The sequence below is a fragment of the Mustela putorius genome, unplaced genomic scaffold, assembly GCF_011764305.1.
Source record: "Mustela putorius furo isolate JIRA1106 unplaced genomic scaffold, ASM1176430v1.1 tig00003863_pilon_pilon_pilon, whole genome shotgun sequence".
NCBI lineage: Eukaryota > Metazoa > Chordata > Mammalia > Carnivora > Mustelidae > Mustela > Mustela putorius.
The window spans coordinates 2,140,962-2,285,140 of NW_025422015.1; the positions used below are offsets into that span (position 1 = coordinate 2,140,962).

At 36.6% G+C, this 144,179-nt stretch overlaps 1 protein-coding gene and 1 non-coding gene across 3 annotated transcripts; one reads left to right on the forward strand and one right to left on the reverse strand.

Annotated features, from left to right (window-relative positions):
* The first annotated feature begins 27,481 nt into the window (after positions 1-27,481).
* Positions 27,482-88,155, forward strand: LCA5 (lebercilin LCA5). 2 transcript variants are annotated; one of them, XM_004752802.3, is made up of 8 exons: positions 27,482-27,578; positions 44,903-45,236; positions 49,940-50,469; positions 79,360-79,497; positions 80,434-80,530; positions 81,220-81,362; positions 83,867-83,999; positions 85,649-88,155. In XM_004752802.3, the coding sequence occupies exons 2-8, from the start codon at positions 45,044-45,046 to the stop codon at positions 86,509-86,511; spliced, it is 2,097 nt and encodes a 698-aa protein (XP_004752859.1). In that variant the 5' UTR covers positions 27,482-27,578; positions 44,903-45,043; the 3' UTR covers positions 86,512-88,155. The 2 variants fall into 2 exon arrangements, with proteins under 2 accessions (XP_004752859.1, XP_044922165.1); XM_045066230.1 differs by lacking the exon at positions 27,482-27,578 and adding an exon at positions 27,604-28,060.
* Positions 88,156-123,722: 35,567 nt separating this feature from the next.
* LOC123387868 lies at positions 123,723-123,833 on the reverse strand. The gene has a single exon (XR_006602367.1). It is a non-coding gene; the product is annotated as a U6 spliceosomal RNA (small nuclear RNA).
* Positions 123,834-144,179: the final 20,346 nt, after the last annotated feature.

The window sequence follows — 144,179 nt, forward strand, 5'->3', positions numbered from 1 at the left end:
AGAGCCTACAAGCAAGAAAGAATTCTTGAGACGTCTTTGGTGCAAAAAAAAGGTGATTTTACTAAAGCATAGGGACAGGACCCTTGGGCAGGAAGAGCTGCTGCACCAAGCTTGTGAGGGGTGGCTGATTATATACTCTGGGGTTGGGGGAGGTAAGGAAAAAGGGAGGTTTTGAAAGAACTTTCAGGTATTAAAGAAGGCCTACAAGATACAAAGGATGGTGGAGCTTGCCCCTGTCAAGTTAAGGTTGTTTACCCCTCTAGTAAAACATTAACATTAAGATAGTCGGGAGTTTCCTGGAGGAATGTTACATTCCTCCTATCTTGAGTCCTTATCAATAGGCTGCAGGTTTCAAAGAAATTCAATTTTGTTTACATTTCCTTCTGCCTCAGCCTCCCTCAATGTAATGGAGGGGAGGGTGATGGTAGGGCTTCAGGAAACTGAGTTAGAGGTCTCTGGAAGTTAGGCTATTGACCAGAAAGTTTCTTCCTTATAAATCACTAGGAAATTTGTAAACTGAGGGAGACTCAGGTCTTGCAAGATTGTGATTCCCATTAATTAACTACTTGTTTTTCCTTTAGGGCATCCAGGAGTCCCTGAGGAATGTCACTTATATCCCACGGTGGGAGTGGTATCAGCTTCTGCTTTGTCCTCAGGTAGCCTCAGTTCCCTCATCTGTTTCTATCCATCACGGCTGCAAACATCACCCTTGTTTTGATACATCATGTTTGCATGCCCATCCAAATGGTAAAACAAAACAAAACAAAACAAAACAAAACCACACACACACACACACACACACACACACACACACACACATCAAAACCAAAAACACATATGAATTTTTAGGTTCCTTCTATACACTGGAGTCACAGCATGGATTATTTTCATTTAGATGATGAAATTCTTCATGAAATTCATTTGAACATGTGAGTATCTTATCCAAAACTGAGTTTTTGTTGTGATTTTGAAGGCGTTCATCAGAATTCAGACTTGCAAAGTATTTCCATGTGTAAGAAAATAAACAAACACCATTTTCTTTCTTTTATATTTTTGATCAGAGTAGTATTAGGACTGGCTGGTATAAACTCAAGAGACAATGCAGATAAGAGGCTGAGATGAGAAATTTGTTCCTTAACTTGCTGCAGCTGTGAACTCTGTCCTTTCTTTCTTCATTTGGTTGTGTAGAACATGTAAATGCTCCTCAAAGGAAAATTCCAACCAATTACTGGAAAGCAGCTTCCATATGAAAAACTCTTTGGGAGTTGGAATCCTCTCTGAGTTAGGCAATCCCAATTAAAAGGGTGTGAATCACCAAGACAATGAAGGGGTCGATCCCATACCCCAGGGCATAGCATCCTATGCTTAGAGTAACTGCTATTTGAAATAAATACTGCTGTCATTATGAGAAGCATCCAATCTATCTTAAATATCAAATAATCAGTATAGCATGTTCAGAAGTTAATTGTGAAATTTGTAAGATATAAAGTCTCTGTGTTGACAGCTGTGAATATTCCTAAAACAACCATGAATTTTCCTAAACCAGTACCTTTCGAACTTTATTGTGCAGACAAATCACCTGTGATAAAGATTCTTACTCTGTAGGTCTGGTTTGGGACCTGAGATCCTGACTGATTCTCAGCAATGCTGACATTGTTTGTTCAGGGACCCCACTTTGAGATGCAAGATAGAGGCCAAAAAAAGATCCCAGCTGACTTTTGGACATCCTACTGGGAAGACAGCCATGGCTTCCTTAATAGTTCAATAGCCTCTAACTGCTCCATTATATAGTAAAGAATTAGGGATGAGGCTTTGTAATTCCAAAGAACTTGTACATAGTTTAATCATTACAGCCTGCAATGAAAAAAGCCCACCAGAAGAATCAGTAGAAAAGGTGCTTCAAAAAGTAAAAATCTGGGGCGCCTGGGTGGCTCAGTCTGTTAAATGGCTGCCTTTGCCTCAAGTCATGATCCCAGGGTCCTGTGATGGAGTCCGGCATCAGGCTCCCTGCTCAGTGGAGAGCCTGCTTCTCCCTCTCCCTCTGCCTGCTGCTCTGCCTACTTGTGCTCTCTCTCTGTTTCTCTGTCAGTTAATTAACTAATTAATTAATTCTTTTTAAAAAAGTGAAAATCCTTCAAATTTTGGAAACATTGCACAAAACTCTCAAATGGCCTTTATCAGTGGTCCTTGAAATATGGCTCGCTCGCTTGCTTGCTTGCTTTTAAGATTGTATTTATTTGACAGAGAACAACCGAGCACAACCAGGGGGAGCAGCAGGCAGAGGAAGAAGCAGGCCTCTCACTGAGGAGGGAGCCCCATGTGGGGTTCGATCCCAGGACCATGGGATCATGATCTGAACCGAAGGCAGACGCTTAACCAACTAAACCATCCAGGTGTCCTGGAATGTGGATATTTCTGAAGGAACTCTTTTCATGTAGTAGGCTGGCATGCTACCCTTTTGATGTTCCATTAACACTGCATCCTTGACCACTGACTTCTGTAGCAAATCATTGCTGGATGTTGCATAAAAGAATATGCTCTTTTGAGACATTGGCAGAAAAAGTATAAGAAGAAAGGCACAGAGAGGCATGCCATGGTCATGACACTGAAGTACAAGTACCAGAGGTTTGCTGAAGGCACAAGTGTTATGGCTGCATGAAGACTGCTATGCAGATGTACCTTCCACAGTAACCAGTTTCTCTCTGGTCATACTCTATATTAACCACACCGTATGTGACAAGCTCTTCTTGTGGAAAAACTCAACAGCGTGCATGGCCCTGACTCCTTGACCAAGTAAGAACAGTGTAAGGTCATGTCTGATTTGTAGGGACATGATCAGCAAGTATATGATCAGGAAGCAACAGCTTCAGGTGGAGTATGTCCTGATGGGAAAGGTCTCATCTGTGATCTCTGCAATAGTCGGATTTGTATCTGGTTGTAATAAATAGGAGAGGGAAAATGGATACGCATGCTCCTCATCATACAGAAAAATCTAGATAAACAAGATCACAGTGGACCAAAATCCAGGAGTGGCTCCATAAGCTCCATGGCTGGTCAAACTTTCCATTCTAGTGTACATTCAGAATTTATTCCTCTCTGAAAGTGGTGCCAGCTTCCTCTCTTCAATCCCAACTTTCGCTTCTTCCAATTACCAGTGAATAGAAAGTCAAGCCTTTCTTCTTGGCCTCCTTGATTATCTTTTATTCATTAATATTGTTTTAAATTCTTTATTTGTATGTATAATACTTTATAGCAAACCCATGGCCATGACATTTAATGATTTTTTTCTACTGTAGAAATAATGAAGTTAGGAAACTTGGAAAATGTACAAATGTAGAATCCACCTGCCACCATTGTCCATAATTCTTATCATTCAAAAATAACCACTATTAACATTTTAAAGTAACATTTTACATTTTCTAATTACTACCATTTAAAAATTAGCTTGTTTTTAATTAAAGGAATATCAAAACTTAGAAGCCTTTTAAAATTATACAAATGTGTCTGATACTCATAGCCCCTCTTCCTACTTCTTATGCAAGTCTCATACCCCAGACAAAATTATTTTCATCAAATAATCATGCCCATTGAATATTTTTAAGGGGTTTTTGTTTGTTCCTTTGTTTGAGGCAGCTATTCTTTAAAAGAATATATTTTACTTCCATTTCTTGACTTACTGATTTTAGAAGTATTCATCAACTTGTTATGAAAGATGAGGAAATTAGGATACTTCCACCTCTGTTCTTCCCAACTTTTGTTATACTTCTTAAATTGTTGATGTTTACATTTATATTGTCTTATTGTTTTCATTTTTAAAAATAGCTCTTCTCTGCTATGCTTATAGATTGAGTTCGAAAATGTAAACCTGGGGGAAAGATAGAGAAAGAGAGGGAAAGGGGATCAGGGAGGACCCAATAGTCTCAGCACTTCTTTACTGATTGTTCTGATGAGACCCCCTAACTGAACTGACTTTTGCAAATGACGCCTCTGGACTTGGAATTCCTCTGGACCTCCTTCAGAAAGGAGTTTTGGGGCTATAGTGTTTCACTCCTCGATGTGTTCCTTTAGTCAGAACCTGTTTATGTTTTTGTTTGCTTATTTGTTTTTTCCCCATTAAAACATTTTGAATTCAATTAATTAACATATAATACATTATTCATGTCAGTGACACGTCAATATTATATAATACCCAGTGCTCATTACATCACGAGCCCTCCTTAATATCCATCACCCAGTTACTCCATCACCTCACCTCTCTCCCCTCCAGCAACCCTCAGTTTGTTTCCTATGATTAGGAGTCTCTTGTGATTTGTCTCCCTCTCTGGTTTCATCTTGTTTTATTGTTTCCTCTTTTCCCCTATGATCCTCTGTTTTGTTTCTTAAATTCCACAAATCAGTGAGAGCATATGATATTGTCTTTCTCTGACTGACTTATTTTGCTTAACATAATGCCCTCTAGTTCCACCCACAACATTTGTTGTTGCAAATGGCAAGATTTCATTTTTTTATGGCTGAGTAACATACACACACACACACACACACAGAGAAGAATAGGTAAAGATTCCATATATATATATATATATATATATATATATATATATATATATATATGTATCTGGGCTCTTTCCATAATTTGGCTTTTGTGGACATTGCTACTATAAACATTGGGGTGCAGGTGCCCTTTCTGATCAGTATATTTATATCTTTGGGGTAAATACCCTGTAGTGAAGTTACTGAGCTGAAGGGTAGCTCAATTTTCAACTATTTGAGGAACCTCCATATTGTTTTCCAGAGTGGCTGCACCACACTGGAAAACAGTGTAAGGAAGTTCCCCTTTCTCTGCACCCTCACCAACATGTGTTGTTTCCTGACTTACTAATTTTAGGCTTTCGGACAGATGTGAGGTGTAATCTCATTGTGGTTTTGATTTGTATTTCCCTGAAGAGAAGTGATATGGAGCATTTTTTCATGTGTCGTTGATCATTTGTATGTCTTCTTTATAGAAATATCTGTTCATGTCTTCTGCCCATTTCTTGACTGAATTATTTGTTCTTTGGGTGTTGAGATTGGTAAGTTCTTTATAGATTTTTGGATACTACCCTTTATCTCATAAGACATTTGCAACTATCTTCTCCCATTCTATCAGTTGTCTTTTGGTTTTGTCAACTGTTTCTTTTGCTGTGCAAAAGCTTTTTATCTTGATGAAGTTCCAATAGTTAATTTTTGCCTTTGTTTCCCTTGCCTTTGGAGACATGTCTAGCCAGAAGTTGTTGTGACTGAGGTCTAAGAGGTTGCTGCCTGTGTTCTCTTCAAGGATTTTGATGCATGCATTCTTTTTTCACATTTAGGTCTTTCATCTATTTGAGTCTATTTTTGTGTATGCTGTAAGGAAATGGTCCAGTTTCATTCTTCTGGATGTAGCTGTCCAATTTTCCCAACACCATTTTTGAAGAGAACGTCTTTTTCCATTAGATATTCTTTCCTGCTTTGTTAAACATTAGTTGGCCATAGCATTGAGGGTCCATTTCTAGGTTCTCTATTCTGTTCCACTGCTCTATGTGTCTGTTTTTGTGCCATTACTATACTGTCTTGATGGTTATAGCCCTGTAATAGAGCTTGAAGTCTGGAATTGTGATGCCACAAGCTTTGGTTTTCTTTTTCAACATTCCTTTGGATACTCAGGATCTTTTCTGATTCCATACAAATTTTAGGATTATTTGGTCAGCTCTGTGAAAAAAGTCGATGGTATTTTGATCGGGATTGGACTGAATGTACAGATTGCTCTAGGTAGCATAGACATTTTCACAATATTTGTTCTTTCAATCCATGAGCAGGAACATTTTTCCATTTCTTTGTGTCTTCCTCAATTCCTTTCCTGGGTGTTCTATGGTTTTCAGAGTACAGACCCTTGGCCTCTTTGGTTAGGTTTATTTAGGTATGTTATGGTTTTTGGTGAAACTAAATGGGATTGACTCCATAATTTCTCTTTTTTCTGTATCGTTGTCTGTGTATAGAAATGCAACTGATTTCTGTGTATTCGTTTTACATCCTGTCACTTTACTGAATTCCTGTATGAGTTCTAGCTATTTTAGGGTGGAATCTTTTGGGTTTTCCACATTGAGTATCCTGTAATCTGCAAATAGTGAGAGTTCAACTTCTTTGCTGATTCAGATGTCTTTTATTTCTTTTTGTTGTCTGATTGCTGAAGCTAGAACTTCTAGTACTATGTTGAATAGCAGTGCTGATAGTGGACATCCCTGCCATGCTCCTGACCTTAGGGGAGAAGCTCTCAGTTTTTCCTCACTGAGAATGAGATTCACTGTGGGCTTTTTCATATATGGCTGTTATGATATTGAAGTATATTCCCTCTATTCCTACACTGGGAAGAAAGGATGCTATACTTTGTCAAATGCTTTTTCTGCATCTATTCAGAGGATCAGATGGTTCTTGTATTTTCTTTTATTAATTTAGTATATCACACTGATTGATTCAAGTATGTTAAATCACGCTTGCAACCCTGGGATAAATCCCACTTGGTTGTGGTGAATAATTCTTTTAATGTACTGTCAGATCCTATTGGCTAGTGTTTTAATGAGAAATTTTGCATCCATATTCATCAGGGATATTGGTTTGTAATTCTCATTTTTGGTGGGGGTTTTTGGTTTTAGGATCAAGGTAATGTTGGCCTCATAGAAAGAGTTTGGAAAATATCCTTCCATTTTTATTTTTTGAAACAGCTTCAGAAGAATAGGTATTAACTCATCTTTAAATGTCTGGTAGAATCCACTGGTGAATCCATTTGGCCCTGGCCTTTTGTTTGTTGTGAGTTTTTTGATTACTGCTTCAATTTCTTGGCTGGTTATGGATCTGTTCATGTTTTCTCTTTCTTCTTATTTCAGTTTTGATAGATTGTATGTCTCCAGGAATGCATCCATTTCTTCCAGATTGCCCAATTTGTTGGCATATAGTTGCTCATAATATGTTTTTATAATTGTATTTCTTCAGTGTTGGTTGTGATCTCTCCTCTTTCATTCATAATTTTATCTATTTGGGACCTTTCTCTTTTCTTTTTGGTAAATCTGGCCAGGGGCTTATCAATCTTATTAATTCTTTCAAAGAACCAGCTCTTAGTTTCATTGATCTGTTCTACTGCTCTTTTGGTTTCCAGTTCATTGGTTTCTGCTCTAATCTTTATTACTTCTTTTCTCCTGCTGGGTTTAGGCTTTATTTGTTGTTCTTTCTCTAGGTCTTTTAGGTGTAGAGTTAGGTTGTGTATTTGAGAACTTTCTTCCTTTCTTGATTCTTGAGAAAGGTTTGTATTGCTATATACTTCCCTCTTAAATACCACCTTTGCTGCATCCCAAAGGTTTTGAAATTTGTTTTTTCATTCCATTTATTTCCATGAATTTTTAAAATTCTTCTTTAATTTCCTGGTTGACCCATTCATTCCTTAATAGAATGCTCTTTCGCCTCCTATGTATTTCAGTTCTTTCCAAATTTCCTCTTGTGATTGAGTTCTAGGTTCAAAGCATTGTGGTCTAAAAATATGCAGGGAATGATCCCAATCTTTTGGTACCAGTTGGAACCCGATTTGTAATCCAAAATATGATCTATTCTAGAGAAGGTTCCATGTGCACTTGAGAAGAATGTGTATTCTGTTGCTATATGATGGAATGTTCTGAATATTTCTGTGAAGTCCATCTGGTCCAATGTGTCATTCAAAGTCCTTGTTTCCTTGTTGATGTTCTGCTTAGATGAACTGTCCATTGCAGAAAGTGGGGTGTTAAAGTCCCCTACTATTATTGTATTATTATCAATGTGTTTTTAATTTTAGTATTAATTGGCTTATATAACTGGCTATTCCCAGGTTAGGATCATCAATATTTACAATTGTTAGATCTTCTTGTTGGATAGATCCTTTAATCATGAAATAGTGTCCTTCCTCATCTCTTAATACAGACTTTGGTTTAGAATCTAATTTGCCTGATAAGAGGATTGCCACCCCAGCTTTCTTTTGATGTCCATTACCTTGATAAATGGTTTTCCACCTCCTTGCCTTAAATCTTGAAGTGTCTTTGGGTATGAAGAGTCTCTTGCAGAGAGCATATTGATGTGTCCTATTGTTCTATTCAATCTGATAACTTACATCTTTTGATTGGGGCATTTAGCCCTTTTACATTCAGAATATCTACTGAAAGATATGAATTTAGTGCTGCTGTATTACCTGTAAAGTGACTGTTTCAGTATATATTGTCTCTGTTCCTTTCTGGTCTATGTTACTTTTGGGCTCTCTCTTCGCTAAGAGGATCCCTTTTTTTATTTCTTATAGGGCTGGTTTGGTGATCACAACTTTAAGTTCTGTTTCTCCTAGAAGCTTTTTATCACTCCTTCTATTTTGAATGACATCCTAGCTGAATAAAGTATTCTTGGCTGTGTATTTTTCTCATTTAGCACCTTGAGTATATCATGCCAGTCTTTTCTGGCCTGCTAGATCTCTTTGGATAGGTCTGCTGCCAATCTAATGTTTCTACTTTTGTTGGTTACAGACCTCTTGTCCCCAGCTGCTTTCAGGATTTCCTCTTTGTCTCTGAGATTTGTAAGTTTCACTATTATATGTAGAGATGTTGACCTATTTTTATTGATTTTTGAGAGGGGTTCTCTGTACCTCCTGGACTTGGATGCCTGTTTCTCTCCCCAGATTAGGGAAGCTCTCTGCTATAATTTGCTGCAATATACCTTCTGCCCCTCTTTCTCTTTCCTCTTTTTCTGGGATCCCAATTATTCTAATTTGTTTCACTTTATGGTGTCACTTATCTTTTAAATTCTCCCCTCATGATCCAGTAGTTGTTTCTCTCTTTTTCTCAGCTTCTTTATTCTCCATTATTTAGTCTTCTATGTCACTAATTCTCTCTTCACTCATTTATTCTAGCAGTTAGAGCTTCCATTTTTTACTGCATCTCATTAATAACCTTTTTGATTTTGACCTTAGTCAAATTCATTTTAGATGAATTTTAGTTCTTTCATTTCTTTAGAAAGGTTAGATTTTAGTTCTTTCATTTCTTTGGAAAGGGATTTTTTAGTGTCTTCTATGCTTTTTTCATGCCTGGCTAGTATCTTTATAATTGTTATTCTGCACTCTAATGCTGACATCTTATTATGTCCATAATTGTTAGGTCCCTGGAAGTCAGTCTGTCCTCTTGTTCTCCTTTTTGAGGTGAGTTTTTCTGTCTTGTCATTCTGTCCAGAAAAGAAAAGATACAGAAGAGAACAAAATACTAAAATGGCAACAATGATTCCAGAGAAATGTGCACTAGCCAATCAGAAGAGACCAGAAAGCAAAAATAAATAAATAAATAAATAAATAATAAAAATTGTTAAAAAAAGAAAGAAAAGGGGAGTATTCAGACAGGTGAACTGAATAGAGCAATACACTAGATCCTGTGTGTATTTTGGTCCCTTTGTTAGAAAACTAGATCCCCAAATTGTAAAGTAAGAAAAACATATATGTACAAAAATAAAATTAAATATGATGAAGGAATGGAATGTAACTGTAAAAGTGAAAATTAAAAGACAAGAAAAAACAGGAGAGAAAAACAACAATAAGAGATAAAAACAGACAGGTGAACAGAACAAAATAATACATTGTATCCTGTGTGTATTTTGGTTGGCTTGTTAGAAGAAAATACACCGCAAAATTATAAATAAAGAAAAACTTATATATACAAAAATAAAATTAAATACATTGCAATGATAGAATGTAATTGTAGAGGTGAAAATTAAAAAAGACTTTACAAAACAAAACCCGAAGAAAAAAGGAAGAAAGAAGAAAAAGCAAATATGATGAAACAGATGAATTGAACAGAACCATATACTAGATTTTGGGTATATTTTCATCTGTTAGAAGAAACTGCATCCCAAAATTATAGAGAAAGAAAATTTATATGAGTGTATATATACACTCATATATATATTTATATAAATATATATAAAATATATATAATATATATATAAATATATATATTTATATATAGATATATAATAATATATTTATAAATATAAATAATATAAATATATATTTATATAAATAAATATATATTTATATTATTTATATTTATAAATATATTATTATATATATTTATAAATATAAATATATATATATTTTAGTTTAGTTTAGTTTTTATTTAGTTTTTATTTAGTTTAGTTTATTTAGTCTATTTAATTTATATACATATAAATTAAATACAATTTATATACATATAAATTAAATACAATGAAGAGATCGAAAGTTACTGCAAAAATAAAAATTAAAAAAGATTTAAAAAATAGTTATAAAATAGGAAATTGGTTGAAAGTAAAGAAAAACAAATTAAAAAATTAAAGTTGAAAGACTAAAGAATCTTGGTCAAAAAGTCATGGATTCTGTATGTGCTGTGTTACCCACCACTGGACTTTTGCAGCTCTCATTGATCAGTAAACTTGGTCTTGGCTGGATGTCCTTGCTGATCTTCTGGGGGAGGGGCTTGTTGCTTTGATTCTCAAGTGTATTCCCCAATGGAATTATCAGGGAGCCAGGCTATGTAATCTGCTTAGGTTTGCCCTCTGTGATCTTTTTTCCGTGAAGGCTTACCACACAGCTTTAGAGGATGAGAATAAATATGGTGGCCTCTCAATCTCTAGCCCCAGAGTCAAAACCTCAGGGCCCCACTCCTCAGTGTGCCCTCAGAGAAAAGCAGTCTGTCGCTTCTGTCTCCTTGGTCTCTGTCCACACTCCATGCTCACCTGACCTGTGACTTAGAGTTTCTATCACCTGTTTAGATCCCGTTTAGAGTGCGCTCATACACTGCTCCTCCAGGGAGAGATAGGAGAGTCTTGTGGTTCTGCTGCTTGTTGGGTCCTTGCTCAGAAAGCAGTTACCTGACTGTGCCATGGTTTGCAGTTTATGGCAACCTCAAGCTAAGGGTTCTCTCCTGAGCTTGCTGATTGGAGGTGGATTCCCCACTCTGATATCTGGGAGCTCTGCCACACTCAGGCACCCCTGTCTTCCTGTGATCCCAAGGATCTTGAGCCCACATTGTTCAAGCAAGTGTTCTGATCCCACTTAGTCACCTGAGCAATTTCCTCACCAGAGCAGACTTCTAAAAGTTCAGATTGTACTCCCTGCTGCTATATAACTTTCTGGTAGCTGGCTTACAGAGGGTCCCTCCCCCCTGTAGTTTATCTTCCCGTATATCACCTAGGATTCACTTCTTAGATCTCTGGTTGAGTTCAGAGTTGTTCAAGGTATGTGCAAACCACCACTTAGCAATAGTAGAAATAATTTCTCCCATATATCCATTGTTTGATTTCAACCATCTTATTATGAGCCTGATGTCTTACAGATTGTATTAATCAATTTAAATCTTAATGAAAACAAAGACATAGGATTGCATCAATGTTTATTTAGATGCCAGGGACCCAGAGCTCCCTTTTTCTCTTTGTCCCTATCTTCTGCTATATGCCTTGCATCCTCCATTTTTTGTTTTGTATCCATACTTGCCCTAATCACCTACTTATGTGATTTCCATAAACCCACTCCGCAGAAATCAAAGGGAAATGAGGAGTAATTATGTCCCACTCCTACTCAAAATTGCTTTCATTTTTTTCTTAAGTATTTTTTTAGTGCCTACTCTGTTCTGGGCCCTATTCTAGGTGTTAGGCATACAGCAGAGAATGAAACAGAGATGAACTCCCCCCCCTTGTGGTGATTACATTCTAGAAGGCAGGGATATGTTACATCCTGTAGAATTATAGTCATGGGCTCCACACAAACTGGCAAACACCAGCAGGATAAAATGTGTAATGCTGCCAAGTTAAACATATCATCAAAACTCCTGGCTGTCTTCTAACAAATTACTCAGTAATTAGAATTACTTTGGTCTACAGATCAGTGGATATTTAGTAATGATAATAATAATCACATAAAGGAACAAATAAATATTAAAATTCAATTCTTAGCATTTGAAAACAACATCACTATCTTAGAGTAATGGTTAAATAAATTATGACATATCTGTAAAGTGGAAATATGAGACTATCATAAGTGATACTAATGAAGACTTTTTAAGATAGATGAAAAAATTGTTACTATTAAGCAAAAAATCATGTTACAAAATTATGTATATATTTTGACTCTATGTTAATGGGGCAGCCTCAACTCAGTGGGTTATTAATAAAAAATAGTATCACTCTTCCCCATCACTGTTTCCAACTATGTTCTACTGAAGTCCAGATTAACATCTTTGATGAGTTGGACTCCAAACACATGAAGTGTGCCTCCCTTGGGATAATGCTCAGTTTATCTAGCTCCTTTTAGTTGTGAGGAAGAGAGGGCAAAGTAGACTTCCCTCAGTTTGACTAGGAGTTCATCCTCTCAGCTTCCTCTCTGGGTTGTACATCTACCGCCCAGCCACCTCCTAGGCAGCCCTGTGCTCTTCTGCCTCTCCTCTCACTTGTCACTCCTTTATATGGAATCATGAAACTCGGACATCTTTGCCATGGCCTTCAAGGTCATGAAGAACCAGACTGGGGCCAGGAGCCCTCATTTTCTCAGCTATACTGCATCTTTAAACGTTATTTGCAGTAGTTTTTTTTGACTCCTATCTTTGGACATTTCTAAAACCTTTTTTTTTTTTTTAAGATTTTTATTTATTTATTTGATAGACAGAGAGAGATCACAAGTAGGCAGAGAGGCAGGCAGAGAGAGAGGAGGAAGCAGGCTCCCCGCCGAGCAGAGAGCCTGATGTGGGGCTCGATCCCAGGACCCTGAGATCATGACCTGAGCTGAAGGCAGAGGCTTAAACCACTGAGCCACCCAGGTGCCCCTGGACATTTCTAGAGTAAGAATGGAGATGCCACCATGAACAATGGAAAACTCTCTTAAGAACTATTTCAAATGCTTTACTCCAATGGCAGCACAAAGTTCCAAAGAAGATGCAACAAAGAAGCAGATACAAGTCAGGAATCTAGATGCTAGTCTCTTCTTCTTCATGGCACCTTATGATTCTCTATGAATTCTTCCTTTGGACTTCCTCCCCCCACCCCCACCCACTAGGCCATTCTGTTGGTGAGGTGAAGGTGAAAAGAAGAGTTTTCTAGGGGTGTGTTAGACAATAGGAAGGTTAGTTCTACACTTTTTAGTAAGATTTGGTCGATTTTGAGTCCTAATTATTTATGGCTTTTAAGAGCATCACCTAAGCTTCAAACAGTTTTAGGGCAACAAGAAAAACTCCAAGTAAGATTCCATTTGGCAGGAAGGGGGTGGGAGAGACTAAAGACACTTTCAAATTTAGCAATTTTTTACTTCATTATTTTTATAATTTAATTTGTATTATCTGAATATCTTAATTCACTCAACTGTTATGATTTCCCTAAATATCTTGGATTGTATCATGTTGTTAGAGTCTACTTGGCTTCTGTTCCCATTTAATTTTATTGTCATAAACCAGATCAAAACACACAAAATTGCTACCCTGTTCTCCCTACCTTGCACTGATTCCAGAAACCATGACCTTGACCTCACCTCTTTTCCATCATTAAAAGCAGGGAATTGATCACTATGCCCTTGAAGAGAAGAAACAGAGTTTGGTGATATCAAACAGGCCAAGTGGGATCATGCTTCCTGTGGTCTGATTTCTTACCCTAGTCTACATAGCCAGGTCCCTTGCTCTTGTGTCAGGATCCAATATAGTGAATCACTAGGTTATTGATACTCAACCACAGCCTAGACTTGTCAAAGATCCCTTGTTGCATCTGAGTTTTCAAAGAGGACATCCTGTGCATCAGCTTCATTAAACTCTAATGGCAGAGTGTGACCTGTGACCCACCACTAGTTTCTGCCTAGGTCAATTCACTAAGATTTCTTTCAGTAAGAATAACGACAGCTATAAATTGCAATAGTTTAAGCTTGTGGTAAAACACACATAAAAATGCAGAAAAGCTACTGTTTTAACGATACATTTCAGTGGTATTAAGTATATTCCAAGTATGTATAACCAGCACTACTCTCCATTTCTAGAATTTTTTTAACATCTCAAACAAAATTTCTGTAACCATTAGATGGTAACTTCCATTCCCTCCTCTCCCCAGCTCCTGGTTGCCTCAACTTTCTGTCTCTAGGAGACTGGATATCCTAGATGTTTTATATAATATTAATGTTTTTCTCAAGGCTAATCACCTCTGGTTACACTGAACGTTGTGTGTCCAGACTTCTGAAGCAGGAAGATGAGAGGTTATAGCTAACTTAAGAAAAGTGTCTGAATGAATGCATGTTTGCCTTCGTCCCCCAGAAAGAGAGGCAGGATCTTGGCTGTTAATACAGCATAACTGTAGACAACTGAATTTCCTTGCTATTTGTTTGTATTGATTGATCATTTTTTAGTAGAAAGGAACTTTATATCACTAGAAAGTCAATGTTATTTATAAATGGAAGACACTATAAAAATTGTTAGAGTTTAAACATAGTTCTTACATTTCAGCTAGAAACTACTGCATGCAGTTTGCATGCAAAAAGCAGTTCTCGTTTTTTCATAAAAAAAGGATTAACAAGTATTAGCAAGGTGCTAAAGACTACCAACAGATTGAGATGTTTTCTGAATTTAAAAAAATTCAAAGCCAGTTACTTAATACTGTATCAATAGATCACTAAAGTGATTTCAAGTACCGCTAGTGTTAAGTGATCAACATTTTGGACAACACCACTTAGTAAATGTTTATAGCTTTTGTTATGTTTCCCTTGTGTTATGTAAGCCCTCTACACTTTACTCAGCCTAATAAAAATTCCTTATAAGTGTGTAGGGAGAAGGAACTTCAAATTATATCTTTTATAATTTCTTTTCCTTTGGAATCATATTTCTAAAATTGTTTTCCTATTGGCTTAATTATCAAGAAAAAATTTTCAGGTGCTGAGATCACAGAAGATTATTTAAATTTACCAAGGCATAAAAGGTTAAAAAAAAAAAAAAAGCAAAGAAAGAGAAGGCATGTTAATTCCTCTTTAATAATTCAAGATTTCAGTGATCTGAAAGTATTGGGGGGAAAAAAAATCACCTGAGTAATAAAGCATGCATCATTTGAATGGATTAAAGTTCAAATCACTGCAAAGCAGCTTATTTTTCATCCATCACCATGGATACGAAAGGACAGCTGAAGTGCAGGCATCTGACATCACAAGCATGCCCAAACAGGCCCAGGAGGAGAGCTGCTGCTTGCAATGCCAGCGCCACAAAGGACAGAAGAAAAGCAGTGAAGGGCGGGGAGAGAGAGGCAGAGGGAGAGGGTCATTGTTAAGGCGATGAATCAGAAGTTCAGTTGGGAGGATTAAATGCGGGGAGGTTCAAGGCCATCCAAGAAGCTTGGAGACTGGCAGTTGTTTACACCGACCTTTTAATACCTTCTTAGCCAGAAATAGAACCAGAGGGGACTGAGAGAGAAGGTATATCAGATAATTCGCTACTCAAACGGCAGTTTCGATAATTTCTTTTAGGTTTTTTTTCTGTTATGGATTAATTTAACTAATGTTCTTTGAGCTGCCTGGCTCACTAAATACTAAAAACCAATCCCCAAAGTGACGGAAGACTCCAAATAACAGCTTGAAAGACAATGGAACCCGTACCCACAGGACAATAGAAAGTGGTAAATACGGAGAAAAATGGCTATTTTTGGTACTAAGTCCTTTTTTCATAAACAGACACTTTTTTAAAAAATTTTAAATTTTTTATTAACTTAAAATTGTGTTTCCTATCAAAAGACGTGCGTCTATTCCCAGGTTGCTGTTTAGGGTATAAAGACTTGGGCCCAGGAACCCTGGATACCAGTGTACTGGGAAAAGGCTTTAACAGCAAGTTCTCTGGGGAAAACCCTGATTTGTAGCATTTACTGATGTCTGGGTGTCAGTATTCTCCCCATGGCTGATTTCCAGCCACCAATATGATGTCAGCTGGCTTACAAAATTTCTGAAGATCTAATAATGGGCCCTTGTGAGCCAGTTGCCAGCTAGCTCTAGCATATCAATGACTTGGGTTCTGGGTCAGTTCTGCCAGGAGGTTGGGGTGAGATTTTGAACACCTCTCTGGGCCTCTGTTTCCCCATCAGATGAAAGGGTTGGAGCTAGGGTTAAACTCTAGCTGTTCAAAGTCTCCACGAGTTTGCCCTGGCGGTTGGAAGGAGGATTCTTGGGGCTTCTTTTGGGAAACGGTATTTGAGCGATGCTCCTCCATTAGGGTGGTACCTCCTCACATCCTCTTCAAATTTGCGGACCCATGCTGACTCTCTTGGAGAGGATTTTAGATTTCTATGTCAGGTACTATTCGAAGAGAAGCTTCAAAAGCCATTTGAATAATTGATCTCAAAGTGTAGCTTCCATTTATGAAAATCAATCCTATGAAACTTAAAATCGTGAGTCAAACACCAACATAAGGATGTCTGTGGATAGTACTGGACTGACTTTCTTGGTTAAGTGTTAAACAAAAGGCTGGTTGAAAGAGTCAACCATGCCTGAGTGGAATTATATGCATGGGATCATAGACTTTTTACAGTAAGTATCTTAGAGAAGACTTCTTCCAAGCGTTTTCAAATGTACGCAAAGTGTTCATCAGAACCCCCTCAGAAAAATGCCTCTGTGTGTACGCATGTGTGTGTACAAACAGGGATGTGCACTAACATGGTAATCCACTTCCCTCCCCACTACCATGTCCCTTTAGATGGAGAAGCAGCCCTTCCTATACATCCTATGAAATCGTGCTTTTTGTTTTTTAAAATACTGGGTTTCCATACAAAGTTTCTTTAGAAGAATCAGTTCTGCTAGAGGGTGAAAGGGGAAATAAAGGCATCGGATTAATACTGTTTGCTTTGTTTAACAAACCAGAAACCAAGCTTTAAAGAAAACAAATATCTTGTCACTATCCCATAACCAGTAACAGGCAGAGGCATGTCTGGAATTCAGGTCTGTGAATTCAGGTTTCTAGACCAGTCATTCCCTTTTCAGAAGCTGGCTACCTAGGAACACTACTTCCCATTATATGTCTCTGGGTAAATAATCTAATCGTGTGTTGTCCCAGTAGGGTAGTCACAACCCAAATGTGACTGCTGAGGTACATGAAATGTGGCTTGTCTGAATTGAGATGTGTTGTAACTGCAAAATACATACCCAGTGTCAAATTCTTGGCACAAAACAACAGTGTGAAATAGCTCATTGATAATTTTAAAGTATTGATTACATGTTGAAATAATACTTTGGATATATTGTGTTATATAACATATATGGTAAATTTAATTTCATTTTTTAAAACTTATATTAATGTGACTGGCTACTAGACAACTTAAAATGAAATATGTGGCTCATATATTGTGTTTCTATTAGACAAATCTGATCTAACCAAAAGGTCAGTTTGCACACTATGTACAGTGGGAAATATCTGCCCTTCCTATTTTTCAGGGTTTAAAAAAAAATTTTATTAAAAACTTTTATTTTAGTCATCTCTATACCCGGCATAGGGCTCAAACTCACTACCGTGAGATCAAGAGTCACACACACTTCTGACTGAGCCAGCTAGGCATCCCTCTCAGGGTTGTTTTAAAATCAAATGAAGTAATCATTGTGAGTGCTATGCAAAACGCTACTCAAATATGATCACATTCTGAAGCATTTTGAGCATTTAAATTTGCTTGGTTACCTACTGTGTTAATTGCTCCCTGGCAAGCAAGAAAAGTTTTGTGGAGTTTTTCCTTTGTTGTTGTTTATATGTTTTGGGGGGAAGGAGGTAGATCATAGTGTAGGCTGCAAACATTATAAAGAACACATTCATGCAGACTTATTTATATGCTGTGTATGTGCTGAGCCCATCTACTCATTAGCCTCAGTGCAGAACCATATAGATTGTAGATGCTACTTACATGCAGTGAGAATCTCAGTTTGAGTGATAGACCTTAGAATCCTCCCCAAAAAAGAACTTTTCTAAGGGGAAGAGTCAAGCGTGGTTATCTTGATCAAGAGTTATCAAAGAAGGTAGTGTCCGACTATATAGCACAGTGACTTATTCAAAGATATACCAGATCACCTCCCTACTGGTTTGTGTCATAATGCATGAGAAATGAAAGCACTGCTTCACTAACTTACATGAAATTTCTGGGAATAACAAATGTCTTAGTTCAGGCTGCTCTAACAAAGTAGGATACTGAAGCCTCGGTGGATTGAACAACAGAAATTTATTCCTCGCAGTTTTAGAGGCTGGGAAGTCCAAGATCATGATGCTAGCAGATCTTTTGTGTGGTGAGAACCCAGCTCCTGGGTTGCAGATGGCTGTTGTGTTGTACCCTTACATGACAGAGAGCAGAGAGCAGAGAGCTAGCTTTCTGGTGTCTTCTTTAAGGGTACTAATCCCATTCGTGAGGGCTTCATCCTCATGGTGACATTACCTCTCAAAGGCCCCATCTCTTAATACTATTTCACTGGGGATCTGATTTCAACATATAAATTTTTTTGAGGGGGAAAGCACAAACATTTAGTCTGTAATAGCAAGTAACACTTTATTGGGATCCATTTAATAGAGAATAATACATAGGAAAGGGGCATTTCACATTCACCTCCAAAACTTGGTTCTAGAACACTAGATCAGTCAGGGTACGGTCAGGAAAAGAGAAACCACACTAGGCTTGAACAGAGGGTATTTAATATAGGGAATTAGAACATAGGTGGTGAAAGGCTAAAAGATCACAAAGGGAACACTGAGATAACCTGGATATCTGTACTGCAGAAAGCAGTTAACTTGTTAAGGGAACAAAATAATTGGGGTTGGGGGTCACTAGAGCCTAGGTACTCAGAGGAGGCCCTACAGAGCTGATGTCTACACCTCTAGGGGACTGTTCCAGGTATGTAGACCTAGGAACAGCAAAAGACATGTTAGAATAGAGCCAGCTGCTGGTGTCGTAGTCACATCAATAGAAGCAGGGACATGAAAAAGGAACTTTGCTCTCACCAACTCCCACCTTGCCACCTTTTCCTAATGTGTTCTATCAGCAGAACCTAATATTGAACAAACTAGCAAAGAGTCTATGGGAAATGTAGTTTGTTGAGTCCTCAGCACTACATAACAGAATATAGAAAGGCAGGTTTGGATCTGAGAAAAATAGGTATACTTCTGGTGTAATTCCAATTCAACTGTGGCCCTGACATGGTGGTGCCACTCAGAGAGCTAGTGACAGCCACCAGTGGAAACTGCTGGCTTCTGGAAAGAAATGGGATAGACTTTTGCATGATATAGCAGTGGTCCTGATGCCCTTCCTAGGAAGGACTACCAATGAAGGTTGGTGTGTTTGTAAGTGTGAGACACTCTCTGGGAGGTCCTAGAAATTACTGTGGGAAAGTCTTTTGACAATATAAGTATTATAAATCAGAAGGGGTCAAAAGACAACCATATATGGTTGCTATTATCTATATTTACAGCCTATATAATTACATACTTTTTTTTTTTAAGATTTATTTATTTGACAGAGAGATCACAAGTAGGCAGAGAGGCAGGAAGAGAGAAGGGGGGAAGCAGGCTCCCCACCAAGCAGAGAGCCCGACCCAAGCTGAAGGCAGAGGCTCCAACCCACTGAGTCACCCAGGCGCCCCTACATACGTTTTTCTTAAATGAACTTTAAATTAAGTATGCCAGACTGGTTTACAAACCTATTTGAGTAAAATTGTCATTGTCACTTTTGGGGACTTTTTAAAGTTTTGTCTGGTATTCTTTTTTCTAATAATAACATTCCAGTTTTTCTTTGGGGAAACATTTCTCTCAGCTCTTCTGGAAGAACATGAAAATTCAGGAGACTTGATCATACCCTTTCTACTTCCCCTACTGCAAGCAACCCCTTGGCAGCAGTAATTAGTTCATGTCCTGGTATGAGAAGTCAGAATGAATACCAGGATTTCTGTTGGACCAATCAGAAAAGAGGTGTTCTTTTCTCCATGGGGTTGTTAGGTGAATAGAGTGTAAGTCTGGAGCTTAGGTGTTAATACCTAGTATTTCCTACAGCCCACCTGGTATAAAACAAACACATAGGGAAGTATGTGCAAGATAAAGAGATCATTTTTTAAAAGAGAAAACAATTTTAATGACATTGAATATATGGATTTACCATATTTGGAAATAGGTCACCTTCTAGATTTTTCTATTTATATAAGTCAATGCAATTTTTTAATGAAGTCATTCAAAAAGTTGAAATAACACATACAGTGAAAAACACCTATTGTAAGTTTACATTTTGATGAGTTTTGATAGAGGAAACACTCTTTTAACTCCACCTCAGTCAAGATACAACCTGTTTACAGCACTCTAAAAAATCTCTTTCATTTTTTTCTAGTCAATTGCTACCCTGTTCCTGTAGTCAAATGTTCTGATTTTCAACGGTATAAATGAACTCTGCCTGCTTTTGAACTGATTATTGGTGGTAATATACAGAATATATTCTTTTGCGGTTGACTTCTGCTTAACATACCTTGGAAATTTATCATGTTGATCAGTTAATTTTCTTGATATCCAGCATTATTGTAAGGATATACATTTTTGTTTTTTAAAGTTTTTATTTAAATTCCAGTTAGTTAACATACAGTGTAATATTGGTTTCAGGAGTAAAATTTAGTGATTCAACAGTTCCATATAACACCTAAGTGCTCATCACCTATTTCACCCATCCCCCACTCACCTCTCCTCTGGTAATCATCATTTTGTTCTCTATAGCTGAGTCTGTTTCTTGGTTTGCCTCTCTTTTCCCCTATGATCATTTGTTTTGTTTCTTAAATTCCACATGAGTGAAAAAAATAAACACATTCCTTAACATGACCTAAAGATATAATCACTTATTGTGTATAAAAAAAAAAAAGAAAAACCCCAAAGTGAAAATCATGTGTAGTAATCACTGTTCAATATTCAGCCTTACAAATGTTTTAGGTATCAAAAGATTATTCATTAATTAACTTGATGTACTATCAATCCAAGTTCTTAAGTTTCCCAAGGATTTTAGAAATTATGTTTAAACTGAACTACTAGGGGCACCTGGGTGGCTCAATGGGTTAAGCCACTGCCTTCGGCTCAGGTCATGATTTCAGGGTCCTGGGATGGAGTCCCATATCGGGCTCTCTGCTCAGCAGGGAGCCTGCTTCCCTCTCTCTCTCTCTGCCTGCCTCTCTGTCTACTGTGATCTCTCTCTGTCAAATAAATAAATAAAATCTTTAAACTGAACTACTATAAAACATAATTACTGTTATAAAACATTAGTTGAAATTATGATTCAATTTAGTTGAACACAAAGGGATATACATTTTAAACATTTATGCTCATGTTGAAGAATAATTAGGTTGTTTCCTATTTCATAATATTAATAAATCAACACTGTTGATTAAGTATTTTTGGATATCTGATTTTGTTTCTCCTGTTTTACCTTGGAGTAAAATTACTAGGATATGCTAGAGAAGTGTGCTTGTCTACATAAGAAACACCATCGGCATTCTTACCTGGATGTCCTGTAGATATCGCAAACAAATTACTCCTTACTGTCCTTTACCTCGCATTTGCATTCTGTGCTCACTGTCTTGGTGAAGGGTGCCACGTGTCTTACTCAGGAATCTGGGCTCAACCTAGCTTCCTTCTTCCCTCTACACCCTCCTACATGCAATCAGTCTGGTAACAGGTAGTACATATCCATTTTCTTTCTCTCTTCATTATGATTGCAATATGGTGATTTTTTTCAAACTTTTTTTTACCTTTGAGATATAGTAAAAATATACTTATTACATGTATATAAAAGTAACTGAAACAAAAACTTCACGGTATTTATCCTTTCTGTTCCACTCTCTATCCATTTAAAAAATGTGATCATAAAGCATAAATTGATTTGATGATTCATTAATAAGTTGCAAACACAGTTTGGAAAAAAGATGGATGAAAGCTCAGGTCTCAGAGTCAGACAAGGGTTTAAATCCCTACTCCTCTATTTAACTGTAACCTTGGGCCAAGTTCTTAACTGCCACCCCCGCCCCCCAACCATGGCTTCACTTGGCAACAACAACAACAAAATAATAAAAATAATATGGTATCATAGAATTGTAACAAGGGTTAAAATGGGTTGTAGCAAGGATAAAGGGAGGTTATAAAACTTGAACCTCAGGTCCAGGAATAGAAGGTGCTCAACTGGGGCGCCTGGGTGGCTCAGGGGGTTAAAGCCTCTGTCTTCGGCTCAGGTCCTGATCTCAGGGTCCTGGGATCGAGCCCCACATCGGGCTCTCTGCTCGGCGGGGAGCCTGCTTCTTCCTCTCTCTCTGTCTGCCTCTCTGCCTACTTGTGATCTCTGTCAAATAAATAAATAAAATCTTAAAAAAAAAAAAAAAAAGAAGGTGCTCAACTGATACTAGCTGAAGCAGGCCTCCTCATTTCTTGCCTTTATTACTCACCCCTTTCTGAAGTTTTAAAGCCCTTAGCTGACCTTCTGCTTCTGGTCTCACCCCGCATGAGGCCACTGAGATGCAGATCAAATCGTATCAATCCTCTGTTCAAAAGCTCATTAGTCACTACTTGGCTTTTGGTATTAAACATATGCTTCTTAAAAAGGCATTTAAACATTTAGTCTTTGCTCCCTCTCAGGTCATATCTTGGGCCGTTCCCTTTCTAAGTGCTCCTCATCATGTCTTCCTCAGTGATTTGTCCTGCCCCTCTAATGCTGTTTACTGATTTGTTTCTATCTTATCAATCTTCCCACCTCCAGTTAGCTTTTATGTAACATAAGCTACAATTTGAGAGTTAGTTTTTCTGGGAAGCATATCTGGGCCACCAGGTTGAGCTAAGAGTCACTCTTCCAACTCCCCTTAACACCCTAAACATACCTTTATAAAAGTCCTTATTACACAGTAACTGCAATTCGAGAAACTTATTTTTCTTTTTCATTAGACAGTAAGCAGCTAGAAGACAAGGACTTTATTTTTCTTACCTGTATTCTTTAACAGTGTGTAGTAAGTACCCAATATGTATTTAGTGAATGAATGAAAGTGTTTAACTTAGTTTTCCACTGTGATTCTGCCATTTTCCTGTCTTTACTGGAGAAATAACTGGTTGTTTTACACTAGAATCCTGAAGTAGTAAAAACACTTTTTCAATAAAAATATTGATTCACCTAACATATCTGTCAATTAAAATTAAAAATCACCTAGCACATTATTACTTAGCAATAATTTAATATTAATTAAAATTACCTAGCATACTTATTGTAAATTAAAAATATAGTCACTGATATTAACAGAATTTCCTATGGATTATTTTCAGTTAAGAACAGGCAATTGCCTACTAAGAAAATTGTACTGACATTCTCCCTTTCAAATCTAACAATGTGAATACAAATAGAATTATGTTTTCCTTTAGTGCTATTTCTACTGCTTTGGAGATAGCACTTAGTTGTTAGGTCAATTTACTTATAGATGTAGTTGTGGAGTAATGAAACCCAAAAACATGTATTAAAAACTAACTTAAACCAATTTTGGCTTAACTCTTTTTATGCTAAACAAAAGTAAAACATCCTCAGGTTCAAATAAATTCCATGAAATTGAGAAGCTATCAATTATTTATTTACCAGTTATGAAAGAAGAAAAATACTAGTAAACATCTCAATGGTTTTATTTCTTTCTCCACTAATAAAATAATAAACTTGTAAGTTTAATATAGCAATCAAAAAAGATTTATCCTTTGTTTAAAGTAATTTATCCTATTGTTTAAAGCAACAATCAAAGGGTATCAGCCTTCTGTACTGTAAGGGCAAATAATAATAATCAATTAGACTAAATCTATTTCTGGAAGATCAAATCACCATATGTGTCTCCAATTTCACTATTATTTACACCTGGCTCAAGTTTTCCTAAGCCATTCAATTTCTTTTGAACACCTAGCATATTAGGTGCTATTTAAAAGTATTATATGCTGACAATCTATTTACCTATAATGTCTTTTTTTAAGAAGATTTTACTTATTAGAGAGAGAGAGCACATGCATATGCACCCATGATCATAACTGGGGTGGGGGGAGGGAGGGCAGAGAGAGAGGGAAAAGCAGACTCCCTGCTAAGCAGGGAGTCCACTAGGCCGTGTATCCCAGGACCCTGAAATGGTGACCTGAGCTGAAGATAGACGCTTAAACCAACTGAACCACACCCAGGAGCCCCAACCTGTAATTTCTTAGTAAAGTTTAAAATTTTCTAGCAATATGGACACTGGAAGTTTGATTTAAAAGTTTTAAATTTTTTATTTTTATTTTTTAAGAACATCTTTTATTATTTTTTAAAGATTTCATTTATTTATTCGAGATCGAGAGATAGTGGGAGAGTACAAGATAGAGCGCAAGTGGGAGGAAGGAGCCCCATGTGGGGCTCAGTGCCAGGACCTTGGGATCCTGACCTGAGCCAAAGGCAGACACTTAATCGACAGAGCCCCCCGGCCCCCAATTTTTTTTATTATCACCTATCTAGGTAAGATATGTAAAATTGTGACAATGCTCCCCCCCCCCAAGAATGGTGCTAAATGGACAACTAAACTTTATTTTTTAATTTAATTTTTTAAAACGATTTTACTTATTTATTTGAGAGAGAGAGAGTATGAGAGTGGGGAGGGTCAGAAGGAGAAGCAGATTCCCCACTGAACGGGGAACCCTATGTAGGACTTGATCCTGGAACTCCAGGATCATGACATAAGCTAAAGGCAGTTGCCCATCCAACTGAGCCACCCAGGCACAACCAACCTTTAGCTAAGGATGATTATACTGGTGTGCTTTCTAAGATATGATTTTTTATAGTATGCTCCTTTTAAAATGCAGTCATTGTAATTTCTGGATTGTCTACAGAAGGAAGTCTACCTATTAATTTTATGAAACTTCTGATTTATTGCTCAAACTTCTTAGTTTCTTCACATAGAAAATGGGAATAATTTCATTAGTAAGCACTTCTAGGAAGAGTTTAATTAATAATATCTATCATCACATGGTATTAATCAAGGCAATCAAAATCTTGCAGAAAGAGAACATTCAGTTAGCAAAATGAATAATCTGGAGATATTGCAATACTGTGTAAGGCCAAAATACTAAAAATAAAATTACAATGTTATATGAAAATATATTAAAAATATTTAAAAATATATTTTATATTAAAAATAAAACTCCAATTATACTGATTATTATAATATATATAGTATAATTCCTTTCATAAATATAATCTTTAAAAATAATAAGAAGGCTTATTCCTATTAAATACAATTTCAAGTGTCATAATATAAAAATATACTTTTGTTGGCTTTCTATTTTTCTGAAAAGCACAATAGAAATTATCTCATGTTTTGGGATACATTTTAAAGAATTAGTTCAATAAGCTGGTTTTTAGTCCTGGAGATTTAGAAATCCTTTGGGTCTTTATTCAAGGTCAAATAAATTGATAGTCACTATTACTTCAAATATGATAGAATGAATAAAAGTGCACATTGTAAACATCTTGAAAAAGTGTTATATACAATTAGATAATTTTTTGGAGACGACTAACCTTTTAAGTACTTTCTGGCTTTCTAACAACTCTATTAACCTGTAGGTGAAACACATTAAAGGCATTCAATTTGAAGCCTGGAATTTAGCTGACCTAGGCTTGATTCTTGCCCCTACCACTTACTACTTTAGTATTTCCTAGTGGATTCTTTCATTTCTCTGAATCTGTTTCTTCAGGTATAACAGTGAATAACACCCGTCTAGAATCAGCAATGAAGATGGAATGAGATTACATTGCCTAGCACATTGCTAGTGCAGAATGAATGTTAGTTTCATTCTCAGCTGTCCTTGAGTGCTAGCAACCTTCATTTGACTCCTTGGAGAGAGACGTTTGTTCTTTCACCTAAACACAGCATGTTTCTTCACCCTTTATAGCTATTTCCTTTAAAAGTACTCCACCAATGCGCTTATTAAACTACGTAATATTAACTCTAATGGAGTCAGTAATAACCAGTGAGCTATTTTAACGAAGAGTATTAGCAGATTTAAACTGATGAGATGTTATTTAAGTGCACTTAGGTATTACTCATCTATTTTTCACTGACAGACGATTCCTATCTTCTACTTTCTATACAGAAAATTGCATTTAATTACAGTATTGTTTAGGTGGGTTAGTCTGTAACTTGAAGTGAAAGATATTGACAGGATAAAATGAAAGCTTTGAAATAGGGCAAAATTGGGAAAACGAGGTCAGGCCAGAAACAGAATTACCGTAATTCATGGTGAGAGGATTGATTACAATGCATTTGCCTTCAAGATTTAGATACTCTGCAGAATGGAGGTAAAGCCCAGTTTTCAAGAAATTACCAATGGCGAAAAAAGCGGGGTGCGGTGTTAAGCCATCTGAGTAATCAGAACCTTTAGAATTGCTTAAAATAACCTTCACCGAAGAGAGCATTTTCTTTTTACTTTCCCTGCCTCCCGCAATTAATGCCATTTAACGCAGTTTTTTAAAAGGGAAAATGCCATACTGCAATTCTCAATAGGTTACTGACATGCACCATGACATTTAAACTTTTTTTTTTTTTTAATGTGCAAATCTCTCAAATGTCATTCCACCTCGAACCCTTTCCAAAACCTTAAAAAACCCACTTTCAAGCCAAACTTGCTGCGCGTTCGTGAATTACAAAGGTCAGGACCTCAAGGAAGGACCTACTTAGTACACTAACTCCACCAACTCCTGAAAACAAGCAATCTCGGTGCTAAGACCGAGAAGTAACTAGCTATTTGTTTATAATTAATTTCTTCCTAATTTAAAATCAATTGATTTCCAAGAAGGATTCAAAACAGTTTTCAACGTTTTCCATCACGCATTTGCCAATTTCTACAACTCATTACACCAACCCTCTTTCCCCTCCGCCCACATGCTCCCCGAACCATCCAAGGCCCCTGAAGCGGTGCGGTCGCGTGTCGCCCTGCACAGCCCACGGAAGCCCGGCGTGCCCCGCAGAGCTTGGGCGGGAACCACTTCCCCACTCCGGGCTGCCGCTACAACTGAAGCGGTCAACCAATGGCTGCCTTCTCCCGTACTCATCGTCCCGCCTTCCAGTTCCACTGACCCCAATAGGAATGGTCGTCTCGTGCCGGAGGCCAATGGGAGATTGGGGGCGGGAATCATTGGCCGCAGTCTTGCCGCAGTGCAGTATGGTCCTCCGTCTCCGTTACCCTGGTGCCGAAGTAGGCGCGTCGCCGCCGCCAGGGAACTACGGTCCCCGCCCCTAACCTGGCCCTGTGTTCAAACTTCCCGCACCCCGGCAACCTTGGCTCCCGCCCCTCAATCTTCGCAGCAACCCGGCACCCACTCTTGGGCGGCTAGACGGGGAGTTTGTTCCGCGGAGAGAAGCAAGGCAAGGAGGCGGGACGCCGCGTCGAATCTGAGGAGGCGCCGGGGCGGGTTGGGGGTGGGCTTTTGGCGTGGGCGTGGAGACTGGGGAGTTCGGGGTGCGAAGTGAGATTGGGACTGCAGCGTGGGGGGCCGGCTATTCGTGGATGGAGGTACGAGAGTGGAGCTGTTAAAGCGGGGAGGATGAGCGGATTAAGGATAGGGAGGGTTTGGGGACGCGGGGAGAGCAGAGTCCTAAGCAAATAAGTGAGGAACACGGCAGCCGGGAAAGGACGAGGAGGAGGCGAGGTTGGCTACAGGTGGGGGATTGGGAAGTTAGGAGGAGACGAAGTTATAGAAGGTTTGATTGTTTGTTGGAATCGAGAAAAGGAGGAAGGGAGCTCGTTGCAGGAGGATCTAGAGATAGGGTTAGGAATTATTAGGAAACCCTAGAGGCCTGTGGAGACTGAAGATGGCAAAGGAGGGACAGCCGAGAAGGGGAAGGAGACTGTGAAACTTTCGGCATCTCTGGGATAACTGGAGATTAAAGACAGTTGGGTTAAAGCGGAAAGGCCCATTTATCCTGGCTGTGAAATTTTTACATGTCCACCCAGGCTGGGATGAGGGGAAAGATGTTTGGCAAAAAATGCGCCAGGTGAGTCCGAGTGCTCTGGTTGGTGTTCTGCGTGGGCAGGACCAAAAGGATACAGTGTTTCGAGGTGGTGAAGACCCTGGGCCAGGTTCACCTGAGTTTAAACCCCCTCTCATTCACTTTGTGACCTTGGACAAATTACTAATATCAATTAGTAACAAATTGTTGGCTAGTAACAAGGGGCATATATATTTTTTTCCATTTGGGAATGGGAATAGTATAGACACTCTTGTGAGGATTAATTTCTTGTGGTGTTCCTACCTATAATGAGATAACTGAAGAAAAAATTGGATGGTTCTCTTCAAGTGGATTTGTTCTTGAAATTTTGTTTGTGTGAGCAGTTCGATGGGCTGCAATTACTGGAGATTTTCTTAATCCTTTTGCTTGTTGGATCCTCCTCTGAAAGTCTGAAGAACGTTTTGGCTCCTCTCCATAGGAAAGTACACTTGGGCACAAACATTTTTTTTTTTTTTTTTGGATTTTTAGGGCACAAACATTTTTATGCTGGTTCTTTACCATCAACTTGGATTAAAAATATCTTTGAGATTAAAAGTCACCATTTAAATGATTTTTATGTATTTATCTTTTTTGGCAGGAGGGGTCTACATGCAGTTTTGAAAAAAGGGTACAGTTCTGGACATTATTTATTATGTTATTTTAATTCATATGTTTTCAAGTTATAGTTCCACATTTGAATTTTATATTACAAATATATACAAATAGAGAATCATTTTAAATATCAAAAAGTAGTTGGTGATTTTTGGAAAAGATTTTTCTTTTTTTTGTCAGCATCACATCTTTCCTATTAAGCATTCATGGAATAGCAGACACAGAAGTCCATTAGAAGATGCTACTTTTGGGATGCCTGGGTGGCTCAGTTGGTTAAGCTTCTGATTTCAGCTCAGGTCATGATCTCCAGGTGGGGAGATCAAGCCCTGTATCACGCTCTGGCCTGGGCATGGAGCCTGCTTGATTCTGTCTCTCCCTCTGTCCATCTTCCCCCCACCCCCAAAGAAGATTCTGCTCTTTCACCTGGTTTTTCTTCTGCCTGTTATTACTGATCTTCTTTGCTTCTTTGTGGATGCTCCTCCTTCTCTGCTCACCAGTATTGTGTTTCCTCATAATTTAGTCTTCTGCCTTCTCTTCACTCTGTTCTTTTTTATGGCTGAGTTCATCTTCAGGCTTCTGGTCATCTTGGCTTCCACCATCTATATTTTATTAATGCACAATCAGTTTTTGTCTCTGTCTTGGAACTCTTGAATTAGTTCTAAATTTATATAGCTAATTTTTCATGTTTCCACATAGATTTCTTACAGGCATCCTAAACTCGATGTATCTAATATGAAACCATCACCTTTCTCCACCAGACCTGTCCTATTAAATGGTACCATATTTACCCAATTTTTTAAGACCAAAACTTTGAAATTCATTTTCTGAATTTGGAAGAATTTTGAATTCTCTGTTCTCATAGTCCACATATAACCTGTCATCAAGTTCAGTTTGTTTTATTTGATAAACATTTCTTAATTCTGTACTCTACATCTCTAGTTACCCTCTGTTAGTTCAAAGCTCTGTCACTTGTCACCTGATTTCAAGACCAGCTGTTTTTCTGCCTTCAGCCTTATTGGGCCTCCAGTTCTTGGGCTGGAGAAGGATCTTTGTAAATGTGGATCTGATCATTTTAATCCTACTGAAGATCCTTTTTTTCTAACCAACTTCTTTGTATGATATAAAGATCCTTCTTGTAACAGTCTCTTCCACTTGATCCAGTCTCCTTTATTACTTTAATCACGGCCCTCCAGCCAGTGCAGTCATTCTAAACCAGCATTGTCTAAAAGAAATATAATGCGAATCATGTACATAATTTAAAACATTTTTTCAGTAGTCACAGGAAAATACAAATAGGTGAAATTAATTTTAATAGTATATCTTATTTAAACCAGTACATCCAAAATAATCTTTTAACGTGATGAATATTTATTTTTTTTATTATTTTTTAAAGATTGTATTTATTCACTTGACAGAGATCACAAGTAGGCAGAGAGGCAGGCAGAGAGAGAGGGGGAAGCAGGCTCCCCACCGAGCAGAGAGCCCAATGCGGGGCTCAATCCCACGACCCCGAGATCATGACCCAAGCTGAAGGCAGAGGCCCAGCCTACTGAGCCACCCAGGCACCCCTAACGTGATGAATATTTAAAAATATATTCAAGTAGATAGTTTATGTTTTTTTTTATGTATTGAGTTTTCAAAATCCCATGTGTATTTTACACTTAACAGCATATCTCATTTCTCACTAGGTACATTTCATGTTTTCAGTAGCCACTGTTTGAATAGCACAATTGCATACTTTTTGCAGTTTGATTATATGCCTCACCTATCTCATGCCTTTTACTTTTGCACATGCTGCTTTCTTTTCCTGAAATAGACTCTTCTGTCATGAACCGTGTTCTTTTAGTAACCTCATCTTCCATTATCCACCCCCTGCAACAAAAAAAAAAAACAGCCCCCAAACACCCATACTTGTGTTTAGCCTCAGGTAATACCTAAAGACTTAATTTAGGCATTATTTCCTCTGGAATTCTTTCTGATTTCCCTCTGTCCTCTCAATCTTAGTTTTGAGTGTACTTAGCCTACTTTACTTCTTTTGTCATTAGTACTCATACTCTTGCATTATCTTTTTCTTCCTGCGTTGGAGTTTGTGAATGGTAAGGTGTCAGTTGTATCTTATTTTTTGTATCTCCATTTATAGTTTAGTGCCTGACATAGTAGGTGTTCAGTAAAGGCCTTATACATGTATGAATGAATATTCTGTGATGTGTTCATTTGACTGACTACACTTTGGGAATGCATATTCTAGTTAAGATGCTTTAATTTGAACCACTGTTTCAAAATGCCGTTTAAATGAAGCTGATTATGCCTTAAATTTTAAGTCTAGCATATGCTGTGCTCTGCCCTAGAGTCCAGAAAACTATATTTAAAATCTAAACATAGTTTGATTTTTAAAGCAGGAGTAGGTGTTGTGTAAATAAAGGTAGAGTAAAAAAATGCTTAGGCATATAGTGGAACATGTCAGTAGAAGGGTAGAAAAATGACTTGGCTTTATCTGTTTCTAATAATTTTTTCTCCTTTGTAAGAGAGAATTAGTTGCAGTTTTATGCAACAAGATTGTTTTTAATTTTGTCTCATCTTCAGTTATTTATATTCCTTTTTGAGGAGAGAAATCTTCTTATTTATACCTTTCTCTCTTAGTTTATTTTTATTTTACTTATCTAGTTGCTTGTTTTGAGTTCTTTTGCTGGAAGCAGAGGTGGCCAGGCACCTCTGTTTTATACAAAGAAGCTGAACACAAGATATGAACAGTTCTTTGATTTTATATAGTTTTTTTCCTTAAAACTAAGAACCTTTATTCAAGTTTTATAAATCAGATAATTATTATGCTATTCCATATATAGTAAGCTTTTTAGCTTAGATCTAGTTTTGATTCATTTGAAACAATATAAAAGGGACATTCTGGTACTGAAGTGGCTTATGGTCATCTTTTTTCTGACCTGTTACATGCGAACTATTCTGTTTAGGACTTTTTAGAAGTTTATTTTTGGATGAAAAATGACATGTTAGATTTGCTAGTTTTCTAGCATTGCCATGGTAGCACTCCTGGCTATTTTTAGAAAATAAACAATTCTTAGGAATTGAAATTGGGCAAGACTTGTAGTTTTTCTTTTTTGCTTTTATGTAGTTACCCTCTTACAGATAGGGGTGATAGATGAACCAACTGTTAGTTGATTTACTCCCCATCACAAAGAATTAGCTTAAATTAGCTGGAAAACTGTACATGGAATATAAATCTTCAGTGTTCTGTTAATCTAGGTAACTTTTTTCATTTAAGAGAAAATAATATTTATTCATTTAGTAATATTGTGACCATATTAGTCAAATGGAAAATATTATTCTAAGTACAGGTGAAATTTATTTTGTCTAAAGCCATATTAGTTCATCTCAGTTATTTAAAATTAACTGAGTTAGAATATTCCAACTTTACTGTGGTAATGGGTCTGAGCAGACCTTTTTGATTTGCTAACTTTTCTCCCTTCTAAGGAATTTTAGAGATTTAAGTAAGACTTACTTAAAAGTTATTTAAAAGAGGGAAAATTTAACACTTCGTTTGAAACAGGAAGACAAACTTTATAGAATGAAATTAATGTTCTATTTGGAATAGCTTTATAGAATAATCATTCAGTCCATAAAAAATTAGTGAGTGGTGTTGTTACCATGGTGAACTAGGCAGACAAGATTTCTGGTCTTACAGGTTTTCTATTTAGTAGGAAGAGAAAGATGAATGTAAGATTATTTCTAATAGTAACAAGGTCTATGAAGAAAATAAAACAGTAATTAAGATAGAGTGACTGGGCTTACTTTGATAGAAATGTTAGGAGAGCCATCTTTGAGAAGTTGACATTTCTGCTGAGAGCAGGAGGAAGAGAAGGAGCAAAGTTCTAAGAAGGACCTCTTAGGGTTAAAGGGTGAAGCAAGTCCAAAGTCTGTGGTTGGCAAAAGGTTGGCATGTTGGAGGCAACAAAGAAGGCCACTTTAGCTGAAAAAGTGGCATGAGATAAGGATGGAGAAGTAGGCTGAGGGGTTAGATCTTGTATGAGTTTGCAGGTCTGGTTGTGGAATCTGATGGCTGTAAAAAGCCATTGAAGAGTATTAAGCAGGAGGGCAATGCTATCTGCTTCTGTGTCATAGCTTACTCTGTGGAAGCAAGGATAAAAGCAGGTATCACTAGGAGACAATTGCAGAAGTTCAAGTGAAAAAAGATGGTGGCTTGGTCTAGGGCAGTAGCAGTGGGAATGATAAAAAATAATGTGGAATGTATTTTGGGAGATAAAACCATTTGGTTTCACAGATGGCTTGGATGTGGGATGTGAGGTTAAGAAGGAATCCAGGATGATCCTTAGATTTGCGACAGGAGTTAATGGAAGTGCCATTTAATGAAATTAGAAAAATAGGGAAGAGTGGGGATAGAAAGAGGACAAATTATGATTTTGGCTTTGGACATACAAGTTTGAAATGATTTTTGGATACCCAGATAGAGTTGTCACATATGAAGGTGGATATGTGAATCTGGAAGTCAGAGTAAATGAAGCCTAGATGAGACCATCTAAGGAGAGAGTGTAGATGAAGAAAAGAGAGCCAATATGTGGTGCCTTGGGAAGAGGAGGCAGATTCAACAAAGTAGAGATAACATTCTAGATTCTAGATTACTCTTCAAAAGAGATTTATTGGAAAATTAGAATAGAGCAACTGGGTCATAGATGTATTAGGACATGGAGTCAAGCAACAGCTTTATTAGAGCCTCTTTGTTGGTAGGAATGATCCTGTGCAGAGTACAGTAGCAGGGGCACAGTCCTGAGATGGAGAGAAGATATGGGAAGGGAGACAGGTGAAAGGTGAAAGGTTTAGCTCTGAAAAGGAACAGAAATGCTTCTTCAGTTTTAGTGGCAGGAAGGCAACAATATTGATAGATGCAAATGGAGATGATTTCAAAGATGAGGTAGTTTTCATCTGATTGTTGATACTGAAATACCTAATGGGATACTCAACCAAGAGAAAACTTGTACAGGGATACCTTGTATAATTGGACTTTGATTTATTGTGCTTTGCAGAAATTGCATTTTTTTTTTTTTTTAACAATTTGAGTGGTGGCAATCCTGCATTGAGCAAGTCTGTTGGCGCCATTTTCGTCCAATAGCATTTGTTCACTTTCTGTGTCACATTTTCTAAATTCTCATAATATTTCAGACTTTTTTGATATAGTATTTCTTATGGTAATCTCTGATTAGTTGGTTATCTTTGATGTTACTGTTGTAATTGTTTTGGGGTGCCATGAACTGCATCCATATAAGACAGTGGACTTAATTGATAAATGTGTGCATTCTGACTCCTCCACCAACCAGCCGTTCTCCCTCTCTCTCCTTGTCCTTGGGCCTTTCTATTCCCTAAGAAACAGGATGGATATTAGGCCAATTAATAACCCTGTGATGGCCTGTAAGTGTTCAAGTGAAAGTCAGACATTTCTCACTTTAAATCAAAAGCTAGAAATGATGTAAGCTTAATAAGGAAGGCATGAAAAGCCAAAAAAAGCCAAGAAAAGCCAAAAGTAGACCTGTGCATCAAACAGCCAAGTTGCAAGTTCAAAGAAAAGTTCTTTAAGGAAATTAAAAGTGCTACTGAAGTGAACACATACAGTAAGATAAGAAAATGAAAATAGCCTTATTGCTGATGTGGATAAAGTTTTGGTGGTCTGGGTAGAAGATCAAACCAGCCCCAACAGTCTCGTAAGCCAAAGCCTATTCTGGAGTACAGCCCAAGCTCCCTTCAGTTGTATGAAGGCTGAGAGAAGTGAGGAAGCTGCAAAAGAAAACTTTTGCAGCCTTGGAAGCTGCAAGAACTTGGTTTATGAGGTTTAAGGACAGAAACCATCCCAGTAACGTCAAAGTACAAAGTGAAGCAGTAAGTGCTGTTGTAGAAGCTACATCAAGTTATCCAGAAGATCTATCTCAGATAATAAAGATGGTTCCTTCTCCAAACAACAGATTTTCAATGTAGACACAGCAGCCTTCTAGGAAGGCTTCTATGGAAGCCTTCTATGGAAGAAGATGTCATCTAGGACTTTGATAGCTACAAAGGAGAAGTCAGTGCTTGTCATCAAAGCTTCAAAGGACAGACTGACTCTCGTGTGGGCTAATGTAGCTGGTGACTTTAAGTTGAACTGGTGTTCATTTACCATTTCAAAAATTCTAGAGCTATTTGAAGCATTATGTTGAATCTATTTTGCCTGTACTCTACAAATACAACAACAAAGCCTGGATGACAGCACATGTGTTTACAACATGGTTTACTGAATTTAAATTTTAAGCCCACTGTTGAGGCCTAATGCTCAGGAAGGAGAAAAAAAATTCCTTTCAAAATATTACTGCTCATTGACAATGCAACAGATCACCCAAAAGCTGATGGAGATATACAGTGAGATTTATGTTGTTGTCATGCCTGCTTACACAGCATCTATTCTGCAGCTTGTAGATCAAGGAATGATTTTGACTTTCAAGTTCTCTTATTTAAGAAATATGTAGCTGCCATAGGTAATGATTCCTCTGATGGATCTGGGCAAAGTAAATTGAAAACCTTCTGGAAAAGATTCACCATTCTAGATGCCATTAAGAACATTTGTGATTTGTGGGAAGAGGTGAATATATTCATATTAATGGCAGTTTAGAAAAAGTTGATTCCAACACTCATGGGATGACTTTGAGGGTTTCAAGACTTCAGTGGGAGAGGTAACCATAAATGTGGTGGCAATAGCAAGAGAACTAGAAGTAGAGCCTGAAGATATGACTGCATTACCGTAATCTCATGATCAAACTTGAACAGAAGAGTTGTTGTTTCTTATGGATGCACAAGGAAAGTGGTTTCTTGGGATGGATTCTCCTGGTAAAGATGCTGTGAAGATTGTTGAAGTGACAAGAAAGGATTTAGAATATTATAGAAACTTAGTTGACAAAGCAGTGGCAGGATTTTAGAGGACTGACCCCAATTCTGAAAGTTCTTCTGTGAGTAAGTGCTTTCAAACAGCTTTGCATGCTACAGAAAAATTGTTCGTGGAAGGAAGAGTCAATCAATGAGACAAACTTTATTGTCTTATTTTAAGAAATAACCACAGCCACCCAGCTTTCAGCAATCATCACCCTGATCAGTCAGCAGCCATCAACACTGTGGCAAGGCTCCACCAGCAAAAAGATTACAACTCACTGAGAGCTCAGATGATGATTAACATTTCTTAATTCTTAGCAATGAAGCATTTTTAAATTAAGGTATGTACATTTTTTTAAAACAATGCTCTTGCACAGTTAGTAGACTATCATATGGTATGGTTCAAATATTCATATGCATTGGGAAACCAAAAAATTCATTTGACTATTTTTATTGTAGTCTGCTTTATTGCAATATTAGCTTTATTTTGGTGGTCTGGAACTAAACCTGCAATATCTCTGAGGTGTGCCTGGATCCATTTCAAGGCTTATTAACTTAATTCTGTCACCTTAGGTAAATTGTACTCTTGGGTAAGTCAGCTTGTTTTTCTGGGTATTAGTTTCCTTATTCTATTCAGAGAAAAAAGTGATTCCTCAGGGTTCCTTCCATTGCAAAGTTGGTATGTTAAGCTACAGTACTTATTTTTATTTGCGCATACACACACACACACACACACACACACACACACATTTTTTTTTTTTTTTTTTTTTAAAGATTTTATTTATTTATTTATTTGACAGAGAGAGATCACAAGTAGGCAGAGAGGCAGGCAGAGAGAGAGGAAGGGAAGCAGGCTCCCTGCTGAGCAGAGAGCCCGATGCGGGACTCGATCCCAGTACCCCGAGATCATGACCTGAGCCGAAGGCAGCGGCTTAACCCACTGAGCCACCCAGGCGCCCCCACACACACATTTTTTAATTGAGGTTCAAATGACACACGTTACATTAGTTTTAAGCATATAGCATAGGGATTTAACTCTATAGGTTATGCTATGCTTATTGTAAGTGAGGCTACTGTTACTACCAATGCACCAGTTTACATTCCTGCCACCAGTGTGTGGTGGTGTGTGCCTCACCAGTGTGAGGCATTCCTCCACATCCTCTTCAGCATTTGTAATTTATTCTTTTTTTTTTTTTAAGATTTTATTTATTTATTTGATAGAGATCACAAGTAGTCAGAGAGGCAGGCAGAGAGGGGAAGGGAAGCAGGCTCCCCGCCGAGCAGAGAGCCAGATGCAGGACTCAATCCTAGGACCCCGGAATCACGACCTGAGCTGAATGCGGAGGCTTTAACCCACTGAGCCACCCAGGTGCCCCAATTTATTCTTTTTTTTTGATACTAACTGTTCTGAATGGTGTGAGTTGATACCTTATCGTGGTTTTGATTTGCATTTCCCTGATGATTAGTGATGTTGAGCATCTTTTCTTTTGTCAGTTGGCTATCTGTATGTCGTCTTTGGAAAAACATCTATTAAGGTTTTCTGCTTACTTTTTAATTGGATTGGTTGTTTGTTTGTTTGTTTGTTTGTTTTTTTGGTGTTGAGTTGGATAAGTTCTTTATATATTTTGGATAGTAACCCTTTAACAAATGTACTAGGTTGCCTTTTTGTTTATGGTTTCTTTTGCTGGGCAAAAATTTTAATTTTGGTGTAATCCCAATAGTTTAGTTTTGCTTTTTTGTTTTCCTAGCCGAGGAGAAATAATCTTAAAAACGTTCCTAAGGTCTATATCAAAGAGATTACTGCCTATATTCTTTTAGGAGTTTTATGGTTTCAGGTCTCACATTTAGGTCTTTAATTATTGTGAGTTTATTTTTTTGTTTAGTTTAAGAAAGTGGTATAGTTTCATTCTTTTGCATGTTGCTGTTCAGTTTTCCCAGCACCATTTAATGAGAAGGATATCTTTCCCATTATATATTCTTATCTTCTTTGTCATAGATTAGTTGACCACGCAAGGGTGGGTTTATTTCTGGGCTCTCTGTACTGTTCCATTGATTTATGTATCTATTTTTGTACCAGTACTCTCTAGGATTGTGATACGCCCATCTTTTTTCTTCTTGAAATTGCTTTGGCTGTTCTTTTTACTTGTATCTTCTGTCTTTGTACTTCTATACAAATTTTAGGATTACTTGTACTAGTTATGTAAGAAATATTACTGGTATTTTGATAGGGTTTGCATTGAATCTGTAGATTGCTCTGAGTAGTATGGACATTTAAACAATATTGGGGCACTACCCCAACTGGGTAGCTCAGTGGATTAAGCCTCTGCTTTCGGCTCAGGTCATGATCCCTGGGTCCTGGGATTGAGCCCCACATTGGGCTCTCTGCTCACCAGGGAGCTTGCTTCCCCCTCTCTGTCTGCCTGCCTCTCTGCCTACTTGTGATCTCTCTCTTTCTCTATCAAATAAATAAATAAAATCTTAAAAAAAAAAACCCAATGTTATTCTAACCCATGAGCATGGTATAGCTTTCCATTTGTTTGTGTCATCTTCAGTTTTTTTCCTCAGAGTTTTAATAGTTTTGAGAGTAGAGTTCTTTCACGTTCTTGGTTAAATTTATTCCTAAGCATTTTGTTATTTGTGGAACAATTGTAAATGGAATTTAAAAAAATTTCTCTTTCTGCTGTGCTGTTATTAATGTATAGAAATGCAACAGATTTCTGTGTATTAATTTTGTATCCTGCACCTTTATTGAATTAATGTATTCTAATAGTGTTTTGGTGGAGTCTCTAGGGTTTTCTATATATAGTATCATTATCTACAGTTATTGACTGTTTTCCTTTTTCCTTTACCAGTTTGGATGCCTTTTCTTTAATGTTTTTGTCTGATTGAGGTGGCTAGGACGTCCAGTGTCATTTTGAGTAAGAATGGCAAGAGTGGACATCCTTGTCATGTTCCTGATCTTGGAGGAAAAGTTTTCAATTTTTCATCATTGAATATACTGTTAGCTGTGGGTTTGACATATATTGCCTTAATTATGTTGTAGTATGTTTTCTGTCAGCCCACTTTGTTGACAGTTTCGCTCAGTAGATGGATTGAATGGATTTTGAATTTTGTCACATGTTTTTTCTGCATCTAATGAGATGATCATATGATTTTTATCCCTCTGTTATGTGGTGTGTCATGTTGATGGTTTTTAGTTGATGAACTGTTCTGGTGTTCCTGCAGTAAATCCCACTTAATGGTACTGAATTATTCTTTTAGTGTATTATTGAATGTAGTTTGCTAATATTTTGTTGACATTTTGCATCTATGTTCATTAGGTATATCGGCTTATAGTTTTCTTTTTTGGTATTATCTTTGCTTTTAGTATCAACATAATGCTGACCTTGTAGAATGTATCTGGAAGCTTTCCCTGCTCTTCTATTTTTGAAATAGTTTGAAGAAAACAACTATTCTTTACTTTTGTTTTGTTTTTATTTAAATTCCAGTTAGTTAACATACAGTGTAATATTAGTTTAGTTGTACAGTATAGTGATTCAGCACTTCCATACAACACCTAGTGCTTAATCACAACAGGTACACTTCTTAGTCCCCATCACCTGTTTAACCCATTCCCCCACCCACCTCTCCTCTGGTAACCATTAGTTTGTTCTCTATAGTTAAGAGTTTATTTCTTGGTTTGCCTCTCTTTTTTCCCCCTAAGCTCTTTTGTTTTGTTTCTGAAATTCCACATTTGAGTGAAATCATATGATATTTGTCTTTATCTGACTTATTTTGTTTAGTATAATACTCTCTTGTTCCAGTCACACCATGGCAAACGCCAAGACTTCTCTTTTATAGCTGAGTAATATTACATTATACACCCCCCCCAACACATCTTTTCCCGTTCATCAGTCAGTGAATATTTGGGCTGTTTCCATAGTTTGGCTATAGTAGATAATGCAGCTATAAATAATCAGGGTAAAAAATAATTAGTTTTTTTTTTTTTTTGTATTCTTTGGTAAATACCTAGTAGTACAATGGCTGGATCATAAGGTAGATTTTTTTGTTTTTCATTTTTTGTTTTGAGAGAGAGTGGGGAGAGGGAAGAGCGAAGGGAGAGGGGGAGAGAGAATTTTAAGCAGGCTCCAGTGTCTTAACACAGAGCCCAACGTAGGGCTCAGCCTCATGACCCTGAGATCATGACCTGTGCCAAAATCAAGAGTTAGACACTTAACTGACTAAGTCATCCAGGTGCCCCAGGTAGTTCTATTTTTAACTTTTTGAGGAATGTCCATAGTGTTTTCCACAGTGGCCGTACCAGTTTGCAGTCCCACTAGTAGAGCAAGAGTGTTCCCTTTTTTCTACAACCTCACCAACACCTGTTGTTTCTTGTGCTTTTGATTTTAGCCATTCTGACAGGTGTGAGGTGACATCTCATTGTAGTTTTGATTTATATTTTTCCTAATGATCAGTGATACAGCATTTTTTCATGTTTCTGTTGGCCATCTATATGTCTTTGGAAAAATGTCGAGAATAGGTTTTCTTTAAATGTTTGGTAGAATTCACCTGTGAATTTATCTGATCCCAGATTTTTGTTCTTGGGAGTTTTGTGAGTACCAATTCAATTTCTTACTAATAATCAGGTGTTTAGGGTACTGTCTGTAGATGAGACATCACAGCACATTTCTGAAAGAGGAAAAGAGTAATGATAGGTGAAACACATTGAAACAGAGAAAGCTGTGTCTGAAAACATTCAGGAGGAAACTACAGCAAAGAAAGATTCAGTTATATCTAAAAGAATCTCAGAACATCTTAGAATTTGAAAAGTCAGGGAGAAAGGATAATTGAAAATGGGAAGGAAGAATAGTTGAAAAACTGTGTAATAGTTATGCTTCCTTTCCTACCCAGTCCCATATACAGTGACTCAATGTAATAGTCCCTGCCTTTCACCATTCCCTTTCTTTGCCGTCAAAAAATACAGAAGCAATTTCTTAAGAAAACCAAAATAAAGACAACCCTAAAAGAGAAATAGAGTTGCCATGGTGGATATTTGTATCTGAAGATTATCCCTTGTAATTCTAGCTTTTTAGGATCCCCCTCGAAAATGGCTGATTCTCTGCTATTCATCCTAAAGCAAAGTGTGCATGTCAGGAAGCCTTATTTATAAATACCTGTTTTCCATTTATTCTTTTTCTTTCTTTTTCCTTTTTAAAATATCAATGGACAACCAAAAATTACCTTCAAAGAAATAAAACCATATATAAATAAGAAAAACTATCACCGTGTGAGACGGAGGTCCTAGATCAGGAGATAGTGTTCTCAGAGGAATGAAAATATATTCCATCAGTAAATCAGGAACAGGATAGTTATTTAAAAAACCAGAACGAGAAAGAATTCTTGGGAATTAAGGTGTTTGCAAAAAGTAAATAAAAACACAACAATCCTGGATAGTTAAAAGATAAGTTGAGTGAAAATAGAAATACTGAGAGAACAGTTTGTTATTTAGCCAGTAGAAATCTCAAAAAGAATAAATAGGAAAGCCAGTTATCAGAAAAATAACAAACATTTCTAGTGCTTAAAGGTACTTGTTTCAATATTAAAAGGAAGAGGGAGGTAAAGGGGCAACACAATCAGTGAAAAAAGACTCAGACCTATGCATGTTGTGGGATTGCAGTGTAAGAGGAGGGAAAAGCCTAAAAACTCCTAGGAAGGAAAAGAAAAGATAATCTATAAGGGAATGAGAATCAGATGAGCATAACTAGAGTGTAAACTCCTTAATGGCAGGGATTTTTGAGGTTGTTGTTTTCATTACGGCTGCATTGTGAGAGCTTAGAAGAAGTACATGTTGGATAAAAGAGAGAGTATAACATCTTCCAAGAACCTCTGAGGGTTTAGAAGGCAGTGGAGTAGTGTCTTTAAAGTTCTGAGAGAAAATAACTTAGATGGCAGAACTTACAAAAACTACCAGATTGGAGGGCAAAATAAAGACCTTCTCAGGCATATAAAGACTCAGAACATTTTTCTCAACCTATTTACCCCTTTTTTTTGGTAATTTAATTTTATTTTTTTAGTGTTCCAAGATTCTTTGTTTATACACCACACCCAGTGCTCCATGCAATACTTGTCCTCCTTAATATCCACCACCAGGCTCACCATCCCGCCATCCCCTCCTCTCCAAAACCCTCAGTTTGTTTCTGAGTCCACAGTCTCACATGTCAGCCTACTTACCCTTTCTGTAGAAGTTACTTGAGAATATAGACTAGAAAAGTGATGATCAAAACTAATAAAGATGATGTCATGAGCTGTTAGAAATGGTGGATTATCCCAGAAGTACTACAAAAATGATTCCAGAATGACAGTGGTACCACAGGGCTACAGAATAATTGATTTAAATTAGAATTGGAAATAATTGATCTCCAAGAAAAATGTTTTTAAGAGGAGGAAAGAAGTGGAATTCAGGCTACAGATAGAATGACTATCAAGCTAGGTAAATATTAGTGATATAGGAAGGTTGTTTTTTCTTTTCAATAAGAAAAAAGGACTATTAGGAATCTGAAGGGAAAAAACTTCCAAACAAGTCATTACATGTTGCAGCCGTTTAAAAATGAGTCACAAGTTAAATCCTCATCTTACGTACTCTTAAGTTGCTAATTTAAGAAATAGCATAAGCATAAAAGTATAAGCCACTAAAATAGCTATCCCAGGGAAAGGGACCTGAATAATGGGGCAGTGGATGGTTCCTTTTTTTTTTTTTTTTAAATAAACTGTATGCATATATTTGAGGCATGGATGGGGAATGGTGAATGCTGGTGCATAGAAGATGAATGGCAGGTAATGTTTTGTGAGGTATATCTTTTGCAGTGAAAGGTTAGGTGGCACCACTGATTAAGATGGGACAGGTCATAGGGAGCTCCTTCTGCTATAGGCATATAAACAAATAATCCTCATTTATACCATATGATCAGCTTTTAATTATATTGTAATTAAAACTGAGTCTTTGACAAGGAATATCAATTTACTGAGCATCTTGTATGTTTGAATTGTAAATGTAATTGATTTTTACTGAGTGCTTATGGTGTCATAGTTCTTGAATTAACCTAGTTAACTGTCCCAGCAGTTCTCCAAGGGAATTACTATTACTATTCCCTTTAAAAATGAGATCATTGAGATTCAGAGAGCCAAACACCATTATGTATAGCTTTTAAAACTTAAGTTAATAAAATTCAACAAAATTAAAAATTAGTCACATTTGCCACATTTCAGGTGCTCAGGTGCTCATATGTGGCCAATTTCCATACCAGATAGCATAGATTATAAAACATTTCCTTTTTTTTTTTTTTGCCATGATGCAGTCGAAGTTTATGTAAATAAGGACACTATGTGAAGGAAAATACAGAAACCTTGAAATCAGTGCTTATTCTTTACTTGGGGACAGAGTTTCAGAACACTGGGCTGTAGATCTCGTCATAAGCTGCTTTCATAAAAGTTCTCCTTTGAGTGCAGCAGGCGCTGACGCCCCATGACAAAACATTTCCATTCTTGCTGAAAGTTTTATTGGGCAGCCTTGCCCTACAGAACCCCTCTCCCCTTTTTTTACATTAAGTGTTTAGTTTATCCTTTTACTTTTTAAAAACATGAAACATTGTGTATACAAGTTTGTAATTTTTTTTTTGATAAATGGTAATATACTATACATGCTTTGTCCATATTTTTCCCGTAATATTTTGTGGAGATCGCTCCAGACTGCAGAAAGTAAACAGAGGTAGTGCTCATTCCTTTAGTAGCTTCATAGTACAGTACTTCATTATGTGGTTATATTATGTCGCCAGTACCTTATTTATGGTCCTAATTGTTTTAGTTCTCTACCACTATAATACTGCAGTGAACATTAGTACCACTGCCTTGTCTGCATATCTTTTTACATATAGTACTAGAACCACTATACTTGAAATATTAATTTTGTCAATGGGACTTTTTCCCCTGAATATTAAATACAATTATTCCAATTAAAAAGGTAATCCAGTTTTATTTTATTATAAAATAAAAATTTATAAAGAGAGGAAAAAAATCATCTAAAATTCTTGTGGGCCAGACACTTCTCAAATTTTTTTCAGTTTCTGAGGAACGAATGAATACTCAGTATTTTCAGTATTTTCTTTCAATGAATATGTATAGTGGAGACCATATTGTATTCACCAGTTTGAATTTTGTCTCTACTATAAACATTTCCTCTAGTAACAAACTTTTTGTGTTTCTAATAATAGCATGATATTATGCTGTATTGATTTTTACAATATTCTTAATTATTCTGCAGTTGTTAGACATTTACGTTGCTTCCCTTTTTTAAAAAAATTGTACTGTAGGGGCACCTGGGTGGCACAGTTGGTTGCAAGCTCTCTCTTTCTCAAATAAATAAATAAATCTTTAAAAAAGTTGTACTCTATAACCACTTGTACGTAATTTTTCCTCTACTTTTAGGATACTTTTCTTGTTATTTTAGGCATAGAATTACGGGATCAAAGATTAAAAGTGCAATTAAAGTTTTAATATATCTTGCCAACTTTTTTTCCAAAAATCTTGTGGATCTTTTCTTGATAGGCATTCTAGCAGCATTGAGTGTTATATTGAAAAAACTTAGGTAATTGGTAAGTTTAAAAATGGTATCTGAAGTTGAATTTTTATATGCCTATCATTTGTATTGCCCACTGTGGGTCTTAATATGTAATTACCCATTTAACTTTTGGCCTCATATTTTTTCGTATGGGATGGTATGAGTTATTTACATATGTAAAGGATGGTAACCATTTTTTTGACATGTTGCAAATGTTTTTCATTAGGTGTTTTAATTTGATTAATTTTTTTTCCTATACTTTAGTTTTACACTTTTATGTAGGTTGGTTTTTGTTGTTGCTATTCCTGTTAGGCTTGCCTTAACCACCACTGCCCTCCCAGAAAAAAAAAAAATGGTGATTTGGTCATTATACATCTGTAAAAAATAAGCATTTGTTTTTATTATAAATCTTAAGAGTCAGGGGAGTCAAATTCAGTTAACTTATTCGAAGAGTTATATGTTAGGTATTTTACATGTTCTCTGTCTAAGCTCCAACATTCTGTCTGTTCCCCAAATACTATAAATAACAATGTGAAAAATATAGGTGAATCGAATTATAGCTTCTTTTAGAAATTATAAATAGTATATTATTTGTTTTTAGTATCTTTCATTGTAATTAACTATAAAACCTATTTCACGAAATATAATGAGTTTCCTTTCCTCTTCCTTAATTGTAGGGGCAAAAGTGTATCTTCTCTTTGCTAATGTTTTAATCTTTACTACAGATACCTGGAGAAAACAAAGTGCAGACATGAATAGTATCACCAGGATCTGAAGACTCTAAAACTGCTATTCAGTCTGGTCATGGAGTTTTTTGGAGAAAGGAATCTGTGAAATTATGTGAATAGAGACTATTTTACAAAGCCATGGGGGAAAGAGAAAGAAGTCCAGATAATGATCAAGAAAGTAAGGCAGGAAAACACCGTTACTCTTCATCTGATTTTGAAACTACCCCACAGTCTTCTGGCCGGTCTTCGCTGATCAATTCTTCTTCACCCACAAGTATTAAGGGAAAAAATCCTAAAAGACAAATTTCAGATAGCCAAGTGCATCATCAAGGTAAGCATTCTTTAAGAGTCTGGTGGACCTTGAAGACTCATTTTAAGTGTTTAGGAAAGTTGTATGAATGAAATTTCCATTGCTATATATATATTGATATACACATGGAAATGGGCTGATTGTCATTTTGAATAAGATGTATTTTTGTATATAGTTGTTATATATTTAGTTGTTGTATATATAGTGATATATATTGTTGTTGCCTGTGGTGCTGTGTATTATCCTTTGTTATAATTAAAATCATACTATATACAGAAGAAGGAACTATTAATAAACCTTCTTATTTTGTTTTCTTCTTTCTAAATGAATGTCTTTGAGGTACTGTAAAGGCAAAAAAAAAAAAGTCAGCAAATGTTTATTCCTTTTTAAATCTTCACCTCTAAAAAGCAGCAAAAGACATTGCTAAAAGGTAGTTAAGGGACATTTTTATAAAACTACTTCCTCTAGGATACACAGTGCTTACTGCAAAAGCTCAAATTAAATCTAGAAATGGAATTTGGGACTTGGGACTACCACTTGGTTTTCTGTAAAATTATGTTATAATGGAAACAAGATTAATTATTAGAAATGATTTGTTTTATTAAAATTTTCCTAGTTTGGATCTACATATTAATACATATTTGACAAGGCAGTGTTCTAGAAATCTCCTCTTCATCTTAATGAATTTTTGGTCAAAAAGCCCCAGATGTACTTAGTAACAAAATATCTAAGGACCACTGTAGAAAAATACACCATAGAAAATTAAGCTAAGGTAAATGAGGTAATTACAGTATACATTGATGAATGCAGCACGAGGTTAGAATGCTTATATAGAGGTTTTTTAAAAAAGATTTTATTTATTTATTTGACACAGAGGGAGAGAGAGAGAGAGAAAGAGAGAACACAAGCAGGGGGAGTGAGAGGGAGAAGCAGGCTTCCTGCTGAGCAGGGAGCCTGATGTGGGGCTTGATTCCAAGAGCCTGGGATCAGGGCCTGAGCCGAAGGCAGACTCTTAATAACTGAGCCACCCAGGCATCCTGCTTATATAGAGTTTAGATTGCAAGGCAGGGAGGGGTAAAATTGGAAGCCGAAAAGGAAAACGGGACCTTGAAACCTATAATAATATATTGGCTCTCTTTTTCAGGAAATAATTGGCTATTGAACAGATTTAAGCAGAGGTATAGTTAAATTTGCCTTTATAAATTTTTACTTTGCAAAGTAATATTTGCTTTAAAAAAATCTGCAAAGAATGTGTTACTTTTGAAAGCAGCGCTTTCGTGGACCCCTGATCTAACTTCCCAGAGATGTCCTCTGTTCTTATAACAATTAGGTGCTTTTTCTTTTTCTTTCTTTTGCCTATACAGTGCTCAGGGTTTTTGGTCTTTTGCTCCAAATCTGGCTCAGTGAGAGCCTCTTGTTTTGATTTTGTGGTTGAATGCATGATCTGATACTTAACTTTTGCTATCTAATTAAGAAAAAACAGACCGTAGGGTTGAACCTTAGAAAATGCTTTCTTGTTCCTAAGAAATAATGTACATATTTGAGGAATTATTGGTATTATTGGTAGGAGTACTTTAATTTTTCACCACTTCCCCAGAAGCAGTTTAGGAGGCCACCTAATTAAGGAGTCAGAAATTCTTAAACCTTACATTATTAAGGAAAATAATTGAGAAAAAGCTTTGAAAAACATTTCCAACATCACCCAGAAAATTTCAGTTATTAATCTTCAATCTGACTTGTTTGTTTTGTATTCTGAATTAAAATCTGTGGTAATTTGTCTACCTTTAGATCAATCAACAGGACCATACCAGCTATAGTTAAATACTTTAGTGTTTTCTTAAACACTGAATTAGTTTCTTGTTAGCCTGGCAACCACCAGTGTACAGTAAACTAAGGACAGAACAAATGTTATTAAAGTAGCATCTTAAACACTTAAATTCATGTATTTGCATGTTTGATACCATATTCTTCCTTTTTAATTTTCAGCATATTAAATATTGTAAAAATAAAATTGTTGCTTTATCAAAAATTATATGCACAATAAAATTTAATAGTTTCATTTATACATGTTTATGTATTACATGTTATGTATTTATTATATTTCATGTTTTGTCAGTAGTATAAGCATCTTAAGTCTTTTATAGATGCATAATTCATCTTTACTATTTGTTTTTTAAAGGAGTCATATTTTATTTTTATCACCCGAAGGTAGAAACAAAGCAGTATTTTTTCACCCTCTTTTTCATAGTGACTTAACAAGAATTAGATGAAGAGTGATACACATGATAGTCAGTCATCTTTTCTCACTCTTACTAGTACTGTATTTCATCTTGATAGTTTTAAAAATGAAAATAAAAAAGTAAATGGCAGCTAGGAAATCTTTTTGAGTTCAGGTTAAGTGTACTTTTTATGATCAGTTTGTAGTCATGCTAATAGAATATGCTAAAAATAAATGTTCAGATTTTTAGGATGTGAAAAATTTGGTTTTGGAAGCCCTTCCTGTCTGACTGAACAATCGAAGTAAGGTATTAGTGGGAAATTCTATCCTGATTCTTATATAGCCTTTAACTTTTCAAATAAAATAAGTTTCTATTTGTATTTTGTAATTTGTAATTTTGTTTGCTGAGAAATATAATTTTATACATAAAAATCAGAGATTTGGAATAATTAACATTTGTCTTTATGTATAATCATTTGTATGTGTAAAGTTTCTGTCATTCCAAGAATTGAATACATATTCTCTAAAAGTATATGGATACCAAAACTGTTAACTCAGTATGTTGGGAAGGAAAGAAAATTGAAATGATGGATGCCCCAATTTAAAATTGGAGCAGTGCCATCCAGGGGAAATATAATGCAAGTCACAAACACAAGCCACACATGTAATTTTATATTGTCTGATAACCACGTTAAAAAAAGAAAAATAGGGGCGCCTGGGTGGCTCAGTGGGTTAAGGCCTCTGCCTTTGGCTCAGGTCATGGTCCCAGGGTCTTGGGATCGGGGCCCACATCAGGCTCTCTGCTCTACAGGGAGCCTGCTTCCCTCTCTCTCTCTGCCTGCCTCTATGCCTACTTGTGATCTCTCTCTCTGTCGAATAAATAAATAAAATCTTAAAAAAAAAAAAGAAAAATAGGTATAATTAATTTTAATAGTATATTTTATTTGATCCAAAATATTCAAAATATTATCTTCTTAAAATGTAGTTAATATAAAACACTGTGTTTAAAACATTATGCATTTTTTTGAACAAGTGTTTGAAATTCAGTATGTATTTCAGTTATGGCATATCTCAGTTTGGATTGTCCACATTTCGAATCTCTCAAGCCACATGTGGCTAGTGACTACTACTATTATTGGAAAGTGTAGTTCAAAGTTGTAGGCTTTTCCCCATTGCTTAGTATTACCGCTTCCTTTTGTGTATTCAAACAATTATAGAACTGAAATCCCAAATCAGTACACAGTCAAAACACATTCTTTAGAGTTGTCCATTTTTTAAATGAACTTTTGTAATGTAAACTGTAAATATTACCTGTTACTCTTTACTTGTTTACATAATGGAATCAAGGTGTCCACAGCTGGAGGGAGGATAAGGAAGGGTTGGATTTTCTAGTTTTTCTTTTTTTCCCCCTCTGGAATGCATTTCCTTCTTGGAAAAAAAAGCAGTCACCTTGGAGATTAAAGTTCATTATTCTCAACTGTGGCAGACTTCCAGATGTCTCTTTTTAAAGGGCAGGTGCTTTGTGTATTGGGGCCTAAGTTTAATGAACTTTTAGTAAAAATAATGGCATTCCACAGTCTTGTGAAATGTTGTTATTTAATATGTACAATTTAAAGATTTCATATGCCTATATTTTTTAGGGTGTAGGTTTTTGTTTTTATCTTGTTCTCAAATTTCTTCAAATGTTTTTGATTTGAACCTCCCACAAAAAGCCCCTGAGCAAGCATTTGAAATAATGCAGCAACATCTGTACTGCTAAAAGCGTTTTTCATTTTCAGTCACTGATAAATGGGATTAAGTTCTTATTACTGACGGAGAATATGTGTGTAGAACTTCCTGTTTTACATGCATTCTTTGTTTAATCCTCACACAACCTAGTTATATAGGTGGTGGTATGCTCATTATATGGGTGGGGAAAATAGACCTGGAAAGGTTTAGCTGAATTGCCCAAGGAGCTATTAAGTGGTAAATCAAAGTCCCAAACCCAGATCTTATCGCTGTACAATGTGGTATTGTCTTGTTTCCCTAAATAAAGAAAAAGAGTTCTAATTAATTTAGAGAAAACATACGTTTCACATTCCAAATTATAATCCCAAATATCTTGGCATAAATTACTTTAATATCACAGTATTTTTCCAGTGTTTATTATTACATCCCATGCTAATGCTTGTGCTTGAATTCTGGCTTGCTATCTTATCTATAAGGTTAAAAATGGTAAAGCCTGGTGCTGTTATTTTTTAAAGCAATGTAAAAATAATTTCCTATAAACCATTAGGGTATCATTTTGATAAGTCAGAATGTTCCTAACCTTTCTTAAGAAAAAATTCTGGACCTGTCTTAATAAAAACATACTGAGACCTCTAAATAAAACCTGATACTTAAATATTGTAGGATCATTTTTTAAGGAAGAAACTAAAGAATGTTATAGATTCATTTATATTAGAATGAATAAGTAATATTACATTAGTACAGCTTTCACTTTACATCATTACTGTTTCTTTTTTAGCCCCTAGGAAGCCAAGCCCTAAGGGTCCACCAAACAGAAAGGGAGTCCGAGTGGGATTTCGCTCCCAGAGCCTCAATAGGGAGCCACTCCGGAAAGATACTGATCTTGTTACAAAACGGGTTCTTTCTGCAAGACTGCTAAAAATCAATGAATTGCAGAATGAAGTAACTGAACTCCAGGTCAAGTTAGCTGAGCTGCTAAAAGAAAATAAGGCTTTGAAAAGGCTTCAGTACAGACAGGAGAAAGCCCTGAATAAGTTTGAAGATACAGAAAATGAAATCTCACAACTTATTGCTCGTCATAACAATGAGATTACAGCACTCAAAGAACGCTTAAGAAAATCTCAAGAGAAAGAACGGGCAACTGAAAAAAGGGTGAAAGATACAGAAGGTGAACTATTTAGGACAAAATTTTCCTTACAGAAACTGAAAAAGATCTCTGAAGCTAGACACCTACCTGAGCGAGATGATTTGGCAAAGAAACTAGTTTCAGCAGAGTTAAAATTAGATGACACCGAGAGAAGAATTAAGGTAAAACTAATACAGCCTCTAATTGTACTGTTTTGTGTTGGTTTTTCATTGGGTATTTAATGTGCTCTGTTAAGTTTGCTTATTGTAGTACAGTGTATGTTTGGAAATGAAAACTATTTCTTTTAATATTTGTAAAATTATCTTTGAGTAAGAAATTAGGAAAAAATTAAAATTGTGTACTTAAGAGCAGGATACAAAAAATTTACCCGTTAATGGGCCACCTGTTAATGAATGAATGTTTAATTCCATGAATCTTAGTCATTTGGGAGAAATACATTATTTGATTATCTGATTGTTTCTCTAAAATTGAAAATGATACACTAATAGCTGTAGTTTATAAAACTGACATTTGGGGGCATTGTATAAGAAATGTCGCATAAAAAATTCTTTGTTTTTATTTCTTTGAACATTTGTAAGACTTTTGGGGGGCAGGGCTTACCCTTATTCCCCCAGATAGAAACTAAGATGAGAGGTAGGTATAAGAAGAGTCAGTAGTCTGAGAATATAGCAGAGTTTTTAAAAAGGTATTTTTCTTGGAACAGGTTGAAAAAAAGAGTACTACCCCATGATATTTGCACAAAGAATTTGTATTAGATGCTACCTTATACTTGTGTGTGTGTGTGTGTGTGTGTGAGTATGTATGTATATATACATATCCCATACAGGTGGTAAAATTGCATAAAACTAAATACATATACAGTGTATCTATATAGATATATGTGTGTACATATGTATATTAAACCGAAGCCCTGAGTCAGTGCTTATGAAAATCAATGAGTAGTTTGGAAAGCAAAGCTGAGGAAAAGTATAGGAATAATGCCTGCTATGAGAGCTCTCTGAACAAGTGCAAGTCAGAACTACAAATAAATTAACTTTCTGCAATGTATTAATTAGGTGTTTTTAATTGGTATGTTATAGTGCTTCTTTGTATAGGATACCATGTTTAGTACACCAGTGCTAAGCCCAGGGGCAGTGGCTTGCTAATACTGTGTACATCAATGGTTAGAGAAAGTAGCTAACTTACTCTATATAATTAACAATCATTTTTCTGTTTCAGTGCACAGAAGGTACCCTATCGTGTAGGCTTTACCAGTAATCAACCCAAACTGCAGAGCAGGCATATGGAAACTTTTTTTTTTAAAGGGCTACTTACCTTGAGGTGGAGTGGGGGTAGGATCTGAAAGTAATTATTGTCACAAAAAACAAAACATTTTAATTAATTTTTATTTTTTATTTTTATTTTATTTCTATTTTTTGTTGTTTTTTAAGGATTTTATTTATTTATGACAGAGATAGCGAGAGAGGGAAGACAAGCAGAGGGAACAGCAGGCAAAGGGAGAAGCAGGCTTCCTACTGAGCAGGGAGCCTGAGGGATGCTGGGATCATGACCTGAGCTGAAGGCAGATGCTTAATGACTGAGCCACCCAAGCACCCCATTTCAATTATTTTTAAAGGGGAAATAGAAAATGTTCCATACCATGGATATTTAAAATTGGGAACCACGAGCACAGAATGCTAATAATGATTTTAAAGAAGAAAATACCTCTGTGTATGTATAAAACTAGAGAGAACATGGTGTCGCAATCTACACACACACACACATATACTGTGGTTCTCTCTTACAGCCAATTATGAAGGAGGTTTATGAGTGTTGAGGGGAAGAGGAGAAAAAAGAAAGAGGAAATACAGAAGTCTTTGGATTCTTAGTAATAGATGAAGTTGATTATTTAGCTGCTCACTTAGCAAGAAAATCATCTGTAGTAAAGTCTTTGAAATAGTTGGTAACTGAATAGTGTCCTCAATTCTTTTTTTTTTTCTTATTGGGTGTAAAAAAAAGTGTTTTTAACTTTTTATTTTGAGTTAATTATAGATTCAAATGCTGTTGTATGAAAATTATATGTAGTGATCCCCTATATGCTTCATTCAGTTTCTGCAGTGGTAACATCCTGCATAACTGCAATATAATACTGCAACCAGGAAATTGTTTTTGATATAATGATTCAATCCATGAACTTTACTCAGGTTTCACTGGTTTTACGAGCCTTCATTTGTGTTTGCATGTGTGTATGTGTTTAGTTCTATGCAGTTTTATCACACGTGTAGAAAAATTTATGTGGACAACATCCAGAATCAAGATGCAGAACAGTTCTATCACAAGGATCCCGAGTTACCAGCTTTTATAGGCAATACTGCCTTATTGCCTTCTCTCTCACCTGTGGCATCCACTAATCTGTTCACTATTTGTATAATTTTTTCATTTTAAGAATGTTATATAAGTGGAATCATGTAGTATTTAACCTTTTGAGATGAATAGATTTCATTTTTTTTTCCCTTGAGCTCCATCCAAGTTGTATATATCAATAGTGTGTTCCTTTTTAATTCCTGAATAGTATGCTATGGTATGGATATATCATGGAGTGTTATGGTACATCCCATTGAAGGACATCAGGGTTGTTTTCCAGTTTTTAGCTATTAACTAATAATGCTGCTATGATCATTCATACACAGTTTTTGGTCTGAACATATATATTCATTTTTCTGGGATATATGTCTAAAAGTGCTTGATGGGTTGGATGATAAATGCATTTTTGTTTTTTTAAGAAACACCGTTCTCTTTCTTTCTTTCTTTTTTTTCTTTAAAGATCTTATTTATTTATTTGACACAGAGAGAGAGATCACAAGTAGGCAGAGAGAGGGGGAAGCAGGCTCCCTGCTGAGCAGAGAGCCCCATGGGGCTTGATCCCAGGACCCTGAGACTGACCTGAGCTGGAGGCAGAGGCTTAACCCGCTGAACCACCCAGGCGCCCCAACCATTCTCTTTCTAGAGTGGCAGTGCTATTTTACATTTCTACTAGCAATGTATAATTGATCCAGTATCTCCACATCCTTGCCAGCTTTTGATGTTACTACTTTTATATTGTAGCCATTCTGATAGGTGTTTAGTGCTATCTCATGGTTTTAATTTGTATCATTCCTAATGGCTAATGATGTATATCTTTTTGTGTGCTTATTTGCCGTCTGTAGATTCTGTTCATGTTCCTTTAAAAAAAATTTTTTTTGGCCCATTTCCTAATTGGCTTGTTGGTGTATTTACTAATTTTTTAAGTTCTTTATATATTCTAATTACAAGTCCTTTGTCAGATATGTGGTTTGCAGATATTTTCTCCCAGTCTGTAGTTGTCTTTTCATTTTTATCACAGGGGCTTTCAGAGGGAAAGTTTTAAATTTTGATGTAATCTAGTTTATCAGATTTTTCTTTTATGGATTGTGCTTTGGATAAAGTCTCAGAATTCTTGTCTATTTCTATCACCCTTTGCCTGTAGCCCCTGAGATTTTCTACTGTACTTTTATCCAAAGGTCTTATGGTTTTGTGTTTTACTTTCATGTCCATTTTGAGTTAATTTTGTATCATATGTGAGATTCAGGTTGAGGTGTTTTTATTTGGCTGGGTTTTTGTTTGTTTGTTTGTTTGTTCTTGTTTTGTTTTCACCTGTGGTGCCCAGTTACTCCAGTAACCATTTGTTGAAAAGGTATCCTTCTTTTGAATTTGGCATCTTTTTCAAAAATCAGTTGGGCATATTTTTATTGGTCTATTTCTGGATTCTTTAGTCTGTTCTGTTATCTGTGTGTCTGTCCCTCTGACAATACCACACCTTCTTCATTATAGGCAAAATAATGAGGTTTACATTAGGTAGATTGATTTGTCTCATTATGCTTTATTTTTAAAAGTTTGGCTATTTTAACTAATCTGGGTCCTCTGCCTTTCCATATAAACTTTAGGATAAGCTTGTCTTTGTCTACAAACACTTTCCTGGGATTTTAATGGGTCATGCATTAAAAATGGATCATTTGTGGGGGCGCCTGGGTGGCTCAGTGGGTTAAGCCGCTGTTTTTGGCTTGGGTTGTGATCTCAGGGTCCTGGGATCGAGCCCGGCATCGGACTCTCTGCTCAGTAGGGAATCTGCTTTCCCTTCTCTCTCTGCCTACTTGTGATCTCTATCTCTCTGTAAAATAAATAAATAAAATCTTTAAAAAAAAAGAAAGGATCATTTGTGGAGAATTGATGTGTTGAACCTTCCTATTCTCGAACACAGTATATTCTTCCATTTATTTAGGTCGTCTTTCATTTCTTCCATCATCAATTTGTCATTCTTAGGATATAGACCCATACAGGTTTTGTTAGATTATACATAAATATTTTATTTTCTTTAGAATAGTTGTAAATAATCTCAGGTCTTTCTCGATGAGAAAATTATGTTTGAACTTGTATTTTCAAATTTCAATTATTTTTTTGGTAATAATTATTTTCACAAGGGGTTATAAATGTTTTATGTACATGAAGGAGTAACTTTTTTTAGAAGTTTACTCTCAGATTTTAGGAGTGTTGAGTTAATTAGCTATAAGCCTCAGAGTTTGGTTGGGAGATCTAAACTACTTCATTTCTGTTGTGTTTGAGGTTTTATTAGAATTGACATTTAATATGTTATTACGAACCTCCTTTTCTCAGATCAATCTCATTTCAGCTGTCACATTATATACTACCTCTCTTCTGAATGGAGGAGCCTCGGCAACCCACCTGAGCGTAACTTTCTAGCTTACCTTTTCATACTTCCTAAAGCCTTTGGTCCATTATGTCTAATTTTATCTTTCATAATCTCAGTAATCAACCCAGAATTTGAAATATTTACCATTGAGTTTCTTAATTCAGTGTGAAATTCAGCTTTTGTTTTTGTGTCTCATTCATTTACTCAATTTTCTTACTTTATCCAACACTAAGTTGATCTTTTTTCTTCAAACTCAGTAGGTTATAGTCACTACCATTTATTAGGCAAAGGAGAAATAAAAAAGAAATCTAGAAGCGTAATTGCAGTGTTTCATTTTGCACATTAACTGAAAACCAGGACAGTCCTGAGTATCCCTTAAAATTGCAGTGAAATATTAGTAGTGCTTTCTTTTAGTTCTGTGCCACTCTTTCTTAAGAATCGTGTTTTTTCTATGTTTCATTTGGTGTAGCTTTTTCTTTTGAGTATGTCCTTAAGCTGAAACTTGGAGCAGCTTTGTTAGTTTACAGATTGCCTCATTCCAGGAAGGATTTCAGGCTACTCTCTTACTCCCTTTTTGAGTTACCTTTTCTTCTTAGGGGAGGGACAGAAAGCAGTTTTCAAGGTTACCTGTAAATAATTTAGCTGTGAAAAAACTTCCCTCTGAATATTAACCTCTAAGTTGGGTGCAGGCTTAGTTGGTAGGTTGATGGAACTGAGTGAATGCAGTGTCTCTGTGATTTAAGAGCAGGTAGTTCAGAAATGGATACATGATTACTGAAACAAGCAGCCCAAGTTATGAATGGAGAAAAGCACCCATGACTGCTGTTTTTCTCTTGTGTGATGTGGTCTGCCCATCCTGGACTGGACACCAGGGATGAAGAACTGCTTGATGAGGTTATATTTGTTGAATTCTATACTAGGGGTAGGCAGCTAAATCAGAATACATATTTCTTTACTTATAGTTGTTTTTGTACTGTTATTTTGATTACGTCAATAAAATTTATTGAATAGAGTTTTGTCGTAGTAGCAGCCTCATTTTAATATGTTTATTTAATATTAATAGTTACATGCATTTTAATATTTAAATAAAATTATGACAAAGTATAAAGCTGCAAAAAAATGTAAGGTGTGCTAACTTTTACAGCAAAAAACATTTTTAGTTCTATAATTCAGTGATTCCCAAAGTTTGTGGTCTTAAGACCTGTTAAATGTTTAAAAATTATTGCAGACCCCTCCACCCTGCCTAGGAGCTTTTGTTTATGTGGGTAGGTCTGTTGATATTTACCATTTCAGGAAGAAAAACAGAACTTTGAAAAATATTTCTTAATTTACCTAAAAATAATAACTCCTATATGTTATCATGAAATTTTTTCAAGAAAAATATTTTCTAAACCAGAAATAAATTGGGAGAAGAGTGGCATCGTTCTATATATTTGCAAATTTCTTTAATATCAGTCTTAATAGAGGACAGCTGGGTACTTAGAGGTATTTCTGCATTCAATCTGTTGCAATATGTTACTATGGTTAATAAATATTTTAAAAATGCAGCCTTACACAGATGTCTATAGGAGTCAGAAATGGAAGAATATTTTAATAGACTTTCCAGATAACTAGATATGCCTCTTTAATACTACATCAAAACTTAGTAAGTGGTATTTCTTTCTTTCTTTTTTTTTTTTTTTTTAAAGATTTTATTTATTATTTATTTGACAGACAGAGATCACAAGTAGGCAGAGAGGCAGGCAGTGAGGCAGGCAGGGAGAGAGGGGGAAGCAGGCTCCCCGCCGAGCAGAGAGCCCAATGCAGGGCTTGATCCCAGGACCCTGGGATCATGACTGAGCCGAAAGCAGAGGCTTTAATCCACTGAGCCACCCAAGTGCCCCAGTGGTATTTATTTCTTATTAGGTTTTTTGCAGTGTGATATCTGAAGCCGTAATCAAGGAACTTTTTGTACTGTGTACATCACTTTTGTACTTGTTCATTGTGTTAGGCAGATTTTCTGGATGTTGACACTTTTCTTTATATAATATCATAGTCTTTGGAAAATTCCACTTTATATTCATGACAATGACTGAAAATAGAAATAATACTGCATTATAAAAGTGTTCTGAACTTTCAGACTCCTGAAGGTGTCTAAGGGACCTTGAGGTGACCCTTGTACCACCCTTTGAGAATCGCTGATTTAACGTAAGCAGTTCTGGAGTGCCAGGGTGGCTCAGTCGATTAAGCATCCAGCTCTTGTTTTTGGCTTAGGTCATGATCTCAGGGTTGTGAGATGGAGCCCTACACACTCTGCACTTAGCAGGGAGTCGGCTGGAGATTATCTCTCTCCCTCTACCTCTATGCCCCCTGCCTGCTCACGCTTTCTCTCTCAAATAAATAAATACTAAAAAAAAAAAAAAAAAGCAGTTCTTTATTAGTGGCTTCATTAGTGACTCCCCCAAAATGCAGTTTCTTTCTTTCTTTTTTTTTTAAAGATTTTATTTATTATTTGAGAGAGAGAGCATAAGTGGGGGGAGCAGCAGAGGGAGAGGGAGAAGTAGGTTCCCCACTGAGCGAGAAGCCTGGATGTGGGGCTCCATCCCAGGACCCCAGGATCATGACCTGAGCTGAAGGCAGAAGTTTAACCAACTGAGCCATCCAGGTGCCCTTAAAAATGCAGTTTCTTTTAATGACTGCCAAACTGCACCATTGCTACTAGGCCTGTGACTGGCCTCCAGTAGGGGCTGAAGGCAAAGGCACCAATTCTGTCCAACCCCTCATAAGAAAGAGTTAGGGGTTGTCTAACTGCCTAAGGATGCAGTAGCATATTAGTCATAGATAAGATCAATGAAACAAATACCATGAATTGTAACTATCATAAGAATCCTTAGTCATTAAATGAGAAATTATGTACTAAGTTTTGGAAAAGATCATATATGTAATACCATATACATATTATTAAAAGGACCAAGGGTACATACTTAATATATTAAAAAAATCCAACTCTGTTTTAACATTGAATTGCCACAGACTGAATTACCATGTTAGAAAAACATAAACTATTAACAAGGCTTTCTCTCCCTTTTTAGAAATTTGTAAAGATTTGGGGGAATTATTTGAATAGCCTGAGTACCATACAGTTGTGAAATAAAGTTTCAAGCCTTTTCTTTTGATAGATTTTCCTGTAAGAGAGTGGCATTTAAATTTCCTTGACCCTAGAGCTGCCCTCAAGTAGCTGTTTCTTCGTGATAAAAACAGTATTGTCCTCCACTGTAAGCCATTTTCAGAAGTAAGAATTGATTCATCATTATCTTCTTTTACCTTTCCTAATTTAATCAGAACCAGAATTGAACTATCTAATATTAGGCCCTTTTCCTACATCTTTCCCTGCCATTTTGTACTCTACGGCCAGGTATCTGCTCTAAGTATTTTTCTGCCCTTGAACTCTTCAGAAACTCAAATCCGGAAGGCCTGCCTTTGCCTCACTTTCCTGTTCTGTATTATTTCTAAAAAATGAAGCTAATTAGGAGAAATGGAAGTCAAACCAAGAGTTCAGTTTTGTTCTTGTCCTATTCTGACTTTGAGCAGCTCTCTTAACCAACAGGTTTCAGTTGCTTCATTGAGGAATGAAATGGAATGATTCTGAGGCTCCTTCAGTTTTTGAAACCTGATGAGTATAAATCATATTTTATATCTTTTATGTGCCAAAAGTGTTTTTAGCATGGTAAACCATATTCATTCCCCCCCGAATTAAGTCCTTATCATACCTATTATTGAATATTGGGAGAATGGAAGATTTCTAATGTTGAAAAAAAGGAACTACTTATAAAATAAAATAGCACTTGTTGAGGTCCTAATAATTTTTCATCGTGTAATAATTCAAGGAATTGGCTAGATTTTATTGTTTATAAATTTTTTTTTTTTTTACCAGTTTTGGTGGGGGAAGATTTACAATGAAATTATGAGATCTGTGATTGAAGGGTAAAATTTAAAAACATTCCAGAGAATACATTTTACAAAATCCTTTAAAACTACTCATTGAGAACAATTGTTACAACAATTTTATATTAATATTTAAAATAATTTATATGTTGGAAAGTAATACAAGCATTACAAAAGGCCTAAAAATTCAAATAATAGAAATATACAGTGAAACATTAGTATCCCTTTTATGCTATCCTTGTAGACTGCTTTCCATGAAATAAGCACTGTTAAAAATTGGGGCGCCTGGGTGGCTCAGTGGGTTAAGCCACTGCCTTCGGCTCAGGTCATGGTCTCAGAGTCCTGGGATCGAGTCCCGCATCGGGCTCTCTGCTCAGCAGGGAGCCTGCTTCCTTCTCTCTCTCTCTCTGCCTGCCTCTCAGTGTACTTGTAATTTCTCTCTGTCAAATAAATAAATAAAATCTTTAAAAAAAATCATCTCCACATGTACAAATTCATATATGTATATGCTTTTTTTAATTCTCTAACTACAAATGGGAGTGTACCATGCACACTGGTTTGTATGTTTTTTTGTTTTTCTACTGAAACATATTTTGGTACTCTTTATGTATTATTATATATGTATACGTACTATGTTTATGTATAAACTCACATGTATATAAAATCTGCCTCATTCTTTTTTTAATTTTCCAGATACATTGAGATATAGCTGACGGTAAAGGGTGTACAACCTAACGGTTTGCATTAATCATGAAATAATTACCACAATAAGTTTTGTAAGCATCCATCATCTTATATAGACTCAGTAAAAAGAGAAAGAAACTTTGTTTATTACCTGTGATTCTCTTAGGATTCAATCTTTTAACAACCTTCATGTATATCATACAGCATGTTAACTGTAGTCACCATGTTATATATTACATATCTACTACTTATTTACCTTATAACTGTAAGTTTATACCTTTTGACTGTCTTTCTCCAATTCCCTGTTCTCCCCTCCCCATTTCCCTCCTGCTAACCCCAAGTGTGATCTCTTTTTCTGGGATTTTTAAAAAATTATATATTCCATGTGTAAGTGAGAACATACAGTAATTGTCTCTTTGTGACTTATTTTACCTTCAAGGTCCATTCATACTGTCCCAAATGGAAGGATTGCCTCATTCTTTATAGCTGAATAATATTCCATTGTGTATGTATGTATACATCACAATAACTTTATCCAGTCATCCATTGATGGACACTGGGATGTTTTCATGTCTTGGCTATTAGAAATAATGCTGCTATGAACATAGGGGTGCAGATATTCTTTAGAGCTAGTGTATTTGTTTCCTTTGGATATATTTTCAAAAATGGAATTGCTAGATCCAGGAGTCCATGTAATTTTAGTTTTTTGAGGATCCTCCATACTGTTTTCCATAGCAGCTATCCCAGCATACAGTCTCAGCAATCGTGTGTATGGGTTCCCTTTTACATTCACATCCTTACCAATATTTGTAATCTCTTGTCTTTAATGATGGCCATTTAAGGCATGAAGATAATATCTCATTGTGGTTTTGATTTGCATTTCCTTAATGACTGGTGATGTTGAGCATCTTCTTGTTGGCCTTTCATATACCTTTGGAAAATGTCTATTCAGGTCTTTTGACCATTTTAAATTGGATTTTTAATTTTTATTTATTTTTTGCTGTTGAGTTGTAGGATTTCCTTATATATTTTGGATTTGACACCTTATCTGATACATGGCCTGCAAATATTTTTTCCCATTCAGTAGGGTGTCTTAATTTGCTGATGGTTTTTTTTGCTGTGCAGAAGCTTTTTAATTTGATGTTGTCCCACTTGTTTATATTTATATTTTATATTTTTGCTTATGCTTTTGTGTCCTATCAAAAAAAATCATCACCAAGACCCATGTCAAGGAGCTTTTTTCCTATGTTCTGGGAGTTTCATCATTTTGCTTCTTACGTGTAAGTCTTTAATCCATTTTGTTAATTTTTGAGAGTGGTGTAAGATAGGGGTCCAGTTTCACTCATTTACATGTGAATCTGTAGTTTCTATTGAAAAGACTGCTTTTCTCCATTAAGTATTTTTGGCTCCCTTGACAAATATTAACTGACCGTATATACTTGGATTTATTTCTGGGCTTTCATTAGTGCTCCATTGCTCTCTTTGTTTTTATGCCAATGCCATACTATTTTGATAACTATAGCTTTTTATAGTACACCTTGAAATAAGGAAGCGTGATGCTTCCTGCTTTGTTCTCTTTCTCAGGAGTGCTTTGGCTATTGGCTTTTGGCTATTGGCTATTTGGCTTTTGGCTATTGTTTTTGTGGTTCCATGTAAACTTTAGGATTTTTTTTCTACTCCTTTAAGAAATGCCATTGGAATTTGATAGAGATTCTATTGAATCTATAGATAGTTTTGGGTGATACGGACATTTGAACAAATATTAATTCTCCCCCTGTATGAATACAGGTTACTTCTTCCCATTTATTTGTGCCCTCTTTGATTTCTTTTGACAATGTCTTATATTGAGATCTTTCACCTCCTTGGTTAAGCTTATTCCTAAGTAATACAGAGAACAAACTGACAGTTGCCAGAGAAGAGGTGGATCAGGGAATGGGTGAAACAGCAAAGGGAATCAAAAGTATTTTTTTTTAAGATTATTTATTTATTTATTTGATAAATCAAAGAAAGATCACAAGTAGGCAGAGACAGGGGCAGAGAGAGGAAGGGAAGCAGGCTTCCTGCTGAGCAGAGAGCCCAATGCAGGGCTTGATCCCAAGACCCTGGGATCATGACCTGAGTGGAAGGCAGAGGCTTTAACCCACTGAGCCACCCAGGTGCCCCGGAATCAAGAGTATTCTTACCTTGATGAGCACTTACCTTGATGAGTAATGTATAGAATTGCTGAATCATTAGATATACCTAAAACTAATATAATCCTGTATGTTAATCATCCTTGAATAAAAATTATTTTTTAAATTAAAAAAAAAAGATTATTTCAAAATATTTTATTGTGTTGCTGTTATTGTAAATGGGATTATTTCTTAGATAATTCATTGTTAGTGTAGATAATTTTTTTGTATCCTACAACTTTCTTAAATTTGTTTATTCATTCTAAGAGCTTTTTGGTTGAGTCTTTATGATTTTTTATATAAAATCATGTCATCTCAAATAGAGACAGTTTTGCTTTTTCCTCTCCAATTTTGATGCCTTTTATTTCCTTTTTTTTTTAAACCTGATTGCTCTAGATAGGACTTCTATTAAATAGGAGTGGTGAGAGTGGTCACCCTTGTCTTGTTCCAAATCTTAGAGGAAAAGCTAAAGCTTTCATCCTTTCACTATTGAGTATGGTATTAGCTATGGGATTATATGTGGCCTTTATTATGTTGAGGTAAGTTTCTTCTGTATCTAATTTTTTAAGAGTTTTTATTATGAACATATGTTGAATTTTGACAGATGCTTTTTCTGTATCTATTGAGATGATTATATGATTTTTTCTTTCATTTTATTAATGTGATGTATCACATTGTTGATTTCTGAATGTTGAACTATCCTTGCTTGTATCCCAGGTATAAATCCCACTTGGTCATGGTAAATGATTCCTTAATGTGCTGCTAAATTTGGTGTGTGAATATTTTATTGAGAATTTTACATCCATTTTCACTGAGATATTGTTTGTATTTTTTTTCTTGGTAGTATCCTTTTCTGGCTTTGATTTACTGGTTATTCTAAAGTGTTAATGTCCTTGTATCTGTGAATTATCCAGTTTTCCTTTTGTTAATGATTTTGAGTTTCATACCATTGTGCCTAGAGAAAATACCTGGCATGATTTTAATCTCAGATTTGCTAAGGTTTGTTTCGTGTCCTCAAATACGGCTTATCTTAAAAAAAATGTTCTATTTTCACTTGAGAAGAAAGTGTATTCTGCTGTTATTGGATATGCGTGTGTTAGGCCTGTTTGGTCTATAGTGTTGTTCAAATCTCTTTCTTTATTTTCTGTCTAGACGATCTGTTTATTGTTGAGAGTGGGGTGTTAAAGTCCCCACTGGGGGTGCCTGGGTGGCTCAGTGGGCTTAAATATACTGATAACAGCATGAAGTGACTGTTTAGTACATGTAAGCCCATTAAAGAAACCACTTTCCAACTCACTCTGACTTTGGTAATACTTCAAGGCTTCTCCTGTAAACCCAGACAGACTCTTAGGTCACTGGAGAGAGAGACGCTCTCCTGGCTGAAGACAGATAACCCTGCTAGCTAACCATAAGTTAGAGAGCTTAATCTACCCTTCACTCCTGAAAAAGTGGTTCTTGCCATCATTTCACAACTACTCCAGCAAGACAAACCAGATATATTTACAAATACTCATAAGCTTACAGCATAATAAATGAATAAAACCTCCAGTGTTTTAAGTGGGTGTTAAAGTCCCCAGCTGGGGAGCCTGGGTGGCTCAGTCAATTAAGTGGCTGCCTTTGGCTCAGGTCATGATCTCAGGGACCTGGGATCGAGTCCTTTATGGGGCTTCTTCCTCAGTGGGAAGCCTGCTTCTCTCTGTCTCTGCCTGCCTCTGCCTGTTTGTGCTCTCTCTCTCTCTCTCTGACAAATAAATAAATAAAATCTTAAAAAAAAAAACCCTCCCCAACTATTATTACTATTGTATTACTCATTATTTCTTCTTTTAGTTCTTTTAGTTTTTACTTTACATATTTAGGTAATCTGATCCTGGGTGCATAAATACTTTTAATTGTTGTATCTTTTTTTTTTTTAAGATTTTATTTATTTATTTGACAGAGAGAGATCATGAGTAGGCAGAAAGGCAGGCAGAGAGAGAGAGAGGGAAGCAGGCTCCCCACTGAGCTGAGAGCCCGATATGGGGCTCGATCCCAGGACCCTGGGATCACGACCTGAGCCAAAGGCAGAGGCTTTAACCCACTGAGCCACCCAGGCGCCCCAATTGTCTCTTTTTATAATTTTTAGTTTAAGGTCTACTTTGTCTGTAGTTACCACTGCTTTTTTTTTGGTTGTCGTTTTCTTGAAATGACTTTTTCCATCCCTTCTCTCAATCTGTATGTGTCTTTAAGGCTATAGTTGGGTCTCTTGTAAGCTGCATATCAGTGGATTTTTTTTTTTTAAATGTATTCCACCATCATCTCCATATCTTTTGATTGGTGAACTTGATCCATATACATTTAAAGTAATATTGATAAAAACTTGTGCCATTTTGTTAATTGTTTTCTGGATCTCTTTTTCCTTGTCTCCTATCCTGTTGTCTTTTTGTGTGTTTTGATGTCTTGTAATATCAGTATGCTTTGACTTTTTATCATATCCTTTTGTGTAATTAATACAGATTTTTCCCTTATGGTTATTCATCATGATATTTTATTTATACATAAAAATATCTTTAAACTGTGGTGCCTGGGGTGGCTCAGTCACTTAAGCAGCTGCCTTTAGCTCAGGTCATGATCCCAGAGTCTTGGGATTGAGCCCGACATTGGGGTCCCTGCTCAGCTGAGAGCCTGCTTCTCCCTCTCCCTCTGCCTGCTATTCTACCTACTTGTGCTTTCTCTTTATTTCTCTGTCAAATAAATAAATAGAATCTTAAAAAAAAAAACAAACTTTAAACTATAACACTGTATTTTAAACTAATAACAAGTTAAAGTTAACTTCAGTAGAATTCTTAAGCTTTACACTTTCACTTCTCTTTGCCCTCACATTTTAGGTTGATGTTACAACTTAATATTTTTGAATATTGTGTAACTAATAAGATCATTGTAGTTATGGTTATTTTTACTGTTTATTTTTTTTTAAAGATTTTATTTATTTATTTGACAGAGAGCTAGAGAGCACAAGTAGGCAGAGAAGCAGGCAGAGGGAGAAGGGGAAGCAGGCTCTCTGCTGAGCAGAGAGCCCAACACAGGGCTTGATTCCAGGACCCTGGGATCATGACCTGAGCCATGTAACCGACTGAGCCATCCAGGCACCCTTTACTGTGTTTTTATAAACTTCTAATTTAGAACTGCAATTGAATTATGCATCAAAATTGCCATATTATAGGGTTGAACTTTGACTTACTCTATCTTCTTATGTTTTTAGGATATTAATTAGTGTTCTTTTATTTGCAATCAAAGATCCTGCTTCAGTATTTCTTATAAGGCAGGTTTAGTGATGATGAATTCCCTCAGATTTTGTTTGTTGGGCAGAGTCCTTATCCCTCCGTTTTTGAAGGACAGCTTTGCCAGGTAGCATTCTTGGTTGACAGTTTTTTCTTTCAGTATTTTGAATATGTCCAGACATCTGGGTGGCATAGTCAGTTAAGCGTCCAACTCTTGGTTCTTAGGGTCATGAGATCAAGTCCCTTGTGGGATTCCACACTTAGTAAGGAGTCTGCTTGGGATTTTCTCTCCCTCTGCCCCCTGGTCATGCACTTGCACTCTCTCTCCTCTCTCAAATTAATAAATAAATCTTTAAAAAATATTTTGAACATGTCATCCTATTCTTTTCTGTCCTGAAAAGTTTCTGTTGAGAAATCTGCTGATTGTCTTATGGGAGTTCCCTGGTGTGTAACTTTTCTCTTTATGTTTTTAAAATTCTGTCTTTGACTTTTTACAATTTCATTATAACATCTCTTGATGTAGCCTTATTTGGGTTCAACCTATTTGCAGTCCTTTGGGCTTCCTTTGGGTCTATGTCTGTCCCTAGGGTTGGAAAGTTTTCAGCCATTATCTCCTTAAATATACTTTGTCTTTTTCTCTTTCTCTTCTTGGAATCCCCATTATGTGTGTATTATTTCTTTTTATTGTGTCATAACTCCCATAGGCTTTTTCTTCACCCTTTTCCATTCTTTTTTCTTATGCTTTTCTGACTGGATATTTTTGAAATATCCTACATTCCAGCCTGTTTAGTTCACTAAACTTTAATTATTCTTTTTTCAGATTTTTTTCTATTTAAATTCAGGGGCACCTGGGTGGCTCAGTTGGTTAAGCAAGGTGCCTTTGGCTCAGGTCATGATCAGGGACCTGGGGTTGAGCCCCACATCAGACTTTATGCTCAGAAGGGAGCCTGTTTTTCCCTCTCCCTCTGCCTTTCCTCCCTGCTTGTTCTTTCTCTCTCTTTCAGATAAAATAAATTAAATCTTTAAAAAAATTATTTAAATTTAAATTCAATTTAGTTAACATATAGTATATTATTAGTTTCAGGGGTAGAATTTAGTGATTTATCAGTTGCATATAACACCCAGTGCTCATTACATCAAGTGCCCTCCTTAATGCCCATCACGCAGTTATTCCATCCCCCAACACAGTTCCTCTCCAGCAACCCTCAATTTATTTCTCATAGTTAAGAGTCTTTTATGGTTTGCCTCCCTCTCTTTTTATCTTATTTTTCCTTCCTTTCCCCTGTGTTCATCTCTCTTGTTTTTAAATTACACATATGAGTGAAAACATATGGTATTTGTCTTCCTTTATCTGATTTATTTCACTTAGCATAATATCCTCCAGTTCTATCCACATTGTTGCAAATGGCAAGACTTCATTCCTTTTGATGGCTGAGAAAAATACTCCATTGTGTGTGTGTGTGTGTGTGTGTGTATGTATGTATACCACATCCTCTTTATCCATTCATATGTCAGTGGACATCTGGGCTTTTCCCATATTTTGGCTGTTGTGGATATTGCTGCTATAAACATTGAGGTGCAGGTGCCCCTTTGAATCACTATTTTTGTATCCTTTGGATAAATACCTGGTACTATAGTTGCTGTGATGTAGAGTAGTTCTATTTTTAACTTTTTGAGGAACCGCCACACTGTTTTCTAGAGTGGCTGTACCAGTTTCCATTCTCACCAACAGTGTAAGAGGGTTCCCCTTTGTCAAGAGGATTGTTCTGAGTCACAGTTTATAGATCTCCATTTCTTTATGATAAATTATTAGAGCTTTATTCATTTCCTTCAGTGGTGTCATATTTGATTTCTTGTAATCTTTGATTCTTACATTGGTATTCCACATTTGAGTAAGTAGTCTCTTCTAGACTTTGCAGGTTCACGTTGTCAGAGACAGTTCTTCACCATTTAGCTTGGCTTGAGTTTCTACTGGGAATGTCCTTAGGCAGATGGGGCCTGCTAAGAGGGTCTAGTTTGGGGCAAGGCAACTGTTTGCTCTCTGAGTCAGGGCTGGTGGGACATGCCACTGGCTGAGAACAGCTGCTAGGACTGCTGGCTTGATTCCCCGCCCAAGTGAGGTTGTAGGATGGGCTCTGCTATTACCTAGACTCTCTGATCAGGCTTCTTAGATAGTGGGGCTTGAGTATTATAGTCAGTATCAGGTGGGGCATCAGGACAGGATCCAGGGCCTGCACAGCTCATTGTTTGTTTGGGGACCCAAATAAAGCAAGAGTGTGTATCAGATATCCTGTTCTGGTGAAGCCACTGGGTTTGCTCTGCAGGCAAGGAAGGTCCCAGGCTGTTTAGGTACTACTGTAAGCACGGCTGTGGGATGTGTTACACAGCTTCGCATGTGGTCTGGGAAGTTTCCCTGGTCAGGAGGGCTGAAGGCTATATTCAGCAATAGGGGCAGCTATGAATTAGTTCCCTGTCGAGGCACAGCAGGAGAAGCAGCTCCAAGGCCACTAATGCTCTTTGTTTATGGTCATGAGTCAACCTGACCTCCGCCGAAGTCTCCTGGCTGAACAGGGCCATTAGCTTTGTCTGCAGGTCATCAGCTCTGCTTACCCACCTCTCACCTTGAGAATTACTTAGTTACTATGCATCCTCTAGCTGTTCTTGCCAACTCTTACTGGCAGATGGGACTATGGACTATGTTCTGCAAGAAGAGGGGTGTGACTAAGGCTTCTACTTGGGCAGGATTAGGAGGGCCCTTTCTAGACAACTGCTAAATTTTCCGGAGCAGGCTTTCTGGTCTCAAGAGGCTGGGAGCCACAATATGCAATAGGGTAGGACTGTGACCAGCTCTGCTGGTCTTGGGAAGACCAAACCCCAGGGCTGGCAAAATTCTTCATTTGGGGATCCAAAGTGGGCAGACTTGCACCCCACTGAGTTTCCTAGTCAGATTCCACCCTAGACTTGATCTACAGATCAAGTACAGATCAAGCTGCTTGGGGTTACTACTCGGGCTGTGCAGATAGGAATTTGGTCTGCCAAGATCTTAGTGCTGGTTGTTAGAAGTCTTTCTCCATTTCTTTCACAGTTAGAGTCCCAGTACTTGAGTCCTGTAGTTTCCTGTGGTCCTTGTGAAGTAAAACCAGAGTAAGGGCTCCCACAAAGCAGCCCACAATTCTGTAGGGCTCTCCCTCTGGGCTCTATTTTCCCACTGGAGGAACTAGAGGCATAGGGGAAGGGCAGTGGTATCAAAGTGTAGCTGTTTCTCTCATCCTTCTAATGCAATCTGTCTTGGTCTCTGGTACAGGGGTTGCTTCAGCCTCACTCCTGTTCTAGAATTGTCTTAATGGTGTCTTGTCCTTGAGTAGTTGTTAGTTGTTTTTATAAGAGGGAGTGATGTGAGGAATGATGTATGTCATTATTTTGGTAACATCACTTTCTCCTGCCTTATTCTCCCCCCCCCATTTTATTTTATTTCTTTTCAGTGTTCCAAAATTCATTGTTTATGCACCATACCAGTGCTCCATACAATACATGCCCTCCATAATACCCACCACCAGGCTTACCCATTCCCCCACTTTCATCCCCTCCAGAACTCTGTTTGTTTCTTAGAGTCCTCAGTCTCTCATGGTTTGTCTCCCCCTCCAATTTCCCCCATCTCACTTCTCCTCTCCACCTCCCAATGTCCTCCGTATTATTCCTTATGCTCCACAAGTAAGTGAAACCATGTTATATTTCACTCTCTCTGCTTGACTTATTTCACTCAGCATCATCTCTTCCAGTCCTGTCCATGCTGATATAAAAGTTGGGTATTTGTCCTTTCTGATGGAGGCATAATACTCCATTGTATATATGGACCATATCTTTTTTATCCATTCGTCTGTTGAAGGGCATCTTGGTTCTTCCACAGTTTGGTGGTAACTGTGGCCATTACTGCTATGAACATTGGGGTACAGATGGCCCTTCTTTTGACTACATCTGTATCTTTGGGGTAAATACCCAGTAGTGCAATTGCAGGGTCATAGGGTAGCTCTATTTTTAATTTTTTGAGGAATTTCCACACTGTTTTCCAAAGTCTGCCTTATTCTTTTTGAAGGTGATTTACTATTCCATTGTGTAGATATATGATAATATGTTGAATCTCTTCCCTTATTAACACATATATTAGGAACTTGTTTTGGTGTAGAATAAATATACATTATGGCAGTGAAGTTAAGTCTTTGCATGCATATGTAAATATACTAATGGAAAATTCCTGGAAGTGGAAATCAATAAAGCATTTTCAGATCATTTTTGGTTATTTGGGTATGTAAGGGATGTAAAGAATGCTACTGAATTCTAGTTTTTCTTAACAGTAATAAAGTTAAATTCTTTTATTTTAAATATTATAATGTTAAATATTATAATATAAAATGTTTTAAAATTCTTTTATCTTAAAGATATTATTCCTTAAACTAAAAGAATTTAACTTTATTACTACAAGAAAAACTGATTAAATTTACTTTCCTTGTGATTAATATCACTCAAGAAGACTTTAAAATACATGCATTTTTGGAATGGCTGGGTGGCTTAGTCGGTTAAGCTGCTGCCTTCGGCTCAGGTTATGATCCCAGGGTTCTGGGACCGAGTTCTGCATCAGGCTCCTTGCTTAGCGGGGAGTCTGCTTCTCTCTCTGCCACTGCCTGCCGCTCTGCCTGTGTTTGCTCTCGCTCTCTCTGACAAGTAAATTAAAATAAATAAATGAATAAATAAAATCTTTAAAAAAAAATAAAAAAATACATGCATTTTCATGAACGCATCTTTAATATGGAAGCAGTGATGACTTTTGCTAACTTGTCAAAAATTATTGGCTCACAGTTTAAGACCAAATTAAAAAATTACTTAGTTTCTATTTAATTATGCTGTCAACTAATACTACTTCCCAAGGTGTTGAGTTCCTAATGAAATGGAATTGTATATATGCATACAGATACTCAGCCTAGGTTCAATTTCTGGGCTAGCTTTGTGATTTTCAATACCACTTAGATTATCTGAACTCGAGTTTTCAGTCTGTAAATGCTTGCAGGTGGTGTGATAAACAGTGTTAGAGAAAAGTTCAGGATGGTTCTAGTTCAGTGCCTGATACTTTTTAGGCACCTGTTATATAACTGAAAAATAAAGTGCACTCAAATTACATTATTTAAAAGTAAATACATCACAGAATAGAAGTATTTGAGACTTCGAAAGGACCATAAATATTGCTTTTGCATTGGTTTTCACAAGAGCTCAATGTACTTCAAGGATTTTATTGTTTTACAAAAATATTTAAAAACTACCAATTTGATCCATTGGTTTTTTCAAATTTTAGCATTTGTTCACAGGCAGCCAGATAAAGGCTGAACTATGCGTGTGGTGACTGGTGAGTTAGGTGCAGAAACTCAGTTGCCCAGCAATCTGATGCAGCCCTGAAACTTCTTGGGAAACTTTCCAGTTCAACTTAAGCATTTAACAGTTCAGGAGGCTAGGACAGAAAGATGTTATCTTTCTTCTCTCAGGCCACATAGAATCACACAGGACACTAGAACCACATGTCTGGAACTAGAACTGCAGTCTGCTGTCTCTCATTCTGTTGCTCTTTTTTTTCTATTACCATTTAGTAAAATCCTTGTAATTTTATCACATTTCTAAAACTGAGTAGTATGATATTCTTTCTTGTAATAATATATTTGAGTTTTTTCATAGTTTTATGGTGGCATGCATTAAAATATTAAAATTAACTTTGGCTATTTTATCAGTATCTTCTGATAAGATGGATAAGATGATGCCCACAATGGAGAAGAAAGAAATGGTTTTTGTTTTTTTTGTTTTTTTTTCAAAATCTGTCATATCATGCTGATTCTTTATATGCAGTTTATTGAGCAGGAATCACTTCTGAAATGTGTTTTATTTTTGGTACTAGCTGTGCTAAATACTGTGGGGTAAAATCTAGTTACATGTTTGAAGACAAAAACTTGAGAGTGAGCAAAGGCTTGTTGTAAACACTTTAAAACAAAACAGCAGAGTTTTCATTAGAGTAATAAGACCAAAGCCCACTGTTTCTAATGCACAGAGAAAGTATAACTATTAGATTCCAAGCTTGTTCTTATCTTGTCCTGCTCAAAGCAGATGAAGAAATAATAAGAGATAGATAACTTATTTAAATGAGCTCAGGCTCCACATTCTAATGAATTATCCCCTAGAGGACTTATGAATGTGATTTCACAGGCTTTGTCAGTGTACACTGGGGAGTTGGGAAAACTAGGGCCGGATAAGAAAAGTGAGAAAAAGGAAGTACCAGTTTTCAAAAGTAGGCAAAGGTAAATATTAGATACTATTAATCAGTAAACTTAATGCCAATCTCTACCAAATTTTTGAATGTTTTGGGACATATTTCTCAGAACTATGCTTACTCTTTTCCTCATAAGATTATAAGTACAACAAAGTATACTATACCTATTAATTTTTCTCTGTACAAAGTGCAGTTAAAGTATATGCTAGTATATATATACTATATATATATAGTAGATATGGGAAATCTTTCTTGTTTGTGTGTGTGTGTGTGTGTGTGTGTGTGTTTAGATTTTATTTATTTATTTGACAGAGATCACAAGTGGGTGGAGAGGCAGGCAGAGAGAGAGAGGAGGAAGCAGGCTGCCCATGGAGCAGAGAACCCAACGTGGGGCTCGATCCCAGGACGCTGGGATCATGACCTGAGCCAAAGGCAGAGACTTTAAGCCACCCAGGCGCCCCCTTGTTTGTGTTTGTTTTTTTTTTAAAGATTTTATTTATTTATTTGATAGAGATCTCAAGTAGACAGAGAGAGAGAGAGAAGGAAGCAGGCTCCCCACTGAGCAGAGAGCCCGATGCGGGGCTTGATCCCAGGTCCCCGAGATCACAACCCGAGCCGAAGGCAGAGGCTTTAACCCATTGAGCCACCCAGGCGCCCCCCTTGTTTGTGTTTTAATGGAGAAATGACTGGTTGAAAATATTAGAAAGCTTTACAATTAGATCAGCAACTGAACCCAGAGCGTTCAAATACCTAGCTATCAGTTTTGAGAGAACATTTCTAGGTGGGTGCTTTGGCCCTGGCCCTTTGTCAGCATATTTATCAGTGAATTTGACTGGGCTCCTTTTAGAACAAGTATTGTTTCATTTTGTATTTGTAACATTTGACTATCTGGCTAGAATTAATGTTTTTTTTAAAGGAATGAGTGGATAGATGGATCAGTGAAAGAAAGTGGCATTCATGACAGGTTTAGAAATAGGAGGGGCAGCAAATTTCATCTTAACAAGATTAAGATCTCCCCGGGCTCAAAATCTGGCCCAAAACAAGCAAGATAAAATTTAATCTGGTTAACTGTTGAGTCCTCAGTTTTTTCCTATCTATTTTATGGGTACCACACAGGGATACCTGATTTGACAGTAATTCAAGATTTTAAAAAAAGCATAGCGTTTTAGTTGTTGAACTTACAGTCATATAGCTGCTTAAAAAGTTAACAGAAGGAAAAAAACAGTTAACCAGTTATGCTGCTGCCCAGGCCCTAGGCATTAATAACAACTAATTTTACCAGCCAGATCGCATCTGAAAACAGGCACCATATTTTACGTAACAAACTGACATGTAGAGATCAAGCACAGAACCAGGGGGTGAAAAAATAGGAATATAAGAAACAGTGGAAGAACCATGGAGCCATGAATAAGATTCAAATTAAGGGAAAATGTAATATATTTCAGTATTTAAAGAACTGTTTGGGGGCACCTGGGTGGCTCAGTGGGTTAAGCCTCTGCCTTCAGCTCAGGTCATGATCCCAGGGTCCTGGGATCGAGCCCTGCGTCGGACCCTCTGCTCGGCACGGAGCTTGCTTCCCCCTTTCTCTCTGCCTGCCTCTCTGCCTACTTGTGATCTCTGTCTGTCAAATAAATAAATAAAATCTTTGAAAAAAATAAAAGCTGTTTTGTTGGAAAAGGAGAAATAGATATGCTCTTGGATGTTCCTGAAGGCAGTACAAAGATAACAGATATTTCTGGGAGCAGGTTTCTGCTTATTCATAAGGAAGACCTTTGAAATAATAGGAATTGTCTAATGATAGTGAAATGAAACCCTTTGAATTACTGAACTTTCTGCCACCAGAACTATTTGTACAGAGGCTAAATGATCACCTGCTAGCACTGTTGTAAAAAAAAAAAACCAAAAAACTATGACTATAAGTTGGGCTATGGATCTTGTTATACCCAAGTGTCTAAATCTCAAGGATTGAGTTATAATAACTCAGCAGAGATGAAATCAGCTGACATTTATAGATTTTTCTAAACAAATGCAATATTGTTATGTAAATGTATATTGCTTTATTAATTAATAAGCAGTAAGTGGAGGTAATATTAGTTATCATTTGGGTTTGCTCGCAAAAGTTGCTAAATTATATAAACCTTTATTTCTTTTAGAGTTACAGTTCTGTGATACTTCCTTTTGGTGAAATATCAGTTAAGTATTTAAATTTTTGTTTAAAGACATTTTGAAATTGACAGTAAAGTAGGGAAAGAAATACCGGTAGTCCTTCCAGCAAAAGATAACCACTATTTATATTTTTTCAGTTCTGTATCTTTAATTTCTTTTTTTTTAAATATTTTATTTGTATCTTTAATTTCTAAAAGCACTTTTAATTTTTTTTCTTATGAAATATATTGAACATACAGAAAAGGGAATATTTAAAAGTCATTAATCTACTTACTATTTTGCTACTTTTTCTATAGATCACGTACTTCAGATGTTACTTTAAGGCTTCCTTGTACACTTTTTTTCCAAAATATCTCCTTCTCTGCTTTTCTCTCCTCAGAAGTAATTTTTTTTCTGAAGTTGATAGATATATCTCCTTCCTATTTTATTTTCATTGAGTCATATTTTTAGAAATTGTCTTATTTTTAAATAAGTAGCACATGTGCATTACAAAAAAATGAGGAAAATAACAAAAAAAATTCTTACACTGAGATATCACCAATTTTAGCATTTTGGTATATGCCCTGTATGTTTTCTGTGTGTACATATTATGTATATTATATGTGAAGAAACTTGCTTTCTATTATTAGCTTTTAGGAATTTCATTTTAATTGAATAATAATTGAATTTTATTAAATATTCAGATGCTTTTCTTCTAGTAAAATGATTTTTTTTTTCTCATTTAACACAGAAAATTACACTTTTACATTATTATTAAACTACTCTTATCCTTTGCTTTCTTGGTATAGTTGTGATATATTTTTTATACAGTGCTCTATTTCTTTGGCTAATATTTGGGATTTTTACAACATTCACATATAGGAATGGCTTGGGGCGCCTGGGTGGCTCAATGGGTTAAAGCCTCTGCCTTCAGCTCAGGTCATGATCTCAGGGTCCTGGGATTGAGCCCCGCATCCTGCATTGGGCTCTCTGCTCAGCAGGGAGCCTGCTTCCTCCTCTCTCTGCCTGCCTCTCTGCCCACAAGTGATCTCTGTCTGTTAAATAAATAAATAAAATCTTAAAAAAAAAAGGAATGGCTTATGATTTATTTTTCAGGCTGTCCTTATCCAGTTTTGGTATCAAGATTATAAAAATTCTCAAAGAATGACTTTATCAAATTAGTGTTTTCATTTTCTTTGGATAAGTTGTGGAATTACTGAATCAAATGGTATTTTTGTTTTTAAATTTTTGAGGAACCTGCATACTGTTTAATACAGTGATTGTACCAATTTACATTTCCATCAGCAGTGTAGTGTATGAGTATACATCCATGCCAACACTTGTTATTTCTTGATTTTTTTTTTTTAAAGATTTTACTTATTTATTTGACAGACAGAGATCACAAGTAGGCAGAGAGGCAGGCAGAGAGAGAGGAAGGGAAGCAGGCTCCCCGCTAAGCAGAGAGCCCAACGCGGGGCTTGATCCCAGAACCCCGAGATCACAACCCGAGCTAAAGGCAGAGGCTTTAACCCACTGAGCCACCCAGGTGCCCCAATTTCTTGATTTTTTTATGCTAGCCATTCTGACAGGTGTAAGATGATATGTTATTGTGGTTTTGGTTTGCATTTCCCTTAAGATAAAGGATGTTGAGGATCTTTTCGTGGGTCTGTTGACCATCTGTTTATTTTCTGGAAAAATGTTCGGGTTCTCTGTATATTTTAATCAGATTGTTTTTGTGGTGTTGGATTTTATATCTTTATATGCTTTGGATGTTAACCCCTTACCAGATACATTACTTGTAAATATCATCTCCCATTTATTAGGTAACCCTTTCATTTTGTTGCTTTCCTTCTCTGTGTAAGAATTTTTTATTTTGGTATAGTCACAATAGTTCATTTTTGCTTTTGTTTCCTTTGAGAAACATCTAGAAAAATGTTGGAACAACCAATGTGAGATTACTACCTATGTTATCTTATAGGAGTTGTATGGTTTCAAGTCTCATATTTAGATCTTTAATCCATTATGACTTTATTTTTGTGTGTGGTATAAGAAAATGGTCCAGTTTTCCCAGCACTATTTTTTGACAGACTGTCTTTTCCCCATTCTACACTCTGGACTCCTTTATTGTAGGTTAATTGGCCAAGTAAGTGTGGGTTTATTTCTCTGCTCTATCCTGTTCCATTGATTTATGTGTCTACTTTTGTACTGGTACATACTATTTTGATTACCACATTTTTCTTACCAATCCAGATGCCTTTATTTCGTTGTTTGATTCCTGTGGCTAGGACTTCTAGTGCTATGTTGAATAAAGGTGGTGAGAGTGGACTCCTTGCGTTGTTCCTGTTCTTAGAGGAAAAGCTCTCAGTTTTTTCACCATTCAGAATGATGTTAGCTTTGGGTTTATATGGTCTTTATTATGTTGAGGTATGTTCCCTCTTAACTCATTTTGTAGAGGTTGGGTTTTTTGTTTTTTAATCATAAATGGATTTTGAATTTTGTCAAATGTTTTTTCTATGTATTGAGATGATCATTTTATTTTTATCCTTGGTTTTGCTGATGTGGTGTATCACATTGGTTGATTTGCAAATATTGCACCACCTTTGCATTACTGGAATAAACTTCACTTGTTTGTGGTGAATCGTCCTTTTAATATATTGTTAGGTTTGCTAATATTTTATTGGGGATTATTGAGGATTCATTGATGTATTTGGAAGCTTTCTCTCCCAAGAAAGAAAGGACTTAAGTAAATAAATTCAGAAATGACAGAGAAGTAACAAATGATACCACAGAGATACAAAATATTATGAGAGGCTACTATGAAATATTATATGCCCACAAATTGGACAACCTAGACGAACTGGATACATTCCTAGAAACGTACAATCTTCTAAAACTGAATCAGGAAGAAATAGAAAATTTGAACAGACTACTAGTAACAAAATTGAATCAGTAATATAAAAACTCTGAACAAACAAAAGTCCATGGCCAGATGAATTCACAGGTGAATTCTACCAGACATTTAAAGGGTTAATACCTATATTCCTCAAACTTCCAAAAAACAGAAGAGGAAGGAAAGCTTCAGATACATTCTACAAGGTCACATTACCTTGATACCAAAACCAGACAAAGGCACTACTAAAAAACCCATAGGCCAGTAAAATCCCTAACGAACATAGACACAAAAAAATTCTAAAAAAAAAAAATCAGCTAACTTTATTCAATATATTTTAAAAAATTACTCACCATAATCAAGGTGAGTAATTTATTCCAGGATATCAGGGTGGTCCAGTATTAACTGGGGGTACCTGGGTGGCTCATTGGGTTAAAGCCTCTGCCTTCGACTCAGGTCATGATCCCAGGGTCCTGGGATCGAGCCCCACATGGGGCTCTTTGCTCAGCAGGGAGTCTGCTTCCTCCTCTCTCTCTGCCTGCCTCTCTGCCTACTTGTGATCTCTGTCAAATAAATAAATAAAATCTTGAAAAAAAATCTGTCAACATGATACACAGCATAAATAAAGTGATAGATAAAAATCATACAATCTGCTCAATAGCTGAGAAAAAGCTTTTGACAAAATTCAACATCCATTCATGATAAAACCTCTCAGCAAAGTAGGTGTAGAGGGAACATAACTCACCATAATAAAGGCCATATGTGACAAACTTAGAGCTAACTCTAATCATACTCAGGGAGGGGGAAAGAGCTTTAAGATTAGTAACAAGACAAGGATGTCTTATTCTTACCACTTTTATATAACATAGTACTTGAAGACCTAGGCATAACAATCGGACAGGAAATAAATGTCATCCAAATTGGTAAGCAAAAAGTTAAGTTTGTCACTGTTTGCAGATAACATGTTATCATATGTAGGAAACACTAAAGACTCCACCAGAAATTATTAGAGGTATTAAATGAATTCAGTAAAGTTGCAGAATACAAAATTAATAGCAGAAGTTAGTTTGTTTCTCTACAGTAATAGCAAAGTAGCAGAAAGTGAAATTAAGAAAACCGTTCCATTTACAAATGAACATGAAAAAAAAGAGGGGGCAAACCGTAAAACAGACTCTTAACTATAGAAAACAAATTGAGGGTTGCTGAGGGGGCTGGTTTGGGGGTGGGGGGATGGGTTAAATAGGTGATGGGGCCTAGGGAGGGCAGAAAAGATCCATAAAGACAGATCAGACTGATGGTTGCCAGAGGGGAGAGTGGTGGTGAGAGTGGAATAAGAGATACAGGCTTCCAGTTATGGAATGGATAAGTCACAGGAATAAAAGGCACAGCACAGGGAATATAGTCAATGGTATTGTAATAGCGTTGTATGGTGAGATGTTAGTTATAGTTGTGGTGAGCACAGCGTAAGGTATGGAATTGTGGAATTGCGATGTTGTATACTGGAAACTAATATAACATTATGTGTCAACTATAGTAAAAAATTAAAACTTAAAAAAATGCCACCTTATAGAAAATATTTTTTCATATATACTCTCCTTCACCTCTCTGTATTATTTCAAAGTAGATCTTGAATATCCTATTGTATTATTCATAAATATTTCAATTTTATCTCTCTAAAATAGAAAGACTTTAAAAACAAAATGCCATTAACTGATACCAAGAATAACATCTAATAAATAACAACTTTTTAGTATTTTCAAATATCTAGTTAGTGCTCAGGTTTCCAATTGTTGTTTGAGCTATTTAAAGACCTTAAGACATCCCTCGGGTCAGAAGGGTCTACATACCTAACAGTCCTGAGACAATCAGGGGGTTTTAAATGAAATGCATATGAGAAAAAAAATTATACAATTAAAAAAAAGCTCTTGGGCTGGATAGAAAAAGTGTGGTGACAGAGTGGAGGGAGGTGTGTGCTTACCACTTAATGCTTTGGCTGTGCCCATTACCCACTTGGGAATCCTTGAGCTGGGGGATATTTCCTAGAGATTCATCGATGATCTCTTGTCAGACTCCTGGGCATACAGTGGGAAATGGTATTCCTTCAGTTCTCTTTACCTCCTTCTCTTTCCTTTTCCTCCCCTTAGTCATTGTGGTCTCTCCTCAGAGAGAGTGAGGCCCTCCAAGTGCCGCACATGTGGCCGGGCAGGTCCCCGCTTAACATCTTTACCCTCCACCTCTTCTGCCAGAAAGGTCGGATGGGCCTGCCACTACCTCTGCCACCTATACTACCCCTGGCTCCACAGCCTCTGCTGAGGTCCAGTCCATCCACTTTCAGGTGCAGAGATGGTTGGTTCTCTCAGGTGTCCTGGTGTGCTGTGCAGAAGTGCTTTTGTTTAGTTATAGATGTTTTGTGGCTCTGATTAGTTGTAAATTGAAAGGTAGGGAAAAAAGAATGACTCATGCTACCATGATGTTGATGCACCTGAAAGAAAACATTTTAACCTAAATTTTTTCACAAACTTTATGAAAAACATTTGAATACTGTGGACATGACTGTTATTTTCATCTAGAAATGTTTTACAAAGTAATCTCTGCACCTTGGATAGTGCTATGTAGTTTTATGCAGCTGTCTTGGTATTATATTTGCCTGAATTATGACTCCCAGAAGCCAGTGTTTCTCATCACATCCTTTGGCTGAATTTGCAACCAACTTAAGTAACTGTTCATATATGCTTCAGGCAAATGCTTAAGAATTTACAAATCATTTTGAAACGCAAAATAAGGAATAATAGGCTAAGTGCCTTACTAAATTGTTGGTAAATCTGTTTTCCAGTTTATGTTCATGAACACAAAGCTCAGCCTGATTTGTAGGTCTTGTACTACTAAAAACATTATTTCAATGCTAAGTGCAGTGTTTTACTCTTCAGTTATTTTCAAGTATTATTTTTATATGTTTCTATACACATCGTAGGAACTATCCAAAAACCTTGAGCTGAGTACTAACAGTTTCCAACGACAGTTGCTTGCTGAAAGGAAAAGGGCATATGAGGCTCATGATGAAAATAAAGTCCTTCAGAAGGAGCTGCAACAACTGTATCACAAATTAAAAGTATGTATTTATTTATTTAATGGATAATAGATATGTGAACTATATCGAACACTCAGCATCTTAAAACATTTATTCATATTTATAATTTGGAACAATGTAATTTACAAAATTCTATTCTTTTTTGGTACTTTTAAAGAAAAGTTTTGGTAATATAATCACTATGACAAATGCCAAAAGTGAAATATTAAATCCTAGTAGAATTGATATAACTGAAATAAGTTATGGAATTTTGGAAGGAATTATGGGAACTAGTGTTTTTCTCTGTTGTGTGTTTGAATAATCCAGTGTTCTTCCTCAGATAACCCTAGGATTATTTTAAAAGTTGTTTCAAATAATGCCCTTCATTGTCAGTGTTGAGAGGAAGCATTCACATTATTTAATTTTGTTGAAAGTGTTCTTAATTCTATTCAGAGGTCGTTGATGGGGAAATTTTGTGCAAAATTAAATGCTCATGCATTATCTTACATAGGATTTTCATTTTGTTAATCAAATTCTCAGAAAGAATCATTGCCTCAAAATGATAAAGAACACTGTTTTTAAAAAGTCTAATTTTTAATGTGTCAGTAACTCAAAAGCCATGTTTGAAAGATACTAATGAAATTATTTTGGCCTCTGTTGCCAAGTTAGAAGACAGTTGAAGACGCAGCTAGCTCTATTAGGTAGGAATGGGTAGAAAATGAATTTTGCCTTATTTACTCTAATTTTCTTGACTGTCAGTACATATTACACTTTTTAGGGAGAATCATTGCTCTAACCTAGATGTCCTAGAGATATTCCTTTCTGTAGTTCAGTAGTTAAGAAGGGAAACTGAGCTGGTATATATATATTCTAATTTGGTAAGGAAAATACCAGTTGACAAGGTGAGAATTTTTGTTTTATTGTAAAATGCTACTCTACATCCTTAATTGTATTGTTTTTTGTTTGTTTGTTTTTCAGGAAAAGGAGAGAGAACTGGATATAAAAAACATATATTCTAATCGTCTGCCAAAGTCTTCTCCAAAGAAAGAAAAAGAACTTAGGTCACGAAAAAATGGTATAATAGTTACTATTATTGATAAACATTGTAGCTGTCACTAATAATAAAATCAAATAATTCTAAAGTAGAAGGAAGGGGAAAGAACTTCATTGAAGTAAATTTAAATTTCCTTATAGTTAATTTTCAGAAATCCTCTTTCTCAGTTTTTCCTAAGGTTTAAATTTTTTTTTATAATTTATTTTTGAAACTTTGAAGATAAGTAAGAAGACTCCAGACTGGTGCTTGATTATATTTTAATGAACCTTTATTTATGCATCACTTAGCTTTAACAGTTACATATTTTACTAATCTTATTGCATCTATTTTTTTCTACTTCTAGAATATTTTTTTTAAAGAGTATTTTAAAGTTAATCCCAGCTGTCATTTCATTTCACCCATAAATACTTTGGCATTATTATGCATGTCTTTACTTTTGTTAAACAAAAGTATAAATTTTCATCTTATAAATTGCAGAAAGTTAAAATCAAACTTTGTAAAAGCTTAATAGGGTTTACCTGTCTAAATTGTCCTCAAATTATATAATTGCCAGTAAATCCTAGAAATACAAATGGTAATAGTGAGTAGTCATAGAGCTAAGCAAAACGTGCATTATCTCATGTAGATGGTGAACATATACCAGTTAAATTCCATATATCTTAGCACTGTTCAGTATGATTAGAAAAATTCTTCCATACTTTTCATGGTAGCTGCATGCCAGAGTGATTTTACAGACCAGTGTACAAAAGGAGTACAAACCAATGAGGACTTCGAGCTGGAAGAATTTCCTGTGACACCACAAACAGTTATATGTTATGAAAACAAATGGGAAGAACCTGAATGTCTTACTTTGGTGAGTTTAGCAACATGATTGGTTACTAAACTCTAGGTTTGAATTTATTCCTAAAAACACAATATCGAACATTTTAAAAGTTAGCAATGATGCTAGTACTGTATCTGTGTAAATATGCAAGTAGCCTTCTAGAGAGAGTATTTTATTAAATTCCTTTGTGTTGATTCTTAGTTTTCATTGCATCTTCCAGATACATCAAGAAGGTTAGTTATACCTTCTGGGTTGGAGATAGAAGTCTTTCTTTTTCTTTCCTTTTTGTAGAGAGAGAAAGAGAGAGTGGTGGGAGAGGGAGAGAGAGAGAATCTTATGCAGGCTCCATGCTCAGTGCAGAGCTGGAAGAAGGGCTTGGTCTCACAATCTTGAGATCATGACTGTGCTAAAATCAAGAATCAGGTGCTTAACTGACTGAAGCCACCCAGGTGCCCCAAAGATAGAGGTTTCTTACCTTTTATGTACCCAGATAGTCTCTAAAAACCCTCTTTGTTTTTATACATAATAGCAAATTTTACTAGTTTTCAAATATTTTTTTTAAGATTTGTCTTATGTATTTTTGGGCCTCCTATTATGTGAGAATTTTACAGATTAGCTGAATGTTGATCAAAGTATTGCAGTGCACTCTGACTTTATTTAGATCATTCAAATTAGAGTGAAATTCAGGGGAGTCTGTGTTTTGGGCCTTCATTTAAAAGGACTTATAAATACAACACCAGATGTTCTTTTTTCTAAGAGGGTTCTATATTTTAAATTCCAAAGAAAACAATATATTGGGGATCAGCATATTTCATATATTCCTGGGTTTTTGTGCCTTAGAGTTTTCCCAGTGGCCCTGAGATTTTTTTCTTGTGGTATAAAACAGAAAGGATGGGCTGATTTAGTTCCTGGGTAGCTGTACCTGCTGAGTGTCTTTCTTCTTATATTTTCACTATCATTGAAACTAAATCATGTTGTCTCTTTGAAAAGGGTAAAGTGTGCAATAGCAAAGTCATTCTTAACTTTAAAAGGATTAAAAAATAGTCTTTGTAAGATTCAGCATGAGGAGCAGCAACCTTATACAGTGAAAAGAGCAAAAGAGCCTTGGAGTTAGAACCAGAATTTAATTAAAAAGGCAGTGTTAACATTTTAGTTGTGTGACTTTCTGGAGCCTCAATTTCCTAATCTATAAAACAGGGATGGTTTACCCATCAGCTTGTGGTAGTAACTAATCACAAAGTTTGTAAAGCTCTTCAGACTGATCCTGCCACTGAAGGGTCTTCGCAAAAGGGAGCATTGTTCAAGTGCAAGCTAATTTGCTATTGGAAAGAGATCCAGAATTCAGTGGCTCAAGAAATACATGAGTTTTCTTTCTTTTCGAATAGAGTGAAGGTCAGTGGGTAGTCCATTATAGGTAGATAGCTTTGTTCCTTGGTAGTCATCCTCTTACTGTTCTTTCATCTGAAAGAGTGTAGTCTTCCTCTGTATGGTTGGAATTGGCTCAACACCTTTGTGAGAAGGAGAAACATGGAAGTGGAGGGCAAGCAGGTTTTATTTTTATAAATGTGATCAGAAGTTGCATACATACTTTCACTCAAATCCCTTTGGTCCTGTTTACTGCAAGTGAGACTAGCAGATGTAGTCTACAGCTGAGCCGCCTTATACCCTGCTAAAACTCAAGGGATTCCTAACTAAAAGGAAGAAGAGGAAAATTGATACTAGGGGACAACACTCTGCTTACTAATAATAGGTATTTTACTTTTAAATTACCTTATTATACCCACGCATGAAAGGGACCATAAAAAACAAGTAATTTTAAGTTTATATTTTTATTTGATTTAAATCTTTTTTTTTTTTTTAAAGATCTTATTTATTTATTTGGCAGACAGAGATTACAAGTAGGCAGAGAGGCAGGCAGAGAGGAGGAAGCAGGCCCCCTGCTGAGCAGAGAGCCCGATGTGGGACTCGATCCCAGGACCTGAGATCATGACCTGAGCCGAAGGCAGCGGCTTAACCCACTGAGCCACCCAGGCGCCCCAATTTTTATTTGATTTAAATATTATAAAATTTACTGGAGGCTTTGGACACAGTCTTAAGTATAAACTCGAAAGATTCAATGCAGTTGTTACTGCCTGTGTTATAATTCAGCAGACCTTCCAACGTGGCCTCCATAATTGGCTAATAACCTTTCCTGGTTAACTGAATTAATCAGATTTTGTTGTGAAACATACAAAGCAAGGATACTTCCGAAACATGTCTCTTCAGAATTTTTTGTGGGTTATTGGCTTTAATTCCATGATACTGGTTCTGATATATGTTATACTTTAAAAAATTTTTTTTAAATAATCTTGTGTGCTTCTAAAGCATCTTTCAAAGGGTGGTAACTTGTGACTTACTCCTTTATTAAATTAAAATTGGCTTTAATTTCCAACTTACTTGGTGTCATATTTAATACGAGATGACTCTGATATTTAAATAGCTTTTTCCCCTTTTGACATGTGAACTTGCATTTTTAAAAAAAATATATGTAATAGGACCTGGAACTGCAAGAGAGAGGGGAACATGAAGAAGCAAGGATTCTAACCCCATCTGTGAAAACAGAAGAAAAATTTGTTAAAGATCAAGGACTCCGTGTTGTAAATCAGGAAGTTGAAAAGCTGGAGAATGGTAAGAAAATTTGTTTAATCAAGTAATGAGTCAGCATCCTTTGGGAAAGAAAGGGTTAGCATCCCCTGATACTTTCCAGATGAACAGTAAATTGGTTATACAGAATAAAAAAAGGTTGATACAGTGTAGGACATGGTCTATTAGGAATCACAAACATTTGAATAAAGTTACTAAGGAAAGAAAAATGCAACTGTTAAGTTGCTGTTTGGAATTAGGGAAAAAGGAAAAGTTACGTTCAGAAAATTCAGATGAAGTAGAATTCAGATAAAAGAGGAAATTTTTGTGTGCTTGTTAACTAAAGCTTGATGAAGAGATAACTGAAAGACAATGCAGTCCATTGGCTTGACCTTGAGACTCTAATCTGTAGCCCAAACATTAAAATCAGTGAATTGTGAGGTCCTGAATATATTCCTGTAGGTATTCTTTCATTTTGGTGTGAAAGTTTAGTGAACCAACTCACATAGTTTCAGATACTGAAAATGAAGTTCAGGAATAAATTCATTTCCATCTGGATTAAAAAGTCTTAAAGGTATGGGCAAGAGGGATCCCTGACTCTAATCCTCTGCACATATTTCATTATAGAAGCTTCTTGCAGAGAAATCCTTTTCTTCCCTTTAAATTATGACTTAATTGTTGCTTAAATTAGTGAATGTATATTTGTGTGTGTGTACTTAACACAGTTGAAATAGAAGATTTATTTATATTACTATTGGCTAAGGCACAAAGGGAGATGCTTTCATAGTATTAAAACATAGACTAGAAAGGTATTATGGTCAGTTGGGTTTAAGAAGACTGGCCCCTTCTTTTCATCTCTATTTTTTCCCCCTGGAGTTTGTATGAATTAAGGACCTCAAACATCAGTGAGAATGTATGCCATTTACTAAAGTTACTCAGAGTAAGTGGTATTTCTCATGCCCATACCTTAAAATACTTGCATGTGTATTTTTCCAAAATAAGGACATTTTCTTAAATCATTCCAGTATAATTTTTAACTTCAGAAAATTTAACTTTGATACATTTCTCTAATCTGCTGTCCATAGTACAGTTTTATTAGTTGACATAATATTGTCCTTTATAGCATTTTCTTCTCGCCAGAATATGATGATGAATTGCATTTAGTTCTCCTGTCTCTTTAGTTTTCTCTAGATATTTTGTGAGGTCAACATTTTTGATGAATAAAGACCTATTTTTTAAAAATAGAATGTTCATTTGAGGTTTATCTGAAGTGTTCTCTTAATTAGACTCAATTTAATTTATCTTTAGTCAGAATACCAAATAAGGGATATTGTATCTTTTTTAGGGTATGACGTGCAGAGGTTCAATTTAAGTTTAAAATAAACTCCCATCTATCCATCACCTTTCATTCAGTGTATAGCACGATATTAAGTATAAAAAATAGAGAACCTTCTTCCTTACCTCTACACTGAAGAACAAAATTTCTTCCATAAATGTGAATTTTAAATTCAATACACATTAAGTACATTCTTTCTGAATTCCAGAATATCAAGTGTAGCAATGAAATTTATGGTGTTCATTCTCACTATACTGATAACTAAATTAGACTGTTTTGTAAAAGATGACAATTGAGTTTTCCTACTTAAAAATATTAACTGCTGTAAAATCCCATTTTTAAAAATTTGATTTTACAGAGTGGGAAGGAGAAGAACTTGTTAAAAAGCAAAAAGACAAAATATCTTTGTTAGAGAGAGAAGAAAAGCCCGCATTGGAAACTGGAAGATACCAAATGGAAATATGTCAAATTCAAAATATAGATAAATTAGAGGAAGAGGAAGAAGAAAGGCTGAAGAGAGAAATGCTACTTGCTAAACTGAACGAAATCAGCAGAGAACTCCAAGATTCTCAGAATATAAAATGTCCTCCTCTGCCATTGCTGCCTGATTCGGAATCAAAACTGCATTCCCCAGAGAGAAGCCCCAAAACATACATGTTCTCAGAATCCTCAGAGAGAGTATTTAATGGGCATCATCTGCAAGAGATCAGCGTTTTCACTACAAAAGGAGATGGTCAGAATCCAGGAAATACTAGAAGCCCAGTCTCCCCAAGTGAGCTTGCATTTGGCAGCTATGTGCCTTCGTTCGCAAAAACATCAGGGAAGTCAAATCCATTTAGCCAAAAGAGTGGCCTTTTGGATGTCCAAAGAAACAGTATAGAGAAACTTGGTAAAGACAGTGTAGATTTAATTACAAGAAGAGAGAAAAAAGCTAATCTGATGGAACAGCTATTTGGTGCCAGTGGCAGCAGCACCATCTCCTCTAAAAGCAGTGACCCGAATTCTCTGGCTGCCAGCAAAGGAGACTTTGATCCTCTAAATTTTCTCTCAGGGGATAAGAGCAGCAGGGATAGAGAACATGAGGAAGATGACGACTTTTTCCTCAGTGAAGGAAGAAGTTTTAATCCAAATAGACACCGATTAAAACATGCAAACAGTAAACCAGCAGTAAAAGCAGTGGAATCTGTAGAAGATGAAATTGAAGAGGTAGCCCTGAGATGACTGACTGCAGTATACAGTTTTCCAGTTGTAAATATTAAAATATTTTAATACAATATTTATTATAAACCTTTAGAATTTTTAATATTAAAAAGTCCTTATTAAGGAATGATTTTTAGTCGACAAATACAGTGTAAATGAAAAGAAGTAGATCATATCACACCACCTAGCTAGTCTGCAAAGAATGAAGGAGACTCTTGAATGAACCAAAAAGAGAGATATATCTTACTTGGTTTTGGTTTTTTTATTTACAAATAGGTTTTACCTCTTAATCAGCTCTATAGGAAGTTTTACTCCATTGGAGTTCATATTTATTTCCTGTTTTTAACCCCTATTTATTTATTTACTTTTTTTTGGTCATGTCCTTACTGAGCTAATTATAGTCTTGTCGAATGGAAATTAAAAGTGGGAGGCTCTGGGTTGGGAAGCGTAGCTCCCAGATGGTGGAGCCCTGGTGCTACTTAGGAGCCCTGTGCTCTGTGGACAGGAAAGGGGTCCCTTACGTAGAGCTACACGTAAGTGGAAGCAGTGACAACAACATAGGGATTTCCCACTTAAGAGAACTGTGCTAACACAGGTTGAATTCAAAAGACATTTGTCTGTTTGCATGGATAATTCCCCTTTCATGGCTCCTAGCAGCTTGGGTACAGAATAATCAGTACTTCTTTTCCTCCCCCTCTTACACTCTGTATCTCAGTGACTAGGTATGAGATTTCATACCCAAATACAGGAAATTAAATTTTATCCTAATATAAAAAGATTTTTTTCAACACAATTATGTTTCCAGAGTAATCCAACTTGGAAAATTTAATATATATTTTTAAGGTTTGAACTTACTATCAAAACCAATGATAATGATATTGTAATACTATTGGACTTATAGGACTGATTTTAAAGCAACCTTTGGTTACAAATGTTTTAGAGATGGGGCTTCTGCCTTGCTGAGTAGGGTGGATATTTTTATGTTGAAATGCATGCGTTGGTCTTCTGTTGTTTGTAGCTTACTTCAGCTACAAAGGAGTTGATGACCTTGGATTATGTTGGGTATGATTGATCTTTAAGAAGTGGTAATATACCACCAACTGAGAAGAAACACTCTTCAAATGAAGAGTGGTGGAAACTGTTTCAGGGAAAGCATAAAAAAATGTAGGTTGACACTTACTATAAAGTTAGTTCCTGCCTCCTGCTCCAGAAATTAGTATGGTTTCTGATGCCAAGCGTATACACTGATGAGGGGACCAAGTTACTCTTTTGAGTTCTTATGAATGCTTATTATTGAATATAATTTCATAACAATTTGGCAAGACTTACCTGGATAGGTCTCTAATGAAAAGATATGCTATCTGTCATCTTCTAAATTGTGTTACTGTCATTTATTGGGAACTGAATCTCCCCGAAGTGCTAAAGTACATTAAAAAATTGTTTTAGCAAAGAGATTTTTATGTCTGATATAAATAAGCTTTTAGGATGTTGCAAATCATTCTAATATATGTAAACCACAATATTGTAATGCAGTTCTTGATAAAATATTATGTAATGTTAATTTTGTTGATAGCTGCTAACTTTTCTGCCAAAAGTATTCTAATTTTTAGATTGTTTTAAGTGGCTTTTAAAAAGCCTTCTAGTAAAAGCTTTATATTTAGGTCATTTAATTCGTCTCTTGGTTTTTTCCTACATAATGTTTTCTAGTCTCTTTCACCAGATAAAATAAGACAGAAATATTAAAATTCAACCTAAAATTGATATTAAAATGTACAGAACAGGTTTTTCTTTATGAAAAAACCTCAGAGAGTAAATCTTTTTTTTTTTTCTTTTGTAAATGTCAAGTTAAATTTGTTATTTGTACTCAGAACTCTTAACTAATAAAAACTAAAAACACACTCTGGCTCTTTGTTTGAGTGATACCTTAGGTCATTTAGGAAATTCATGGTAGAATGGTAGAAAGAGGACCTGCATAGTTAATTTTTATTATTCTTTTTTTTTTTTCCTGCCCAGTATTTTTAATTGAAGTAGACGAATTTGCCCTAAATCAGGTTAGACAGTATGCTAGTCTTATCAGATAATTATAGTTTTAATTAATCCTTTCACCCTTAATAGCTATCCTAATGGCATATATTCTCATAATATAAAAAGGTGGGGGTCAGGAGGATTAAATTGAATCATAAAATAAACTTACTTCATGGCTGACTCTCTATTTTTCTGATCCTCCTCTCTATCTCCTATCAGACATACTCACCTTCTGGTAACCCTGGTTGGGTGTTGGATACAGCATGCAGATCTGCCTGGTGAAAAGGGGAAGGGAAATGTGTGTTACAGTGACAATGTGGGGTTTTTAGGATTAAAAAAGGGAACTATAAATTATCAAGGAAAGATCTGCCTTTAAAGCTTTCTCCTTTCTACACGACAAGTGCCCCTTTCAGATTAAAGTCACCTTTTATATCATTTGAAAGTGCTCTCTTTTTAGTGAGGAGCATATAGTCATTCATTAACTGGGTGCCCTGCATGTAGGAGGTGCCAGGAGAGTAAGATAGGCCCTGTGCTTGCCCTCAGAGTGAATGCAGAGTGCAGGAGGCCAGACCACACATAGCTCCATCCCTGCCCTCCCACCAGCTCCCTCACTGTCCTTGGGTTTGCTCAGCTGTTACTGCTCTTGTTTAATACTTTTAAGGTAGTTATGAAAGATGAATGAAATACTTAATGCTTGGCAGGGTGCCTGGCACATAAGTGTTCAGTAAACATTATCTGTTCTCATAGCTGATTGACGTTATTTTAGAGTATAATTGAAAAATAGAGCATAGGTATGTACATATATTGACACTATACTTTGCACAAGATAACAAGCAGAAAAACTCTCCAAGTTATCATAAAACATCTATGCTAAATATACTGTGCCCCTTAGGTCTGCACTTGGAACTTTCCTTGCTTTATTCAGCATTATCTGTGCAGTAAGCTTCACAGCAAAAATGAAATACAGAAAACACAGGCCTTTATGATTGCATAATGTGAAAATTTGTTCCTCAGCTCTCCCACAATGTGTGTATCCTTGGGTAAGCTACAAAACCTCTCTGTATCTCCTTTCCCCCCTCTATAAGATGGGACTAATAATAGGACCTACCTCATGGTGACTGCATATGTTAAATGAGTTTATATGTGAAGAACAGAAATGTAAAGGCTCAGATTCTTGCTGTTGATGTTTTGGAAAGGTAATGGAGAAACAGGGAAGAGAAGTGATACTTATTGAATGCCAGGCATGGCAGTTGGCATTTTTATGCATGTGCTCCCCATAAAATTTTTTCTCAAGTAGATACTGTTACTCCCATTTTACAGTTGGGGCTAGTAGACTGTAATAATGAAAGTGATGGATACAGGTGATAGACTATATTCAGTAGTGTCAATTTAAGAAGTCCAAAGAAATAAGATATTTCAGAAAATACTCTTGCAATAGTGGTAAGTAACAGAAACCCAAATCAAACCAGCTTAAACAAAACGAAATTATTTTTGGCTTGAATATGGAAAGCTCAGGAGAGTGTGGTTTGATCTGGAGGTTCAAATAATAGTGTTTACTCTGCCCACCTTTTAGCTTGGCTCCCTTTAGCTGGGCACCCGCTTCAAAAAGAAAATCTTCTCTATAGCTCTGGCAAAAGTCTGGTTGACTAGTTTATATTATATGCCCACCTACAGGGCTGGTGGCATTGTGTAGAAGGAAGAAACTACTATCCCTCTTCATGGAATGATCACAACTTCTATGGATAGGGGAGGCATTTTTCCCTGACGAAGAAATTTTAGACATAAAAAATCCATTTAGTTATTGTGGGCTTGGTTCTAGACCACCACAATGAAGCGAGTCAAATTATTTTTTTAGTTTTCCAGTGCATATAAAACCTAGCTTTACATTATAGTCTATTAAATGTCCAATGGCATGATGCCTAAAAGCAACATACATACTTTAACAAAAGTATTGCTAAGGGGTGCCTGGGTGGTTCAGTCAGATATCTGCCTTCAACTCAGGTCATGATCCCAGAGTCCTGGGACTGAGTCCCACATCAGGCTCGCTGCTCAGCAGGGAGCCTGCTCCTCCCTCTCCCTCTGCCTGCTGGCTCTCCCTGTCAAATAAATAAAATATTTTTTAAAATAATAAAAATATTACTAAAAAAGTGCTTACCATCATCTGAGCTTTCAGCAGGTTGTAATTTTTTCGCTGGTAGAGGTCTTGCCTCAATGTTAATTACACTGACTGATGAGGGTGATGGTTATTGAATGAGGGTAGATGACTGTGTCAGTCTCTTAAAAGAAGACAACAATGAGGTTTGCCAAATTAACTCTTCCCTTTCATGGTTTCTCTGCAGCATGCAATGCTGTTTGACAGCATTTTACACACAGTAGAGCTTCTCTCAGAATTAAGAGGCAATCGTTTCAAAACCTGCCACTGTTTTATCAAGTAAGTTTATGTGATCTTCTAAATCCTTTGTTGTCATCTCAACAGTCTTCACACAATCTTTAAGAGTAAATTTCCATCCCAGGAAAACACTCTTTGCTTATCCATAAGCAGCAGCTCCTCATCCATTCAGGTTTGATCACAAGATTGCAGTAATGCAGTCACATCTCCACTCCTAGTTCTCTTGCTATTTCCACCACATCTTCACTTACTTCCTCTACTGAAGTCTTGAATACCTCCAAGTCATCCATAGGGGCTGGAATCAGCATCTTCCAAACTCCTGCTCATGCTGACACTCTGAATTCCTCCCATGAATCACAAGTGCTCTTAAAGGCATCTAGAATGGTCAATCTTTTCCATCAGAGGTTTCATGACCTATGGCAGCTACAACCTTACAAAATGTATTTCTCAAATAAGATTTGAGTGTGAAAATGACTCCTTGATCCATGGCTACAGAATGGATGCTGTGTTAGGCATGAAAACAGCATGAATCTCACTGTACATCATCAGAGTTCCTGGGTGACCTGATATGTTGTCGAGCAGTAATAATTTGAAAGGGGTACATGCACCCGAATGTTTATAGCAGCAATGTCCACAATAGCCAAACTATGGAAAGAACCTAGATGTCCATCAACAGATGAATGGATCAAGAAGATGTGGTATATATACACAATGGAATACTATGCAGCCATCAAAAGAAATGAAATCTTGCCATTTGTGACAACATGGATGGAACTAGAGCGTATCATGCTTAGCAAAATAAGTCAAGCAGAGAAAGACAACTATCCTATGATCTCCCTGATATGAGGAAGTGGCGATGCAACATGGGGGCTTAAGTGGGTAGAAAAAGAATCAATGAAACAAGATGGAATTGGGGGGGAGACAAACCATAAGTGACTCTTAATCTCATAAAACAAACTGAGGGTTGCTGGGGGGAGGGGGTGTGGGAGAAGGGGGTGGGATTATGGGCATTGGGGAGGGTGTGTGCTTTGGTGAGTGCTGTGAAGTGTGTAAACCTGGTGATTCACAGACCTGTACCCCTGGGGATAAAAATATATGTTAAAATAAAAAATTAAAAAAAAAAAAAAGGTACCTTCACAGTATACCTTTAACCATGAAAGGAATCTATTTTCTGAGTACTAGGTGTCAACAGTGGGCTTCAAATATTTAATAAATGATGTTGTAAGCAGATGTGCCATCATCCAGGCTTTATTGTTCCATTTATAGAGCACAGGCAGAGTAGATTTAGCACATTCTTAAGCACTCTAGGATTTTCAGAATGGTAAATGAGCATTGGCTTCAACCCCAAGTCACCAGTTTCATTGGCTCCTAACAGAGAGTGTTGGCCTGTCTTTTGAAGCTTTGAGAACAGACACTTTTTAATAGCTATGAATGTTCTAGATGGCGTTTTCCAGTATAACGGTTTCATTTGCATTGAAAATCTGTTTACTGTAGCTTCCATTAATGATCTTAGCTAGATCTCTTGGATAACGTACTGTAGCTTCTACATCAGCACTTGCTGCTTCACCTTGCATTTTTATGTTAGAGAGATGGCTTCTGTCCTTAGACTTCACGAACCATTATTTGCTAGCTTCAGACTTTTCTTCTGCAGCTTTAACACCTCTCTCAGCCTTCACAGTACTGAAGAGAGTTAGGGCCTTGCTTTGGATTAGGCGTTGGCTGAAGGGAATGTTATGGCTGGTTAGATCTTTCCTGAACACTAAAACGTTGAATATCAGCAATAAGGCTGTTTTACTTTTTTTTTTTTTTTTTTTTTACCATTCATGTGTTCAATGTAGTTGAACACATGTAATTTCCTTCAAGAACTTTTCCTTCACATTCACAGCTTGGCTCTTTGGCACAAGAAGCCTAGCTTTTGCTCTATGTCAGTATCCAACGTGCCTTTCTCACTAAGCATAATCATTTCTAGCTTTTGATTCAAAGTGAGAGACATGTTTCCTTTCACTTGAACACTTAGAGACTATTGTAGGATTATTAATTGGCCTAATTTCAATATTATTGTGTCTTAAGGAATAAGAATGCCCAAGGGGAGGGACAAAGGGAATGACCAATCTTTGACTGCTCCACAGTGAGAACACACAATAGTTACTGATTAAGTTCGTTATCTTATATGGGAGCAGTTTGCGTCCCAAAACAATGACAATAGTAACGTCAAAGATCACAGATTAGATATTTTTGTATGGTTCCAGATGGTAGCTACACTTGCTAGGAGCACAGCAGAATATATCGACTTGTTGAATCACTATGTTGTACACCTGAAATTGGTGTAACATTGTGTGCCAGCTATAGTTTGATTAAAAAAAAAAATCTTAAAGATCACCAAATGGGGCACCTGGGTGGCTCAGTGGGTTAAAGCCTCTGCCTTCAGCTCAGGTCATGATCCCAGAGTCCTGGGATCGAGCCCCGCATCAGGCTCTCTTCTCTGCAGAGAGCCTGCTTCCTCCTCTCTCTCTGCCTGCCTCTCTGCCTATTTGTGATCTCTGTCTGTCAAATAAATAAAATCCTAAAAAAAATCACCAAATAAAATGAAAAAGGTTAAAATCTGTTATTAACAAGAATCATTAAAATGTGACACAGAAATGAAGTGAGCAAATACTGTTGGAGAAATAACACGAACTTGTTCAATGCAGGGTTGCAACAAAACTTCAAATTAGAAAGCAATTTTTAAAAAAAATGTAGTATTTGTGAAGTGTGCAACAAAGTGAAGCATAATAAAAGGAGGTATGCCTGTATTTTCAAATTAAAAATATTTAAATTAATAGCTCTTAGGGAAAAACATTGAAAGGTTCTTTATGGAACAAGTGTTAGTTAATCACAACACCTTATTCCTAGGAACAAGCTACTTTTGTGATATGATTGTAATCATGGGGTTCCATTACGAAGTTCGCTCTTACTGAGCTGTTTCATCATTATGTAAGATAAATATGCAAGACAATTAAACTACATTTTGGGATTCAGAGAAAAGTTCCAGATAAGTATTTTTTTCATACTAGATGCTACATTTGTGAAATATATTAATATATAAATGAACATTTTAGCTCAATCTAGAATAAAACAAAAATTAGAAATGGGTAGCCAGGATAGGGTTGAAAGAATACTGGCTTTTCCGTCAGGAGTTGAGTTGGAGTTTACCACTTACGAATTACAAATAATCTAATTTTTCTTAAGGTTCCTCAGATGTGAAATGGGGTTGATGATATTTTACAAATGAGGATTAAATGAGATGATTTTTCTTGAGAGAAGAGAACAGATAATATAAGCATGTCACTAGAGGGAAAACATTACCTACCTATTAGCATTTTCTTCTGGTTCTGTATCAGCACCCCAAGCTTTTTTTTTTTTTTAAACAACAGAATCTTGTCCTATAATCTGGCATCTTTGAAATCGTCCTGTCTTTATGGACCCATGCAGAAATTGCAGTCCCCCACAAAAGGCACGTTGCTGCTGCCATGAACAGGCAGCCTGTGGGAGAAGCAGTTTTACACACATAGTTTTGCTTCTCCAGCTGTTTCCATGGGGAGTAACAGAAATCAGGAGCCCATACTCTGGTCTGAAGGCAGAGTATTAGAATTCAGGAAGAAGCCTCCCTGCTAGCATAGCAGGGGAATGCCATGAATAGCATGGCCAAAGGCGCCTGCCTTTTTTCTCTGTTTAACTGACTTGAATATAAAATTTCAGAATTTTTGTCACAGTTAATATGGATTCTGGTAAGGCCTACCTTTTGCACTATCTGTAATAGCACATCACAGACTTCAGTTTTTTCATCCTGGTAAAAAGAATCTGAGAATTACCATACACAGACAATAATGGATACTGAAAACTTTTGGGTACACCTAGAAACAAGGGTTTATTGCAGCTTTTTTTCCTTCTACAAGAACTTCCCTCCAAATCTTAAATTTAGCTTCAATGTTTATTTCTAATATCAGTGACATCCATAAAGTTTATTCTCCTAAGTATTTACAGAAGAGCTCATTCAAATAATCACGAATCTCTTATGTTCCATATCCAAAATATTTTTCAGTAGAGAAATAGTAGAATCAAAGAATATATGCTAGGAAAATCTGTTAATGTTAACATCTCAAACATTATCACTGGGGTCCAGAGTCAATGGGACACATAACTCTGAAGTCTAGTTTTAAATAAATTTGCTTTATATTTTAGGCAGTAGTTCTCAAAAGTTGTATCTTAACCCCAGACCCTAAGCCTCACCAGTGTCCCTTGGGAGCTTGTTAGAAATGCCAATTCTCAGGACCCATCCCAGACCTCCTAAATCAGAAACTCCGGAGGTAAGGCAGTCTGTATCTGTACAAGTCTTCTAGCGATTCTGTTGCAACTCAAGTTTGAAAACCAGTGCTCTAAGCTAACACTAGTAGGTGGTAGTTGGGGGCATTCCTATTTAGAGTGGCTATCTGCAGGGTTTTGCAAATTGAAATTTACACAGCTTGGGATCACAGTGTGTATGTACAGTATATGAACTCACCTTTGCCCCCTCACACTGTACTTTCTGGACTAGAAACAAACCACTGTCTTTTATATGGCTACAACAGTTATGGCCTGTAACTGTCAGTTCTCTGTGGTTAATATATCAGAAGAGTCCAACTAGTCAGGAAAGAGGAATGCTTTTGGAACAACCAGGACCAAAAAGGTTGGGTGATTCGTATGTCAGTTCTCTATTATAGTCTATAATCCCCAAAGTTCCTGATAATCCTTCAAAATCTCCTACAGCATTCCCTGAATTTCACATTCTTTGTAGAACATACATTTTGGTATAGCAACAAGCTTATTAAATTTAAAAGTTTAGCTTTTTCAATGTTTAAGTGTGTGTGTGTGTGTGTGTGTGTGTGTGTGTATACTTAATGGTTCATGCAAGTACTTTCTGTGCTGAGGTTTGATAAATATTAAAATTACCTAAATGAAATTAGCCTAAAAACAGGGAATATGTTAAACAAAAGAAAAGTTAGAACGAAGTATTCAAATTTCTCATGTGTCCACTTTTTGCATCTGTGAAGACAGATGTATATAAATAAGAATTTCTATATACATCCCAGTGGTAGTGTTTACTTATAGATGAAGTAGGTCATGTTTTCATGAGTTTAGATTTTATATGCTATATAAAGTCTCCATCTGTCTTTCTCTGGCTTCCTTGATTTAGATAGCTATTACCAGAAAACCCCCACCTCATCAAGGACAGACCTGTTGCTATAAAATCTGCTATAAATATATAGATATAAACAGATAAATTTGGTGCCAAGTATTGGACCACATAAAATAGTGGTGGTAGTAGTGGTGATAGGGTAGGAGGAAATGGTGGCAATGAAATTAGCTAAATTCCCAAATACGTACTCAGGAGAAACATTTTTCCAGGGTTTAGTTCTCATAAAATGCATTGCCACTAGAAAATGTAGTGGGGTTGCAAGTTTTCAATATATTCTTAAAGCTGTGATTATCCCAATGTAATTTTGGTCCTGGACTAGCAATCTCATAGAGTAATCAATATGGTTCTGACACCCCCATAGCAATCGTAACTTTACCAATTTGTAAAATCATAATTTTACCAATTTCATTTCTACTCTATTGATAAACATGTTCCAAGCAAAGAGTTCTCCTTTAGTTATGAAATTCATCCCTTATGCTCCTTCACCAGTTCTCATTTTCAGCTGTGACTTAATTTCTGTTTCTGTTTTTAAGTATTTTTTTGATTAACTGCAAAGTTTGATAGAGCCAGCAGCATAATTAAATCGGTGTATATTGTCAGTTGGGTCTTTCCTGAGCTGCTGAAAGGTTGCTAGGATACACTCTTAAAGATAAAATTCTCTTGATTAATTGCAAAACCTGGATTACCCAAGTAACATTTTTATTAATTCATAAAAATACAGGTCAGGATTGCATTTAAATTTATAGCAAGATGAGTGCTATATATCTCTGGATGCTTTTAGCTTTACAGAAATGTGTTTAGGTACACTTACAAAGAACGTGTTTTGAATAACAATTTAGTGGATGAGAATTAGTCACTTTTATTTAAGAGAGAGTATTCCTTTGTGTTGCACAATATATATGCATTTGGAGCTGAAAGAATTGTGAATTTTAAAGTGCCACTAGGAAATACATCTCCATGGTATCTGTAATACTGCAGAAATGCTATTGTAGTTATTAGGGTTATTATTATTGACATATTCAATTCCAAAATTTCATATAAATTATGATCATTGTTTCTGGCTAATTTAATAAAATCAAGAAACTTATAAAGAAAAACAAGTTCATTTACAATAGTTCGATGTGATATGGCAGTTATTTCAAAGGTTAAGAATCAGCAAATGTCTTTAAATGGTTGGCATTCTTCCAACAATTGTTTTATAGCTAATAAGTCTGAATATAACTGACTGAACCTACTCAACTGTCAATCATCGAGTTTATTCATTCATTTTAAAACAGTTTATGGAGGTTCTATTGTAGACAATGCACTTTACTAGAAGTCAAAGTAGATTTTTAGATGACATGAGGTTTTCATTTTGGAAGAGCAACTTCTATACTAATATGGGAGATAGATTGCACCATTCAAGAATTGCAGATAAGAAATAAGAGAGAATGTAAATAACCAGAAAACAATGAACAAAATGCCAGTTAGTACATGCCTATTAATAATTACTAAGTGTGAGGTCTAAATGCTCCACTCTAAAGATAGAATGGAGGAATGGATAAAAAACAAGACCCAACTATGCTGCTTATAAGAGACTCACTTTAGACCTAAAGACACATACAGACTAAAAGTGAAAGAGATGGAAAAAGATATTCCACACAAATGGAAGCAAAAGCAAAAACCAGGATGGCAATACTTAGACAAAATAGAATTTAAAACAAAGACTATAATAAAAGACAAAGAAAAGCACTACATAGTGATAAATAAATCAATCCAATAGGATATAACAACTGTAGATATTTATGTACCCTATATTGGAGTATCTAAATACATAAAGCAAGTATTAATAGACATAAAGAAAAAGTGACAGCAATACAATAATAGCAGGGGACTTTAACTCCCCGCTTACATCATTGGATAGATCATCCAAGCAGAAAATAAAATGTCTTTGAAAGACACATTAGACCAGATGGACATAAAAGAGATAGAATGTTCCATCAAAAACAGCAGAATACACATTTTTTTCAAGTGCACATGGAACATTCTCCAGGACAGATCCCATGTTAGGCCACAAAACAAGACTCCATAACCTTAAGAAGATTGAAATATCATACATCTTTTCCAACTACAAGAGTATGAAACTAGAAATCAATTACAAGAAAACAAAACAAAACAAAATCCCTGCAAACAAGTGGAGGCTACACAACATGCTAGTTAACAGCCAATGGAAAAATCAATGAGGAAATTAACAAATACATGGAAACAAATGAAAACAAAACCACAATGTTTCAAAATCTGTGGGATGCAGTAAGAGCAGTTCTAAGATGGAAATATTTAGCAATAAAGGCCTACCTCAAGCAAGAAAAATCTCAGAGAAACAATCTAACCTTACACCTAAAGGAACTAGAAAAAGAAGAACAAAGCCTAGAGCTAATAGAGGAAAGGATATTAAGAAAGATCAGAGCAGAAATAAATAAAATGAGACTAAAAAAATAGGAAAAAAGTCAAGGAAAACAAGAATTTGTTTTTTTAAAAGATAAAATTGATAAACCTTTAGCTAGACTCATCAAAAAAATAAGAGAGGACCCAAATAAATAAATCAGAAATGAAAGAGGAGAAGTAACAACTGATACCACAGAAATACAAAGAATTATAAGAGACTATGACAAAAAAATTATATGCCAGCAAACTGGACAAGTTAAAAGAAATAGATAAATCCCTGGAAACACAATCTTCCAAAACCGAACCAGGAAGAAATAGAAAATCTGAACAGACCAATTACAAATAACAAAATTGAATCAATAATTTTAAAACTCCCAAGGAATAAAACCCAGGACCAGATTGATTCATAGGTGAATTATACCAAACATTCTCCTTAAACTAATAAAAAAAAAAAAAAGGAAAGAAAGCTTCCAAATACATCAATGAATCCTCAATAATCCTTAATAAAATATTAGCAAACCTAATTGAATAATACATTAAAAGGACCATTCATCACAAGTAGAATTTATTCCAGGAATATAAAGATGGTTTAATATTCACAAATCAACCAATGTGGTACATTGCATCATGAACAAGACTAGGATGTCCAGGCACCACCATTATTCAACATAACACTGGAAATCCTTGCCACAGCAATCAGACGACCCAAAGAAATAAAAGGCATCCTTGTTGCTAAGGAAGAAGTCACTATTTGCAGATGACATGATAACCATACGTAGAAAACTCTAAAGATTCTACCAAAAAACTATTGGAAGTTATAAATTAAATTAGTAAAGTTGTAGAATATAAAATTAATACCCAGAAATCAGTAGTGAAAGATTTACACCCTGAAAACTATAAAACATTGATGAGAAAAATTGAAGATGACCCAAATGGAAAGATATTCCATCCTCATGTATTAAAACAATATTGTTAATATGTCCGTACTACCTAAAGTAATCTAAAGATTCAACGCAATCCCTATCAAAATACCAACAGTATTTTGCACAGAACTAGAAGAATCCTAAAATTTCTAGGGAACCACAAAAGACTCCAAGCAGCCATAGCAATCTTGAGAAAGAAGAACAAAACAATTCTAGATTTCGAGATTTATTTTAAAGCTGTAGTAATCAAAATAGTATGGTACTGGCACAAAAATAAATACATAGACCAATAGAAGACCCAGAAACAAACCCACACGTATATGGTTGATTAACCTATGACAAAGGGGGAAGAATATACAATGAGGATAAGATAGTCTCTTTAATAAATGGTGCTAAGAAAATTGGACAGTTACATGCAAGAGAATGAAACTGGACCACTTTTTATACCACACACAAAAGCACTGGAGACCTGAAACCATAAAACTCCTAAAAGAGAACATAGGCAGTAATTTCTTTGACACTGGCCATAGCAGTACATTTTTTTAGCGGTATCTCCTTAGGCAAGGAAAACAAAAGCAAAAAATAAACTATTGGGACAGCACCAAAATGAAAAGTTCTGTACTTTTGTGAAGTAAAAAAAACTATCAACAAAACTAAAAGGCAACCTACTGAATGGAAGAAGATATTTACAAGCGATATATTTGCTAAGGAGTTAATACCCAAATATATAAATAAGGTACATAGCTGAACACCAAGAAAAGCAAATAATCTGATTAAATTTTTTTTCCGTTAATGGTTGGAGAAATGCCAATCAAAACCACCACAAGATATCATCTTATGCCTCTTAGAATGGTAAAATAAAAAAGACAAGAAATAACAAGTGTTGGCAAAAATCTTGAAAAAAAGGACCCCTCATGCACTGTGGTGGGAATGTAAATTGGCACAGCCACTGTGAAAAACAGTATGGAAGTTTCTCAAAGTTTTTAGAATAGAAATACCATATGATCCAGTAATTGGGTAAACAAAAACAATTAGATAAAATATATGCAATCCTATGTTCATTGCAGCATCATTTATAGTAGGTAAGATGTGGAAACAATCCAAGTGTCCATCAACAGATAAATGGATAAAGAAGATGTGATATATATAAATAAATAATGGACTATTAACTATAAAAAAGAATGAAATCCTGTCATTTGTGACAACACAAATGGACCTAGACTATTTTATACTAAGTGAAATGTCAGAGAAAGACAAATACCATAGGATTTCATTTATATGTGGAACCTAAAAAACCAATAAAAAAAACCAAAAGCAGAAACAGAAACGTAAAAACAGATAACTAGTGGTTGCCAGAGGGAAGGGGGTGGGGGGATCTGCAAAATGGGTGAAGGGGAGTGGGAGTACAGGCTTCCAGTTATGGAATGAGTAAGTCACAGGGATGGAAGGTGCAGCATAGGGAATAGAGTCAACGTCTTGTGTGGTGACAGGTGGTGAGCACAGCAAAGCCTATAAATTTGTTGAATCATGAGGTACACCTGAAACTACCTAATGGGGTTAAATATACTTCAATTAAAAAAAAAAATGAGAGAGGATGAAAAAGTGATGTTACCAAATGGTAAGTTAGCTTCCTCATGACTTCGCTCCTTCTCATAAGAACAAGGAACAGCTACTCATGGACAGAACAGCATTGAGAGGATCCTAGAACAAAAGAGTGAGCCTGAAGCACCGCCCCCTCCCCACTGCTCCCTGGAAACCAAGACAGACTGCATTAGAAAAGTAAGAGGAATGGCCACTCTTCTTCCAGGCAACCACAGCACCGTGCTTAGAGTTCCTCCAGTGGGAAGAGAGCCCAGTAAGTACATTCAGGACCCAGCATCATGGATCATTTAGTGGAAGCCCCTACGCTGGTTTCGCCCCATGGAGGCTGTAGGGTCATGTGCTAGGCTCAACGGCTGAGAATTTAATTGTGATGAAGTAGTGTGGAGGGGTTTCCTTCTTTTTTGAGGGGTTTTCAATAACCACCACTCGAGATCTTGACAGTATTCCTACCAGCACAGCCCATCCAGTAATCCTGACTGGCAGTTCTGCTTGTCTGCAGACCAAGTCAGGGGAGTGGGGGAGCAGTCGGGCCAGGGAACACAGTGGGGTGCAAGTCTGCCTAACTTGGGTCCACAAACAAGGATTTTTGCCAGCCCTGTAGGCTGGTCTTCCCACATGTAGCAGAGGTACTGACTCACAGCCGTGCCTGCCATGGATTTGGCTCCAAGTTCTCCCTATGAGAAAGCCTCTTTGGGAAAATTTAGGACTTGTTGGAGTGGGCCTTCCTAGTCCTCCCAGTTAAGGAGGTATTATAAAAGCCCACTTGCTGTGCCTGGACAGGGAACCAATTCATAGTCGCCCATATTTCCGAATATAGCCTTCAGCCCACCTGACCAGGGAAACTTCTGAGACCACATGCGAAGCTGTGTAACACATCCCACAGCCGTGCTTACAGTAGCACTTGAACAGCCTGGGACCTTCCTTGCTTGCAGAGCAAACCCAGTGGCTTCACCAGAACAGGATATCTGATACACACTCTTGCTTTATTTGGGTCCCCAAACAATGAGCTGCGCAGGCCCTGGGTCCTGTCCTGATGCCCCACCTGATACTGACTATAATACTCAAGCCCCACTATCTAAGAAGCCTGATCAGAGAGTCTAGGCAATAGCAGAGCCCATCCTACAACCTCGCTTGGGCGGGGAATCAAGCCAGCAGTCCTAGTAGCTGTTCTCAGCCAGTGGCATGTCCCACCAGCCCTGACTCAGAGAGCAAACAGTTGCCTTGCCCCAAACTAGACCCTCTTAGCCTGCCCCATCTGTCTAAGGACATTCCCAGTAGAAACTCAAGCCAAGCTAAATGGTGAAGAACTGTCTCTGCCAATATGACCCTATAAAGTCTGGAAAAGGAGGCCACTTACCCAAATGCACAACTACCAGCATAGGAATCAAGGATCATGAAATATCAGGCAAATATATCACCACAAAAGGAAACCTATAAAATTCTAATAACTGATCCTAATGAAGTAGAGATCCATGGACTACAACAAAGAATTCAGAATAATCCTCTTAAAGAAGTATAGTATACTTCAAGAACACACAGAAAACAACATAAATTAGGAAAACAATGCATAAATAATGAGAGGTTCAAAGAAGAAATAAAAAACATTACAAAAACCCCAGAATTGGGGCACCTGGGTGGCTCAGTGGGTTAAAGCCTCTGCTTTCAGCTCAGGTCATGATCCCAGGGTCTTGGGATCAAGCCCCACATCGGGCTCTCTGCTTGGCAGGGAGCCTGCTTCCTCCTCTCTCTCTGCCTGCCTCTCTGCCTGCTTGTGGTCTCTATCTGTCAAATAAATAAATAAAATCTTTAAAAAAAAAAAAACAGAATTCCTAGAGTTATAAAATACGATAGCTGAACTGGAAAATTAAGAGAGTAAATCCTAAGAGTTCTTATTATGAGAAAAAAAACATTTTTTTTCTTTTTCTTCCTAACATATCTTTATAAGAAAATGGATGTTCACTAAACTTACTGCAGTAATTAATTTATAATATGTGTAAGTTAATAGTTATGCTATATGCCTTAATTTATACAGTGATGTATGTCTATTAAAAACCGCAAAAAATGAAAGAGTCAGTGAAAATACACTATAGATGAATTGTAGAGGTATTCAGGAGAGGGAATTAGTAAGTGGTCGGTATCAAATATATGTGAGAGAGCGGGAAGCAAGAAGAGGCTGAGAAGGTGTCGGTGATACAGACCTTTATGAACAGAGCAGATTTGAGAGGTAGAAGATGAGATGAGTAGCTCCTTGGTAAGCCTATTGAGTTTGTTGTGGGACATCCCTTAGGACATGTTGAGCCAACAAAAGGAAGATCTATACCAGAGATACTGACTTAGGACTTGGTCACATATGTATGGAATTTGTAGCCATGGGTCTAAACAGGATTACTTAGTGTGTTTTTAAAAAAGAAAAAAGTGTCGATGGAAATAAATCAATAATAGCAGAGGATGACCATGTCAGTTTCCCTAAAGATCATGTCTCACTTATAATTCTGAGTTTCATAAATACCTGAAATATCCCTGAGATTCCTGAAATACACATACCTGAAATTCTTTCTCCTTTCTTTCTTCCCTCCAAATCCTTCAAGATAAGAAATGTATCTTTAAAAAAAAAAATGAGAGGCTTCAGTTTTTAAACATTTTAAAGAGGAAGAAATAAGCTCCCCGAGGAAATAGACAGTACAGATAAGCAAAAGAATACAAAATTAACCTCTAGTTCTGCCGCTCATTTGAAAAAAACAATTTTAGTGTGTGTGTCTATTCTGAGACTTTGTCTTGTTCTAATAATCAGCTTTTTCCCACACTAGAACCTACTGTTACATCTTTAAAAAAAAATTAAACATTTTGCCTATGTAGTACATTTCATGGTTCAAATACCAAATAACAGTAAAAGGTATTCAATAAATTCTTGTTCCTTTCCTTGTCCGCAACCAGATACACATGCACACATGAGAATCCTTCCAGAATTCATGCCAATTTATGCCAATGCAAGCAATATCAATTCTTACTCATCCTTTTTGGTAAATGAAAGGTATACACTAATTTGTACCTTGACTTGTTTTACATTCAATACATACCTTGGCGATTATGATGGTTAGTTTTACATGTGAACTTGGCTACCTATGACACCCAGTTACTTAACTGAACACCATTAAAGGGGAGAACACCACATGGAGATGGAGATACATACTGGAGTGAAGGCTGCAAGTTAAGGAATGGGAAGCATTGCTGGAAGCCATGAGAAGCTAGGAGAAAAGAATGGAGCAGATCATTTCTAGGGCCTTCAGAGGAAATGGGGTGCTGCCAACACCTTGATTTGAGACTTCCCTCTCCAGAATGGTGGAAGAATAAATTTCTGTTGTTTTGAAGCTGCCCACTTTGTGGTGATTTGTTATAGTGCCCTGAAAAACTAATACGACGATCTTTTCATATCACATAGAAAGTATCCTCACTTAAAAAATAGCCTCATGTTATCCAAAATTAATTCGCCAGTCCTCTATTGATGGACATTTGGATTGTTTCCAGTCTTTGCTATTATAAACAATGCTTTGTTGAATGACTTTGTATATCAATTTCACATATATCTAAGTATATCTGTAGGACAAATTCCAGCAGTGGAACTGATGGGCCAGAGGTATAGCATTTGTTATTTTGACAGATACTACAATATTATCCTCCATGGTTTTAACCAATTTATACACACATAAGCAAGACAAGTGCATGTTTTGCCCTTCTGAGAGATATCTCAATATAGTTTTCATTTATGATTTCTTTACTAAGTATGGGATTGTGTTTAAAAGCCATTTACATTTCTGAGCTGCCTGTTCATATTCTTTTCTCATTTTTCTGTTAGGTTATTAATCTTTATTTCTAGGATTTATTTCTACATTGGAGAGATTAGCCCTTTATCTATTATATGACTTGGAAACAATTCCCTCCAATTTGTCACTGTCTTTTGATTTTGCTTATTTTGTGTGTGTGTGTGTGTGTGTGTTTGCTTATTGTTTTTCTTTTCACCATGAATAATTTATTTTTATGAAAAATTTATTAATTTTTAATTAATTTTATATAAATTTTTAAAAATTTATTATTTTTAATCACTACAGGGTTCTGAAAGAATTCTCCTTTATTTTAATGTAACAATTCTTTTAGTTTCATTTTCTGTAGAATTTATACTTGTATATACTGTGAGATAATTTCAACCATTTTTCCAAATGGCTATCCAATAGTCTTCACACTATTTTTTAAGAGTCCATCTTTAAACTTTGATTTGAAATTCCATCTTTACCACATATAAAATTATGTTACACATATGCAAATTATATACATTTGGTTCCATTACCAAAATTTCTATTATGTTCCTTCCGTTGTCTGTTTATGTCTATTACACTGTTTTAACTTTTGAAATTATAAAATAAACATATCCAGTGGCATATCTAGTGGCACTAGACCTTTTACTTCTTCACTCATCTCACATTCCCCAGAGTCTTTCTTGTTTTGCCTTATAAACTTCAGAATCATTTTGTCTAGGTTTTTTTTTTAAGTTTTTTTTTTTTTTAAGATTTTATTTATTTGAGAGAGACAGCACACGTGAGTGAGCACAAGCAGGAGGAGCAGGAGAGAGAGAAGCAGGTTCCACACTGAGCAGGGAGCCTGAGGCAGGGCTTGATCCCAGGACTCCGGATCATGACCTGACCGGAAAGCTGACACTTAACCCATTGAGCCGCCCAGGTGCCCCAAAGTTTTGGTGTTTTAAAATAGTATTTGGCTGAAATCTAAGAATGTGTTTCCCTTGGTTCTGTATCCTTCAGTAATGTTCTAAAGTGTTATTGTTTCTGTATAGTGTTACACATTTCTTGTTAAATTCATCCTTAGGTTTTTAAGCTTTTTGTTGTTATTATAAATATCAACTTTACGTTCATTTTTTTTTTCTGATTACCTTTGTATATGTGAAGCTATTTTTTTTCAGTTTCCATTGGATAGTTTTAGCTGTTCATTTCCATTTTTCCTGTCTCTACTTTTTTCTCTTGGTTGATAGCATTGGCTCTTTCCTCTAGTACAGTATAATATATAATAGTAGTGACAGCAGTCATAATTGTTTTACATATAGTTTTTGGTGGAGATGCTTCTATTGTTTTCTCTTTTAAGCATGATGCTGACTTTGGGTTGAGACAAATTTATCATATGAAGTAATCATCTCTTCCAATTTTAATTATTTATAATCAAGAGTGCATATCTAGTTGTTTTCCAAATGTTTTTGTGATAATAGGATTATATAATGGTCTTTTTAGGTCTAATAATGTGAGAGAATATGTTTTTGTTTCTCCTTACAGGTTCAGTAATTTTTGCTTTATAAAATTTGCAGAAGCATTATTTGGGACGTGAAAGATTCATAATTATTTACTCGCTGTGAATTTTGGCCATCAGGTTTAAGAAAGTTCTCATTTTTATGCATAGTTTATTGCTCTTTGGTCTGACTTCCACTTTTTTTATATTTAGATCATGAACCTATTTTTATTTTGGCAGGTGTTTGCCTCGTATTTATTTTTCAAACTTTCTGGGGGTTTTTTGTTTGTTTGTTTTGTTTTAGATATGTCTCTTGTATACAGCATAAAATTGGGTTTTATTTTGTGATTCAGTCTGTAAATCTTTCTTTCAATATATACATTTATTTTATTGATATTCAGATAAGCTTGATCTTTGTTCCATTGTTTTGGTAGTTTATAGGTTTCCAGGAATGCATCCATTTCTTCCAGGTTACTTACTTTATTGGCATAGAGTTGTTGATAATAATTTCTAATAATTGTTTCTTTTTCCTTGGTGTTAGTCATGATCTCCCCTTTCATTCATAATTTATTAATTTGTGTCCTTTCTCTTTTCTTTTGGATAAGTCTGGCCAGTGGTTTATTGATCTTATTAATTCTTTCAAAGAACAAGCTTCTATTTTTGTTGATCTGCTCTACTGTATTTCTGGTTTCTAATTCATTCATCTCTGCTCCATTCTTAATTATTTCTCGTCTTATGCATGGCTTCGACCTTATTTGTTGTTCTTTCTCCAGTTCTTTAAGGTGTAAAGTTAATTTGTGTATTCATGATTTTTCTATTTTTTTGAGTGAGGCTTGGATGGTTATGTATTTCCCCCTTAAGACCACTTTTGCAGTATCCCATAGATTTTTGGATCAATGTGTTTTCATTCTCATTGGTTTCTGTGATGTATTTAAGTTCTTCTTTGATTTCCTGGTTGACCTAAACATTCTTAAGCAGGATGGTCTTTAACTTTTAAGTGTTTGAATTTCTTCCAAATTTTTTCTTGTGATTGAGTTCCAGTTTTATCTATTTGACAGACAGAGATCACAAGTAGGCAGAGGGGCAGGCAGAGACAGGGGGAAGCAGGCTCCGTGCTGAGCAGAGAGCCCGACATGGGGCTCGATCCCAGCACCCTGGGATCATGACCTGAACTGAAGGCAGAGGCTTTAACCCACTGAGCCACCCAGGTGCCCCTCCAATAAGATTTTTGTTGATAATATTACTTCTTACTCTTTATATTGTTAAATACCATTACATTTCTCCTTCTTGGATTGTCAGCTTTAAATGATATGTTTTAACTGTAAAGTATTACAGATGAAGCAATTAATATACTTACTATAGGTCCTATTTCTTTTTCCTTTTTCTTCCCAAGTTTTATTGGTTTTATAATTCTCATAATATCAGGACATAAAACATTTTTACTCTGTTCTGAGACCCTATTATGCGTTTACTTTATTCTTAATTCTGTAGTTAAATGTATTTAGCATGCATAAGCATCCTTTTGGGTGATGTTTCTAATCGTCTCTCAGTTACCTGAAGTTTATTTCACCACAGTGGGATTCTCATTGTCATCTGATTGGTGAATTGGGTTCCAGATACCATCCCAAGGTGGGCTTTCCAGGACCATGCTTGACTTCCCTTGTTTTCCTGTAAGATAAGAGCTTACATTCAAGGAATTTATTTGAGAAGTGATAATAGGAAGAGGGAATGAGAGACCAGGCAGACTGAAACAGGGAAAGGAGGGAAATCCAATTCATAGATACATTATTGGGTTGATGACTCTTCATGGGAGAGTGGTCTTTGATACCATAAGGATATTCTGAAGACTATACTAAATGTATTATAGCATTTTCCCCTTAAAGGACAAAGGAAGAAGTATTTCTCCATTGATTTCATCTCCATTGGTTGACGGCCTTAACTTCCTCTATTTCCTGATAAAGAATCCATGAATGCTAAGTATGCCTCACCCTTGAGATATACTGCTATATGCACAAAATATGTTCCCGTTCCAGTTTTAAAGCATTATGATCTGAAAATATGTAGGGAATAGTCTCAATCTTTTGGTATCAGTTGAGACCTGATTTGTGACCCAGTATCTGGTCTATTCTGTAGAAAGTTCCTCGTGCATTCAAGAATGAATATTCTGTTGTTTTAGGGTGGAATGTTCTGTATATATCTATGAGGGTCCATGTGGTCCAGTGTGTCATTCAAAGCTCTTGTTTCTTTGTTGATTTTCTGCTTAGATGATCTGTCTATTGCTGAGAGTGGCATGTTGAGGTCTACTATTAATGTATTATTATCAATATGTCTCTTTGGTTGGGTTAACAGTTGACTTATGTAGTTGTCTGCTCCTATGTTGGGAGCATAGATATTTGCAATCGTTAGATCCTCTTGTTGGGCAGACCCTTTAAGCGTGATATACTGTCCTTCTGTATCTCTAACTACAGTCTTTAGCTTAAAGTCTAATTATTTTGTTATGAGAATTGTTTTCCCAGCTTTCTTTTGAGGTCCATTGGCATGAAAAATGGTTCTCCATCCTTTCACTTTCAGTCTGAATATATCTTTAGTTCAAAATGAATCTCTTGTAGATAACATATGGATGGATCTTGTCTTTTAATCCAATCTGCAAACCTGTGCCATTTTATGGGAACATTTAGACAGAAAGACCTCAATGTGAGACAGGTAACTGAGAGATGATTAGAAACATCACCCAAAAGGATGCTTATGCGTGCTAAAAACATTTAACTACAGAATTAAGAATAAAGTAAACGCATAATAGGGTCTCAGAACAGAGTAAAAAATCCTAGAGGAGAATGTAACCTCTTCCATATCAGCCATGGCAACTTCATTCAAAACATGATTCCAAAGGCAAGGGAAACAAAAGAAAAAAATGAAGTCCTGGGACTTTATCAAGATAAAAAACTTCTGCATAACCAAGGAAAAAGTCAGCAAAACACAGAGACAGGGGGCGCCTGGGTGGCTTAGTCAGTTAAGCATCAGCTTCGGCTCAGGTCATGATCCCAGGGTCCTGGGATTGAGTCCCACATCGGACTCCCTGCTTGGTGGGAAGCCTGCTTCTCCCTCTCCCACTCCCTCTACTTGTGTTCCCTCTCTCACTATATCTCTCTCTGTCAAATAAATAAATAAAATCTTAAAACAAAAAACAAACAAACACAGCAACAACCCATGGAATGGGAAAAGGTATTTCCAAATGATACAACAGATTAAGGGCTAGTATCCAAGATCCATAAAGAACTTCTCAAACTCAACACCCAAAAAACAAATAATCAAGTTTAAAAATGGGCAGAAGACAGGAACAGACACTTTCCCAAAGAAGACATACTAATGGCTAACAGATGAAAAAATGTTCAACGTCATTTGCCATCAGGGAGATTCAAATATGTTGAAACCTATGTGGAAATATACTTTAACTTCCTGAAACTGATTTTATCTCTTTGACTAGAAGGTTAGCATTATTTAATATTTTTAATCTATTTTAAAATTTACTTTATTGTTGCTTTGTATTGTTAATTTCCAGTTTTATTTTTATAGCCAGAGAATATGGCAGGTAGAACTCTCACTTTTTTATTATAATTTTTAAAATTATGTTATGTTAGTCACCATACAGTATATCATTAGTTTTTGATGTAGTGTTCCATGATTCATTGTTTGTATATAAAGTGCTCCATGCAATACATGCCCTTCTTGATACCCAGCATGGGGCTCACCCCCACCCTCCCAAAACCCTCAGTTTGATTCTCAGAGTCATAGTTTCTCATGGTTAATCTCCTCTGATTCCTCCCTTCATTTTGCCCTTCCTTCTCCCAATGTCTTCCATGCTATTCCTTATGTTCCACAAATAAGTGAAGCCATATGATAATTGTCTTTCTCTGTTTGACTTATTTCACTCAGCATAATCTCCTTCAGTTCCATCCATGTTGATGCAAAAGTTGGGTATTCATCCTTTCTGATGGCTGAGTAATATTCTACTGTATATATGAACCATATCTTCTTTATCCATTTGTCTGTTGAAGGGCATCTCTGCTCTTTCCACAGTTTGGCTGTTGTGGACATTGCTGCTGTGAACACTGGAATACACATGGCCCTTCATTTCACTACATCTGTATCTTTGGGGGTAAAAACCCAGTAGTGCAATTGCCGGGTCATATGGTAGTTTTATTTTTAACTTTTTGAGGAATTTCCTCACTGTTTTCCAAAGCGGCTGTACCAACTTGCATTCCCTCCAACAGTGTAAGAGGGTTCTTCTTTCTTCACAACCTCCCCAACGTTTCTTGTTTCTTGTCTTGTCAATTTTTGCCATTCTAATTGGTGTAAGGTGGTATCTCTTTGTGGTTTTGATTTTTAGGCCATTCACATTAAGAGTGATTATTGAAAGATCCGATTTTACGGTCTTCATGTTGCTTGTGAAGTCCTTGTTTCTATAGATCGTATCTGTAAATTTCTGTTCTATATCACTCTTGGGGTCTTCTTTTATAGAACCCCCCTTCATATTTCTTGCAGGTCCAGCTTGGTGATCACATATTCTTTCAATTTTGCCAGTCTTGGAAGCTCTTTATTTCTCCAGCCATTCTGGATGACAGCCTTCATGGATAATGTACTCTAGGCTGCATGTTCTTCTCATTTAGTACCCTGAATAAGTCTTATCAGCCCTTTCTGGCTTGCCAGGTCTCTGTGGACAGGTCTGACATTATTGTGATGCTCCTCCCTCTGTACATAAGAAATCTCTTCCCTCTTGCCACTTTTGAGATTGTTTCCTTGGATCTAAGATTTGCAAATTGTACTACTATATGTCCTGATGTTTCTCTGTTCTCACTGATCTTGGGAGGGGTCCTCTCTGCCCTTTGGACACAAATGCTTGTTTCCTTCTCCAGATTAGGAACGTTCTTAGCTACAATTTGCTTAAATATATCTTCTAGATCTCTCTCTTTCTCCACCCCCTCAGAGATCCCAATTATTTTGATACTGGAACATTTCATCCTATCTCTAGTCTTTCTCAGTTTGAGTCCTTGGATTTTAATTTGTTTTTCCCATGCCGCCTCTATTTCCATCTTTTCTATCATCTTATTCTCTATCTCACTAATTCATTTTTCTGCCCCATTTACCCTGGTGGTCAGCATATCCAGCTTTGACTGTATTTTTCTTTTCTTTTCTTTTTTTTAAAAAAGATTTTATTGATTTATTTGACAGAGATCACAAGTAGGCAGAGAGACAGGCAGAGAGGGGGGGAAGCAGGCTCCCCACTGAGAAGAGAGCCCAATTCCAGCCTTGATCCCAGGACCCTGGGATCATGACCTGAGCTGAAGGCAGGTCATGAGCCACCCAGTTGCTCCTAGACTGCATTTTGTTCATAGCATTTTTAAGTTCAGCATGATTAGATCTCATTTCTTCCCTTAGAGATTCTATATTTTTGTTAATATTTTTCTCAAGCCTAGAAATCACCTTGATAATTGCTATTATGAAGTCAATTTCTGACGTTTTGGTTATATCTATATCCAGTAGTTCTGTGGCAGAGGCCACATTTTCTGGTTCTTCCTTTGTTGGGGGTTCCTCCTCTTAGTCATTCTGTTGAGGGGTGGTTGAGGGAATCCAAGCAAGATGCACCTGTATTATAGGGAATGTAGGGTTGTCGGCTTCTTGTTCTTCCAGCTGTCTTCTGAGGGTGGGACTCGACATGCTGTTACTTAAGCAACTCTGTCTGGGCAGAGTTGCTCTGCCCCCTGTGGGGGGGGAGGGGCTCAGTGAAAAGTTTTTTAGGGGGGCTTTTGTTCTCCGGTGGCTTTCCCTGGCGGCTTTCTGCATCTCTTCTGAGAGTCAGAGTAGAAGTGACTGTATCCAAACCTCTGTCTCAGAACAGAGAGATTGCAGTCTGATTGTCACTGAGCTCTCCAAGCCACGCTGTCTCTCTTTCTGTCTGTGTTGTTAAAAACTGCAGCGTCCTGAATTGTGTGCCCCACACCACTCCCATCCCTTGCTTCCCGTCTCTGCCCTTTGTTCTTCTAAAACTGCCAGCTATTCCCAGTTCACATGCTTCACATATGTACCCCCATAGCTCCAGATTTTGGTCTGGGGGGCTGCCCTAAAGCCCTTCCCTGCTGCTATAGGTCTGTGAGCCTGTGCCTGGCCTCCAGTACAGGAGGCTTTGCACTCCTATGTTATTTCGCCTTCCTGGTGCCAGCACTTACGGTGGCTCCCTCTCCCTTCTGTTTATCTTCTGATAGCTGCCCATAGAATCAGGGCTCCCAACTTCATACACTGAGACCAACTGCTTGAGATATTCTGTTTGTAGAGATCCAGATAGATGTTCTTACTTCTCAGGCTGATTTCATGGGTGTTCAGAATGGTCTGGTAGATATCTAGCTCAATTCAGGGGACTGGTTGAAATAGGGTCCCCTACTCCTCCACCATCTTTGTCCTCCTCCTTCCAAACTGTCGCTTTTGCAAGCAAGGGCAAACATGGGAGGGGTTGAAGGAGGGGATAGAGAGAATTCCAAGCAGGCTCCATACCCAGTGTGGAGCCCGATATGGGGTTCAATCTCATGAAACTGAAATCATGACCTGAGCTAAAATCTAGAGTTGGCCATCTGAGCCATCCATCATTTTATTTTGTTGAGATTCTATTTGAGACAATATATGATCAAATTTTGTGGATTTTTTCAAGAATATGTGAAAAGAAGGCCTAGTCTCTCTGTAGAACACAAATTTCAGTATATCTTTTCATTAAAGCTCTTATTATTTGTTCAAATTCTCCTATTCTAGTCTTTGTCCTTCTGTTCAGTTAAGAATTGAAAGAGAACATTTAAGTGTCCCTTTGGAATGTGATTTTGTCAATTTCTTCTTATATATTCCTTTAATCTATTTTCATTAAAGTTAATGGCCTCCAGTTTGGAGGTTTGGAAGGTGTCATTACCCATAGCTCTCTCCTTTCCAGTTTATAAACTATTGAGAAAGATACTCGGAAATCAGATTGGGATGAAATATGAGCTTCATTGCATGTTAAATGGCACTGGAAGATTAAGCTTGGATTTCTAGCCAAAATTGACTTTCTATAACTTAATGTAGTTATCAATGGGGTAGCTAGGATGGGAAAAGGCAGTAGTTCCAAACTTTCTAAGTGGTGGGGGGACTAGGGACAACCATGAGGTTGGAAGGGCATCCTAGGGATGTCTGAATAGCAAGCACACTGTTTTACTATCCATTCTAGTGGCTTGAGTAGGGAGGATTGAATTTCTCTGAAGTCACACATTAATGGTACCATTCTATGTTCCATGGAGCTTTCCACCTAGAACTCACTTTAAGTAGGTGGCTCTAAGAGAGCTTGTAAAAGAGAGGAGCCCATGAATACACAATGATTCTTTTCTGATTTTACTGATCGCACAAGTCATCCCTGTGGAAGGAACATAGGAGAGCTACAGGGGATGTACTTCTGGAGGCCTGGGACTTGATTCTGAGAGGTGGGAGAGTTTCTATTTTAAGGGAGACAGGCACTCAGAGAAGGGAAAAATGGTTTCTTTCCCCTTTGACATTAGTGTGCAATTTTTGGCATTATTAAAATCTTTATCTCTAACTTCTTTTAATTTAAATTTTATTTGGTTATTGATATCAAGACTCCCTACTTTGGTTTGAATTTCTTTTTTTTTATTTTTTATTTTTTTATTTTTTTTTTTTTTTAATTTTTTTATTTTTATAGACCTGTACCCCTGGGGATAAAAATATAGGTTTGAATTTCTAATTACATATTTGTCTATCCCTTGGTTTATTTTATGTTTTCCACATAATGCTTTTCATAGATTATTTATAAAGAACATAGTTTAGGGGCACCTGGGTGGCTCACTGAGTTGAGCCTCTGCCTTTGGCTCAGGTCATGATCTCAGGATCCTGGGATCGAGCCCCAAATCGGGCTCTCTGCTCAGCAGGAAGCCTGCTTCCCCCCTCTTTCTGCCTCCTGCTCTACCTACTTGTGATCTTTCTCTCTCTCTCTCTGTATCAAATAAGTAAAATCTTAAAAAAAAAAAAAAGCATACAGTTTGGAATGTTTTAAAAGTCAATATAGTGTTTTAGCTTTTAACACTTATAGTTGTCACTACTGGGTTTTGTTTTATATTTGTCATCTAATAATAGGATTTCTTGATTTTTTTTTCTTTATTGGGTTTTTGTCTTTCTCTGTTAATGTGAAAGCTACTAATCTTAATATTTTCATGTTACCCTAAAATTAAATATGTATGTATGTATTCATTTGTTCATTTATTTTCTAAATTTTTCTATCAGCTGTTAAGAATAAATCCAAATCTGTTGACTTCCCTCAATGTAGAATAGAAAAATTAGCATACTTTTTTCATTCTTCCTTTTCCACTTCTTAGTTTTTTGTTAGAACATTATAGGCTTTTAAATTAATTGCTACTATTTTACTTTATCTTCCTTTTCAAGACTTTTGCCTAATATGAATATTAAGTTTTAGTAACCAAAAATAACAATTACTTAGATGTTAATAACTTCATTGGTTTTACTGCTTGCTGACTTTTCTTATATATCCTGCCTTTGCTTTTCAAATTTTGATATCTCAAATATGCTTTAGTAAGTTCCTATAAAGTACTATGTTACTTTAAGAATAGTTACTAGGACTGTATTTCCCCTCTCAAATTGAAGTAAACTAGCATTCCCCAAATAATAACTATCTTTCCGAGTCTGGGAAATATGAGCATGAACAAAATTAAGCATGCTTTCTTATTGCTAGCTTCTCAGAATCTGTAGTACACAATTACATATTATGAATCTTTAAGAGAAGTAGGCATCAATTTCCTAAACTTGATACCACTCTAATTCTTTTGGTATTCAATGTTATAGAGAAGAACTATTATTCTAATTCAAAGGTCCTCCCCTTGGTAATATCTTTGTTTGTCCAGATTTTACTTTACTACTGAAATGAAACATCAACAGGACGTGTTTACTGTACTTACTATGGGTCTTTTATTTTCTTTAATCTTTTGTGGTACTCTATATCAGACAAGAGTTCAGTGTATAAAACAGAAACTATTCTAGGTATTTTGAACAGAAAGGATTTAATATCAGGAACAAAGTGCTTAAGAAATCAGAACTGGAAGAGCAGTCTCTAGATGGGGCTTCGGCAACTGATTTCCAGAACACTCCAGACTAGCCCACTCAGGGCACCCTTCCTCTGCAGTAATCAGGAGGTCACCTGACTTCAAGGACACCTAAATGCAGCTCCAGTTCAGAGAATTAAAAGCCAGGATCAGAAAGCTATCACCATCTCAACTGCTGGGACTGGAGCCCAGAGTCTGGTTCCTGCTATCCCTGCAGCCACTAGAGACTGTATACTCCAAAGTCTTGGTTGCTAGCAAAAAAAAAAAAAAAAAAAATGCCCCAAGTTGAAGGAAGAAAGCCTTCATCCCACTGCGTCTAGAACCCTGAGTATGAACTGGTATGGGGAATGTCATTTTTAGCTTTCTAGTTTTGGAGCCCAGAAAAATAATGGTTTCCTGATTGGTGGAATCTTGGACTGCTGGCTGGACTAGTCTGATGGAGATCAAATGTCTCCAGTGACTGACATTGTAATAGGACTTCAGAAATAGTCCTCAGGATTTATTTTCTTTCTCTTTATCAGAAGACCAGTAAGCAATTCAACTGGTGATGAACATTCTGGACCAATGCTCACTTAGGTAAACAATCCCACTGACTCCTGCCAGTTCTTCTTTCCTTGTCCTATCTCACAGCACTTTAAACAGGCTCCCAAAACTGCTCCTGTTGTTCTGGTCACCGGAACAATGCTCAAATCCAGGGAAAACAGAAATGAAATTTGCAAGAATAATTGTCCCTCTGTATAAAAGAAACATCCCAAATGACTCTACAATCAAATGACTATTATGTTCTGGCAGAGAGTTTTCATACATACCGGTCAAGTTCCTTTACCTAACAGATACAGTACCCAAGCTCTATCTCCCAGTACCCCTGAACTGGCACAAAGCAGAATCCTATTATCTTTTTTTTTTTTAATTTTTTATTTCTTTTCAGCATAACAGTATTCATTGTTTTTGCACCGCACCCAGAGTTCCATGCAATCCCTGCCCTCTCTAATACCCACCCCCTGGTCAGAATCCTATTATCTTGACCTTTTTTTTTTTTTTTTTGACTAACCAAAAGTTTCATGGGTGTGCTCCCAAGCATCCTATATGAGACCCATCAAAAGATACACATTAACTCATAGCTTTCATTGCCCCAAAGCCATGAGAAAATTCTGTCCTTTCCAGCCAAAAAATTCTTATCAAGTCAGGGAACATTTTAAGACATTATTTCCAGAAAGATCTTAGATGAGAGAGACCAAGAGAAAATACCTCTGATCTCCTACTGGTGTTAGTTATTTTATCAGATTGCCTTTTTGACATATGGCACAGGACCAAAGGGAGAATGGATAAATGATACAAAGCAAAGAGCATTGGGTTACAGGGAGGGAGCCAAGGGTTGTTAGCTAGCAGAGTACAGTCAAGCCCAAGCACTTAATTTCTCCCTAGCAGCAAGAGGGGGTTAATAATACTCATCCTGCCTACTGTATGGGGTTGCTGTACATGCTAAGTGTTTCTATGTCCAAGTACTAACATCCATACAGAGCAACATAATAATTATCAGGATAAATGGAGCTGGTTTGTGAAAGTGAGAAGACTCGGTGGTTATGGGTCATTAGGAACTCAACAGCATCCTCCGCAGGGCCACAGGCAGAGTTTAGCTCATGATACAGAAACCAACATTTCTGTTCAGTGACCAAGGCACTGAGGATGGATCCTTCTGACCTTCAGTTGTACCCAGGCTGTATCTGTCCTGCCCAGGCTCAAACTTTCTTACTCCACTATCCAGAAGCTCCTATGAGCAGCAAACTCTTCAAGGGCCATTTTCCCCAAAGAGGGGCCTTGGTTCCAGAGAGAATTCTGAAACACAGCACATTTTCCATCACAGGCTGAGACAGGGCAGTCACGCACAAGTGTTATGATTCATGCCCAGCCAGTTCCTGGGCCATGCTGTGGTGCTGATTAACCGCTGAGAAGTACCTGTTGGGCGCCTACTTTGAAATAGCTTCTTAGCTAACCCGAATAAGTCAGAGGAGGAGACTTGTTTTATATGTGTTAACTTCCTGCCCTAGAGATTTAAAAGAATCTATACTTTCTTGGCTCTTTTTCCAAGAACCATTCAGAAGGGAAATCTAAATGAACATTTAAATCTTTTTAACTCTATGGGTGCCTGGGTGGCTCAGTGGGTTAAAGCCTCTGCCTTCAGCTCAGGTCGTGATCTTGGGGTCCTGGGGTTGAGTCCCATGTTGGGCTCTCTGCTCGGCAGAGAGCCTGCTTTCCTCTCTCTCTGCCTGCCTTTCTGCCTATTTGTGATCTCTCTCTGTCAAAAAAATAAATAAAATCTTAAAAAAAAAAAAAAACCCTTTTAACTGTAGCCTGTGAAGCTCAAAATGCATCCTAGGAGGCCCACGAGTTGATGTGTTAGTGCAAATGAGCCAAGTGTTTCCACAAGCTTCTGCTCACCTGTTGCTCTGCTGATGTACCTTCAGCTTTGGTGGTGGTTTGAGAAATCTGCTAAGGATGACTCTAAGTGCCATAAGTCTCCAATTTCTTCAGACTGGTGTGTCCCATTTAGTTAAGCTATTGTCACCTTGCTGTGCTAACCGCAGTTGTCTCTGCTGAAAAGTGCCAGTTTACCTGGATTTTCCCAAAAGGTGGGGACCAGCTTTGCTATGGCTGATGTACCATCTTAGACAATTTTTATTTCCATTAATATTTAACCTAATATCTCTTCAAGTGTTTTAATATTCAAATCAGTAGAAAAAAAAGATATTTGAAAATTGATTTTCCTCCATAACCCTACCCGTGTTCCATGAAGTTTTTTTTTTTCTTGCTCTATTACAATAATTGCCCTGTGACCTCACAAGGTTGATGTGAGGCTCAGGAGAAGTATGAGGCTTGAACATGCAGAGTAAGCTGGCAGGCAAGCCACGGGTGTATGTGTTAAGTGCTGATCAGTATCGCCTGACAAAACTGGACCTGACTCTGAAGGAAGAGTCTTAAAAGCATACGTGGTGCTCTATATTTACAGCTTTGGTAGCAGAACAACATATTTTAAACTTCATCCTCAACTATCTCATTATGACCGTAACTCTGCTGCATTACCTTATATCTGGGATTAACATTCATCTGTACTTACAGACTTTTTGTGCCTGTAAGGCAGATATTAGTCTTTACAACTCAACTCACATCTAATAATAGTAATAATAATGCAATACTAATAATGCCCAGTATTTCTTGTAACATCATCAAGGAATTTGTGATTAGTTCTCTGCATATCATGCAAAATGGATAGAGAAAAGAAATGTGAGAATAAACCACAGAATTGGACTCTAAATAAAAATCCACAAGTGTTCCAGAGCACCTTTTTCTTTTAACTTTCATCTGTTTCAGCCAAGCTACACTGAATCTAAATCAGCTGATGCAGCTGTTTTGCCAACATATAGGTTTTCCTAGCTGGCCCTGGACAAAGAGCTGATGAGGACTCTTCAGCACTCAATTCTACACAAGGTTCCCCCAGTGTAGCACATTTTCCCAAGACAGCTATCTGGATCCCTTTCTCAATTTCCCATGTCTCAGAATCCAGGATGTTCAGCCCTCAATTCAGAAACCATTGCCTTGAATTTCAAGCTTTCCACAGGGATGGTGACCATAGTTCACAGCGAGCGGATCAACTGGGGCTCAAGGATGATCTGTTTGCTCTACCAGTCTAAAATTTATGTGGGAAGCTACCTATGATACTTATGAGGAGGGCCAGCCCACACTTTTTATAATCTTGAATCCATTTTGTGAATTACAATTAAGTAACACTTGGACAAAATGCATGCTGAATTAAATCTTGATATTGAATGTACCTCCCATGGACTTCCTTTAGAGGGCACTATTGATTCTCTGAAACCATGGAAACCTTCATGTTTCCTTGGTAAAGATGGCCAATTTTGAAGTCATATTGGGTTTCAAATCTACTCATGTAGGATATTAGGACCATACTCATTATCAAATCTATTTTTTTAATATAGTGTCGAAGTATAGAGTAATTCAGAAGCTAAACCACAATGCTGGTTGTTAGGACAGGTCATCAGTATGACACATGTAGTTCTATATTTGGAAACTTCAACTGGTTTATTTGCTTTTGAAAATTCTTTAAGTGGGAATTCCCATTTGTAAATTAAACAATTCAGTCTTTTGTTTAGAAAGACAAATTAGCATCTTTTTGGAAATTAATGCTCCATTCTAGAATTAGATAATTATTTACATATTTTTGGGAGAAACCATTACTTTCATTCAGACCTATCCATTAAGGTCTGGGGATAATTCTGCTAAAATTTCTTCTTTATGTTTTTTATGTTTCATAGACTCTGCCAATTCAAAGAATTTTGATCAAGTCCCTAGGAGAGAACTTTCTCTTTTCAGTCTCTAAAGTTAACAGAAATAGCATTTTATAAGCTGGCTCACTGCAGTTTTTAATCTAATTTCAAAATAATGGCAAGCCTGAAATATTTCAAAGCTCAGGAACATAATTTTTCAGATATAAGTACTTTCATGCCACCATCTATCAGGGTTTGCTTAGCTTTCATATCATAAGATACTATTTCATCACATGTGCCTTGTATAATAACTTCTTAATTACCAAACCAATATTCCAGGATAGTAGCAGATAGTAGTCCTACAAAAAAACAGTATCTTATAAACCAACAAATGAAGAAGCCATGTATGTACAAAGATAAGAGAAAAAAACTGATGGCTTTCGTCATTTAATGAAATTAAGTATAAATGATCATACCAGCCTTTAAGACTCTCACAGAATGGTCCCAGTTTATCTTCCTAACCTCAGCTTCCTCTACTAGTAACCTACGTTCCTAGCAAATGGCACCACGCACTATTGTCTGGACATCTGTGCTTCCCCTTTACTCATCCAGAGTCTTCCACTTGGAATGCATTTTCCTCCCCAACTGTCCTCTCCAAACTTTATATATGTCCCGCCCACCCTTCAAGTGGCATTTTGAATACTGCTAACTCAACTGAGTCCTCTGCAGAAGGGATCTACCATTTTGTGAATTTCCATGGCTAGTTAGGCATAATATCTTTGTGGAATTTTTCAATTTCGTTTTGTATTTAAGTGGCTTAGCTGTTTATTTCATCACTCCTTCTGAACTACACGTTTTTTAGTTTGTTTTGAGATCTGTATCAAGTCTAGTACCCAGCATGTGGTATCAGCTCTCTACATATTCTTTCACTTGGGTTAAACTGAGACATTATTGCCATTTGCTTGGTGAGGGGGCATGGAAGACAGAATTTGGACAGTGTGGGATTGGCGGGTAAGGATAAATGTCAGAAACATTAACGGTGAGGCAAAAGGCCTGACCAACTAATTGAATATAGAACACACTCTGTCACTCTAATGTTCTGTATCCTATTTTACTTTAAATTATTATACTTTTCTGATATAATACAATATGTATTCCTTCACTAAATAAGGCTCTATTAGGGCTAAACTTTGTTTAGGTCATCCACTATATCTGCATGGAGGAGTCCAAGATATATTTTAGGTGCTCAATATTTGATGGATGAATAGACTAATAAGTGTACCAAGGTGACAGCAAACTGTCCTACTAGAAGGATAGCAGAAGCCATCAACAGATTAGGAAAAAGAGAAGTAATAAGTTTAGAGAGAAAACGATGATTTCAATTTAGTTAGAGATTTATACATGGACATCCCAGGAGAGATGCTGGGGAAGCAACTGAAAATTGGTGTTGGGATTTGAGAAGAAAGTCAGACTCAGATATGTAGATTTGGGGTTTATAACATAGCTGCAATTGTTGAAACCTATGAGATTACATGGTGTTGTGAAGGGAGAAATGTAGGGAGGTCTGCTCTGGCTCTATTACTGGGAAGCACCTCAAATAAGAAATCCAGGGATACACAGAATGCCCTTTTCTTGACTAACCTCTCTGCATATTTGACATCACTGAATTTTTCTTCCCAGTTAGTTTTGCCATTCTTTACCATTCCATCCTTCCTACCCCATGCTAAATGCTGTAAATTTTTATCTTTTGAATTTATTCTACCTTCTTTTCTTTTCACCAGCCATTATAATTGTAGTTCAGAAACATCAGCATTCTTGAGCACCCTTCTTACCAGTCCACCAGCTTCTGGGCGTCTGCCTGCCTATTCCATCCTCTATTGTTACACAGAAATGATTTAGCAATGGCTCACTTTTTTGTGGCTACCTATGATCCATGTCACTTTGTCAAAACTCTTGAAATGGCTTCTGCCTTCTTGAACAACTTCTCCTCTTGCCCTTCCCCTATATTCTCTACCATCCCCCAACCAGACCAAGCCCCTGTAGTTCTCTGATTGTACCATGATATTCCCTGTGTCTTACACATTTTCCAATGGATAAACTCCTTAATTTTTCCTAAAAACAGTCCAAGAATTATCTCTTTCTGAAACTCCACTAACTCCTTGATTTAGATGCTTACTCCTCTACTCCTCTCACATGCCTCCACTATGGCTTTTGGCTGTTGTTTCATGGACTGTCTTCCCACTAGTCTTTATTCGTCTCCTTGAGGGGAAGGACTAAATTGTTTAATGTTTATATTCTCAGTATTTATCCCAGTGTGTGGCATGTGGCAGGTACATGATAAATTTTGATCAAATAAATTGATAAAAAGGAGGAGAAAATTTCAAAGAGGAAGGATGTGGTGATCACAGAAGTTAGAGTCCATCAATAGCATTTGGATTCATTTACAGAGAAATGGTTCCGAGAGTAGATTTAGGAATATGGTTAAAGCAGAAGCAAGACGACCAAGTTGAGGCAATGAAGATAGATTGTGTTTTCAATAACACAAACAGCTTGACAGAGTAGCAGGTTTGGGGAAGCTGATTTTTAAATTTTAATTTAACTTTTTGTTTATTATTTTGGATAAAAAAAAATGAGCATAAGTGACCCAATAAAAAGGAAGCTGTTGATAATTCAAAAAAAGGATAAAGTAACAGGAGAAATTTCCATAGGAAGGACTCAAAGGCACATGGTGAAGTAGACTTTGTGATGATATAACCAATATCTAGTAACCTTCCTTGCAGTCACTATCTTTAAGTTCAACCACCTCTTTCTAAGTCCAAGCCCACCAGATGACTAACTCTAGGAAGCTCTAGTCCCACTGTATTTTATGTGAAAGCCACAGAACAGAAAGCCACAGAGCACAGTTCCAGATGAGAAATCCGTATGAATCATGCAATGAGACCATGCTGCCAGGGTACTCTGACTTCTATGTGCATTGGAGAGAAATTCAACTCCACCCTGTTTCTAGAAACAGAGTTATGGGGTTCAAGCTTAAAATAACATGAACTTATCACCTGACCTTAGTTATGGGTTTAGGGAAGGCATTTCATCCACTTTAGACCAGTGAAATACGAGAGGGATTTTTTTTTTTTTTCTCTCCAGACTTTTGAAAATGAAGCTTCTCTGCTCTTCCAAGTAAAGTTTTAGAACCAATTTTTGTTCTCTGCTTGAATGTGCAAAATGAAGCATGTGGTTCTGGAACAGCTGCAGCCATTGTGTGATCCTAAGGAGCCCTAACCTTAAGGTGAAGCTGATACCAGCAAGGGCAGAGAAGAGAACACAGAATGCAGTTCCTCGTGGCACGCTGAGAGGCTCAAGTCCATCCTCCTCCAGACTTGGCTACAAGAATGTGTAATTCCTCTTGTTTTAAGCCGGTAGAAATACAAAAGGAGCTTAGGATAGCCTAAGAAAAAGAATACAGACTCCTCTGTATTCTGAGACCAGAGGGTTAAGATACAGAGAAATGATAAAGTAGAGAAATGTGAAGTGTTTTTTGGTGAACATCTATTTGTGTTTTCTATGAACTAGACAATGCATTTAAGACTCTATACTCTTGATTCCACATATCCTCCCAACAGTTTTATAAGAACCATCATCTTTTTATTTTTATTTATTTTTTTATTTTGTTGCCATCAATAACAAATTTACTTGTTTTAAAAAAATCCAAATGCATTGTCCAGAAAAATTTAATAAGCTTATTTATAATTGTTATAAAAATATGGAATGCTGGGTGCCTTGGTGGCTCAGTGGGTTAAACCTCTGCCTTTGGCTCAGGTCATGATCTCAGGGTCCTGGGATCGAGCCCCACATTAGGCTCTTTGCTCAGGGAAAGAGCAAAGAGCCTGCTTCCCCCTGCCTCCTTGCTTACTTGTGATCTCTCTCTCTGTCTAATAAATAAAATCCTAAAAAAATATGGAATGCTTCATGAATTTGAGTGTCATCCTTGCACAGGGGCCATGCTCATCTTCTCTGTATTGTTCCAATTTTAGTATATGTGCATCATCATCTTATGTGAACAAACTGAGGCTAAGAAATTAGGTGATTGAATGTGTCACTTGGCAATAAGTAGCAGAATTCGCAGTTGAGTAACATGTGAGTCTAGGTAGAGAGGCTTCAGATCCCCTAGCCCTAAGTTTGGGTTGCAGCAATTTTCCCAGGAAAGCAGGGAGCATGCAGAGGCAGAAAGTATGTTGAGTGGGGATATAGGAGTGCCTGAGGAGTGTAGGAAAAAAGCAGGGAGTCAGTTTGAGATAAATGAAAAAACTACCGAGGAAGAGAGACACTCTGGAAATATCAAATCTATGTGTCACGGGTTATCTTGAACTGCATCGCAAGGAAAAACTGCCCCTTGGTGGTACATTAATTTATCTTTGTATCAAAAACGTTGAACAGGGGAGGACTTTAGTGTCATCAAGTAGTTAACTTTCTTCACCTTGTAGGTATAGAGTCTGAAGTCCAGGGAGGACGCTATGTTATAATAATAGTAACTAGAGTCTCTGAAATTCACAGCTGACCAATTCTCCCAGGAGTTTGACACCCCTATCTATGATTTTTCTGGAAGCCACATTCAAAATAAATGAGCCAGACATGGGTGGTCTTTACAGGGATAAACAGAAGAGATTCATCCCATTACTCTATTTATAGACCCTGTACTTGTCAATGATAGGTAAACACTAACTGATACTAGCTACTTCATTCTTTTACTACATTTTCTTCCTTTCAGGAAAACCCCCTCTTTAGTTTTTGCCTCCACTTTTTACCTTTGTATTCTTTTTACCGAGCCTGATGGTGAGAAGCGCACTAAAACTCTGGGGTAGAAAATGCAGGGTTGAATCCTCCTCAGCCACTGACTATGCTTGTAGGTAGGATGCCTGTCTTACTTATCTGAGTTGGGGTAAATGAGTGTGGGGGCGGTGACCAATGAAATGCCATGCCATACAGTCCTCTGTGAAAAAGCAGATATGGGACTCTAGAGATGGTAAAGCAACTTCTAGTCCTGGCTCTCAAGGATGGTTTTTAGAGATGAGTAAAGATAGAGAAGTCTTGCTTATCAATAAGGGAAGGGAAAAAAACCCCTGAATATACGTAATATATTGCTGGACAGATTCAAGATTCAAAATGAGTTTGACAGACATGGATATAGAGTAAAACAAATGAGATAAGGCTTAATAAGGATTCATAGAAAGGCTGGAAGCTGAATCAGAGACTGTTATAGCTGTAGAGACCCTGCTTTGGATTCAAAGCATTAATAGAATGAATTCAAATTGGGGAAGATGGACTTTATAATTGCTCATGTAGAAATTCTCTGAAAAAGTTTTAGTTGACTTCATGTTCATACAAATTATGGCCTTTGCTGGATAGACATTGAAGGAGCAAACAAGTCCATTGGATGCTGGTGGCCTGATCACACTTGGAACATGGGTGTATTCCGGATGACCTATCTTAAAAGGGAAGCCAACAGCTCAAGAGAGGGAGGAGTCAGGAAATCACAAAGAAATGTTTAAAAAAACTTGGCTTGTTATAGGGAAGAAAAGAGAATTGAAGAAGAAGAGAGGACAGTCTTTAAATAGCCAAGGAATGAATTATCTAGTGAATTAATGTGTGACTAAATTAAATGATCTCAAAGGCACTTCAGCTCTACAGTTTAAAGATTTATGATCTTTCAAACCATGTGTAGTTAATGCAGAGAGAACCACTACTAATCTGGTCTAAAGAGCCTTTCAATGTTTTCTATGCATATTTACATATATTATTTATTCATATTCTATGTATTTTTCTTAATCAAATAAGGACTATTCTGTGTATACTGATTATAATTGATTTTTTTCATTTAACATTTAAATGAAATTTCATTTTATTTCTATGTTGTTTTATGACCTGACTTTTAGAGATTATGCAGTGTTTCTGTTCCATAATCGTGCAACCAATCCCCTATTTTTAGACATTTGCCTTATCTTCAATTATTTAATAATTATAAATGACCATGGAATAAACCTTCAAACCTTCTCTTCAGCAAAACCAAACTCATTTTTAAGGAGAAATGGTTTCATGACTACATCAAACAAACCAAAAATCAAGACAAATAAGAGAAAATAACTTACTCTTGACATTCTAAGAACATCTAATTTTCCTTATAATTTTACTTTGCCTGGAAACATTTTGAAGACGGAATTCTGGCTTTTAAATGTTCTAGGCAGCAGGGAACACACTATTCATTTGATTTTTTCCCCCCATTTATAAAATTGTCCCCTTCATGTTAAAATTGCCTTAGATACAAGTACAAAATTTAAAACATTTAATTAAAATATATAAAGCAGAACACTAGTATGATAGCATACTCAATGTTAATGACAATATGAAAATATAATAGTTACTTTTGAAGATGTAGGAGAAAACTCTAGGTTAGTTTTTAAAATATATGATACGAGGTATTTCAAATTGCAGTTCAACATAATAAGAGTACCACACATGACCACATTAGATACAAATTGCATTATTTTAAAATAATGCTGTTTACTTTCCCTATTTATTTCATTTCACAATTCTGAGATAAGTGCACTGGAAGGAAAACACTTAATTCAAGAGAGTTTTTGGCCTCAAGATCAAAAAGCAGAGTGGGTAGGTATGGGCACATTTGAAAAGGTTTCCCTTTGCAAATAATGATTGTTTTTGTGAATTCAAGCCCTTTTATTTTTGTGCTATATGATTTAGTTAGAGAAGTGCTTGTGGAAAATATTTTATTTTCAAATAAAGTCCTTCACCACAGAACACACTTTGTAGGCATAAGCCCCAAACTGGACCCAATCTTCTTTTTCCAAATTTTTTTTTTTTTAATTTTAAGATAGGAATTCCTTATAAAAATCTCTAAAGATAATTAATGTGAGCTATGACTCAAGATGGCAAAAATCTCCAGGAATAAAACCTCCTCATTATTTGAGGAGCCTTCTTTGGCTTTCACTGAAGGAAACAGGTTGGCAAGGAAAGGAATATCAAGTAAAACAAAAAGCCACCTGAGAGAGCTTTAAAGGCTTTGAGGCAGCTTTACCTAAATCACATAGTCACTTCCTTTGGGGTAATTTAATCTTTGTTAAAAACTGCATTGTTTGAAACTATGTGGCTCAGAATAAGTCTTCAACATGCTCTGTCCCTAGTGGAGAGGGGCAGTCTCTATGTCACCATGGAAATCAGACTTTAAGTCCTTGGCCTCTGAGAGGACTTGTATTTGTTGCAATTTCCCAAGTGAGAAGCTATCCTTGCAAATAACATTCTCCAGGGAATTGGCACCGTGAAATTTGCCCAGAGACTTCTGTGGAGTTTGTTAAGCTGAGGACGAAGACATGACACTGACCTTGCTCTCATTTTTTTAGAGCCTAGTCACTATGTTAGCCTGAGTTGGCAGTGGCTAAGAAGAGGGTGTTGGGGACATAGATTGTTTTGTAGCTTATAAGATTTTGACAAAGAAAGAAGAGACAGAAATGAGAGGGAGAATTTTTAAAATGGCAAAACTGTGTCACCTCAGTGCCTAGTAAAGAATTAATCTTACCCAAGGAGAGATTGGGCTTTTACCCTTAGTACCTGGGAGGTGATCTCTAAACCCTTGAAATTTTGTCTCTGATAAGAGTGTCTGAGAACTTTGGGCCACACCAATAGCCTATTATTGTGGTGTAGGGTAGAGACTTTGGGTCATGTGTCATCAAGGAGACTTCCAGAGGGGCTGGATGTGGAGGTCAGCAATGTGGATGACCAATCAGGTCTATGTAACTGAACCCCAATGAGAACTCTGCCTTAGAACAGTTCCTTTTAAAGCTCTCTTTTTAGGTGAAGTTGCAAAATACAAAATCAATGTACAGAAATCTGTCGCATTTCTATTACTAATAATGAAGCAGCAGAAAGAGAATTTTTAAATCAATTCCATTTATATTTATGCCAGAAATAATAAAATAAACTTAACCAAACAGGTGAAAGACCTGTACTCTGAAACTATAAAACAAAAACAAAGACAAAAAACCAAACAAACTATAAAACACTGATGAAAGAAAATTAAGATGACCTAAAGAATTGGAATTCCTCCTCGTGGATTGGAAGAAAAAATATTGTTAAAATGTCTATAAAATACCAAAATGTCTATAAAATACCAAAGCAATCTATAGATTTAATGCAACCATATCAAAATACCAACAGAATTTTTGACAGAGCTAGAACAAACAATCCTAAAATTTGTATGGAGCCACAAAAGACCCCAATAGCCAAAGCAATCTTGAAAAAGGAAAACAAAATTAGAAGTCTCAAATTCCAGACTTCAAGTTATATGTTATATTACAAAGTGGCAGAAATCAAAATAGTATGGTACTGACTATAAAAATAGATACATAGATCAATGGAACAGAATAGAAAACCTGAAACTAAACCCACAATTCTATGATCAATTAATTTTTGAAAAGGAGGCAAGACTATGCAATGGGAAAAAGACAATTTCTTCAACAAATGGTGTTGGGAACACTGGACAGCTACATGTGAAAAAACGAAACAAGACCACATTCTTATACCACACAAAAACAAACTCAAAATGGATTAAGGACTTAAATGTGAGACTTGAAACCATAAAAATCCTAGAAAAGAGCACATGCAGTATTTCTCTGACATCAGCTGTAACAATATTTTTCTAGATATGTCTCCTGAGTCAAGGAAAAAAAAGCAAAAATAAACTATTGGGACATCAAAATAAAAAACTTCTTCGCAGCGAAGGAAACAATCAACAAAACTAAAACACAACCTATGGAATGGGAGCAGGTATTTGCAAATGACATATCTGTTATAGGGCTCATATCTAAAATATATAAAGAACTTGTACAACTCAACACCAAAAAACCCAAATAATTCAATTAAAGAATGGGCAGAAGACATGAACAGATATTTCTCCAAAGAAAACATTGAGACAGTCAAAAGACACATGAAAACATGGTCAGCATCATCGTCAGGGAAAGGCAAATCAAAATCACCCTGAGATTGTATTACTGGGTATTTACACAAAGGATGCAAAAAAACACTAATGCAAAGGGATACATGCACCCCAATGTTTATTGCAGCATTGTTTATAAAGTTGCCATATTATGGAAGTAGCCGACGTGTCCATTGATAGATGAATGGATAAAGAAGAGGTGGGGTGTGTGTTTTATTTACTATTCATGTTTTATTTATTATCATATTATTAAATATAATAATAATTTATTATTCTGCCATAAAAACATTTTTCATAAAAATATTTGGCCATAAAAAAATGACATCTTGCCAGTTGCAAGGACATGGACAGAGCTAGAGTATAATGATAAAGCCAAATAAGTCAATCAGGGAAAGAAATACCATATGATGTAACTCATGCGGAATTTAAGAAACAAAACAAATGAGCAAAGGTTAAAAGAAAAAGAGAAAAAGAGACAAACGAAGTCAAGCAGATTCTTGACTGTAGAGAACAAACTGGTGGTTCCCAGAGGGGAGATGGGGGAAACAGGTGATGGGGATTAAAGAGTACACTTACCATGAGTAGCACTGAATACTGTACAGAATTGTCGAATCACTATACTGTACAACCGAAACTAGCATCACACTGTATGTTAAATGTTCTGGAATTAAAGTTAAAAACTTAATAAAATACTTTTAAAAAGAGAGGAAAAAAATTCAATCTTAGAAATTTTATTTGAAATAAATTCAAGGCCAATTGTAAACTGGTAGGACCCAGGGAGAGATAAGAGTCTATCGTGGAAGACAATGGAATAAAAAACCACCAGGTACCACCAGGATCCAAGCCACAAAAGTGTTTGGCTATTTTTCAGAATGAGCAAAATTTGCTGATATTTTATACCACTAGGGATTCTCATTATCCAAATGACAAATGTTATGATTAGTCTTATTCTCACAAACATTGTTTTCCTCATACCTCGATAGCTGGATAGCAGTAACCCAATGTTTGTGACTTCATCTCTTCTAAGTTAATGATATTTCTGGACTTGAGGTCTCTTTGATTACAAAAGGGCAAATTGATTGGAACATAATTTGTCTCGCTCTCAATATCCTGAATATATTCTTTGGGTTTTTTTTTTTCTCTTTTTTTTGGTAAGGTTTTAAAGAATAAAATAAAAATACAGTTATGGCTCAATAATGGCCAAGCATAAAAATATACCAACTACCTTGAACCATCATAGCTTTTGAGCTGCTGATGGAACCATGGTATTTTTTGGCTACCTGCCGTAATATGCACAGCCCTATTCCTAGGGCACAGGTGGGGCTAGTGACCTCAGATTGGTCACTTGTAGTCCAGGGGATACATCATCACTCTGAGCTACACACTACTGCAAGCCATCCAATAATGGTTTCACAATCTATATATAAGTAATAATATAATTTATTTAATAATTCAATGAGAGAGTTGCAAAATGGATAGGGTCTTAAAGACTCCTTTGAAGCAATTTCATGTCAGGTTTGCTTCCAGTGTCCTAATTCCTTAATACGTCATCTTGTACCATATCTGTACTTGTTTATTCATAAACAAAGAATGTTTATCATGTTTTTAAAGGTCCTATTCTCACCTCTGTAGTGCAAGTTCTTAAAATGTCATTTCCTGACCTTAGTCAAATGTTTACAGATTTTCCTTGCTGCCCATGCTTCTCGGTATAGACAAGCGATACCTTAAAAAAATGTATCTTACCTCAGATTGGTAGCCCACCCCCATATTTAGGAAAACCCCAGTTCTTTATCACTGGGGAATATGCTTTAACACAGCATACAGCTTTTCTATCTCTTTTCACTTCAGAGCTGCTCCAAAGTTCACATGTCCTTAGGCAACTGTCAGGTTTATCAGATAAAGTATGAACAGCTGTCAGGTTTTTGCTAAGCTTACCACTGCCTCAAATACAGTTCAACTCCTACTCTCTCTCAAGGGGCTCTTTCTATCATATTTCTTTTTTCCTCCATCAGCATCAGCTTCCCTCTTCATTTCTCTGCACCTGCTCAGCCTCTTCCATACTCTGACATGTTTTTCCCACCCAGAATGATGGCTTTTTCCTGCCCCGTCTCCAAAATCTAGCAGTTCTTCAAAGCAAGCCCCAGTAACTGCCTCCATTAGGAAGACCCCTCTGAGAAAACTCCTGATTTTAATTTCTCACCTCTTTGGCCTCCGAATGAACTTATATTTATATACTCATAAAATGTTTAGTCAGAAGGGACTTTGGAGGCCTTTCAATTCAACTCTCTTCAAATGCAGTAATTTGTCTCAGCCCATCACTGAATTAAGAAGGGAACCAGGCTGCTCTCCCAAACTGCAGGTCTGACTTTGGACAGATGTCTGGTTAGGAGTTCTCTTTTATAGTGAGCTGCACTGTGCTACTCTATAACCTTGACTTGTCCTTTCTAGCAAATACAGTGAAGTCACGATTTATTCAGGGTTTCTTTCTTTCTTTCTTTTTTTAAATAAGTAGACAAGATGAGTTCAGTATTACCCTTGGAAATCCCAGTCATCATCCAGAAATTATAGTAAATATGGTTTTATGTATATAGTCTCTTCTTTTAGAACATCCATCATGACCAATTTTTTCCCTCCATTTTTGGAAAGATTTCTATTTCTTTTGCTGATCTGCAGATGTAGTTGCTGACTTGCAGTTAAAGGCCATTTATATATAAAACACTTTTTTTTTTTTTTTAACTCTACGATCATATTAACATAGAGAGATGTTTGCAAGATAAGCATCAGGGAATGGAGACCAGTTGAGATAATGTAGGTATATATTCTCTCCAGGATACATCCATTCCCTCTCATAAATGATAGGGTACACAGATTTAATAGTAATTCACAGCTCTCCCCAATTACTTGTGTTACTTTTGTCATTTTGATGGATGATTTCCATTGCCTCCTACTGTTTTTCAGTGGTTTTGTTCCTTTACCGGTCAATTCTGATGTTGATGTTGCACACTTTCTGGGTTTTCTAGGTATGCTGAGTTGAGCTGAGAGTGGGACAACCAAGCAGAGACAGCCCAGGAGTCAGGCAGACAATTAAAGTAGTACTGAAGTTTGGGCAAGAAATCAGAACTGAAAATTTTGGAGTCACTTTCAGGAAGGTGATACTCTTGGCCTCACAATTAGATTATATTCATTCTAGGAGCAGGGGCTGCTCCATATATTTCCCTGGAGCCTCATATCATGAAAGCAGCTCAACAAGAACTAAACAAATATTTGTTGAATTACAATTGATTCCAGGTTCTCGTGATCACAGAATAAAAAAGCAATTAACGGGAGAATAAGGCAGAGAGGGGTTTGAGTATGTTAAATTTTTATGAACAACAGAATCACCTTCCACTTCATCCTACCTCTAAATAGGCATGCATGACTACATGCTGCTCACACAACCCTTGAAAATGAGGCTATGCAGAAGTCCTCAGGTGACGGGAGAGAATTGGTAAGTGAGGGACAAATAAAGAGGGCTTCCGGCTCCCCACTTAATCTCTAGCAGAGCAACTGTTTTAAATATATTAATTATATTGAGTCTCCTAAAGACTTTCTCTGACAAAAGGATTTGGAAGAAGATGGAGAATAAGAAGAACAAAGAGGAGGAAGGAGAAGAGTCACAACCACTGCTTTAGCCCACAAGAGGAGAGCTGTATGAAAACGGTATCTGGGGTGCCTGGGTGGCTCAGTGGGTTAAGCCGCTGCCTTCGGCTCAGGTCATGATCTTGGGGTCCTGGGATCGAGTCCTGCATCGGGCTCTCTGCTCAGCAGGGAGCCTGCTTCCTCTTCTCTCTCTCTCTCTCTCTGCCTCTCTGCCTACTTGTGATCTCTCTCTGTCAAATAAATAAAATAAAATCTTTAAAAAAAATTTAAAACAGGGCGCCTGGGTGGCTCAGTGGGTTAAGCCGCTGCCTTCGGCTCAGGTCATGATCTCAGGGTGCTGGGATCGAGTCCCACATCGGGCTCTCTGCTCAGCAGGGAGCCTGCTTCCTCCTCTCTCTCTGCCTGCCTCTCTGCCTGCTTGTGATCTCTCTCTGTCAAATAAATAAATAAAATCTTTAAAAAAAAAAAAAAAAATTTAAAACAAACAAACAAACAAAGGTCTTGTGCCTCTGGGCACAAGAGGTCACAAGGGTGGGGCCACCCAGACGATCATTCTCAGGGTTAATAGTTAAGGACACCCAATCTACTTCTTGCTCCGACTACCATCACTGACAAGCTTTTTTCCCCCCTTTTTAATTTTTTTTACTATTTATTGTTGAACTGATAACATGCACTGGGGGCACCACTGCAAAAGAGAAAGCAGCAGGATAGCTCTGTCAAGCCTAGTTTTTGTACTCGGGAATAATGAAATGTGATTTTTCTGTTTCCCAGGGTCCTTTAATGGCAGAGAAGTCCTGATGGTCTTCAGAATGCACCTAACCAATGGCTCTTGTTCAGTGAAAATTCCAAAAAGCTCCTTTGCAGGGGAGAATATATACATGGGAGCTGGGGTAGGTGGTAAGAAGCAAAACTAGAAGTTCGAGCTCAGATGAGTGGAGGCAGGATCTGCGTCATGGCTGAAGGATGGCCAGAGGACCCATCCAGCAGGAGTAGAGAGTATCAGGTAAAGCTGAAAGGTAGGTGGGTAGTAGATGGGGAACTTCTAAATGCCCAATGAAACAATTTGGACTTTATTCTCTGGGCAATGAGAAGTATTGTGTTTTTCTTTCTAAAAGAGTAATCAGAACAGAGCATTTAGAAGATTAATCTTGATGGAGGTGGAGGGATGAATAGACTTAGCTCATGAGGTGTTTCTGGTTTTCCTATCTCTACAATAGGGATAATACCAATGTAGGTATGTAGCAAGAGCTAGTGTAAAGCTCTTGTTGCCTTTACTGCTCTAGAAACTGAATGGCTGAAAGGGATATGTGTAGTTTCTGGCCGTTGATGGTCTGAGTTCAAATCCAGCTCTACTTGTAAACTCTGTGACCTCAGGCAAGTTAATGTACAATTAGGGATGATAAGACAAGAACCTATCTCATAGGGCTGTTTTGAGTATTAAGGTTAATAAACATGAAGTGCTTCGTAAGTAGGTACAAGGAAGAGGCATAATTTGCTATTGTACAAGGAAGAGGCATAATTTGGATATAGCCAGAGGGAATGGAAAGAAACAATGAAATGTGAGCAGCTTATTTAGCTAGAATATGATGACAATAGTTTGTATGTGACGGATAATGGAGAATAAGGATAGCAGGGACAAATCCTTTCTTAATGACCTAGAAAAAGTAGTGCCATTAACAGGATTAGAGACAGCAGGAGGATCAGCAGACCTAGAGGACAATTCAGGGGTTTGTTCTGGGGTGTACTGAGTGTGCTGACAAGATATCCCTATGAAGCTACCAGCAGGTAGTCGTTGTTCCAAGACTAAAAATGAACTTCAGGGCAAGGGCTGGATACACACGATGGAATTATCTATGTGAAGTTATGACACTGACTAAGATTACTAAGAGAGTGAAGAAAAGAAGATGACAGAAGATAGAAATTTGGGAAGCCTAGAAAAGTTCCTTTTATGGCTAGTTTTTAATGTATGAAATGTTGTCTTCCCAATATATTATAAGAATGCGGAAGAAGCTATGTCTTATGGTATTTAGGAACTTTTCAAGTCACAAAATACTGGCTCATTTTAAATAATTCATAAATACAGGAAAGTGCAAGAGTTGGGATATTAATCATCCCAAGCCCATTATTAACATTTAGGTATATTTCCTTCCAAATAACTGTATATTCTATCTCAATAAGAATTATGTTTTTTAAAAAAATTTTATATCCTATTTTTTTGTTATAGAAATTATATGATCCTCCCATGAGAATTTTCTAATGCCATTAAATTTTCTTAAAAGTATTACAATGAATGCCTGCATAGTACTTATATACACATTCCTTAAAACTGAATAACCAAACCTGTGGTCAAAGGGCCATAAACATTTCTATTTGAATTTCAGAGGGAAGAGTAATAGCTAGAACTTCCTATTACTCCTCCCATCTCTCAAGGCTAGGCTACAACTCCCTCATTTCTAAGGAAATATAACCAATGTAGGAACATTAAAACTGGAATTAACAAGAATAGCTGTCAACAAAACCGAGTGTGTTTATCACTCACTCTGAGTAATTACCAGTTAGAATTTTCTTTCTAGAAACAAGTATAATCCCAGTACTATTTGAAAGCCACATTAAAAACTCTGAGAAATGTGCAATCTTGCTCTTTGTCCAGAAGGACTCGACCATATTCTACATTTGTAGGAAATCCTTAATTGCAATAGGTGTTGTCAGCCTGGTTAGGTACATAAGATAACTTCACACACAATTGTTAGCAGTACTGTATGGAAAAAAGTTAGTGTTGATTTTATTTATGTGAATTTTGCAAGCTAAACGGACTATTTGAGAAGAAGAAATTGGTTAACTATTCCCTGAGCTCATAAATTGAGTTATCTGCAAAGGTATAACATATCAAATCTTCCCATTAAGTCTTTTTATCAAAATGATCTTCCTTTGTTTATTCACCAGAAAGCAGAAAGTGAAATTAAAACTTTGTTTTAATTCTGATAATAAAACATAAAGGCCAAACTATAGACAGATATGTAAATTCCCTTTGAATCTTGTCTCACCTGCTCAGCACAAGGTAAATCTCTTAGCTAACACATAAAATGTATATTTCAAATTATTTGTCTTCAGTAGGTGCTATGATGAAATTACTCAGATAGTACACAAGGCAGGCTTATCTAAAGAAGGAAAGAGAAAATTCTATTCAAAACATATTCAAATGCAAGGAAAATCTGTCTTCTTTTAAAATCCATGCTGTCCAGGATGCATGTTGCTTGTTTGGTGGAGTAGAAAAGTGGACTGTTTCTAAGAATGGGTATACCAATGGTTGTGGTGGAAGCATGAATTTGGTTCACAATCAAGGAATTTTTTTTTTGTTCATGTTCTTCCTTTTTGCCATGGGAAGAACATGGTTAGGTTAGCTTTCGGCTCAAGGAGGATGAGAAACTTTGGAGCACATATGGGCCCAACCCTAAATCAACCCATAGAGTGTGCAGTGAGAAATTAATGCTTATTGTTTTATGCAATTGAGATTTTATGCTTGTCTGTTATGCCATGTTATTGTGACAGTAACTGACTGATAAACACATATTTACATACTATTATTTTAAGCTCTTTACATTCATACAGTTACTTAATACTCAAAACAACCTTATAAGTTAAGTACTAATATCATCACAATTTTATAGTACAGGAAGCTGAGAAAGACACTTGGTCCCAGAGTCTGAGCTCTTATACACTGCCTCTTGTTGCAAACTGCTTATGCTTCCATTCACCTACTTTGAAAATTCTCACTCACCAAAATTTAACTTTCCCCCTAACTTAGCAGGTGCTAAACTTACCTATTTTTCAGATCCTTTACATCAGTGGTTTTCAAACTCACTATATATGTACCTTCTAAAAGAATTTGTAAACTATTAAATTGATTCATACGAAACTGTTATTTTTAAGGTGAAAATGGTAAAACATTTGCAATCTTATCAGATTTAACCTACACCTTCACCCATTTTTAAACATCTAATTTTGTTCATTCTAGTTTAAATTGTTACAAAGATACTAACTTTAACAAGACTGAAAATATTGAATTTTATTTTTTTATTTTTAAAAGATTTGTTTATTTATTTATTTGAGGGAGAGAGACAGTGTGTGTGTGAATGGGTGGAGATGCAGTTGGAGAGGGAGACAAATAGACCTTCTTTGGGTGGCGAGCCTGTGCAAGACTCAACCCTAGGATCCTGAAATAATAACCTGAGCTGAAATCAACAGTCAATCAACAATTGCTCAAACAACTGAGCCACCCAGGCACCCTGAATATTGAATTTTAAAATAAAAATGTATCACAGTGTTAATGCAACAAATGGAATTTGAATAGCATAGTAATTTTTTTTTATTGACATCAAATTCACATAACATTTAAACCATTTAAAACTGTACAGTTCTGGGGTACCTAGGTGGCTCAGTCAGGCCTCTGTCTTCAGCTCAGGTCATGATCCCAGGGTCCTGGGATTGAGCCCCACATTGGGCACCCTGCTCAGTGGGAAGCCTGCTTCTCCCTCACCCTCTCCCTCTGCTTGTGCTCTCAGTCTCTCTCTGTCAAGTAAATAAATAAAATATTAAAAAAAATAGACTGTACAGCTCTACGAACAGTTATACACCAACAAACTGGATGACCTAAGGAAATGAAAAAATTCTTGGAAACATACAACCTACCAATATTGAATGAAGAAGAAATAGAACATCTGAATAGATTGATTACTAGTAAGAAGATTGAACCAGTAATAAAAAATTTGTCAACAAAGTAAAGTCCAGGGACACTTGTCTTCACCTGTGAGTTTTATTAACATTTAAAGAATTAAAATGAATTCTTCTCAAACTCTTTCAAAAAACTGAAGAGGAGGAAACACCCCCAAACTCATTTTATGAGTCCAGCATTACCCTGATACTAAAGCCAGATAAAAATATTACCAAGAAAGAAAACTATAGGCCCATATTCTTGATTAATATGGATGCAAAAATATTCAACAAAACACTAGCAAACTGAATTCAGCAGCATATGAAAAGGATCATTTGCCATGATCAAATTGGATTTATCCTTGGGCTGCAGGAGTGGCTTAACATAAACAAATCAATCAATGTGATTGTAATAAAATGAAAGAAAAATAATCACATGATCATCTCAACGAGACAGAAAAAGCATTTGATAAATCAACAGTTATTTATGATAAAAAACTTAAATTAAACATAGGGAAAACATATCTCAACATAATAAAAGTCATATATGGAAATACCACAGCTAATATCAAACTCAATGGTAAAGGGTTGAAAAAGTTTTTTCTAAGATCAGGAAAAACATAAGGGTGTCCACTCTTACCACTCTTATTCAACATAGTATTGGAAGTCCTAGCTGGATAAGTCAGATAAGAAAAAGAAATACAAGCCATCAAAATTGGAAAGGAAAATGTAAAATTATCTTTATTTGCAGATGACATGATTTTATATGTACAAAATCCTAAAGACTCCACCAAAGAACAGTTAGAATGAATAAGAAAATTCACTAATGTCACGATATATAAAGTTAACATATAAAAACAAACAGCATACACTAAATTTTCTGAAAAAGAAATTGATCACATTTATAATAGCATCAAAAATAATAAAATAATTAAGAATAAATGTAACCAAGGAGATAAAAAACCTCTACTTTGAAAACTACAAAACACTGATGAAAGAAGACACAAGTAAATGGAAAGCTATCCCATGTTTATGGATTGGAAGAATTAATATTGTTAAAATCGCCATACTACCCAAAGCCATCTATTGATTTAATACCAATCTTAATATCAAGATTCCAACAGCGTTTTTTATAAAAGTAGAAAAAACAATATTAAAATTTATATGGAGGGATCCCTGGGTGGTTCAGTTGGTTAAGCTGCTGCCTTCAGCTCAGGTCATGATCCCAGGGTTCTGGGATCGAGTCCCACATTGGGCTCCTTGCTTTGCAGGGAGCCTGCTTCTCTCTTTGCCTCTGCCTGCCACTCTGCCTGCTTGTGTGTGCTCTCTCTCACTCTCTCTGACAAATAGATAAAATCTATAAATAAAATCTTTAAAAAAATTTATATGGAATTGCAAAAGACCTTGAATAGCAAAAGCATTCTTTGGGAAAAAAGAACAAATCATGAGACATCATATTTCCTGATTTCCAGCTATAGTAACCAAAACAGTATGGAACAGATAACTAGATCAATGGAGCAGAACTGAGGGCCCAGAAATAAACCCACACATAAACAGTCAACTAATATTTGATAACGGAGCCAAGAATACTCACTGGAGAAAAGGTAGTCCCATCAATAAATAGCGCTGGGAAAACTGGATATTGTTATGTGAAATAATGAAACTTGATCCCTATCTTATATCACTCATGCAAATGAACTCAAAATGGTTTCAAGACTTAAATGCAAGACCTGAAACCATAAAACTCATAAAACAAAAACACAGGAAAAAGGCTTCTTGATATGGATCTTGGTAATGTTTTTTTGGAAATCACACCTAAAACATGAGTAACATAATAAAAAAACAAGTGGGACTACGTCAAACTAAAAGAAACCATTAATGAACTGAAAAGATAGTCCACAGAATGGGAAAAAATATTTGTAAACTACATATCTGATAAAGGATTAATATATAAAATATATAAAGAACTCACAACCCAATAGCAAAAAAGCAAATAACCCAATTAAAAATGGACAAAGGACTGGAATAGATATATATATTTTAAAAAATTTTTTATTTTTTATAAACATGTATTTTTATCCCCAGGGGTACAGGTCTGTGAATCACCAGGTTTACACACTTCACAGCACTCACCAAAGCACATACCCTCCCCAATGTCCATAACCCCACCCCCCCTTCTCCCAACCCCTCTCCCCCAGCAACCCTCAGTTTGTTTTATGAGATTAAGGGTCACTTATGGTTTGTCTCCCTCCCAATCCCATCTTGTTTCATTGATTCTTCTCCTACCCACTTAAGCCCCCATGTTGCATCACCACTTCCTCATATCAGGGAGATCATATGATAGTTGTCTTTCTCTGCTTGACTTATTTCGCTAAGCATGATACGCTCTAGTTCCATCCATGTTGTCGCAAATGGAAGATTTCATTTATTTTGATGGCTGCATAGTATTCCATTGTGTATATATACCACATCTTCTTGATCCATTCATCTGTTGATGGACATCTAGGTTCTTTCCATAGTTTGGCTATTGTGGACATTGCTGCTATAAACATTCGGGCGCACGTGCCCCTTTGGATCACTACGTTTGTATGGGATAGATATTTTTCTAAGAAGTTATATGAATAGCGAACAGGTTGATGAAAAGATGCTCGACTTCATCAAGATAAAAAGTTTTGCACAGCAAAGGAAACAGTAAAAAACAAAAACAAAAGACAACTGACAGAAATGGAGAAAATATTTGCAAATGACATATCAGATAAAGGGCTAATATCCAAAATCTATAAAGAACTTAAAAATTCAACACCCATAGAACAAATAACCTAATCAAGAAATGGGCAGAAAACATGCGCAGACATTTCTGCAAATAGCCAACAGACACATGAAAAAGTGCTCAACATCACCCAGCATCAGAGAAATACAAATCAAAACCACAATGAGATACCACCTCACACCAGTCAGAATGGGTAAAATTAACAAGTCAGGAAATGACAGATGCTGGTGAGGATGAGGAGAAGGGGGAATCACCTACACTGTTGGTGAGAATGGAAACTGGAACAGCCACTCTAGAAAATAGTATGGAGGTTCCTCAAGAAGTTAAATATAGAGCTACCCTATGACCAAGCAAGTGCACTACTGGATATTTACCCCAAAGATACAAATGTAGTGATCCAAGGGGGCATGTGCATCCCAGTTTTTATAGCAGCAATGTCCACAATAGCCAAACTATGGAAAGAACCTTGATGTCCATCAACAGATGAATGGATAAAGAAGACTACATATATATACATACATATATATGTATGTATATATACACACACACACAATAATATACATACAATATATAACATACATGCAGGTAAAATGGAATATTATGCAGCCATCAAAAATGAAATCCTGCCATTTGCCATGATGTGGATAGAACTAGAGGGTATTATACTATGTGAGATAAGTCAGTCAGAGAAAGAAAATTATCATATAATCTCACTGATATGAGGAATTTGAGAAATAAGACAGAGGATCATAGGGGAAGGGAGGGAAAAATAAAATAAGATGAAACTAGAGAGGGAAACAAATTATAAGAGACTCTTAATCTCAGGAAACAAACTGAGAGTTCCTGGAGTGGAGGGGGTGGGAGGGATGGGGTGTCTGTGTGATGGACATTGGGGAGGGTATGTGCTATGGTAAGTGTTGTGAATTGTGTAAGACTGATGAATGACAGACCTGTACCCCTGAAACAAATAATACATTATGTTAATTAAAAAAATGCTCAACAGCTCAACATCACTAGTCATAGGGAAATGCAATGAGATATCACCTTATGCCTGTTAGAATTACCATTATCAAAAAGACAAGGGATAATAAATGTTGGTGTGGAAGTGGAGAAGAGAGAACACTTGTGCACTGTTGGTGGGATTATAAATTAGTACAGCCACTGTGGAAAACAGTCTGTAAATTCATCAAAAAATTTAAGCTACAATATGGCCCAGCAATTCTGCTTCTGGTAACATATCAAAGGAAAGAAAAACAACTCTAACTCAAAACAAATTCATTGTTTATGCACCACACCCAGTGCTCCATGCAGTACATGCCCTCCACAATACCCACCACCAGGCTCATTAATCCCCCCACCTCTCCTCCAAAACCCTCAGTTTGTTTCTCAGAGTCCACAGTCTCTCATGGTTTGTCTCCCCCTCCGATTTCCCCCAACTCACTTCTCTGCTCCATTTCCCAATGTCCTCCATGTTATTCCTTATGCTCCACAATATGATAGCTGACTCTCTCTGCTTGACTTATTTCACTCAGCATAATCTCTTCCAGTCCCGCCCATGTTGATACAAAAGTTGGGTATTCATCCTTTCTGATGAAGGCATAATACTCCATTGTATATATGGACCATATCTTTTTTATCCATTCCTCCATTGAAGGGCATCTTGGTTCTTTCCATAGTTTGGTGATTGTGGCCATTGTTGCTATAAACATTGGGATACAGGTAGTCCTTCTTTTCACTACATCTCTCTCCTACATTGTTGGTGGGAATGCATGTTGGTACAGCCGCTTTGGAAAACAACATGGAGATTCCTTAAGAAATTAAAAATAGAGTTACCCTATGACTCTGCAATTGCACTACTAGGTATTTACCCTCTTAGTAATCTTAAAGTATCTGCTGCTAAAGGGGCAGAAACTTGTTGGGACTCTTCCTGGGAACAGAGACTGGTGATTGCCAGTTTTCTGATCTCATTTTAACTTGCTAATGCTACTGTTGGTGGGCACCATTTCAGAATTCTCTAGCTTTTTAACATCAGAGGGTACACCTCACTGGGGACCCTGACTATCCCAGTGCTCCAGCAGGTGGGTGTGTGCAGCTCACACAGAGGATGCCCCTTGAGTGCCTGCTCTGAGGGCCAGGAGGGAAAGAATTAATGAGTTCCTTGAGACATCTTCTATAGAAGGCTACTTCTTCAACACTGGGACAAATAGCTGATTTGTCATATAGCTGTTTAACACAGAAAAACAAACACAGAGTCAGGCAAAATGAGAAGACAGAGGAATATGCTTCAAATAAAGGAACAAGATAAAGACCTTAATGAAATAGAGATAATCAATCTACCTAATAAAGAGTTCACAGTGAAGTCATAAGGATGCTCACTGACCTAGAAGAATAAATGAACACAGCAAGAATTTTAATAAGGAGGTGGAGAATAGGAGAAAGTACCAACCAGAAGTTACAAAGTTGAAGAGTATAGTAACTGAACTGGGGAAAACCCCCAAAACACTATAGGGGTTCAACAGCAGACTGAATGAATCAGTAGAATGGATTAGGGAGCTAGATGACAAAACAGTAGAATTCATCCAGAGCAGCAAAAGAAAAAAAAAAAAAGTTAAAAAGTGAAGCTACTTAAATGACCTTTCAAACAACAACAAGTGGAATAATGTTCACATTGTAGAGGTCTCAAAATGAGAAGAAAGGGGAAAAAGGGCCTCAAAACTTAATTAAAGTAATAATGACCAAAATATTTCTCAATATGGTGAAGGAAATGGGACTCAGGTCCATACCAAGATCCATACCAAGATCCATACCAAGAGATGTTACAATTAACATGGTAAAAATTCAAGAGAATCTTAAAAGCAGCGAGAAAAAAACAACTTGTTATGTACAAGGGAAAGATGATTCTTCATCAGAAACTTTGCAGGCCAGAAGAAAGTGGCATGACACATTCAAAGACCTGAAGAGAAAATGAAAAAGAAAAAGAAAAACCAAGAATTCTCTACATGGCAAGGTTATTATTGAGAATTGAAAAGATTAACTGCCTTCTGGATAAGCAAAACCTAAAGGACTTCATCACCACTAAACTAGCCTTACAAGAAATATTAAAATAACTTCTTTAAGCTGAAAATAAATGGAATTAATTAATAACAAATCTTCATATGAGGAAAGGGGTAAGGTGATGTAACAGGAGGATCCTAAATTTGCTTCAACCTACAAACACACTGAGGCAACACAACATCTATTAAAATAACCCTAAAAACAACCTGAAGACTAGCAGAACAGATATTCCACAGCTAATCATAGAGAGAAGGCCACATCAAAAAGACCACAAATGGGAAGTACATCCCAAGCACAGAGGAGTGAGGGGATTACACTCCACACTGGGTACCCCAGACCTTGGGGACTCACATTGGGAAGATGACTCCCCATAACATCTGGCTTTGAACATCAATCAGTTCTGGGGGAGATGACATTTTTCCTGTCCTTTAATAGTCTAGATGGTCAGATGCTTGCACAAACCCATTCTAACACACTCCATTTACTTCGCTACCGCTGTGTGCTCCACACTGGCATAGCCTTGCAGAACCACACCACCCAACCTGCCTACCTTCACAGGCATCACGTCTAAGTAATTTCTGCCTCACCACAACAGCCAGGCAGTACAGACAGGACTGGTACCACTCCAAAGTGACTCCTGCCTTGCAGAGTGGAGGAGATAACTCCATAAAATAGACACACCCACATGTCCAGCAGCCAGGCCTCTTATCTGGCTATGTAGGGAGCAAGCCCTGCCCATTAGTGCACCTGCATCTATGGCACAAGCTAATTGTAGACAGGCATATTGTGTTCTAGACCTACTCAATAGTGAGCCCAACAGATGCAGCTGGGTCTCTTCATACCATGGAAAGCACACCCTGTCCGGTGCACCCAAAGCAGGCAAAGCAGGTCCTTGCAACCAGCTGTGCTGAAATGCTAACTTCATCCACCAGTGTGTGCATAGCAAATATGATTCAGCCATAACAGAAGGGTACCCACAGCCCACACTGAGGACACTCCTGAAGCACCTGGTTCTGGTGATGGGGGGAGGGAATTATGCCATAGGCACCATAGGACCTCTTCTACATAATGCCACTACTTTCAAGACCAGGAGATGTAGCTGATATACCCAAGACATAGAAACGAGCACAAAGACAGAGAATTGGATAAAATGAGGAGACAAAGGAGTATGTCCCAAATGAAAGAATAAGACAAAATCACAGAAAAAGAGCTAAATGAAATGCAGATAAAC

Bases quoted from the DNA above. Each gene is read 5' to 3' on its own strand.
- LCA5 (XM_004752802.3), top strand. From the start codon at position 45,044: ATGGGGGAAAGAGAAAGAAGTCCAGATAATGATCAAGAAAGTAAGGCA. The intron at 79,498-80,433 runs GTATGTATTTAT...TTTGTTTTTCAG, and splicing joins AACTGTATCACAAATTAAAA to GAAAAGGAGAGAGAACTGGA. The intron at 81,363-83,866 runs GTGAGTTTAGCA...TATATGTAATAG, and splicing joins AACCTGAATGTCTTACTTTG to GACCTGGAACTGCAAGAGAG.